Source organism: Henckelia pumila, chromosome 4, assembly GCF_033568475.1.
Source record: "Henckelia pumila isolate YLH828 chromosome 4, ASM3356847v2, whole genome shotgun sequence".
Lineage (NCBI taxonomy): Eukaryota > Viridiplantae > Streptophyta > Magnoliopsida > Lamiales > Gesneriaceae > Henckelia > Henckelia pumila.
In genome coordinates, this window is record NC_133123.1 from 11,428,768 (window position 1) to 11,550,670 (window position 121,903).

The 121,903-nt window shown below is 32.7% G+C and overlaps 12 protein-coding genes across 19 annotated transcripts; 7 read left to right on the forward strand and 5 right to left on the reverse strand.

The window, feature by feature from the left end:
• Window positions 1-1,077: 1,077 nt before the first annotated feature.
• LOC140862355 (E3 ubiquitin-protein ligase BRE1-like 1) lies at window positions 1,078-11,623 on the reverse strand. Of its 2 annotated transcripts, none has more exons than XM_073265374.1 (19): window positions 11,116-11,623; window positions 10,256-10,417; window positions 9,113-9,200; window positions 8,399-8,605; window positions 8,040-8,201; window positions 7,605-7,798; window positions 7,435-7,518; window positions 7,230-7,349; window positions 6,946-7,132; window positions 6,690-6,850; window positions 6,529-6,600; window positions 6,064-6,140; window positions 5,003-5,197; window positions 4,058-4,130; window positions 3,880-3,966; window positions 2,840-2,977; window positions 2,558-2,760; window positions 2,284-2,446; window positions 1,078-1,564 (listed from the first exon to the last, which is right to left on the reverse strand). In XM_073265374.1, exons 1-19 carry the CDS (start codon window positions 11,224-11,226, stop codon window positions 1,433-1,435), a joined length of 2,616 nt encoding a protein of 871 aa, XP_073121475.1. In that variant the 5' UTR covers window positions 11,227-11,623; the 3' UTR covers window positions 1,078-1,432. The 2 variants fall into 2 exon arrangements, with proteins under 2 accessions (XP_073121475.1, XP_073121474.1); XM_073265373.1 differs by having other exon boundaries at window positions 8,399-8,623.
• Window positions 11,624-13,160: 1,537 nt separating this feature from the next.
• On the reverse strand, window positions 13,161-15,091 carry LOC140867105 (type III polyketide synthase A-like). The gene is made up of 2 exons (XM_073272184.1): window positions 14,887-15,091; window positions 13,161-14,128 (listed from the first exon to the last, which is right to left on the reverse strand). The coding sequence occupies exons 1-2, from the start codon at window positions 15,089-15,091 to the stop codon at window positions 13,161-13,163; spliced, it is 1,173 nt and encodes a 390-aa protein (XP_073128285.1).
• A 4,031-nt stretch (window positions 15,092-19,122) lies between these two features.
• LOC140865761 (uncharacterized) lies at window positions 19,123-23,129 on the forward strand. Of its 4 annotated transcripts, none has more exons than XM_073270519.1 (7): window positions 19,123-19,196; window positions 20,719-20,830; window positions 20,919-21,177; window positions 21,786-21,938; window positions 22,238-22,343; window positions 22,426-22,540; window positions 22,881-23,129. In XM_073270519.1, the coding sequence occupies exons 2-7, from the start codon at window positions 20,789-20,791 to the stop codon at window positions 22,917-22,919; spliced, it is 714 nt and encodes a 237-aa protein (XP_073126620.1). In that variant the 5' UTR covers window positions 19,123-19,196; window positions 20,719-20,788; the 3' UTR covers window positions 22,920-23,129. The 4 variants fall into 4 exon arrangements, with proteins under 4 accessions (XP_073126620.1, XP_073126619.1, XP_073126623.1 ...); XM_073270518.1 differs by lacking the exon at window positions 19,123-19,196 and adding an exon at window positions 19,205-19,345; XM_073270522.1 differs by lacking the exon at window positions 19,123-19,196 and adding an exon at window positions 19,223-19,365.
• A 396-nt stretch (window positions 23,130-23,525) lies between these two features.
• LOC140867031 (uncharacterized) lies at window positions 23,526-25,945 on the forward strand. The gene is made up of 4 exons (XM_073272100.1): window positions 23,526-23,831; window positions 23,906-24,164; window positions 25,346-25,490; window positions 25,584-25,945. Exons 1-4 carry the CDS (start codon window positions 23,748-23,750, stop codon window positions 25,597-25,599), a joined length of 504 nt encoding a protein of 167 aa, XP_073128201.1. The 5' UTR covers window positions 23,526-23,747; the 3' UTR covers window positions 25,600-25,945.
• A 10,002-nt stretch (window positions 25,946-35,947) lies between these two features.
• Window positions 35,948-37,677, reverse strand: LOC140866417 (protein transport protein Sec61 subunit beta-like). Its single transcript, XM_073271406.1, has 2 exons — window positions 37,518-37,677; window positions 35,948-36,328 (listed from the first exon to the last, which is right to left on the reverse strand). Exon 2 carries the CDS (start codon window positions 36,324-36,326, stop codon window positions 36,081-36,083), a length of 246 nt encoding a protein of 81 aa, XP_073127507.1. The 5' UTR covers window positions 36,327-36,328; window positions 37,518-37,677; the 3' UTR covers window positions 35,948-36,080.
• Window positions 37,678-46,480: 8,803 nt separating this feature from the next.
• On the forward strand, window positions 46,481-47,487 carry LOC140867560 (zinc finger protein ZAT9-like). Its single transcript, XM_073272634.1, has one exon. It carries the CDS (start codon window positions 46,512-46,514, stop codon window positions 47,460-47,462), a length of 951 nt encoding a protein of 316 aa, XP_073128735.1. The 5' UTR covers window positions 46,481-46,511; the 3' UTR covers window positions 47,463-47,487.
• A 1,825-nt stretch (window positions 47,488-49,312) lies between these two features.
• On the forward strand, window positions 49,313-59,502 carry LOC140860022 (uncharacterized). Of its 3 annotated transcripts, none has more exons than XM_073262753.1 (17): window positions 49,313-50,183; window positions 50,541-51,083; window positions 51,162-51,278; window positions 51,362-51,800; window positions 51,897-53,335; window positions 53,440-53,556; window positions 53,687-53,869; window positions 53,955-54,017; window positions 54,902-54,973; window positions 55,061-55,324; window positions 55,430-55,549; window positions 55,695-55,754; window positions 56,800-56,840; window positions 57,013-57,090; window positions 57,174-57,258; window positions 58,091-58,520; window positions 59,107-59,502. In XM_073262753.1, the coding sequence occupies exons 1-16, from the start codon at window positions 49,365-49,367 to the stop codon at window positions 58,223-58,225; spliced, it is 4,575 nt and encodes a 1,524-aa protein (XP_073118854.1). In that variant the 5' UTR covers window positions 49,313-49,364; the 3' UTR covers window positions 58,226-58,520; window positions 59,107-59,502. The 3 variants fall into 3 exon arrangements, with proteins under 3 accessions (XP_073118854.1, XP_073118853.1, XP_073118855.1); XM_073262752.1 differs by having other exon boundaries at window positions 58,091-58,510; XM_073262754.1 differs by lacking the exon at window positions 57,174-57,258 and having other exon boundaries at window positions 58,091-58,510.
• A 4,180-nt stretch (window positions 59,503-63,682) lies between these two features.
• LOC140863644 (SPX domain-containing protein 3) lies at window positions 63,683-65,689 on the forward strand. The gene is made up of 3 exons (XM_073267222.1): window positions 63,683-64,080; window positions 64,880-65,027; window positions 65,134-65,689. The coding sequence occupies exons 1-3, from the start codon at window positions 63,859-63,861 to the stop codon at window positions 65,505-65,507; spliced, it is 744 nt and encodes a 247-aa protein (XP_073123323.1). The 5' UTR covers window positions 63,683-63,858; the 3' UTR covers window positions 65,508-65,689.
• A 1,388-nt stretch (window positions 65,690-67,077) lies between these two features.
• LOC140863643 (uncharacterized) lies at window positions 67,078-69,358 on the forward strand. Its single transcript, XM_073267221.1, has 2 exons — window positions 67,078-67,204; window positions 68,080-69,358. The coding sequence occupies exon 2, from the start codon at window positions 68,139-68,141 to the stop codon at window positions 69,111-69,113; it is 975 nt and encodes a 324-aa protein (XP_073123322.1). The 5' UTR covers window positions 67,078-67,204; window positions 68,080-68,138; the 3' UTR covers window positions 69,114-69,358.
• Window positions 69,359-75,376: 6,018 nt separating this feature from the next.
• Window positions 75,377-78,659, forward strand: LOC140863255 (vesicle-associated protein 1-2). Of its 2 annotated transcripts, XR_012143866.1 has the most exons (9): window positions 75,377-75,567; window positions 75,780-75,850; window positions 75,967-76,048; window positions 76,390-76,505; window positions 76,602-76,766; window positions 76,868-76,909; window positions 77,597-77,674; window positions 78,121-78,325; window positions 78,518-78,659. XR_012143866.1 is itself a non-coding variant. In XM_073266552.1 (8 exons), exons 1-8 carry the CDS (start codon window positions 75,516-75,518, stop codon window positions 78,229-78,231), a joined length of 717 nt encoding a protein of 238 aa, XP_073122653.1. In that variant the 5' UTR covers window positions 75,377-75,515; the 3' UTR covers window positions 78,232-78,475. The 2 variants fall into 2 exon arrangements, 1 of the variants encoding a protein (XP_073122653.1); XM_073266552.1 differs by lacking the exon at window positions 78,518-78,659 and having other exon boundaries at window positions 78,121-78,475.
• A 179-nt stretch (window positions 78,660-78,838) lies between these two features.
• On the reverse strand, window positions 78,839-82,266 carry LOC140863254 (uncharacterized). The gene is made up of 7 exons (XM_073266550.1): window positions 81,777-82,266; window positions 81,082-81,174; window positions 80,506-80,706; window positions 80,373-80,433; window positions 79,739-79,863; window positions 79,446-79,518; window positions 78,839-78,997 (listed from the first exon to the last, which is right to left on the reverse strand). The coding sequence occupies exons 1-7, from the start codon at window positions 82,122-82,124 to the stop codon at window positions 78,993-78,995; spliced, it is 906 nt and encodes a 301-aa protein (XP_073122651.1). The 5' UTR covers window positions 82,125-82,266; the 3' UTR covers window positions 78,839-78,992.
• Window positions 82,267-91,348: 9,082 nt separating this feature from the next.
• LOC140865740 (scarecrow-like protein 6) lies at window positions 91,349-93,956 on the reverse strand. The gene has a single exon (XM_073270482.1). The coding sequence runs from the start codon at window positions 93,575-93,577 to the stop codon at window positions 91,475-91,477; it is 2,103 nt and encodes a 700-aa protein (XP_073126583.1). The 5' UTR covers window positions 93,578-93,956; the 3' UTR covers window positions 91,349-91,474.
• Between the last annotated feature and the right edge of the window lie 27,947 nt (window positions 93,957-121,903).

Sequence of the window (121,903 nt, forward strand, 5' to 3'; positions counted from 1 at the left end):
CTGGCATACCGTACCAAAATATCGATTTATTAAGATACTGTACCAAAATTTTTTCGATACCAAAATTTCGAAATTTCGGTATCGGTACCGATATGAATTTTTTTCATACCGATATTTTTGGTATGGTATACCAAAAACCCATCCCTAAATCTAGCACACTTATTTTCATACCGATATTTTTTGTACGGTATACCGAAAACATCCTAAATAAAACACACTCATTAATAATAATTATGAATGATCAGGTTGACTCACGTGGTCCTCAAAATTCCATCAGTACAATAGAGACATAAACATGAAAGCTTAATGTCTGGTAGATGAAACGTCACGCCTTTAAAATATATAAATAAATAAAAAAAAAGGTGTAGATTTTTTCATTGATAATAGAATATTCGTTTTATAAAATTGATCTGTAAGATTGTCTTATAAAATTAATTCGTAAGATCGTTTTACAAGAGTTTTTTATAAATAAAATTAAATAATGATCCAAACAAAATCAAGGAAATTGTCGTTAAATCTCAATTAACAAACTCAAATTATTCTTCAGTCCTGTTTCAAAGTTTAAATCACATTTCTTTTTTCTTACTATCGAGGAAAATATTTCAAATTCATGAATTAAATTTTAAGATTATCTCTTATTTACTTGCACAATAATAGCATAACATTGAGTGGATTTCAAATAACTCGGTGAATTTTAAATATATCATAATTAACATGAAATACTATATAAACATAAAATTACATCGTAATCATGAAATATTATATTAACATGGAATAGGTAAATTCGAAGTTTACATTTGAAAATCTATAAATTTGAAATTTTTTTGTCCAAGCACGATCTTAAGAATATAATCAAGTAAACTTATATTAAAGTGCAACTCCTCTTTTTCTTTTTCTTTTTTCTTTTTTTTTTTTCAATTTTAAGGTTTTCTTACTTTGTATGATTAGAGTGGGCTTTTCTTTTCTTTTTTTTTTTTGGGTATTGGTATACCAAAAATTAATTGTTTCATAATTAGTTAATTACGAAGGCAAAATTATGGAAGACGCCATAATGAAGAGCAAGGAAAAGAATTTTCCAAACATTACTTTCTTTTACAGAAACTACAAAAATGAAGAGCGTAGAAACACAATCTGTACAATGAATGCATCAAGAAACGTAGAAACAAACTCGAACAAAGCTCCTCTAATTCTTGCTAAAACTACTGTACCTTCGGCAAGCTGCCTATGATGTATCAAACATGAACACCCAAAACCTACGACATACTGCATTTATTATAAAAATGCAGAACCTTTTTTCAGAAAAAATCGGCAAATCTGGGTCGATTTGCAACTTTGAGACAGGATTATCTGTTCTTGGACAGAAGCAAATGGGGCAGATATTCAGTTATGTGAACATGGTACTCGGAATCAACAATGATTCAAGAATTTCTGATCAGATGTACACAGGTTTGACGTCGTTCGCCCCAAAACTTGCAGCACACACCGGACACTTGCGTTGACGAGTCTCAACAACTCTTTGCACACAAGGATTACAGAACAGATGATAGCATTTTGTTATAACCACCTGCTCATACGGAAGAAATTAAGCAATATGTGTCAATAATCGAGGACAAAAAGTATCATCAAAGCAAAAAGGGATGATTTCTAGATATAAAGAATTACATTCAACCATATTGACCACCACCAATTTCTCACTCATCCTCGATAAATTTCCCAGTCCCCGAAAACCACATTATTTTCCCTAAAAAAAACCACAATATTCTCATGATGTTAAAATTTAAAACTAAAGTAAATTTTACTTCTAAGCTTTGCATGTGAAATATGGCGGCAGCAGGTTACACTGAGATTACATCCTTTTGCTCATAAGCCGAGGAGAAAATGGTAATGGTGCAAGGTGAGGTGAGTCGAGCTACTTGAGATTGAGTTATTTGTTTAAAATATTTCATGTACTTTCATCATTTCATATTTTTTCATATTTAAATTTTATCCTAATAAATAAATTTAGATCTAGTTAAAACTTCGAGTAATAAATAAAGTATAATAATGAAATCTTTTAAAATAATATAAAAATAGTATTAACATATAAAGATTGGTTGGATCTCAAACACAGCCTAAAAATTTTAGAAAGCTCGACTTGTTTGCAGACCCAAACAGGGAAAAGAAAACTGTACATAATACTGGAAAACACTGCAAACATCAGTTGCACTTGCTTGGATGTTTACATCATCCACAACTACATGAAAACATGTTGGAAGATTATAAAAAAAAAAAAAAAAGCCATACCTCTTTTCTCCGATCAAGGCAAATGCCGCACTTCAGTATATCCACGTATTCCCTGAGTTCCTGCTGAAGCTTTTCGGATATAGAGGAGCCTGGTTGCAACTTTAGATGTTTAACCTTAATCCTCAGAGTTTCTATGTCTTCTTCAACTCTTTTCCTCTCAAACCTGATCAACAAAACAGTTCATGAAGCTGGAAATGCAACAGCATAAAATGGATATGCTAATTTTTTTTTTGAAGAAGAAAAAATGGATATGATAATTAAAGAACACGGAAACCTTTCTTTCTCTAGTTCTATCTGCAGCTCAGCGAGACATTTTCGACTCCCATCAACTCTAGATTGTGTTCCTTCAAGCATGTCCATCAGCTGCTGAGATGATTTTCTCGTGTCTAACAGTCTTTTTTGGATATTTTCTAAGTTGGTAGCATTTCGGACTCTATCTTCAGTTAGTCTCTGGATCTGATCTGAGTGGGCTTTCAACTGCAATGAAAAATCTTTTGAGTTTTGTTGTCTGAACAAAGTAAATAGCGTTCAGTACTACATAAGCAACTTATATAACCTGATCTTCAATTCTACCAGCTTTTAAGTTATAAAAATCTATAGTTGTCTTGGTCTGTTGTACAGCTTGCTCCAATGTTTGCTTCTCCACGAGCAGAGCAGACTCCGTTTGTCTTGCCTGAACACCCTCCAAAACAAGCTGATACAGAAGCAAAAAAGGCCCGATGAAACTTCCAATAAGTATTACGTTAAAGAAACAGCTCATAAATGTGTTGTGGCTATCAATACAAGGTAGAAACTCCAAGCTGCAATGCTATCAAACCACAAGAAAAAACTGATTGTCAAACTGTTCCACTAGAATAGCATAATATCACAGGTGTGACAGGCGCAAAACGAGGCGTGCGCTAAGTATCAAAGCAAGGCACGCGATAATTTTTAAAAATATATATCAATCTACTATATCATTATATGACAAAAAATGATATTATTAAAATAATTGAGTTGTGCAAAGCAAAATTTCTTCAATTAAAACGATTCTTTGTTTCTTTGATGAGTTGCTGCCCTGCTTCTCACTTCTTAGGGTTTAATGTTTGAGCTTTGTTTTTTAATCAGCTCTGGGATCTGTGCTTTGCAACCTTTTTTTGTTTTTTTTTTAAAGCAAAAATTATAAAAAGAGTGGCCTTCACTCAGGCGCTTAAGCACGAATGAGGAAAGCTTCCCAGGCGAGCCCAGGCACGCATGAGTAACCCACTGTGCCTAGGCGTGCAACCCAGGCATAGCAGGCTCGCCTGGTTGCACCTCTTGCCTGCGCACCTTTGACAACCATCAACTATGCACAACATATTGCATATGCTACAAGAATCTCGGATGTTGGATAATACTCAAAACTCAAACATTTGAATGTGTATGACGCGTCGCAAAAACAGCAAACACAAAACACCTCGTTAGGAGAATCTAGTTAATAATAACCGTAATGGAATAATATGTTTTCGATTTTCCAACAAATTGTATCTCCTGTTATTGAATTAACAATTATGGTAAACATGTACAAATTCGTCTCTAGAAATCGAGCTAAATTAGGAAAACCAGGTATGCGATTACCTTCACATTATAGTCATCTCTCTCGGTGATTTGCTGCAAAAGCTGTTGGTTTTGACTCTGCATGTCATCATATGCTTGCCCAATTGTCTGTAACAAATAAAATTATATATAATTAGAGATCGTTTGCGTTGTGTGCGTCCAAGTGCATAAATATTTGCAGAAACTTCTAGAACAGAACCTCTATCTCAGAAAGATAGGTCTCAGTTTCTTCATGTTTGGATTTTGCGATATCAGAAAGTCTTGATTTTTCCCTGAAACCTCGGAGGAGAAAAACTATCAGATTAGTTGGTAAACAAAACTTTTCAATAAAGAATATATTCTGATTCCCAAGAGTCAAAAAGGTATGTTTATTCCACCACCTAAATTCAGTAATCATACACTGAAAAACGAAATGATGTGTGCTTTGCAACCGCCCTGTTAGCAATAGATAGGCATTTGGGACCTATCAAAATATAATTCTCTCTTGCTGCCTGCCACTATCCCTTGCAACCAAAGTCACTGGCCCCAATTTATTAGAAATTGTGTTTTCTATTGCCACAAATTCTCTAATTTCCATAGTTGTTATGACCTTGGTTTCCAACCTACATTTGACTTGTTATCCCAGAGTCATGTGGTTGGATTGGAATTTAGTAATTCAAGGGTTAGAAAATTAAACGATGTCAGGAAATTGTCCAAAGAGGAAAGGCAAATATCTAAGGTCAATTTGAATACACCGAGTCCATGTCCTTTAGACATTTCCAACTCATACATTCATGTTGTGTCAAAACCAGAAAGAATCAATCAAACAAATACGTCGACCTGAAGTAGTAGAAATACAACAAAATTATAACAAGAAGGTGCAATATGACAAGAAAATCATCATGTCTTGAACTTATGTTTGTCAATTCCAAAAATTAGATCAATAAGAAATGGTCTGCTTTCGTCCTGGGGTCAAAGGTAAACACTAAACACAAAGCAAATAGTGTTACTTCCCAACATGAAAATTCTAATTATAAAAAAATGATGAAACTGTGAACTTCTTATGAAACCACACCAAGTTATAGCAGATTAAAATATGCAAGCACTAGGAGATGGGGCATCTGAGTAGATTCATAAGCAGACATTGTAAAGACAAGGAGCAAACCTTTTAGAGGCATCTAACTTCTGTCTTAGATCCGCAATCTCAGTTTCTGAGGCAGCTAATCTTTGCTGTGCTTTGGCCTCAGCCTCAATTGCGACTTTAACTCGCAACTCTAAATTGTGTTCATCGAGAGAAGATTTCAGACTATGAACTTGAGCCCACGCCTTGATCTCAGAGTTCCTAGCTTCAGTAACTTCCCTGAATACAAGCCATGGTTAAAAGCACAAATATTGAGTACGATTTGTAATTCAATTAAAACCAACACAAACAGCTCTAGAAACGTGATCTTCAACATTCTTCTCTATGGTTTGATTACTTGCCAGTAAAATAAACGTTTCAATAAAGTGGTGCCTTCGACAACATTGTTTTAATTATTCTCAAATAACTTAATAAATTTCTAGGAGAAACAAGATATAAAAGTTGTTTAAATCATAAATTCGTGGACACCGAATCCAAGTTTCTGAATCCCCCAACTAATCTCTTAGAAAAGAAACCATGCAAGCAAGAAGGCAGAAAATAGTAGATACCAAGGGCAAGGGCGGTAAATGATAAAAATGCATAAACAGCATATCTCGAGATCCTTTACTACCAAATTGGTTACCCTACGTGCATCATTGTATGTTAGTCACATGGGATTAGCCAAACCCAAAACGCAACAGATTAAGTCATCGGGCACTGACCGTCCTCCCAGATTTTTCACAAGGTTTGCATGATTAACAACATTCAAATGAACATGCTTCTTTAGCTTTGAAACAATCATTCCTTAGAATGTAGATAGCATCAGTGTTTGCATCTCCAAAAAAAGGGGGGGAGTTGGGGGGTATTTCACACTTTACAGGAACTCAAACTGCAGCCTGAAATAGATGTATAGTTGGGCATGCTGCATTTGGAAATTTAAAAGTAATAATAATACTAATTAATAAATAGTGACAAAGATCTATTTCATAAGTCAGCAGACACTGCCCAAGTATTTAGAATAACAACAGTCCTCCCAGCTGCAGATTAAGAAGACCTGATCATAGTCCAATAGAAGTCGCTTAAAAACAACACTAAGGAATGCTAACCTTGAATCAGTTGGCTCGTTTCCATACATTTCCACAAAAAGCTTCAAGTCCAACTCACTTAACTCTAAATCATGGACCTGAACCAAGAAAGAATAAACTTAAAATACCAAAAACGAATAAATCTAAAAATCCTTAATCCATCTCTTCAATTTTTACAAAACAAATCCGAGGATATAATTAGTCCTCATGGAAGAGGTCAGACGGAGACATACCGAGCTTGCACCATTTCAAGATAGATGCCGCGTTGTATACAAGGCGTAAAAGTTATTTGAGCTCTAACATGCATTCTTATCTCAAGCATGGTAGTATAAAAATTATTCACTGGAAAACAAAATACATGTCTAGGATGATACATAAATTCATTTTCAACTTCATTCTTAGTGCAAGTATCATTAGTCAAATTGATCTAATGCAACAATAGTTATATCTCCTTATGCTAATTCAACAAAAAGTCACAACTCATACCACAGCTTTCAACTTCTGTATTTCAGCATTTTGTTGAGCTGATCTAGCAGCATAACTTTCCAAATCCTTAACCTGCATACATTTATGGAAAAGTAATACTTGAAATAATTGGGGCAGAAAAGGCCAGCACAAAAGGTGACTTCAAGTGTATCAAATTTAACCTTGCGATCAAGAATATTTGTAAGGGATTGAACATCAGCTCGCAAACAATGAACATCTGAAGCAGCCTCCTTATGTTTAATTAACTGATTCTGCATGTTCTCCATTTTCTCGGGAAACGAAGAAACCAATGCTTTAAATGCTGCAATGACTTCTTTCCTACCTAAAAATTGAAAAAATAATAATAATAAATTGGCACATAACTTACAGGGAAAAAGTGAAAGGATGCACTGAAGGATAAAAGTCAACTTCAAATACCAGGTTCTTTTAATGCATCTTCCAGCTTGATCTCAATATCAGTTTTCTCTTTGATGCATCTCTGTATCTCTGTTTCCAAGTCACTTATTCTGGAATCAGCAATGGTTGATGATTGCTGAAGAACATCAATTAATTCACTTTTCATGTGATTTTCCCTTTCACGCCAGAAAAGTGTATCTTTCTCGACCTTGGTTTGAAAGGATCAAAGGAAGAATCAGTACATCTACTAAAACTCTTGACTGACTAGAAAGGAAGCTCAAATGAAACCATCAACCAGTTACAACCTGAAGTTTCTCATAGAGAGCCTGATAATGCACTACATCAGACTTGGTCTTCACCAGTTGATCTTTCAGCAAGAGATATGCTTGGGATGAGCAAACAAACTTCAAATTTTTTAGATTGCTCTGTCAAATGTTTCATTAAAATGAAGATTAATACAAGTGAGAAGAAACACCAGAGAGAGAGAGAGAGAGAGACTATAATAATGACCTGCAAAATTGACAACTGCCTCAATATATCCAGCCGATCTTCATGGAGACGCTTGAGATCGTGCAGTCGAGACGAGGATTGATCCTGGTAAAAAAAATTGAACTTAATCAGTCAATGTACCTCAGAAATGCAACTATCACAAATAACAGATATCAAATGCAAGTAACTACCAACAGTTCCTTCAATGTGGATTCCATGTCATGCAAATCTCTTTGTTTATCCCTCACTTTCTCGCTAGTGGGCTGCTTATTTCCTCGATTCAGGACTGGGAAAAATGTTTCTTTCGCCACATCTCTTTCTGCTTTTAGGATTGCCAATTTACGGTTATTTTCTTCCAAGTCAGCAATCGTACTTTCTAGTTCTCCTTAAGACAGAAAAATAAAATTTTAAAAATAACATTAGCTACAAAAGAAAAGATTCATACTATCCATGACATAGATCTGGACTATAAAAGGCATCTAAAGCTCATGCAAGAGCCAAAGACATTGAAGAGCATCCTGAAGTGAGGCAGACATCGATATAAAAGTATAAACATTTCCTTGATAACAGTCATACAGAAATAAATATAAATAAATTTTAAAAACGAAGAGAACATAATGAAATACCTCTCAAACGCTTAAGATCAGATTTATTCATTGCCTCATTGTCTCGGTGCCTCTGCAATTCACCAGCTAGCGATTTGTGTTTCACATGAAGATTGAGAACTTCAATTCTCACATTCTTAACTTCTGCATGAGAAATACTAGGCACCGCCCTCTGGCCAAGTCCTAACATGCATGAGAAGAGAAAAAGGATGCATGAGAGAGAGAGAGAGAGGGAGAGAGAGAGAGATGAGGCAAGAAATACCAACAAACGGACAGGAAATCATTATTTATAGGGAAAACAGATTTAAGGCTGGTAAGAAACTTGGTAATTGACTTTAAACAACTTAACAGACATATGCATTGTTCCTATATAATCTCACCACAAGATGAAATTGCCTCCAAGGATGCAGCATACAACCAAGTCTTCAAACCACTTAGATCATCCAATGTAGCTACTAAATTGCGAAGTATGCTCCTGGCCTTTTCACCATCTGTTTGTCTGTCTACTTCCATTGATTCCGTATCTGTGGTGGTTGAGCAACTCTCAGTTGCACCTGTTTCCAGGAGCCGGCTTAGGAATGCATCTTCTGGTGGTGAATCATCATCTAACAAAACAATTAATTAATATAATTTTATTTGTAAATGAAATTGCATGCAGCAACTGTTGAAATGAATATTCAAGCAACCATGATCCATGTATCAATAAAGCATGATTCAGGCTGTCGAATATAAAAAACTGGGATACACAACTTGGTATAAAGTCAATAAAGCAATGAAGAAAGTTAAACAGCAAATAAAACAACCCAATGGCTAACATTTTCACAATCAACTGAGCTCTGAAAAGAATATAACAGATAAGACTGCTACAAACAATAACGTGAACAAAATACAGATCAAACAACAAATATTTGAATGCAAATTGCTCCTGTGGACTTTTCCCCCTTTGCACTCTCATTAGAGAACCATAATGAAAACTATTCAGTAGTTTTAGTTATTAAATTTCTCTCTAACAGAATGTGCAAAAATGGGGTTACAGGGTGCGATGGAAGGAAGAACAAAGAAAGAGTTTCTTGACAACATGAGGCTTCACTCACCCCCATTAGTATTTTTGACTTCAAAACCTTGTCTGTGTCTCATTATGACCTTTGTACCTTTAGAGCGTGACTCCATATCACCAAGCAGCTGGCAAAGAAGCGAAAAAATTTTAGAATCAATACATAGAAAATTTTGAGGATATGCCAAATAGTGTACAAATATTTTTGCGCTGTAAATATTGGTTACATCAACCACTTACTCATGATAATTTTACAAATGCCAATTTTACAAAGATTATGTGTGTTTCATAGACATCAGACTTTAAGATAGTTTGTTACTTCGTTCCTTGGTAAACAAGTAGAGATGAATGAAAGACCTCTTCTACCACTATTGTCTGCTTCATTATCATCGTGAACCGTAAATCCCCTATATCCATCTTCTATTTTACTTAGTGACCGACCATACACCCAGTGATAAAGGTGTCATGGGTCTTGTTCTTCCCACCACTGATGTCAACAGCATATCAAATCCACTCTCATTATATAAAAGAAGCCTAAGAACCCATGACAAGTAGATCCAAGATTTCAAAGAAAAGAAAAATCATATACCACCAAAATCCCATGATCAACTTTAAATTTTGAAATAAGTTAAATGACAGGAAATTTACAACACTGAAACACAGCAAGCAGTGCACAAGTTCCACAATGGTGATCTGAGAACATAAGAGAGAAGAGGAGTTTAAGTAGATGAAGTTCCATTCACACACCCTGCCACAATTATACATCTGATGATTGAGTTCAGGCCAACAGCAGCATGAAAGCGAGTATTGTAATTATGGCTCTGGACTTGAATGACTTTATTTGGTTTTTTTTTCTTCTCTTAAGTAATTTCTCAATCCATAGTTGGTAGGCAAGTCAATGTTTGAGATACAACCTGTTTCTCCTATATATGACAGGATGCTAAACAAACATCTCTTCATGTTGGAACGAACAGCAACCAAAGATAGTGAAAAGAATTAAGAAAGAAGAGAAGCCAACTTAGATTTCCTTCCCCCCAAGCCCACTTCCTGATTTTTGGTTAAACGGTGCATTAGACAGTTTGAGTAAGTGTAACAAAAAGAACAACAGTTGTGGATCTTTAGTAGTCAATCTATGTAAGAAAAAGGAAATTTCTTACGGAAAACCAGCATCAAAAAGATATACCTCTTCCCATGAATTATTGACAACGTCTAACGTCTTCTCGTAAGACTTTTGTTTGTCTTTTAACAGACCCAATCTGTCTGCAAGACCAGTAATCTCAGCCTTCTGAGTTTCCAACTTCTGGATGAGTTTCTGATTTTGAAATTTAAGCACTGCCACATCGAGCTACAGCATTGGAAAATAAAAATTGAAAGCCCCTTCAGCAGTAAAGAAATAAAATATCAAAATAAAAGTCCAAATGGGACTTGACTATGCTATAAAATACGGCCAACAGAAAGATCATAATCAAGTCGTAAATGACCACCATGCTGTACATATGTTCCTGTTAAGTTTCTCCTTCCATTAAGCATAACTGTTAGCTGAGAAAGTTAATCATGCTCCATAAGTCAAGAAAATCTAGCTACAATGACTTGATGAGCATGTATCCATCAAGAATGGGTAAAAATTCAGTTACAACACATAACAAGATAAGTTGGTACTAAGTTGGTCCAGTACAACAGACAAGTCCACAACATGTCAAACCATAAATCGCACTCATGAAATCAGAAGTCATACACGTAAGCTCACAAAACTGATCAAATTTCACCATCGCTGGAAGTTGCAAACTATTGACACACAAGAACCCATACTCACCCCAAAAGAAAGTATATGCACGCAAAGGAAACATGGTCAAATGCCCAAAACTAACAAAACGAAAACAAAAGATAACAGCCAATCAAAAATCACAAGGCCAATCAGACAACCACCAAATAGCACTCAGGTCAGTAACTTAGCACTCAGAATCAAACAACAACAGTCTGCACACCCCAATTCAAAAGATCGTAGTTTTGAATAATGAAGAAAAGATGAAGGCAATTTCGCACCTTTTTTTCCTCGGATAAGGGCACAAATGTGTGTTTCTTCGCGGAAGCCGCATTGGGTGATAAGGAGCTAAAGTGACGTCGTTTCCTGTCAGCTTCACCCGTGCTCCCCATTCGAAACCCGCCCCTCAAAACCCTAGAATCGTCAATTTCCCATTTCCACACATGAAATAAAAACTCAATTCGTCCAAGAAAAGCACGGAAATGTAACAGAACGCACGCTAGAAACAACTGCCAATACAAAAAGACTAATCCTTTTCACCCCCCGTAAATTAAATACTCCGATTCCGGAGACAACTGCATGAAGGAAAAAAACAATCACTTTTCTTCGATTGAAACACGAAATTCGAGAGAAGATAGTGACTGATTTGGGTCAGCAAATAACAGAAGGTTTGCTCTGTAAATTGAACTCAAGGGGAAGAAGAAATCACACACTATACCCCAAATTTTAAACTCCCCGCACTCGCACTGAAAGCTCTGAAAACAAAAATACTGTGGGAGAAGAGAGGGGGGATTTTTTTTGGTTCCTTTTTTTCCAGGAGAATTGGGGAAATAATAAAAATGTTGGAGGGCAATTGAGTCATTGTACCTTTTTTTCTAGGAGCATTGGGGAAATAATAAATTTGTTGGAGGGCAGTTGAGTCATTCGATTTTAAATTGCGTGCAAGCAACTGAGTTTCTTTTTTTTTTTTGAGAGGTAAGCAACTGAGTTTATATGTTTGCTACTTGGCTTCCCTATTTCAGATCTACAATATTAACACATGGGAAATTTATTTTAAACTGACACTATATATTGATGGGTAGTAAAAACCAAAAATAAATATAAATAAAAATATATAATTTCATGTTTTGTTGGAGTGATACTATTTAAGTGTTCGTTCTCAAAAAAATAATGTTCAAGTCTTCTACTCAAATCACGAGTGAACTACTTTTTTCTTATTATATAAATTGATTTATATGTATTTCAAATTTTCACATAAATTAAAAAAATAATTTAATTTGAAAAACTAAAAAAATACCCCGATCTCAAAATCCTCACTAGCTTTCTATGACAAATAGGTAAGTGTTTGACCAATGATCAATAGTTCAACTTATCATACAAACTCTTTATTGTGCAAGTCTATCGCATGTGGTTTCTATAGAGCGGTTTTACTTAGGTGTCGTGGCATGCAAGCTACAATATTAGCTCGAATATTTCTCCAATGTGCACCAAAAAATAATACTTAGGCGTTACAGTACTGTCGTAAAAATAAAATAACCTCCGAGATTTGAAGATCTAAACCAATGACGACATGTTCGATTTTTTTTTCTCAGCTGCTTGAATGATTAAATCCTCAAATTTGATTTGCCTCCACCAATGTTTTGTGATTAAAACCGGGTTTCTTCTATGCTAATGTTACACTGGGAGTTCTACTCTCGGTGCAAAATTTGTACAAAATGTTCGCACACACATTTCATATAAAAATAATAAAGTGTGGGTCTATCGGTTTTTTTTATCTAATTAATTCATATGTTTGTTGTGAAAAATCAAGAGTAAAACTCCCGATATAACATAGAAGGATCTCTAAAACAGTAAGCTTGTGGTACAGTTTCTAGTTTTTTATCATATCGATGTGTTATTATTAATATCTAGCATGACACTGAAATCAAATGAGTTCCAACTTCCACGTAAATCCAGGTAGGTTCTCATGTTACATATTCTCTATATATGCTATTTGAGCCATCTTAAGATAAAATTTTGAAATTAAATTTGTAAGATATTTAGATTTCAAGCGTGAGCTGGACGTTATTATATATGGTCTAATTAAAGGAACGAGAATCCAGTCGGATTGCAAAACTTTGTGGAGTAAAGAAAATTTCTATTACAACATCGATCATATATAATTCGAAGAACACATAAAACTTAAACTCAACTCTTTCATTAATTATATAAAAATATAGGATGATCAATATCATATTTTTATTATTTATGGCCACAATATTATATTTCTTAATTTCTCAAGCGATCGAGTTACTTTTTGCTAAACCAACCTTCCATGCACGATCGATCACAAGCTTCGAAGAAGAACCCCTTCAAAGGTGATTCCAGGTCCAAAAGCCAAAGCCAGCCCCCATTCTTCTCCATCACCATCCTTCAATTCCTCCATCATGTATTCCATTACATAAAACACTGTATTGCTGCTAACATTTCCGAAATCCATTAAAGCCCTTCTGCTACACTCCAACTTGTCTCTTTTCAACCCCAGCCTACTCTCCAGCCGGTTAAGGATCGCCGGCCCACCTGGGTGAACCGCCCAGAACAGCTCGTTATAATCCTTCAAACCCGTTTTCGCCATCACTTTCTTGCAGAATTCCTCGATGTTTTCGTCGATTTTCTGAGGGAGATCCCGCCCCAGTTTGAAGTTTATCCCTTCTTCCGAAACGTATCCGTCGATCACGTTCTGCGTCCCCGGCAAGAACTGCTGCACCGCGTGGTTCAGTTCGAAGGACGGCCACTCGGATCCGGGCAACGGGTCGGTACCTATGATCGCCGCCGCCGCGCCGTCTCCGAACAGCGCCGCCCCGACCAGGTCGTAAGGCCGGGTCTTGTTCGGCGGCCGGAAGCCGAGGATGGTTGTTTCCGAGGTCGTGAGTAAAACTCGGCTGCCGGGATTGTTCTCCGCTATGTCTTTGGCCACCCTCAGGCCTGTCACCCCACCGTAGCAGCCTAGAAAGTAGAGCATCACTCGGTTCACGTCGTTTTTCAGGCCTAATTCGGCGGCGAGGTGGAGGTCGCCGCCCGGGAGGCGTATCTCGCTCGACGAAACGTAAACCAGGTGTGTGATGTGCGATACGGGTCGGTTCCATTGCTTTATGCAGGCTAGGCTTGCTTCTGCCGCCATTTCGACCACGGCTGGGTTCGCTATGTCGAGGCGTTGCTTGATCGTCGGAGAGCCTTCGGTCGCGAGTTCCGGGTATTTGTCGAGGATCTCTTTCGACATGACAGTGTATCTAGTCTTCACAGTAGTAGTTTTGCCTGAAATATAACGAGGAACATAACATGTAGCATAAAATATACTAGCAATTGAGGCCCATCCGGTTAACCCGCAGGGTAGTGCCCTATGGATGACATGTCAAATTTTGATTGGTTAAAATCAATGGGCCCCACTAATTTTGGGGTTACACGTCGCCCGTAGGATACTCATGAACAAAACCGGCACATCCCATGTGTGTGCGACGTAATACATGGATATTATTTATGTATATATAGATAGGTTGATTCGACCCTACCCCATGGGGTAGGTGGCAATATTTAATTGGTGCATATCATGTGGGACTCACTCAATCATATGGGACCCACATGATATGCACCAATTAAATCATGTCACCTACCATGGGGGTAATACCCATAGGATAGGGTCTAATTTTTCATATAGATATGAGAGCAGTTTTGTCCATATAATTGAGAAAAGAAGGAAAAGAATTGAATAGGGAAAAAAATAAAAAAAATGTAAATTAAAAATAATAGAAAGAACATGAGTGGGTGGGGGGTATTTTTGAATTAAGAAAATTCAGAACAAGACACCAAAACAGTTTTTCTAAGGCTCTATGCATGTTTAATGTTTTTCATGAATATATATATATATATATATATATATATATATATATAATGTAACATATATTGATTGTTGTTTCATTTGTTTATAAAAGCCAGCTTATAATCAACTATCCTTATATGTAACCACAACTTGTTGCTATATATATTGACAAGCTTTAATTGTGATCATGACTTACACAAACGCTCTAGTTTCTCCTTGATGGCTAAATCATGGCAGTTGGTGTCACGAATGTATCCCTCGACCAAGCAATCTTGAGGAACAACTTGACTCGGGAACGCCTTCCCGATAGCAAGAACGGTCGCCTTCCCCGGCGTCGGTGTGCGAGTCGACCGCAAATTAGCGCATTTCTTGGATTCACCATTGCCGTTGATATGTGACATGGCTGAATGGCAAAGGTATTCCAAAGTTTTGGTGTGAAATTTGTGTGTAAAGTTGCGTGGGATTTGGGAGAATTTAAATGGGATTTTAGTGTGGTATTGGAGAGAAGTTGGTGCTAAAGGAACACTAGCATGAGTAATTAAGAAATGTTTGATCTCTAATAAGAAAGTTTTTCTTCGAGTCACGGGGTTGGGATCGGAGTACTGTACATTAAAGTTATATTGTTTAGGAAAATAATCTTTGTGCTTGTGTTCACTTTGTGATAAATTACTCGGTCCAAATTTCATGTTCCAAATTATATTCAAAGCACTTGTTTTATATTATTGATAAGGTTTTAGATTAATTATATTGTGTCAATTTAGTGCATAATCTCAGTAATTTTTGTGTACTTTTTTCAGATGAAATAAAACACGCGTTTGTTGTGAGATTTGCACTCGATCTACAAGCAAATTCTTTGAACAAATCCATGCATGAACAGTACTTTGTTAAGTGGTGGTTAATTATTTTTGCAGTCATCAGAATATCGCTAGAGTATTTCAATCACGCGCGCACACTTTGAACCATTGGGTTAACCGACTATTCTCCAAGACTGCCAACTGGGATAATTTTTGGTCATGTATATTGTGAATTATGTGATGTATCTTGTGTGGTGTGTGTGTGTGTATAAGTGTATTGTATGTCTCGATTATAGGCTAACTATATTTAGAATACCTATTTGAGTATTATCCGGTGATATGACGAGAATATATATATATATATATATATATATATTTATATATGTAGATGAGATTCTAGCACATGGGTAATACTCAAATCATGCATTCAATGATTCTTATTTTTACACATAGACGTAATTAATTATATATTGCTAACGTGGCAAATCATGTGAAATCAGATCTATCATTGGGTTAATACTCATATGCTAGGTTGAAATCTACCATATATATATATATATATATATATATTTATAAGTTATGATATGACATGATTAACAAAAAAATTATAACGGTGATTAATAGAATCCTATAATTAATTTGTGAAAATTTGTTATGAGAATCAATTTAGGATAATAGTACTTCTCTGGAAAAACCCCGCAATCTAATTCTCTACAAACGCATTCAATGTCCAAATAACACACACCATGTAAGAACAAAAGTTCGAAAAGGATAACCTTCTCCTCTTGAGAAGAAGAATAATAATAATAATAATAATAATAATAACTATTATTATTATAAACTTACAAGAGCATAGACGAGTTGGTAAAGCCTGAAGTGACGTGGGAATAAATTTTTTAGCGTTGCGAGTTTGATCTTCGTGTGGAGCATATTCTCTGCTGAAATATTATGGGGTATGCTCTGGGGTTGGTCATGTTGCTTCATCCCTTAGGTCTTAGTCGCTCGTTCACATCCCTCGATTTCACCCGCGCATGAGCCAATGGATCTCTGACTCATATGGAATGTGGTCCCCTTCGGGATCAACCATTTTAAAAGTTTCGTTTCGGCTCGAGTTCGGTTGATAAATTTTTTAATAGCATTTTTGCATCAATTCGGCCCGAAAAAGATCTGAATTAACTCTTATAGGTTTATCCAAATAACTGAAAACCTCCACAAATCGAAATAAATTAAAATAAATATATGACTATGCTAACTAGAATTTAAGTTAAAAATAAAATTTATATTTAAAAAATATAATAAAAAAATAAATTTAATGAAAATATATTATTTAGGTTAGCTAATGTTTTATAAATATATCCGATAAAAATAAATTTATTTAATCAATCTAATTTTTTTAATTTAAAATTTTTGTTTTGTTTTTTTTTAAAAAATTTAACGTGATCAACAAATTCGAAAATTAAAATTAAAATTTATATTTTTGAGAAAAAATTATCATATTAATATTAAGTAAAAAATAATTTTATAAAATATTATTAATTAAATAATTAATTTAAAAAACCAAAAAAAAAAAATAATAAATTCACATGGGGACGCTTTGAGCAGCGGACGTTGCCCATGTGACAGCGGCCGCTGCTCATTGGAGCGGACGCTGGAATTTAAAATTCCTTTGTAGGGGCGTTTTGTAGTATATTTGCAAACACCCACAATTCAACTTATTTTTAAATTATTTTTTAAAAAAATTAAATATAAAAAAACCCTAATTTATCTAGTGCAAATCTTTTGGTTCGTCAACCCAAAAAAAAAATACTTATATATTCTTAAAAAAATATTTTTCTTAGAAAATATCGCGGCTGGTTAAAAAAATATTTATAAAAAATAACTTATTTAAATACTTATTTAGAAGCTACAAATTTTGGAATTTTTTGGCCTATGTTTCTATTATATTCAAAAATAAAAAATAAAAACTTTTCAAACATTTATCCAAATAACGAAATCGATTTTTTTTTCTTTAAAAATAAAACATTATGAAAAACATGATTTATTTAAATATTTTTTAAGATACAACTTCTGTATCTAAACTCACGTTGTTGGACAAGGCAATCAACTTCTGTGTAGTAACCCGTATCCGAAATTTAAAAATAAAAAAAAATACAGTGTATTGTTTGGGTGTAAAAACAGTTTAAGAAATAAATTATGACTTTTCAACTTCTGTGTAGTAACCCGTATCCGAAATTAATGATTAATGAATATATTAATCAGGTGATCGTGTTTAGATTAATTAAAACATGATTAAGAAAATTCCTAATGGATTAGCGGAGTCCGAAAATGGACCCATAATGATCATAAATGGCACGGAGGGTCAGGTAGAACGGACGCAACGTTCTGGTCAGCTGACGTCATCCGTGACGTCAGCAATTTGACGTCATTGCTTACGAACGTGATGAGACATCGGATGCAATGTTCGTCGGACGGACGCAACGATGAAGGAACGAACGTTCCGTTCTCTGTCTATAAATAGAGGAGTCGAGACCTCATTTCAACTAATCACTCTCCTCTCTTCTCTCGTTTCTTTAGCCTTCTATAGTAGATCTAGGGCGTTCTAGGCTTTCTTTGGGAATCCGAAAGTGGCATAGCGGTTCAGGCGTCGTAGCGGAGCTGTGGCCTTATTTTGAGGTAAACGACAACAACGGGCTGACGACGGACGCAAGTATATCTTTTGCTTCCTAAAAATAGGAGTATGCAATAGCTTAGTTAAGGTTTTTGGAGTAATATAATGATATTAGTATCATTTCGCTGTGTAGCGCGGACTATAGGCGTGGACCTAGAGCTGGTAGAGCTTGCCTAGTAGTGAGGTACGAAAGTACTGTTCGAGATATCTTGACTGAGTATGCATGTATTATGTGCTTGCATGATTTTATGTGCATATTTTATGACATGATTATATGCTGCATGCATGTTACACTTCGAGTTATATCATTGGGATATTATAGGGTTTTACCCTATTTTGTTAGTGGATGGACTTCCATCGATTTGAGTTTGGAGTATCCACTGGTATTGATATGAGAGCCACCTTCTGAAACGACGGCACAACGTGCTACATATCAGGGCCCGGTTTGTCTTTGTTATCTTATTCTTGGCCTCTAGTTTCAGTAGGCGGTACACTTACATTAATGCATCTATATAATACGGTATACTCATGCTATCGTGCTGAGCGTTTTATGCTCACGTCTCATATTTTGTGTATCTGGACACTCTATCCATAGGGCAGGTTTGCGATTGGATGATGCGGATGGATCCAGGAGGGACTAGGCAGTGGATGGTCAGCTGGGTTTTCGCCTAGGGTTTTATTTTGATGTATTTGAAATAATACATTATTCGATTTGGTTATATTAATATTGAGTATTTACAGATTTTTTTTCTTGAGATTGTATAATGTTTTTGCTTCCGCAGTTTATTCTGAATTACTGTTTAATTAAGTTAATTGCATACTTAAATTTCGTGATCTTTCGGTTTCTATTTTTAAAAATTTTAAAATGTATTTCAAAATCTATCCAATTTTGAAATCTTATTTTTACCTAACATTGAAATGATTACCAAGTAAAGAATAATAAAATTTTATTTTTGAAAAACTAAAAATAAAAATTTCACTGCTTTTCGCGCGCACAAAATGAAGTTCTTCCCCAAATGAGCGCTTCCTCGGTGACTATGAAAGGTGCGCCGTACAGTTTTCCGCCATTTTTGAATTGATGATTGATGATTATAAAAAGTACTTCGATATGTTTCTTCGATTTTTCTTCTTCCTAAAGTTTGTCTGATCGGTCTCCTCGTTTCCTTGTGCTTCTGCTGTGTTCCTCTTCTACTGTAAGCTCTCGACCTAAGTTGTATGCTTCTGCTGATGATTAAACTTTGGTTACTGATTGATTTTTGCACAAGACACTTCCCTGCTTTTAATTGATTGTTTTTGCCTTTTGGGGCGAATAATTTTAGGGTTAATATTTTTAATTTTAATGTGGGTTTCTGATTTTTAGAGTCAAAATTATTATCTGATTTTGGTGAAAATGGAAGCAATAATTCTTGAATCGGCGACAAGTTTATATCTTTCGCTCAAAGTGGTAGATCCTCCATTGATTGTCCGTTGCTTCAAAGCTAACTCCATGGGTTTTTCATTTTGCTCAAAATGAAAGATCCTCCATTGATTGTCCCTTGTTCCAATCTAAGCTAACTCCATGGGTTTTTCATGGTTTTTGCATTTTAATATGAACGTGGTTTGATTTATTTTGGTTTTTTCGTTAAGAACTTGTGGTTTGGTGGATTTTGTCCAGGTCGTGTAGCAAAAGATGTTTTTTTTAGATCCGTCGATTAATACATTTTATCGTTTGCTCTGCAAAAATAACGAACTCCCGTTTCTTTTCGAATTGATACTTGAAGGTGGACTAAAATGGTGTCATAATAGAAATATTTTGGACTATTTTGGCTGATCAAAACCAAGAAGGATGAACCCCTAACAAATAGGTACCAAATTGGACATTAACCCAAATTCTCCACGCAAGTTTTTCATTTCGTCCCTCTCCCTATTATTTGTTCTTGTCCCTCTCAATTCCCTCTTTCGTTCACCATTTTCTTTATTTCACCAGCTGAATTGTATTACTTCCCTCTCAATATTTTTTCCTTATATTTCTAAATTCGTCCTGTGATCTGTTTCGAAAAACCCTAGAGTATGTCATCAAGTCATTGAAATCTCTAATTAAAAAAAAAAAGTCAGAAATCTCTGATGAAAAAAGAGTGAAAACCCATTTTGTTTAACAATGTTTCTTTCCATATCTTGAGTGCCCAGTCAAGTTCGACTCTACGCTGAAAGGTAGAACTTCCCCTCATTGATTAATTTTTTCAAGAACTCTATGAGGTGTCAATGACTCATTTGATTTTTTACTTGTTTTGTTAATCAAAAAGTTTACTTGCAGTTACAGATGAAAATAGTTTATGTTTCTTTTTCCTCCTTTTGGATCACTTGATGATCTTGGATTTTATGTTAGACTGTTAGAGCCTGGTTGGTTAAACCATAGTTTTTAGAAGGAAGGCATTCACCAAGGCACATCGTTTTAGTGAAATGCAAGTCTGACAGTGCCTTAAATTTTAGAATTGCGGATTTGAAGTGAAATGCAAGTTTTAGTCCTTTATATTTGCTTGTACACTAATTAATAGTATTTGGCTGGTATTGTTTGATCGGTTGCAAGGTTATTTTGGATGCTGGAAGTTTGCTAGAAGCGGGTAAAGCAAGATTTCCTTAGTTTCAAACAGTAAACAATGTCTTCTGAAATCTTCTCTGATTTCGACATTTCAGAGCATGTGAGTTTTTTTTCTCATACAAATAGTAGTGAATAATTCTTATTTCAATATGTATGCATTATTGTATTTGTTTACATCTACGTTATAGGAAAAGGATAAATTGGTGGGGGAAGTCATCCGTTATATTCTATTCAAATCTGAGCAAAATTCAGGTTGTCCTATAAAAAGGGATGAATTGACCCAGCTGATTACTGGTAAAAACTACAGGCAAAGAAATTTGCCTGCTTTCGTGATCAATGAGGCAAAGGCTAAACTCTCCTCAATATTCGGGTACGAAATGCGAGAGCTTCAGCGGTCACGACCTTCAGTTTCAGCTAATCCAGTTCGTGCTTCACAATCACAACAGGGTAAGTTTTTTTATGACATGTAAAATACTGTCTATAAGTATTATAATATATTTTTGTATTCATATTTGTGTGAATAATGGTGGGGAGTGGCCGAGTGGGGTACTGTAGATTTAAAATACATTGAATTGTGTTAGAATATAATATAATAACATAATATTTTTGGGAAATGATGAAAGGTGAATCAAAGTTATGATTATCTTAGAGGTTTAAAAATGGGTGAAAATATAATGTTTGGTCTTGTTTGTCTTGACTCAAAGTACGTCTGGGAAATTAAAAGCGAGCAAAATGTAGGTTTCTTTAGACTCCAATGTTAACCATTGTGATGCCATTTCTTAGTCTTCTCCTGGCCAAAGAGCGAGCAGAATTATTTTGTTAATTTTTTTCGAAAAATATTAGCTATTATGTTGACCGACCAAAATAACAAAAGTCTGCAGTTCAGTTTTCAGAAAAATCTGTCATTTTGGATTGTTGAAAAAAATTGGTTGAATTGGTTTTGCATAATTTGGTTCATGCGAAAGCAGAATCAACCAATTGCACCATCCTAATTTTCAGTTCTTCGAAGTTCGAACACTTGCAAATGCTATGTTTTAATAGTTTCTCCATTGCAGCAATATCTGATGCGAAATCATACATAATCATGAGTCAAATCCCCCCTGATGTCTACAGAAAGTTTGTGGAGGATGCAAACTCAACACATTTGTCAGGTTTCACTTTTGTGGTCCTTGGTATCATTCATTTAGCAGGTGGCAGAGTGGCAGAAGGTTCGCTTGTTTTCTGGATTCTCAGCTTTAGGTTCCACAATAATTTGCAGCATGCTTTATTTGTTAATATACTGCCTTGTTGTCAATTTCGGAAAAACAATGCACGTCAAACTTAAGTTAATTCTTGTTTGTGCATACGGATAAAATTTTGTGAACTCACATTATTAAAATGATGAGATTGAGACTGAATGACTGAGGGGGTCCTGATTTTGAACTTTAGATATTATAAATTCTTTTTTAATTTGTCAATCTAAGAATGCCTTGATGTAAAACTGTTGTGTCGTCTCTAATTCTCCAAGAAAATCTCTGGCATCATCTGAAACGAATGGGTTTGCAAGAAAATCAGGAAAACCATCCGAACTTTGGAAATACCAAACAGGCACTAGAAGCGCTAGTCCAACAAAGGTGTGTTTTCTTACGGTATCTATTTGGGTCTTTGATTGGCCTAACATTATAACATCTGATCTTAGTGTACTTTATGTATCAGATATCTGCAGAAAGAAAAAGTGAAAGGCCCTGAAGGCAACACAGTGTATTATGAACTTGCGGAGAGAGCTCTTGACACATCAACTAATGACAAAATCAAAGAATACATATCTCAGGTTGTGTTTGATGTTATTCTTTTTTGTGACATGGTTCTATCATATCGTTATCTCCTCCTTTAAAAATTTACAATCCGTATTTGCTATACACCATAGTTTTGAATCAAAGCATGTCGCTTTTGCTTGGTGATCGTTCATTGCTAATACGCTCCAGCGTTCGTCTATGCTATCCTAACCCCTTACTGGATCCAAGAGAACAAACTAACTAATCTGTTTCCTCTCCGAATCTTTGTTAACTGTTGTTACATATTTACATTGATTCTTTCTTGGCAGTTGAAAATTTTCCCTATTGCACTTTTCATGTTAATGTTCTAAAAAAACAATGGCTTTTTCATGGCAGATTGTTCAAAAAGACGGCAACCCAATGGAGGCTGATTGATTTTCTTTATTTGCTTCGTCGAGTTATGAAGTTTTTGGCTGACGATGGCAAACTATGAAACTGATGAGTTGCATGCTGATGGGTTTTGATGCGTCTGTCATTTTAGGAGAAGATTATATTCTAAACATTGCTATTTCGAGTTAAGATATATTGGTATGATGTTTGGTTGTTGGACAACTATTTAATAAAAATTGTATTATTTGTGTTTATTTTTCTTATGCTTCGTTCATTTGACATTTATGTCATTTATCAAATTTAACTTATCAAAAAATGTGAGCATCAATTACATAAACAATTAAACTTATTTTAAAAAAATAAATTGGACCGAATTTTCTTGAATGAATGAGTATTTCGATTTAATATAATTTGTACAGGTAATTGATCCTAACTTTGTTAATTTTATTTTACTATTTCAATTGTTGTTGTTAAATTTTTTAATCTCATTATTTTAATATTTCTAATAATAAAACTTTTAATTTGTTTCAAATTATTTAGTTTAATCATAATATAATTGTTTTATTTGTTATGTCATGTGGATTAGTTAAGCATTTTTTAAAATTAAATTTCATATATTTTATTAATAATTAAACAGATATAAATTAGAAATTGGAGAGAACAAATTTGTTTCGAAAATAACTGGCGGAGTTGATCTGCAACTTCGAAGCCCTAGCCAATTTTTCGAGTCGCTGAAAATTGAAATCTTAAAAATAAAGAAAGAGCAGATTTTTGGCGATTTGATTAGGTTTTAAGATTTTCGTCAACTTTTTGTCGTGTATAGGCTACGGAGCGGTGAATAATTCGGAGCGTTACTGTTATTCACGACGCATAATGGATGAAACAATGAAGCAGTTCCAACTGGGACTCGAAGAAGTTGAAATTGAAGCTGAAAATCTTCTATTGGCGCGTCATGAGGTACTTGAAAATTGCGTAAAGCGTGTATTTTTTTTCCAGGAAAAGAATTGATTTACTGATAATTGTGGTTGCAGTTGGTTGAGATTGATAGAGTAAGAAATGGTAATAGGGAAGCCTTAACGGCGCTAAGAAGGAGGGCTAGAACGACAAAGACCAGTGTCCCTTTGCCTTTCGAGCCTATAATGAGGGATATTGAATCAAGGCCACTGATTAAAGAGGTCTGCGCAACCTGCGGCGATCACAATTCGAGGGAAAAGACATGGTTTATGTTCCCCGGAACTGACGTATTTGCCACCATGCCATTTCACGCCGCTCATACCATTTTAGAGAAAGGTATTTTTTGGCAATGAATTCTTTGTGATAAAAGTTTAGTGTTTTTAAGAGTGAAGTATTTCGTCTTTTAAGATATCAAGTCATTTCACACAGTTCCACAATATGGATTTGTCAAACTAAGGAATGTGAGTTGCCAAGGTTTGGGAGATTATGGCTATAACTTATTTCACAAAATAGCACTTCTCTAGCTCTCCTTGCTTAAAACATTAAAACAGAAGTAAAAGACAATTGAACCGTTACAAAAATTGACCTACTACATACTGAACTGAATGGCATGCTGAGTTGCTGACTGAATGGAACACAGCTGAGTGGAATGCAAGTGGCATGCAACTGAATGGCATGATCGACTGAAGGACTCTTACCTTGTTTTCTGGCGACCCTTGGAGATTTGTTCTAGTGTATGGTACATCAGTAGGTGGCGGTACAAGAAATTAAGAATCAAGAAATTACTAGCTTGAGCTCATTTATCTAGCTATACCCAGTAATTCTCTCATGAAATTTGAGTGCAGAACACATTTTACATCAAAATCTGACCTGAAAATTATGATATAACATTTGCCGATGCAACGTTTACTTCAAATAAAATTGGAGTAACCAGAAAGACATGATTGCTTAAAATGGATCAGCAACATTGGCCTCAAAATCGGTGAAAATGGAAAAAGCTTCAAATAGATTGCTAGGAACAATATTATGTGGAAAAGGTGAACAATCGTAACTGGGACAAATATGATCCACGAAACAAAGCCTGTTGGATTGCATACTGATCCATACCATCTATATTACTAAATTTCGAACTTTTTCTTACCACTTGGCCGCATGCAATGTTTTTTTCTTACTCTTGGAGATAAAGGAAGGGAAGATAACTTCTGATAGTAGTTCGTGTCACAGTTTGTTGGAAAAAGCTTATTATATGCTGCAGTAATTATAAGAATGGTTAAGGAGATAAAGCAGCCATGACAAATGTTTTTTTTGAACTTAGTACTTCCTGTGCTTGACCATTTATTTTATCACCAAGTCTTGGAGGAAAAGTATGTTCATGCTAGATGTGTTGTTTCTAAATTTGCCTATCAGCGTGTTAGTAGTTGATTCTCATCTTTATTGGCTGTGATTTCCAACATTACTTCAGTGCTAAGTGAGAATCATGTTCTTCTTTCTCATCTGATGGTTTCAATATTTTGTAGATCAAGCTCGCCTTGATTATGAATGTAAGAAACTTCAGAGCTATGTGAAAGAGAAATCCTTCTTAATTTCAGAAAAAGGTGTTCTTTCAGACAAAATCAGTCCAGGTGTGCTGAGATCTCTGGTGACCTTGTCTGACAAACCGAAGGAAGTTCTACTCAGAACAATCTTTTAGCATCTTATCAGATGTTATGGCCTCAATGTCAATAAATCATGGTTCCTCTTTTGGTTTTGATCCAGGATCGTGGAGAAATGATTGATCCACTGAAGTTCCTCTAGGGACTTGAATTTTTCTGATAGGGTATTTCGATCCAATCTAAACGTTTATCTGTCCCTTCTTCTGTTGCTTACTCCCGAGCCAAGGAAATTGAGTAAGCTCAAATCTGGCACCTGAGGACTTTATAGAGAGGATACTGTTATTACTGTAACATTCGAATGTATATAATGTTATCTCATCTCGTATGTAGACCATCATCACACTCATATGTGACCTCTTATCAGAGCATAACTAAGTGTCATTCGGATCCAGTTTTTTTTTTTTATTATTCAACAATCTGCTATTGCATCCTTATGTTGTGTGGCAAGATCTATTTTACTTCTCAGCTGTGTGGCTTAGGCTTCGTCGCAGTCCTTCTACTCTTTTTAACAAATGACCAAATATGGTCTGTAAATTCATCACATAAGCTTTCCAAATGTTTTCAAACAGATTCGGTTGTTTTTAGTAAGGCATGGACGATTTTTAAAAATAACTAGGTAATTTGTATTAGCGTTATTTTTTTTAAAAAGGTGTAATAAGATAATAATTTATTTGTTTTCAAACAACTTAAGATTTTTTTAAAATCCAAAACCTGCTAATATCTCTTAATTATGAGCTACTAAATGTCTCATAGATGTTTTAAATAGTTTATAAATTGAGTCATACACGTTCTAAATTTGGTTCACCATAATTTATATGATAAGGGGTACGCATCATTTTAAATGATAAGACTAAGACATGATAGTTATAGCTATTCAAATATTTATGATCTTTTTATTAAATAAAAATAGAAAACTTGTGTAGCCATAACGACACCAAAATTTGCTAATGCTTCTAGGAAACACTTTAGAGTTTTTTGTGAAATTTTATGAAGAAAAATTTACAAAGTGCTTCCCAAAAGCATTCCAAAACACTAACTTAATCTCTCAACTTTAATAAATAATATAAATTTAATCTGCCAACATATCCAAAAATTAACTTAAAAAAATCTCATGCAGCCAGCCCGGCTGGTGGAATTTTGTTTGATTTATTTCATTGAAATTAATTATCTTGGAACATACTTATTATTTTTTTTTTAACAATCATGTATTATTTATTTTGAGAAAAAAAAAAAGAAAAGAAAGAAAAAGACTGCAAATCTTTGTAAATCTGAAATACTGGCCATGATGTTTTTGTACCCCAAACAACATCACCATCACCATGTCTCCCTTAAAGAACACCACAACATAAAAATTAATAATGCTCTTCTAATTTGACAATTAGGACTAGGGCTAACAACCACGTGTCATTCAATCAGGCATGCCACGTATGTGTTGGCTGTGAGTCAACATCCACCATTTTCATCCACAAAACCCTTGATTAAGGACCTCAACCAACAAATGGAAAACGAGGGAGAAGATGAATCTTTTATATTTATTTTTTTAAAAATAAATATAATCAATTAAATGAATTTTTTTTCCCTCTTTTTTTTGTGTGTGTGGCTAACAATGATCTCTCTTTTACTCGAACAAGTTGGTTCGATCCTAACATTTGAATCAATATGTACCAAAACATTTGATTTTATGGTTGTAAGAGATCGAAATATATATATATTTTTTACGTAATGCAATACGCAATCTTTGAGCATTGTCCTAAGAATAAAGTCGAGTAAAAGTCCATGTCAAACCATGACTCCAATAATTTAACCCCAACTAGAAGGAAATAGAAACCAAATAATGGCGGCTATTATACAAGTCGTGGCTAGCTTGATTGACGATTCAAATTCTAAGCTTGGTTAAATCATAAATAAATGGACAAAATAGATAAATGGACAAGATCTCGCTCGCGCCGTTTTTTCAATCTCACTGAGTTAATTTTGTGTGATGGATTCGACCGATCCAAAAAAATATTACATTTTAGATCAAAAATATTAATTTTCACTGTAAATATAAACCCTGTTGATCCATGTCACATACATAAATACAATCGTTTTTTCTTATTTTATTTTATTTTAAAATAAGGATAAATTTAACGTGGCAAAAAAAAATAGTTAATTTTACCCTGTTGTGTTGCGGTGAGATATTTCATCTCAATAAGTTGCCATAAAGGTGAGGGACGACAAATATCTTGGAAGTTACATCTCATGAAATATATTTATTAAATGGTCATTGAATCCATATGCAATTTTGCATTCTTTACCTCGAAACATCCCCTCTGTTTTTTTTATAAAAAAAAAAATTGGATGAAGACATAAATTAATATTTTGACATATATTACATTATAGGAAGTACTAATTGTAATAAAAGTGGAACGATGAGAAATCTACATGCAATCTTTTTCGAAAGCTAAAAAACTATACTTGGGATCGATTCATAAATACTTTCAATGAATCTGGTAAAGTTATCAGCTTTAGGTACTATGAATATTTCACATTCTTTTGGAGAAAAAGTCAAGAGCATTTACTTCTCCTTAATATAATACACTCGACCAAACAAAGCCAAGCCATTAATTCTAATATGGGACACATGCATACACTAAAAACCCTTGTAAAATCATTATTTTAAATGTATATAAATGTGAAAACGCCAGTTATATTTTTAGTAATTTTTTTTAAATGAATTTTTTTTTTGTGAAAAAAAATTAAGCTTTCACCCAACCGATCGAGAAATTTTTTAGCTTCATCCCTCCCAACGAACATATGATATCAATTGGACTACATATCCGATATCTTGCTCACCTTCTTCTAAACACTCAAATATACAAATGTACAATACATTTACAATTTTTCATAAGTGACGAGAGGACTCGAAACTTGAATCTCCGTTGATATCGAACATCTGATACCAATTGAACTACAAATCCGATCTCTTGCTCACCTTCTTCTAAACACTCAAAGATACAAATGTACAATACATTTACTATTTTTCATAAGTGAGATATCTTTAGCATGCATGCATTTGAATCTTCCACGTACGTCCATATTATATTAGTCCCGTCGTCTGATGTTAAAATTTTCGAAATCTAAATTAATACACATCATTATAAAAACTCCCAACAAACTATATTCAGTTTAATACATGATATCGTCATACAATATAATATTGATATAGTACTGAAACACCAAAATTAGGATATCCCCTAGCTAGTACGATACTTAAAAACTTCTATTCTCATGCAATTAATATTACAATTTATCAGGGTGGTACACGGGCCAGTAAAACTCATTTAACTCAAAAAAAAAAAAAACACTTTCAAACTTCCGTACTAATTAATATCTCATATATATATAATATATACACATAATTAAGCATGCTTAATCTAATAATCTTAATCTGAACTAATATATTAAACTCGCGTTACGTGCTTTAATTAATTCCTTGATTGAATCAGCACATGACATCCTTGAGAAGCTTATACCTACGGGTGGCGGGCCGAGGCGACGGGATCTTCCCGGCGGCCTTATCGCCGCCGGCGCCGTCGTGGCGCACGTGTTGCTTGATTTTGTCGCCGGAGTAGGGCGTACGCACTTCATGGGCAGATCTATTAATATTTCTTGAAGATGAAGAGTTTGCATTATTATTTGTTGGTGATGAATATTTATTCTTTTGCTCGTATTGGCACCAATCGCAAACTTCGATAGGGCCCGCAAACTCACTGTAGAAGTTACTGCAGTACCTATCACATTCACATATCCATCCAAATAAATATTAATAACTCCATTATAATATATATGCATTAGCTAGGCGACATATATAATCACACGGGTTTTCCTTTAATTAATCACTTATATGTTTATATATATATGTGTGTGTGATAAAGAATGACGATGAATATTGAAAAGCCAGCAATGATACATAAAATAGTCTCTAATCTCCCTATCAGATAAACCATGATCATATAAACGCTTGTAAATGGATTATTGTAAGAAAATATATATTGGCACCCAAATGGGAAAAAAAAAAACAATTAAAAAAGCTCAAATTAACAACAGATTAAAAAGAACCCAAAAAGAAAAAGAAGAGGAAGAAACAGATGAATAATTAAAGACAGTAAATTTTTCTTGTTTCGAATCAAAGTATAGATAGAGAGAGAGAGAGAGAGAGAGAGAGAGAGAGAGAGAGAAAGAGGGTGTGGAGGAGGCGAACGTACGAGTGTTGGAAGCGGTGGCGACAGGCGGAGCAGCGGAAGAGCTTGTCCTGGAAACCAACATCGCCGCACATACAGCACACAGTCTGGAGATCCACCATTTCTTATCCTTTTTTTTTTGTTTTTTGCTATGGATGAAGAAATTTGTTAATCTCACACGCAGTATATGATTATATATAGAGAGAGAGAGAAGAGAGAGAGGATGAAGAAGAAGAAGAAGAAGAAGAAATGAATATATAATGTGTAATATACGTGGTGTTTTAGTTTTAGTCGGTGTGGAGTCTCTCTGATATTTATAGTCCCACTAAATTCCCACATAAAATAATAATAAAATCTATGGAATCATATTGCCTGTTTTGTTTATGTGGAAAGATTATTTATCGTGCCGACCTAAGTAACAAAATTAATTATATAATATATTTTTTTACGACACGAGAATCTCACGAAATTATCATCGTTTGCATTTATACCTTTGTAAAAAGTTTAAAAGACATAAAATCCTTTAAAAAATATTAATAGGTTAATGCATTCCTCAGTTTTTTAAAATGTAGCACATTTCATCCTTATGTTATACAAACTCGGGCACATTTATACCCTCTCATAGGGGTTTTTATGCTAATTTTTTTAAAATATAAGGTCTAACATGCTATTAATTTTACACAAGGAGTTTTATGCCTTTTAGACTTTTCACAGAAGGCGTGAATGCAATTAACCGGTGATTCTTATGATAGTTTAAAAATGAAAGAATGTAAAGAAGGGGGGGTGTTTTGTGTTTTGATGGGGATAGATATAGATAGACCACAGGTTGCTTGAAGTCGTTTTCAGTTGGAGACAAAGGTGGTGTGAGGCTTTTCTAGGGGGGGAAAAGACAAATTTGTCCCTTGCTTTGCTTTTATTTATTATTTCCTTTTGTGAGACAGAAAGTTTGTAGCTTCAAAAGAGCGTGAGGCACAAGTTGTTTGTTTTATTGTCAAATACGTATATGGCTTTCAATTATTTTTTTTTTGTGTGACCACACCACTTGTACTCGATGATACTCATTTATTTCAGGTTTTTTTTAAAAAAATTTAATTAAATTGTATGTGTTTTCCATTGCGTGTTTTTTTTTTTTTTTTTTTTTTTACGAAAGGTGTTGATATGATGTCGAAAAATAATATAAATTATATTGAATCGAAAATACATTTAACATATATGGAAATGAGTTGTTAAAAGTTGGGAAAATTGGGGTCAACTTGCGATCATTAGTTGTCATGATAATGATAATAATTATACAGTTGGGATACAATTGTCGCTTAATCATATTTAGTGGGAACAAATGAAGGATATCAGTGAGAATTTCAAGGGCAGTGCAGTTTCACTCGAAGCCCTTTAATAAAAGTCAACAAATCATCATCACCATCATGCTAATTGATAAGGATTGGGGTTTCAAAAATTAAATATAAAGCCGTGCATCACGAATATTAATATTATCCCACCATTAATTACTCCTTATTAATTAAGGAATTATACCTTAAATCAGTGGGTTTTATTTTTTATTTTTTATTTTTATTTTTACTTTCGGTGGAAAAAACTGCGGAAAAAAAAAAATTACTTTGTGATGGTATGATATGAAGTTGTACGTAAAAGTATTGCGAACACTAGATTAAAATACTTCAGGCTCGATATATATTTTATTGTGGTCAAACTTAATGTTTCTTGGAGGGGCTAGATTTTTAGGAATTATTTAAATTAAGATTTAAAAAATGCTGGCATTATGATAAGGAGATTAATTAACATATGGAATGTTATGTTTAAATAAAAAAAGATAAATGACTCCATTCATGGGATTTACGATGTAGACCCTTGCAATTTGCTTTTATTTATTTGTTTGTTAATATAATATATATTTTTTTTACAAAAAGGGGCTTAGTTTGAATCGAGTTGTACATGATCAAATCTTCACTGTAATACAACACACTAAAGATTGCGCAAACGCGATAAGAACAAAATGGGACCCAATAACTTTCATGTACTTTAGTTTTCCCTAATCGACCATTCATTATTTAATACTAATATAAATAAAAATACATGCATTTTCTTCAAACAATAAATTTATTTCCTAAAAAGGGATTTATTTAATTTTTTATATCTTCTTTCAAGTTTTATTAAGAGAGTGTAGAATGCATGGTTTAATGGGAATCAGTCTCTGAATCACATGCTATTAAAATTTATTTTTACATCAAGACACAGCTTTGTTATGATTAAGTTTCGAACATAAACAGTCGTTTCAAATTTAAGACATTGTCTGAGTCATAAATTCATAATATATAGATTTCGATTCAACGATTATGAAATGTTTCATGTTGTCAACTCACTTATTTGTTCATATTTTTCAAGCCATGGTTGGGAGAATCGCCAAAGTCCAATTCACGTCAACCAATTAATCTATTATTCACATAATTTTAGGGAGTACTTGTAATTTTTAAAAACGAGTGATTATAAATTTTTTTTCTTAACAAATTTATTAGAAAAAATTCATAATCGTTTATATTTAAATATTGCAAACACTACTTTGTATTCTACTCAAGACTTGTTTAAAATCCAAATGATCCGTTCACACTTCACATATTTGGGTCATGACAGATGCTTGCTCTCCACGTATTTTCAATGCATAAAACATTAGAAATGAGAGAAACCTAATTGTTTTCTAAATCTTTTAAATTTTAAATGTGTTACATTACATGTGATTTTTTTTTTTTTTTAAAAAAAATGAACATGTGATGAATATTTAGATATTTTGTTATTGTGTACAGTACCGTTTTGATATGCATCCATTTTCTAATTATAATATAATTTTTCGCAAGTAATAATCGAAATACTAAAAATTCTAAAGGCAAGTTGGCTTTAAATCCTCAAATTGAATACTAATTATCAAAACTTATCATCCATATTCCATAATAACATTGAATACTCAAGGAAGAAAATTGATTTTATTTTATAAAACACACGCATCTTGTGTGTCACTGTCCAATAATTTTAATAATACAGTGAATACCAATATATGGTCAGTTGTTCATACGATTTACTCCGATCGAGTTCCCTTTTGCATCGAGTCACTTTAAAATCTGTAATCAACTGCCCCGAAACAATTACATCCACGAATAATGGAGGTTTTAAAGTTATATGCATAATTGAGAATGTAAGTCAAGGGATCTTTATGGGTATGTTTAGGTTTGTTTCCTTAAAGAAAAGCATACCCACATTCTTCTTTATCTCTTACATATACCCTCTTTTTTTATCGCCCATGAACAACCCACTATCTAGTTCGAGTATGATTCAAGTGACCATAGCAAAGACAAATATCTCACGTCAAATAAAAAGTTTAAACATGGATGATCTGTTGATTTAGTGACAAGAGTGAGACTCTAAAACTCATGAGATCGATGGATAATCAAGATGTGTAAGGATCTGTTAGCACGATAACAAGAATGAGACTCCAAGACTCATGAGGTCGATAAATATATAATCGAAGATGCATATCGGAAAACATGTGGTGGTCCATCATATTTTGAAAATGAAAAAAAATATCAACAATGACGCACTCGAGGGAAAGCTAGCTTGAGGCGAGCACCACCACATTTTGGGAAACGGTGGTCCCCATTGGTTCACTTGCAAAAGCTTAAGAAGATTTTGGGCCATAGGGCCGAATTTGACACCATAAATTTCATAATCAAATGGGCCCGTCGCGACAAAGCTCATGAAACAAGGCGTCTGCTATGGGCTGAGGGGACTCACAAGACCTGGATGTGACGCAAGCATGTGTGTGTATATAAATAAAGAAAATATTGTATATATTGTATGGGAATTGAGAGCTAAGAATATTTTAATTTAAATTGAAATTCATATATTATCACCGAATTAACTCATATAACACTAAATTTTCAATTTTTAGACGGGATTTTAGATTTGAAACTCAATTATAACAAGTTCATCTAATAAGACGAGTTCAATATATATGGTAATTAAGCTCCTCTCTATGCCCAAGTAGAGGGTAGTATCTTTTTATGGTCGGTAGAAGGGGTCGATAGACCATTGGACTTGGTTAGCGTCTGAAGCTACGAGTACTGATTTGGGTGCTTTTGCTATGATCTCATGGAGCATTTGACCGGCAAGGAATCATTGTGCATTTGACGGTAAACACACCAATGCACTTCGGGTACTAGATCGTGTGAATTCTGTGGGGTGATTTTTCGCAAAGTGCGTGTATTTGTTGTGCTTTCTTCTCCAATTCAAGTATTTGTTGTGTCTTCTTTTTCATTCGTTAATATCTTCACGCTCCAAATGTTAATTCGTGAACGTGTGGAAATGTGTTAAGATATGTCTCACATTGGTTGGATAGAATTCCTTATAGTTCTTTATATAGACATGCACAATTCTTTCCTTTGAACTAGTTTTTGATATTAATGTTAGATCCAAGTCTATTTTTAATAAAAAAATTTACTTTTATGTGTTTGTATGACGAAAACATAAACAGTTGAAGTTAAGATTCTTATTACAAAATCAAGTCGATAAAATTAACTATTTAACATGCACATTCTGTTTGAACGTCTTTCTTATCGTCATATATTATAGAATATGATATATTCTTTACCTTTTATAAATAGACAAAAAAAAATTGATGTAAATTTGTATTATCAAAAAAAATAAATAATATAGAATGTTTGTCATTTATATCATTTCATGACTTTACGTATATAAATGTGTACAGAGAATATTAGTTAATATCTATATATAGACAGACATATACATACACACACATGTATTAATATTAAAATCATAATGGGTCAGGTTAGGGGAATGGGTCATGTCCCATAAAACCTGTTACCCGATCTAAGGTTGGTTCAGTACGGTATACCGACATTTTTAAAGAATATCGCATATCGTACCGAAAATTTCGATACCGAAAAAATCGATACTGATATTGTACCGACATTTTGATATACCAAAATTTCGGTATAAAATAAATTTCATACCGTTCTTACCGAAAAATTTTGGTATACCAAAATTCGGTACGATATCGGTATAATACCGTATATACAAACATTATGTAAAAAAAAACTTTTGTTTTTCACCATAAATTTATACCGTCTATACCGAATTAATTAATATTTAATTATATGTATATTAATTAATTTTTTAAATAATATGAATGTTGTTCGTACTGAAATACCGAAATTTTAAAAAACGTATATCGATACCGATATCGAAAATTTCGGTACGATATCTACGGTTTTTTTTCGATATGATATATTCGATATTTCGACATTTCAGTATTATTTCCCACCCCTAACCCAACCCAGCCCCGTGAAAACAAAAATTTAATTCATGTACCCGACCTAATACCCATACCGGTCCATTTCAGGTCCGAGTCAGACACCCATTAAACCCAGACCCCTAGCATTTCAAAAAAAAAAAAAAAAAACTCTCACGTTACACCATTTTACGAATTAATTTACGAATTAATTTTGTGAGACAGATCTCTCGTTTAAAATTATTACTTTTTATTTTATATAAAAATATACTACTTTACAATTTTCATTGTAAATATGTATCTGATAACATATATCACAAATACAGTCTCACAAGAAACATGTACTCTCCTTTATGCGTGCACATTAATCGAAACGAAGACAAGCAAGCAATACACCTTCAAATGATGAGACGATATTGCTTGCAAAGAATGACCGAGAAACTACTCAACAATGGGACTTCAACTCATGATCCAAGTCGATGAGTGGACGATCTAATAATGATTACTGTAAAGGTTTCGCTGATAGGCCACGAATTAGTCACGACAATATTTTTGTATTAAAATCTCGTTCGATAATATGAAGTCTTTTACTCGATTTGTCACGATATAGAATTCAGTACTAAGTCAAAACATGATGAAAGCATTTGAAACTATTGATTATTTTGTGTTAGAATAAAGGTACACAATTCATTGGGGAAAAAAAAGGTAAAATAGGCAAATCCATTCGACTATTACTCCATGCAACTAAGTTCAGACTATTTCTGATAAATTTAGGTACATCTGCCGGAATTTTGGTGCGTGAATTTTGTTTATGTTGCTGAGAACATCTGCGATTTCAGTCAGAAATTTGATTTTAACACAGGAATTAGTTCTTTATCCCAACGTCGAGTGGTTTATAAGCAGCAGGAGATCAAACTTTTGAAAGACATGGCAAAAGCATAAATTCGGCTGTTCTTTTACATAAAAAGGTTCAAAACTAAAATCAAACGTTTTATCATAACAATACTTGTGAAAATAAACTTCCCCCAAAACGTGTTCCAACCAAAAGTCAGCACCCGGACAACAGCTAATCTTTGCGAACAAAGTACAACTTACCCATAACATGAAGTATGGCAACAAAAGCTATGAAACCAATGCTCATTATAAGCACAACATTCGGAGAAATCTTGAGTCCCGGGGCGTCATCTGTGTAGAACTGGAGCATTGACCCACTGGCACCACCAGGGGCTCCACTCCCTGTTCTCCTCCTACGAAGGTTGGCTGCGGCTGCTGCTGCAGTGCCTCTCTGGGGATTAGGTCCACCTGTGGCCATTTCTGCACCAAAAATTTCAATTCTCAGAAAAAGAAAGGCACATTGCATCCCAAGTTGAGCATGAAGCAAGGCTAAGCAAGTGCATACCAACACAATAGCAGTTAACTAAAGGGGGAGTGAAGAAATAAGAGCAGTTATTTAAGGAAAGGAAAGCATGGGTATGTTTAGACCACCAGACATGTATGTTCTTCACGTAATGGAAAACTCCGAGTAGGCATACACAGACACACTAATGAACTAACACTCTGAAACAAAAGGCAAACACAATCCTGGCGAACAAACTTGTTCAAGGGGTGAAATGAATGGCTTCCAATGACAAAACCATTGGTTCAAGTTGCATCGAGTGCGTGATGTAAAAAATAGAATGCTCATGACTATCAGGAGTCTCACCTTCATTCAAAAGAATCCACGACACTCTACAACTGTTAAGAGACATTTAAAGAGCAAAAAGCAGACGTAACATGACACATATGTAAGGCCAAATACAATACAATACTCCCACATCACAATTGCCAAGGGTCGGAATGAAGGGGAAGAAAAAGCAAAAGTTAGGGGCTTTCGTTCAATTAAAAACTTGGGTTCGCAATGCGTCAATCAGGTTTTTAATTAGCTTCCCCCATGCGGCCATGGCACTCAAACAATGGTAGACACAATTCTACTGCAAACTGAATTCTTTCTCAAGATTTATAGTTTGAACCCCATTACCCAAATAATGGATTTACCAAGAAGGCCTCATAGTTTGAACCTCACGCAGATATGTACTTCAGTATATTTAGAAACCTTTTCAAACATCATTAAAAAAAAAAAAACCTTTCCAAACTTAACAGCAGAAAATCTATCAGACAAAACTGTAACAATCATCGCTCAAGTAGTTTTAACCACAAACATAATTCACCAAAAAGTAGTTGACCAAAAAATCATGTTCTGTAAATACAGAGGAGGAAAAAAACCACAGCAAGCAATTTCATTGTCTCTAAACTCCGAATAGATCTTAATTCCCAGATCTAATGCTTACAATCGAATTAAAAAGACAAAACTTTCTAGATCGGAATATGCAGAGTTCATCCATATACAAAAATAAAAATAAAATCCATTGCCCATAAGAATGAAAAAATTAAACACTCAAAAATTAATCGAATTACAATCAAGCATGGAATGGAAGAACAAATATCGGAGAATATGTAAACCAACCTTTGTCGATCAATAAAAATTGAGGAATTAATAAAATTTAAGCCCCTCTAGGGTTTTCTCAAATCAGGTGGATCGATCAGAATTCCTTTCTCTTGCCTCGTGTCCGCGCGTCTTTATACCTCCGTCTGTAAATCAATATTCTTTCTAAATGACAAATATTTTAGTGCACGAAATATTATTTTAATTTTATAGATCAATTTTGTGTTTGAATTCCACTTGAATTGTTTAATTAGGTTGTTTAGATTTAGATAAGAAATCCTAGTATAATTATATATAGATACAAAAAAATTTATTTATAGGTAAATTGATATGCCATACGTAGGATAGGATTGGAATTTTTTTTTATAAAAAAAAAAATTGAGGGGATTTTTGTAAAATTAATTAAAGTTTCACGAAATTGATATTAAATTTTTTTATAAAAAAATTGAGGGGATTTTTGTAAAATTAATTAAAGTTTCACGAAATTGATTTTAAATTTTTTTATAAAAAAAATTGAGGGGATTTTTGTAAAATTAATTAAAGTTTCACGAAATTGATTTTAAATTAGTTAATAATGAGATTGAATTTTTAATTAAATACTAGTATTTCGCTGCATGCGTTGAGTGCTCGTACATTTCGTTTTTTTTAACGAAAAAATTAGATAATAAATTGTAAAATTTAAAAATAATAAAAATTATAACATTTTCCTAAACAAATATTCACAAAAAATATATATATCTTATAAGGTGAGTGTCATTTTTTAAATAAAATAATATCAAAGGACACAAAGTGAGTTTTTAATGGCTAGAAAAGAGGAAACCATATAAAATGACTATTTTGCCCATTAATTTTGATTTTATTGAAAATTAAGTTAGAAGATAATGGTAATTTCAAATCAAGCTTCACCAATTAATTAAAAGTTTGTTAATTAGAGGGTCTCTACTTTAATAAGATAGTAAGATATATGGTATTCCGATGCACTCGTTACGTGATCGTAAAATTTGTTTTTTTAAATAAAAATATATTGTAAATTTTAAAAAAACGTAAAAAGAATAGTGTTTTCTTAAATAAATAGTCACAAAAACACAATAGATACTAGTGTATCGGTGCACGCGTTTCTTGTATAATATAAATTTTAATTAATTTGATTTATATTTAAATACTAGTAATATCATAATTATAAAAATTACCGACGGACTAAAATGCAATTTGAGCTGCTTAAATTTTAAAAAAACAAAACAAAAGAAAAAACAAAAGTGTAATATACATATCATATAAGGGAATTTTGGCAAAAAAAGAAAGAAAGAAGATAGTGTCATATTTTGTCTAATAGACAAATTCTTTAAATATAGTGTAGATATCAATTTTACAAAGTGATTATCATTTTCGTAAATAAAAAATATCAAGGGCACAAAGTGAATGTCATTTTAGTAATAATAAAACCTCTAATTACTAAAAAAGAGAAAGCCATATAAAATGACTACTTTGCCTAAAAAATTTGTTTTATTGAATAACGAAGTTTAATATTCATTTTGATACACACATTATTGATAAAATGTCAAATTTGTATATGAACTTTTGTAAATAATTTAATTGATATATATTATCAAATTAAGTCAAGTTTACCCTTAATTTAAATTGTTATTAAGTCCAATTACTACAATTAAAATTTGATTGGTAAATAAGTTTATTTTCAAGGTTAATTTATTGTTTAATTTTAAAATAACATATTTATTTAAAATTATATCATAATAAATAATTGTCAACTCAAATTATACAACAAAAAATATTATAGTATATATTGATGAAAATATAACAAAATAAAATATATGTCAATGGACACGTTGATCTTATTTTTAAAATGCTGAAGCAAACATAATCATTATTTTAGTTTTTCGAAATTTGATAGTCTTATGTTGGGAATTCAAAAAAATATTTAACATTAAAATCTAAATGGCTAGAACCTAGCTACCTAAAAAATTAGTTGGAGAAAATTAATGATATGTATTTGTAAAAAATGACTAATTAAACCCTAATTATTGGGAGCTTAATCATTTTTTTATCAAATGACATGTGTCATTTTTTTTATTATTTATTGTTCTTTGTTTTCCTTTCCAACTCTTCGGGACTCTATATTTTTTTATGTACCCATAATTTTCGGTTTTTTAGAGAACAAAAAACTCTTGTTCTACTTCTTGTTTATTTATTTCATTTTGTTTCCTTATTTTCTCTTATTTCTTTCTTTTTTTTGTTTCCTTATATATTATTTATTATTCACTTTTTTTATACATGCTTATTCTCACAAATTATAGAACTAACAAATATATTATTTATTAATTTATTATAAAATAATATAATAAAAAAATTGATTAAATATTAAAAATAAAAAACACAATTATTTGGCAGCTTACCATTATAAATTATATATATTAAAAATTATTATAATAAATTTTCAATTGTATATATTAAAATTTTTATAAGATTAGATGTCCAATATATTGAACGTTTTTTATGTCTATAAAATTAATTTTCAATTAATATTAGGATTAACTATTAGAAAAGTAATGAAAAGATAACCATTAGAAAAGTACGTGATAAAAAAATAACACTCAAATTAGTATAATACAAAATTGAAGGAAATTAAAAGGAAAAACATAATAGTCACTTTAAAAAGATATAAATATAAAAAAATTAAAGTAAATCACACTTTAATTATCCGACAATAATTTAAAAATCCTATAAATTTTAACAAATTTATATAATCCAATATAAATTTTAGTGCTAAAATAATAAAAGTATTATAGCTAATAAACTCTGAACAACTTAAATACTTTTTTAAACCTTGTTTACTGGACGAGATTGAGTCATATTGGTTTAATAATCCAACATTAATCAAATCCAATCAAATATTTACTTACTATTATTTATTCATATAATAGATTTTATTAAAATAATATAGTAAATATTTATTTATTAATAGTTATTAATTATAATTAATAAAAAAGTAACATCGGTATTTATAACTTTATCTCTAATTTAATTCATCAAAATAAACATAATATTATTTATCAATCATTATTCCATATACATCCTAAATAGTTTAATAAACAATATTTTTGTTTTTTTCTTTTACCCTTTTTTAAATCAATCTAATCCAATTTTTCTCAACCAACAAGTAATACAATTTCTTTCTAACTCATTTAGTTAACTCATAAATAATAATTTCAATAAATCGATTCGTCAACGTTTACCAGCAATTGGTGTTAGTAAATTATATTTGAAATATTGACAAAAACAAAACAGAACAAAAGACAACACCATATTAAATATTGATTTGTGTTAACGAGTATCAACAACCGATGTCAACGCACATCATAATTTATCTGTACTAGTAATATTATAAGTATATAAGTTGTATAAATTATCTCGAATTAATGTATACATCGTGATTAATTGAATAATTGATATTAGTGATCTATTTAATATAACCTAACATTATATAAGTGTGAATTATTTTCAAAAATAAATTGATAAAACATGATTAATTGAGTCACATGTAATAGAAAAATGGATGAATAAAATTATATGCTTTAATAACAACAAATAGTGAAAAAAATCAATGACTTCATTTTTTTGCTTTAGAAAGAAAGATTTTATCTTTTTTAAAATAAAATAAATATAGTGTTTTGTTTTTTTGTTATAATTTATTATGATATTTTAATACTTGCACAAATGTTTAGATTTGATGAAAGAAGATTTTTTTAAACAAAAATTTATATTTAGAAATAGAAATATTGATATCCATAATTAAATATTTCTTATAATAATTTATTTTTTATAATATTTTCTCAAGTTGAAGTCGAAATAGTTTAGCTAAAAAATTTACTATCTTAAATTTTAATCAATATTCATTTAATTTTTAAGTAAAATATATGAATATTTGTGCGTACAAATATATTTTAAATATAAATATTTTTATAGTGCTATATTTTTTAAATAAAATAAATTTATTTAAATCAATAATTTTTATTATATGTCAATATTTCATAAATATTAGATACTCTTGGATTATAATAAAAACAAGAAGTGAAAGAGATATTAATGGTTATTTTGAGTAATAGATAATATGAAATATTTATTTATTAAATTTAAATATGTAGGACAAAGTGTAGGAGATGATTGAATGCCTTTTCAATTGCTTTCTTGGAAATACAATCAATTAATGTGGTGAGAGATCAATTTTAAATTTAAATATAATAATAAGTGAAAATGTTATAATTGTCACATAAAATATGATATTATATGGACACCCTTAATAATGAGCCTAATTACCAAAAACTTTATTCTGACCGGTCAAATTTTAGCCATTTAGCAATGTCCATTATGATAATACAAAACAAAATCTCATAAAAAAAATATCACTAATTATCTCGATTTATGTGATTCTAATGACCGAAAATTTCTTCACTTAATTTAAAAATTTGTAAGATTATATTTTTTTACTCGTGTTTAAATTTAAATATAAATAAATATTTAATTTATTATATTTTTATCGATATTAAATATATTTTAGTCGTGTGTATGATTTATTTATTGAGTGTCGTTTTATTAATATATAATTTTTATATTATTTTTAAAAAAAAGGATAATTATTTCATTTAGATAGAAAAGTACCCTTTTTATATATTTATTAATATTTAAAAAATATATTATATTTGAATAAATAATTTATTAATGAGTAAAATATAAATATATTATATAAATAGTAAGATACTTATTTCTTATATTTTTAAAAATTAATATAAATTTTTTTTTACACTTTAATAAATAAAATTACTTCGAAAAATAAATGTACAGCTAGTTGATTTTTTAAAAATAATTGTACTTAAAAGCATTTTTACTAAAGGATAAAATCGATTTTTTAGTTGGATCATGCACCAATTATAGTATTTTGACCAATTTGATATTTTATCAATAGTTCGTGTATCGAAATGAATTTTATTATTTTATTAAAAATTAAGTTAGGATATAATGATAATTTCAAATCAAGTTTCACCAATTAATTGAATGTTAGTTAAGGGTATCTACTATAATAATATTGTATAATAACATATGTAATAATATATATTTTAATCGTGTGTATGATTTATGTTGGGGTGCAATAATTGTCTCTGTTGGGTAGAATAATCAAACCATGACGCTTGAGCTGCTGTATGGTTTAAAAGATTTGAGTTGCATCATTACCATCAGCTATACCTTTTGGTAAAGCGGCAAGCGCTCGGTCCTACAATTGGTTTCAGAACCAAAGTCATGATTCGATTTCTACTGATTGCAAGAAGTGCAATTATTGAGATATAGCTTTTGGTAAAGCGACAAACACTTGATCCTATCATTTATTTATTGAGTTAAATTTTAATAATTTATTTATTTTTCTGACAGCAGAACTTGTAATTTTATTCAAAGTTAAGAATTATCATTTTATTCAAAGTCTTTTCATTTAATTATGTTCTGACAAATGTAAATAAATCAATCGTTTTAATTAATCCACCTTTTGAAGGATAACCAATCTTAATTCTTTAAACAATATTATTTCACATGGATGAATCATTCAAACCATATGTAAATTTTTGTTGTGTCTATATAGATGATATATTAATTTACTCAAAATAAAATGTATGTATATTATCATCCACTTAATTATATTTTGCAACTTGAGCAATCACGATCTTTTCTGGTGTGCACTGGGCAACCCTCGGACTTAATACATTAGTTTGAACCCACGTCAATTAGACCGTACTAGAAAAACATTGGAACTCGCCCGAGATCATTTGATCATACGATCACATACTCCACCGACTCGAACACTTTTGAGACATTTTATGTTTCTTGATTTGAGTTGTGTACACACGTACAGTTCAATAGCAAGAAGAAATTTTTTTCTCTCTTTTCAAAAAAAATAAAAATATAGGAGTTAAAAAGTGGCAAAAATAAACCCTTCAAAAAAATCTGCATTCATTAATTGAAAATCAGCGTTTCATACTGAACCAATTAAATCTATCAATGCACAACAATTAATTACTAATCTTTTGAATCTTGAATTAAGATACATGCACACAAAAAATAAAGTACTTGTAGAAAACGTTCACATTAAATCGAGAAACGGGGCTGAAAACTTGTCGACATGGGGAAGTTTTAAGTCAAATCAGAGGACTATATATGAAATATGAAATATAGTTAAAATAGTCTCGTAAGTTTGTCTATTTTGTGTTTTGGTACTGTAAGAATTTAATTTTGGGTTTTGGGTCCTGTAAGTTAAATTATAATTGATTTTTAGTCATTTCTTCATAGAGTGTTGACGTGTCATCAGAAAATGTTGTCTTGACAACTAAAAATGCTTAAATGACATTGAAAAATGATGATGTATCTGTTGTGACATCAACAATTAAATGCTATGTTTTCAAAATCGGATTGTACTGACCAGTTCGACCCGGAACGGGTCATTGATTTGATCTGAAACACTCTTAAAAACCGTTTTAACAATTTAATTGGTATAACTAATCAAGAACGGGAAAATTGGTTTTTCGATTTTTTGAAAAATTAATTTTTTATTTTAAAATTTTAATTTAAAATTTTATTATATATATACATGATTATTTGAAATTTTTATCTTTATTAAAAATATTATTTATTAATATTAGAGTTTATAATTTTTTTGAATATATTTATATAGTTATTTAGTTTCAAACTACGATAAATATATATATATATATATATATATTTATATATATATATTTATTTATATAATTTTTTAGGTTTTTATAATTTAAAATATATTATTAATTAATTATATTATATAAACGGTTTTTCGATTCGACCGTTTGGTTAAAACAGTCCAATCAGCTGGACCGTTTTTTTAAGTTAGATCGGTTTGATTATAAAAACATTGCTTAAATAAAAAGGAACTAAAAACCAAAATATAACTAAACTTACAGGACCAAAACCCAAAATTAAATGCTTACAAAATTAAATCACGAAACAAACAAACTTATAGGATTATTTTGTCTATTATCCCGACTATATAATATCACACTTTCAGAATAATTTGATTACAAATTTCTGTTGTATAAAATCAATGAATAAGTAAAAGGAAAACAAGTGCATTGCCTTTGGAATTATCAATTGCCCTTTTATTTCCTTTTTTACACATAAATTTTCAAAAAATATATAAAGGGTTGTGTGGTTAAATTAAACGAAACGGTTTCGAAATGCAAATATAAAGAGTTGGCTTACTTCCTAGCTACCCGTTTCCCACCTCCACTCCAAACATTTCAACCAAAAATAACCAAAATTAATGCAAACTTTTTATTAAAAGTTCAGCTCCAATTAATTATGCATTTATTATGTCCCCAATTAAACAATAATTTATTAAATGCAAATTGGCATTATAGTCAAAGCCGGCATCCCCTAACTCCATGCACTAAATATTGCTGGTCCTTTATAAAATAAATAATAGTAACTGAATTTGAAGATTTAATTTTGTATATATCGGATTATTAAGTGTTTAATATGTTGCTTTAATTGAGGTTAATCACATTTAATTTCAGTAATGGCTCTAGTTCTTGGGATTTGTTGATAAATGGAGCTTTTTCATTCTTATTTGAAAAATAATAATACTAGAACTGGTTTTTTAGCTATTTTTAGGTTTAATTAATTTGTACAACCCATAAACTTAAGTATCAGATGGGTTTTAATTTCGTTTGCATAAAATTGAAATATAAATTAGTTCGATTTTAGTATAAGGATAAACAATTGGTTTAATTTGGATAAACACAAATTAATCCCCTATCACAGTTTCCAGAAATTTTTACACTAAAAATTAAATCTCTGAATTAAGTTTTTCGACTTTCCAATGAAAAATTATAAACCACGAGAGTCAAAGGATTTTTAGGAACTTTAAAGCTTGCATGATACACATGTATATCATCTATGCCTAGCAAGCTAGTATCTCTTTTAATAAAGTTTGTTCTTATAAATTAAACTCAATTTGCGGAGACACACACATGAGATTAGTCGACTCAATTCATAGAAAAACAATGTTTTTGACATGAAATTAATATTTTTTAATGAGTCGGGTCGATAATAAGATCTATTTTACAAAATTAACCTTTGAGACAGTTTCAATTCGCCGTTGACTCACATTGTCACACACATATATCTTATCATTATTTAATCAATTAAAATCCACCTCTTTTATGAACTAATTTGCGATAATTTATTAATTAACTTATTTAATCCTATTTTTTTATACAAAAAATATTCAATATCATTCATGTTTTAAAAATTATAGCTAAATGAAAAAATCTTTAATTTGAAAATTAAAGAAAATTTCTTGTTTAGATAAATATTGCAACTGTATAAGTGCATAACATGTGTATAAGTGCATGACACATTACACATGCAATATGACACTGGTGTGTGTGTGTGTAGAGAATTGTTTGTGTACGAGATGTCTACCAACTAAATGCAATATAAAATTTAATTTCATGTATAGAGAATTTTCGTATAAAAGATAATTATATTGGAAATTGGCGTATTTGTTGCGTTTTAGTGATTATTTATTTATGAGAACACTATACATTTTGTATTTTTTTAATTTTACAATTTATTTTGTTTTTTGTTTAAAAAAAACACTTACTTTACAAGGGTTTTTTTTTTATAAAAAAATTATCGATTACTTTAAAATCTCGCTTTATGATGATACTTAGCTAGAGAGTTGAGATGTAAAGAGTCTAATTAAGAATGTTATTTAAGGAAAATATTATCATGTATACAAGTATTATTTACACAAACGTAAACAACACTAATTTCATTTCACATATATGAGGAATGCTTGTCACCTACTCCTAATTCTACTTTTAAGTGAACACTTCAAATCTCTAACAATTCTCCACCATTTTCAACACACTCGGTGCGTCTGAAAAAAAAGATTCAATTTTTTTGTTTTAGTTTTTCTTGATGATGGAGAAATACAGATGCAAACTCTGCTCCAAAAACTTCATCAATGGAAGAGCTTTAGGCGGTCACATGAAATCTCACATGATGAATCTTTATGCAGCAAGAAAAGATCCTTTTGATTCGAAGATGAAAGGGGCTGATATTGATTCTTTCAATACAAATTCATCGTATTATTCCACCTCGGATGAAGAGGATTCGTCGTTTGATGCTGTGGGTTCTGTTGTTCTTGATCAAGATAGAGAAAGTGAGACGGATTCATGGAAGAAGAAGAAGTACTCCGGTGGCAGAAGATCCAAGAGGGTTGTAAAGTCGAGAACTTGTGGTTTTGAAAGGATTGAAATGGAGGGTTTTTTGCAAGTCAAGAAATCCAAGAGTTTTGGAGAAGAAAAGGGGTCGAGTATGAGTTCGATTTTAGTCGGGACACCGGAAGAAGATGTTGCTTATTGTTTGATCATGCTGTCCAAGGACAAGTGGGAGAGGGATGATCATAAGTTCGAATATCGAGCTCGAATTCGAATAAAACAAGAAGAAGAAGAAGAAGAAGAAGAAAAAAAAAAGAGAAGTCATGAAGACGGTTGTTCGAACAAAGTTAGAGGGAAGTATAAATGTGAGGCGTGTAATAAATTGTTTAGGTCTTATCAAGCACTTGGTGGGCACAGAGCGAGCCACAAGAAGATCATCGTGGCCGAGACAGGGAGGAGTCATGGTGGTTCAAAGGCGGCGGCGGTGCTGGAGGAGAAAGTGCACGAGTGCCCTTTTTGCCCGAGAGTCTTTAAATCAGGGCAGGCACTTGGAGGCCATAAAAGAACACATTTTCTTGGAATTTCAAGAAATGTTATAGAGACTAGTACAATTGTGAAGCCATTTCCAAGAATCCGCGAAAATTTGAGTATAGATCTTAATCTCCCTGCCCCCGAAGACGACACGATCTCACCGCGCTTGATTGTTTGATTGATCTGATGTAGAACTACTAGCTAGGGAGTTTTGGTTTTTTAGTGGTCAAAGTTAATGTGAGTATAAACTATAATTTGTTTGTTTACCAGGGATTATGTTATGTCTTGTTATTGACATTTAGTATTCATAACTGCGACTCAAATATCAACCAAAATCCAATTGCTTTGTTGATTTCACAGTAACAACTATAATTTGTTTGTTTACCAGGGATTATGTTATGTCTTGTTAGTTGTTACTGTGAAATCAACAAAGCAATTGGATTTGGTTGATATTTGAGTCGCAGTTATGAATACTAAATGTCAATAGCAGGTATCTGACTAATTAAAAGGACAGTTTGATTTGAAATATGAGAATTAATTCATTTGCCTCACTTAGAAAAAATGGCAGGTGGAAGGTTCAAAAGATGTCTGGATTTATACCAAAGAATTGTTGCTCGGTTCATGCAGGACTGGTGACACATTAAATTAATTTTTATATATCCACATATATATATATATATATATATATAATATTTTATTTGATATTTTTTATTTCAATTTCACAAGAAGATCTACTCGAAAATAATATAAGTTGATGATAAAAAGCTGAATTGTAACTGTACCAGCTTTTTGTTTCCCATTATGTTTGTTCAAGATATAATTAAAATATATTATCCTCAGTCACTCCCCCATAGTTTATTTCCATGCATCGTTTCGAGTTGGTTAGACATCTTAACTTCAGTTACATAAATTAGAAATTAGATAGATAATTTTTTTTGATTAAAATATATAATCAACATCATATTTAATACTACCTATGTACTTACAAATCGACACACACACATGGAAGGTGATTACACCTAGCTAGGTTACAATAAGATATAGATGGTTTTCTCTTTAGTTAATGAGGATTGATTTGAATTTGGATGTGATTTGGTGCCTTGATGTCGATTAATTTTTTTTATTTAAAATTTTTAATTACTAAAAAATATTAGCGACGGTTTTAGTTTTAACCGAGGATTAATTTTGTCCTTTCAAAATCTTAACTTAGTGTAAATAGAACTCTCTATTCGATGTAATTATGGCTGAAGAAGACAAGTACCCGGATTCTTAGAAATTTTTTTATACAACTTTTATAAAGCTTTCTCAACTTTTTTTTTTAACAAAATTTGAAATTTTATTATGAAAAAGGTCTAGAAGTTCTTCCTAAAATCTCGGCCAAACACTATTTTAAGGTTCCGTTTGGTATCATTATTAATAATCTATGTATAAAATTATCATATCTAATCACACGTTCTTCTCATCATATTATTTATCTATCTATTAATTATAATTTTACGTCAATCAAATCATTAATTATTTATCTTACATCAATCAAATCATTGAATTAAAATTACTATCTTACCCCATATAAATAATATTATTTATATTTCTTTTTATTATTAAAAGGATAATATGGTAATTTATCATTTTTATATAAAATTTAATCAAAAAAACTAATAAACTATAATATATCAATCAAATCAAATCAAAAATCAACTATCTTTTCTCATTTATTTTTTATTACATTACATTACTTATCTATATATTATTTATCCCATCACGGGTACCAAACTGAGCATTAATAGTTAGCATTCCAATTTTTTCCGCTTTCTTTAATCGACGACAGATTTATTATAATTGATCGAACATGAGATATTCTTTATGATATTAGATTAAACTTTTTTCTTAAAAAAACCATAATATTCCTTAAAACAAAAAATCTGAATAATCTGAAACGAAAAAGCTTTTTTTTTTTTGGTCAAATGGGAAACAACACCAAAAAAAAAACAAATATTATGTATTAAATACGTTTGAAAAAGACTTTTTACAGACATGGTGTTGTTTCCCATTTGACCGAAGCCTGAAATTCGGAAGTCCGATGAATTCCAGCCGGAATCTTGTTGATTACCTAACTGCTCATGTTTCTCTTTACCATTCACGAATACCGAAGCCAATCCCGAACCCGAACTCGAATCAACGGTCAGCTGTCCTCCGATGGTTCTCTTCCCTCTCGGTGCACCAGCGCCGCTCGTTCCTGACGATCGTCGACCCCAATTTCATCAAAATACTCCTCCAAATGCGACGGAAGATCCTATCCAATGACTGCGGCCGTTTCATCATCCTCCCCGACCTCCCGCAAAACGACAATTCTGCTCTCCCCACTCTCTGTTACCGGAAATCTGACGGTTTGTTGAGGAGATTCTCCGAGTTCAATCACGGTGAACGCGCGATTCGTGATTCTGTCGAGCTGTTCAGCTCGGGAGAAGGGGCGGGGAGCGAGAAAACAAGTGGGTTTCTTCCTATTGATGCGATGACAGTGAGTGAGGAATTGGTGGCGGACGTCAGTAAGTTTCTTCAGATTGTTGATGAAGTTGCGGGAGGGGGGTTCTTGAGTGGTGGGGAGGAGGGGGAAATCGCGGAGGAGTGGGTGGAGCTGGGGTGGTTAAAGGGGAAGGGATATTATAGTTTGGAGGAGTTTGTTGTGAATAAAATGGAGGTTGCTCTAAGGTTGGGCTGGATGAGTTGTAATAGTGGGAAGAAAAGAGGGTTGAGGTTGAAGGAAAGGTTGAATGCTGCTGGCATAGCAGCGAATTTGTTTTGGAGGAAGAAAAGGTGTGTTGATTGGTGGGAGAAGCTGGATTGTTCACTGAAAAAGAAAGTGCTTTGTGCTTACTTTGGAAAAGCCGCAAAATCACTGGTATGTGTCACGAATTTATTTTGAATCGTGTATTTTTTTGTTGTTAGGACGATTAATGTGGTGAAACAGTGGAGCGTAGGCCTGCATCGGGTAATAATTGGGCCTCCATTTAATAGCTGTGTTGTGGAGTTTATTGGAAGTAGTACTTTGATGGTTGCTTGCTAATTGTATGTTATTTTGTTCTTCATGTATTACATATCGTTGATAGTGTAGGACAGCTGTTGGTTAATCAATTTTGACATGAACTAAGTCTGGTTATATGGAAATGGTGTTCCTGATGCTTGCTTGTCATGCATTTCATTGTCTTGTAACTTTTGGGTTTTGGCGTGGGCTGAAATCTATTGTTTTAAATCTCAGGTTGCGGATGTGATAAAGGACAAGGATTGTATGTGGGATGATGAAGTGTGGTTCTGTGATTATCTTGGTAAGCAGCCAATAAGATGCAATTCTGCTAGGTTGGGTAGGAGAGACTTCTCAACCTTCCAAGGCACAGATTTGGAAGTTAAACGGAATGCCAACCATGCACATGGTTCTAGAAATCCATCTCTTTTAGATTGTAAATTAAAGAGTTTGTATATTCTTCAGGTTATTTCCACCTTGTTATTAGAATCTAAGCATGGTGAATATGGCAAAGAGGAACTTTTTTTCAGCTCTTTGGAAAATGTAAATAGTGTTTCAGATAGTATACTAAGAAAGTTACGAGAGTTACTCATGGTTATTTCATTTGATTCTACAAAAATTGAGTTACTGGGGGAGGAACTCACAAACTCCCCTAGGGAGAAACTTAACAAGAAACATGTCATTGGAAACCACAAGAAAAAAGGAAAGAACCGTAACAAAAAGGTTAATGGTGTTCCAAGACCTTGTCAAGATGGCTCAGAACCAACTGAGCCTATTGAGGTTTGTCTTTATTCCATATTCTTTTGAACATAATTTTTTGAGTTTGCATAATCCTATCTGATTTGGTTCAAATTACAGGTCAAAGAATGTGGATTATCTTATAGCAGTAAAGATGGTAGACAGTCCAGTAAGTTTGATTTTGAAGATCGGGCAATGGATCTTACTCGAGGGAATATCTTATCTGATGATATTATGGTTGTCCTTTGTCTTTTCTTTCACGTAGTTAATGACCGGCAATAAGTGATATAAATGGATACTAACTGATTGACTGTCTCCAGGAACCTGTTAAAGGAGTAACTAATGAAAAAATAAGAAGTGCTTCTAGGAAGAATAGGAAAGAGAGAAAAAAGCTTAAAAGCACTAGGTCCAATGGTGCAGATATTGGGAATAGTCAATCAAGAATCACTGGAGTTTCCTCGACCTCTGCTAGTTCACATTATGGGTCCTCAACGTCTAGTTGTACATCTAGAGGATCAAAATTTGAGTCTTTGTCAGACAGTACTATGGTTGGGAATGGTAGGCTCGATGCAAATTCAAATGTATGTAATTCTGCAAGTGCAACTATCGTGTCACAAGTCAACAGTGACTATTCTGTTGGCTCGAGTGGCAAAATCGGCTCAAAGAGCCATCGAGGGTCATCCAATCCAGTCCAAAGTGGTGCCAAAACTTTTTCAGATAGTTCTTTGAAATGTGACTTGACCTACCACACAACACCTGGTAAGCCTGTATTAGAGTTTAATGACTTTAGGTGCATTGGTGTTGTTCATCATCTTGGAAGTGATACAGATTCTAATAAATATTTCTTGAAGACAGGTAATATAGGAAAACAAATGAAAGGTGGTGAATCAGAAGGCAAACCAACTCTTTTTCGTGAGCAAGGAACTTTAAGTGTCCTTCGAGTTGGGGCCATAAGTTCACCAGCATACATTTCTTACGAGTGGCCGAATGTAGCCCCCATTCATCATTCTGCCAATACTCATCTTCCTGCTGCCACTGACAGACTGCATCTTGATGTTGGTCACAATTGGCAAAGTCATTTTCACCGATCTTTTATTCCAACTTTACAAGTAAGAAATCCTCCCATCGACAATGCCTATAGTGGGATTATGTCTAGACCTTTGCCAATGAGTTCAGATTGGCCCCCTTCGGTGCATGGTGTTAATAGACTAGTTTCATCCGTTACCTGCAATTATGATTCTGAATTCATTTTACGGAGGCAGTCTACTTTTCAGCGAGGCTTCACTGCTCAAACTGTACAGTGCAGTACAACTACTTCTGAGGATGAAAGGACGCTTTCTGGTGACCTGAAAGACTTTGTTGATGTTACAAATTCACAAGAAATGGTGGAGGAGCACGATAAACACTGGATGTCTGAGGATGAATTAGAGGCACATGCCATCTCTGGGATGGATTATAATCAGTATTTTGGTGGAGGCGTGATGTATTGGAACCCCTCGGATCATCCAGCAACCAGTTTCTCTCGTCCTCCCTCTCTTTGTTCAGATGATAGCTCTTGGGCTTGGCGGGAAGCAGATATGAACAGGGATGTTGATGATATAGTGGCTTTCTCCTCCTCTTATAGTACAAATGGTTTAACCTCTCCATCTGCTGCTTCGTTTTGCTCCCCCTTTGATTCTTTGGGTTCAGGGGCTCTAGGTTTTGTTATACCTGGAAGTGAAATTAGTGGCAAGATGCTACATTCTTCCTCAACAATGACAGATGCTGCAGAGGAGAGTGTCTCAGGAACTATGTCCAATATTTCGGGTGATGGAGAACTGAAGACCGTGGATTCACTTCCTTACCCAATTTTGAGGCCAATAATCATACCAAATATGTCACGAGACAGATCAAGGGCAGATTTTAAACGTACTTTTGATCATAAAAGCCCTTGTGTTCCTCCAAATACACGGGAACAACCTTGGGTTAAAAGGCCTCCTTCTCCTGTAGTCCTCTGTGCTCCACGCGCTCCTCGCCCACCTCCACCATCTCCTGTTGGTGATTCTGGAAAACACAGGGGTTTTCCTACTGTTCGATCTGGTAGCTCAAGCCCGAGACACTGGGGTGTCAAAGGCTGGTTCCATGATGGAGTCAATTTTGAGGAAGCCAGCGTACCCATGCATGGGAATGAAGTTGTTTGGCCCCCTTGGAGAAACAAAAACCTTTCAGCTCGTCAGTTGACTCAGCCTTTGGCAGGAACACTGCTTCAGGACCGCCTTATTGCAATTTCACAGCTAGCTCGTGATCAGGAACATGTGAGCATTATTCTGGTGTCATATTTTCTTCCAGTGAATTCGTGAGCATATATTCTCCCCATATCTTGACTCTTTTAATTGTCCTTGACTCCTTGATTACTCAGCCAGATGTTGCGTTTCCTTTGCAACCACCTGAATCACGAAACTGTTCCACTCACGAGGCATCTCTGTCACTGATTCATGACATTCTCCATAATGAGATCAACTCTTTCTGTAAGCAGGTGTAAAATGATAGATGGGCAGCTTCTACTCATTTGAATTTTAAGTTTATAATGATTCAGTCTAATTCATATCTCTATGATTCGAATTGATCTATTACTGACACAATTTTTTTATGTTGCAATTTGCAAGGTTGCTACGGAGAATTTAATAAGGAAGCCTTACATTAGTTGGGCTGTTAAGCGTGTTGCACGGTCTCTTCAGGTCTTATGGCCTCGCTCTAGGACTAATATTTTTGGTTCTAATGCAACTGGTTTGTCTCTGCCATCTAGTGATGTGGATCTTGTGGTTTGTCTTCCCCCTGTGAGGAATTTGGTGAGAATTTGTTGATTTGGATGGTTTCTTTACGTTTCGTAAAGAAAACCAAAGAAATACGAACTAAAATGTGGTCACTTTTCAGGAACCTATTAAAGAGGCTGGGATCTTAGAAGGACGAAATGGCATTAAAGAAACCTGCCTTCAGGTAGTCAGGATTCCATATGTAGGGATCTCGTGCAATTTTTCTTCACACCAAATGGATAGTTGAATTGTTTAGGCAAGTAGTGTAAGACTACTGAATCCAGTCTACATAGATGGTGTACACACACTAAATCAAACTCTAAGTCCAATTTTAGTTGACTGTTCCATTTATTGTTGGTGATTTCAAACAAATTATGTCATGAAATGGGAGTGAAAAAGGGTTCCCATGGGTTGAGCATGATTTGTTTACACTTAAGATAGTTTGTCTCTGTAGCGACCGCTCCCAAACTCGTGCTGTTTGGCACAACATTTCTTGTTTCGTGAACTTAAGATGCAAGTGTTTTTGAGTTGAAGAAATTATTATTATTTTAACCAAAAAAGTGAAGAAAATGAGAATTATAAAGGGGCTGCATTAGCCAGAAAATTCCATTTAGAAAGGAAGGGATAAAAAATGGAATATTCATAAGTTTCTAAGTCGATTTAACTCTTTCTTTGTTATGCAAATTATTTAATTTTCTTTGTTTGGTACTTTTGTTAATAAGTTAAAGGAGGAGAAAGTTCATCATGATCTGCTTTTGCTTTTCTTATGATTTTCTAAAGTTGCAATCCCTGTTTTTTGGTGTGCGAGGGTTGCGTGTCAATACCTTTTTTTCCCCACAATCGGAGCAATTTGTTCCTCAGTTATTCTGCCAGATATGAGATACCTCATGGTTTTAGCTTTATGTATTGCACCATTTTTTTTAACAAATTGGTTTTTCCTCCTAATTCACCTCTTGTGTAAAAGCAATCATAAATTTGAATCTGTTTATATGCTAGTGGCAGTCCAGCATTTCCAACTTTATATTAATTTACCTTGTCGAGTAAGTTAACAGTGGTTTTACCCTGCAGCATGCGGCTAGATATCTCGCAAACCAGGAATGGGTCAAAAGTGATTCTCTCAAGATTGTTGAAAATACTGCTGTAATTACTACTACTTCTATTGTTGGTCACATTTTTTTTTTGTTGTTATTTTCCAATGTTTTATGGTAACAACTTTTATCATTTCAGATACCTATCATCATGCTTGTGGTAGAAGTTCCTCGTGATCTGACTTCCTCTGCTTTGTCAAATGTTCAAACTCCACGAGAAGCCCATGGTGGTGCAGATTCTGAAGAAGGCAAACCTTTTCCGACGGATACAGCTGGCTCTGAGATCTCTCTTTCACTGAAGTGGTGTAACACTAGATATGATATTGTTTATGGTGCCAAATCTGTTCGTCTTGACATTAGTTTTAAGTCTCCCACACACACAGGACTTCAGACTACTGGACTGGTAGTTAGTCAAATCTTTCCCTTTGAATAGCGTTTCAACATGTTCACACAAGCCTCATGTATGACAATTGATAATCTCTTCTGATGTTGTGAGTTCTCTATCTAGGTTAAAGATCTGGCGGATCGATTTCCTGCGGTAACACCTCTTACTTTGGTGCTGAAACAGTTCTTGGCTGATCGTAGCCTGGACCAATCTTATTCCGGCGGTTTAAGTTCATATTGCCTGGTTAGTTCTCCTTCAACAGGATGTTGCCATCACTATTGCTTTATTATTTGTAATATTTTGTGTATTACACACTTGGTTATGGAGTGGAATTAACCTGGATGCTGTTTTACTTACCCACGTGTATTGGGGACTTTCTGTTTGACAGGTGTTGCTAATCACACGTTTTCTGCAGCATGAGCATCATCAAGGCCGGCCCATTAATCAAGTATGCATACTTGCCAATTATGATGACTCATCTTTCTTGCATATTATTTCTCAAGTGTATCATCCTGTGCTTTTTCTCGTTTGTGCTGTATGGCTTGATACTACCACATAAAAGTTTAGCATAGTACCATAGTTCTGCCAGAGCATGGAGAATGATGTCATCTCCATAATTAATTAAATAATCCAACTATTAAATAGTAAGAAAATTGTGATAATTGTGGGGTGTTGTACTTGTATCCTCTGAACTTGAAAGTAAAAGTGAAAAAGGTTATTCCTGTGCTGGCAGGATCTTTGATGATGTATTTGTGGAAATGTGAGATTTAATGGCACATTGCTTATAGAAAATAATAGAGTTGATTATACAATTCTCGGTTTCTTGGAAACATATCCAATTTCTTTATTCCGAGTGTATAAGCTAATAGAAAAAGAGAAATGAGAAATAGAAAGAGGTGCTTTGTTCTTAAGTTAAAGCAATGGAAGCATCTCATATCTCTAAATTTCACTTTCGTAATTGTTCTATTATGATTTTGGATTTGAATGTGTGAGGTTTTTGGTGGCCATGCTATTTTCCATGTATTTAGGCATTTCTTGGGGATGTTGGGCTCAGTGTTATGATTTTGGATTTGAATGTGTGAGGTTTTTTGGTGGCCATGCTATTTTCCATGTATTTAGGCATTTCTTGGGGATGTTGGGCTCAGTGTTACTCTGTTATTGGATTGTCATATGATGATTCATACTTCTGTTGGTTATTTTGAAGTTTACTGTCACATTGCCAAGATATGTATTCTTTTCTACCCCATGCTTTGGCAATGCTACATTATGGTCTAACAAAAGTATGTGCATATAGTTGTATCGTGTTATGTGAAATTATCAGCTTCTTTGTACTATGATATCATTCACGTATCTTGTCTTGCTAGCTCTCTCATCAATCTCTAGGGTTAGTAGAAACTATGGTTCAAATTTGCGCTATTTGAAAATTTTACCTTACAGGTTATTGGATGTATTTGGTTCCTACTTTGTTTCATGTTCTTTTGATATGTTTGTAGAATTATGGAAGCCTTCTGATGGATTTTCTCTACTTCTTTGGGTAAGTAAAACCTTCTTGTCCGAAAGTAACATAAGTTTGCATTATATCATCTTCCTACAAACCAACCAGTTCACATGCTTTTATATTCCGTCATTTTTTCATATTTTTCATTATCCCTTATCCTATAATGGAAATGCCTTACCTTGATTATGATGTCACCTGTTTGCTTCAGGAATGTATTTGACCCACGTCAAATGTGTATCTCAGTACAGGGAAGTGGGATATATTTAAACAGGGAACGTGGGTGCAGGTGAATCCAAAGTCTTGTTGATTTTATGTAATGAAATTCACGGTTTCTATTTTATTTTTATCGTCTACTATGTAATTTTGTAGCATTGATCCACTTTACATTGACGATCCTCTTCTTCTGACCGATAATGTCGGGCGGAATTGCTTCCGCATACATCAGTGCATCAAGGTCAAATGCAGCCTTTATTCTTAATTTATGTATTCCCACTGGTTTGATATTATTTTACATTTGAATAAATATATCATTGAGTTTTCCTTTCGGACTTCATTATTGGGTGTCAAATTTAAAATTAGAGAACTTGTAGCACCAATTCAATAAAACCTCTCGTCATTTGCCGGCTTTATTGATATTTAATTTAATTATCAATTATTTGGGGCAGTTTAAAATTTGGGTCAAGTGTCTGTTTTTAAAAATGTAGGCTCCTCTTTGTATTCAATACAACAAGGAGGCCTACATTTCAAAAACACACACACACACTAGACCCAAATACCAAAATCATCCCTTTTATTTTCGGTTATTGTGAAGTAATCTCTGAACATTTAGCTATTGGTTATGCAATGTCTATTTATTCAATGCATCCTAGGAGTGTCTAGAATTTAATATTGCTTCTATATCTTTTTTGCTCTGCCAATAGTGTCTGATGAATATCGAAACGGATTAGGCACGGGTTTTTATTTTTTCTTACACAATGTTTGTGCTTAAGCGGACCGTCAATAAATTAAATGAAAATGAACCTGAGAGCAAGATGGTAGGTTTGGGTTAAAATCTCTTGAAAATATTGCAAGTAACACTAAAACGAATTCAGGTACTAAGATATGGGAAAGTGCTCCCCATCTAGTTTCAGAAGAGCGAGAATACCCACTTGAGGAACTTCTTTTACAAAAAACATCTGCTTTCTTATCCCGATGTTCTCAATTAGCTAAGGTGTCAGCAACATTAGCTTGTCCTTTTAAGTTTTAACATTTGAGTACCTATATCCAAATATAATTGCTTGATGCAGGCATTTGCGGATGCTTATACAATGCTTGAGAATGAGCTCCCATGTCTACCTAGAAATAATGACTCAAATGCCAAACCTTTCAGCAAACTACTTCCAAAGATTATTCCGAGCATCGGAAATTTGGTTGGTTCCTAAGAGTCTTGGAACAATTGCGCATGTAAAATATTTTCAGAAGCCTTCGAATTCCTGTCCATCTCCAACCATTCTTCTCTGACAACCTTCGCCATTGATCACCAACCATTTTAATCACCAGAACCGCGAGATGGTATTCTCAAATTCTGAGATCGGAATATTGATGCCCGAAATCTCATATTCAGAACGATCATCTCTAGAAGACAGGACAACTTCTCGACTCACAGTACCCCATGAACGGATGCTTCCGGTACGAGCTGGTGAAAGAGAGTTTCCGTCCATTAAGAGGTTTGAGCTGGCATGTTTCTTTATTCCTTTTTTTTATTTCTTTTTCGAATCGCAATTAAAGGATAATATCTAGTTGGTGATTCTATGACAAGCAATTCATTGTAAGAAATATTTTAATTGGCATTTGTCTTCAGTTAATTCATAGAGGAAACACGTTCACAATAACGCTGACTAAAAGTAAGCGATTGCCTTTAGCATAAGTTAGTAACATAAACTTTGCCATTCTGCCTGCCTTTTTCTATTCATCTTCTTTTAGCTTATATAACTTAGTCCGACCTTTGATTAATTAAGTTGAATGTCCGGACAGCTTGTTATAAACGTTCATTTTGGGGGGAGATAACTAAGGGAGATATACGTTTATTTCGGGGGAAAATAAGTAAGGAAGTGTTTGCAACCTTTAAAAACAAGTGATTATGAATGTTTTCTTTAGAAATTTGTTAAGAACAACTTTATAATCACTTATTTTTAGAGTTTTCAAACACTACCTAAATACGATCAGTGATATGTTAGTTATCTGAATTTATTGCAATCATTTGCTGTATCAACGTAAAAGTCCATCCTCATATATGCAGCATCTTTTTATGTTTCTGTTTCAGATTTCTTGATCCACTGGAAAAAGGTTGTCCATGTTTGCTCCTGCACTTTTGTGGTTGCGCAACGGTGACATTGACTTTGGTCGACGGGGATGATTCATTCGATTTGAGGATCGGAGACAAGCCCCCGTTGTCGGGAATAGCTAGCTAGCTTTAGGAGCAGCAAAACAGGGAAGGCGAAGACAATCGCTGCCCTCAAGTGAACATTGTTTTTTCGGTTTTTTATTGTAACAGAAGTTTCATCCTGGTATTTTTCCAGCTGTGTGTGTATTTAATGATTTTTTTAAAACCAAAGCCTTGTAGGTTGAGTCGAGCAATATATGGCAATCTCAGAGTCAATTGCATTCCTTCCTCGGATCGAAGACTTATAATGATAAAGCATCACCTATTAGTTCTTTCTTTCTTTCCTTCCTTTTTTCCCCCCTTTTTAGTTTTTTTTCACCCATTTTTTTGTTTGTCTATTATTTGTCCCATTCATTACCATATTGCCAATACCAATATTTTTAATACACACACACACCCATTTTGTATGTACATAATTGTACCAATCATTTTACATATTTCGGCAATTTTGTAGATTATCATAGTACTTTGTATGATAAATTTTAGATTTGAATTGATTGAAATATTAAATTGCAAAACAGAAAAATTATAAACACCCAACGCTTATGCAAAATACTAACAAATAATTTTTTTTTAATTACAATTTGAGAATAAGAGGGTGGGAAGTCTAATTTGTTTAACGTGGATTAAAACCCACGTGACTGACGACAAGAGAGATTTTTTACAAGCGATTGACAAAATACTAATAAATAAATATTTTTTAAAATTAAATAATTAAACATTATACCAAAATTTAATTCAGCTATTGAAGGTGTAAGGGACCGGCCCGGGCTATGCTACACTGTCCGGATGCCCAATCAAGGGCAGATGCTGCATTGGGTGATCTTCATCCGGTGTAACATAGCATCTGCCTAGGGGACCCCGAGGGCCGAACGAGTCCTATGTTAGAAATCTTTATCCACCCTCTACAACCGACACCTGTACATTGGATTTCTTTTGCATTCTTTTTCGTCTTCCCAATGTTTTTTTTAGTAATGCTACATGTACAACAATTTTTACACCACAAAAAATTCAATACAAAATTTTAATTTATCAAATCTCACGATACATTGAATGCAAAATCTCACGATATCATATCAAAATCTCATGAAGTAATAGCAAAATATCACGATATAATTGTTGTAAATATCGTTTTACGATATATTGGTTGTACCTCTAGCATTATTCTTTTTTTTTTGCAACTGTTTTTTGAAAAAAAAAATCGGGTTAATACACATTTTGGTCCATCTTGTTTGTCGTTTTTTTCAAAATAATTCATTTTCTTTTCGAGCTTTCAAAATGATCCCTAATGTTTCATAATTATTCTCAACTTGGTCATTGTCGTCATCATTCTGTTAAAAAGATAACAGAGATACGACCCGTCTCTCCCTTGAAGTTTTCGAAATGGGTTAATACACATTTTGGTCCCTTTTATATGTCATTATTCCTAAAATAGCCATTTATAAAACGGTATTTGAAAACAATTTTCCTCAAATTGAGAACCTCCGAACGGATGCACCAAATCACGAGAATAAAAAATTCGAAAGTAATGGAAAACATATCAACAATTCATCTAAGGTAAGTCAATGTTATTGACATTAATTTGTTCTTTTTATAATCGAAACACTACACCACTCATATAGCATAGTAACCCGATTCTTCTATTTGTGTGTTAATATTAAATTATACAATATTTCTCTCCGAATAATATTTTTGAAATCCTTTGCATGCAAGCCAGTTATTTCTTAAACTCAAGAGTTATTTAATTCAAAAATTAATATATATTTTGTTATAGTAAATAAGTTTTCGAAAAGAAATGTTAAAATTTATGATTTTAACAATGAAAATACATGACAAATTTGTTTGCATATAACATATTAGCGAATAAGAAGCTGGAATTATTGCTTGCATTTGATTAATGTTTTATCATTGTCCGTGATATCCCCCGAGTGATCTCATCACATGCTTAGACCCAATTCGAGTCCATAGAGACCAAAATAGGTAGGGGTGACAAAATTTACATAAATCCCGATCTGTCCCGATTCTCGATCCGTTTTCGTCCTGAATTTTTCTCGTCCCGAACTTTTTCCGATCCGATCAATTTCGGGATCGGGATTGGGATAGACAACTCTTTCCGACGGGATTCCCGACCCGACCCGAATATAAAAATAATATTTTTTAATTTAAAAAATATTTTTTTTTAATTTTATGTTTTAATATTACTGTTTTATAATTACATATCATATAATTTTTTTATATTTATCTTTTTTAATATTAACATTGAGTTATAAATTTTTATTTTATTTTTTTATTATTATGAATAATTTTTTTTATTAATCAAGTAGTTGTTTTAGTTTATTTGTAATGTATTAAAAAAATATTTTAGTTTTTTAATGGTTATATATTAAAAAAATTTAATTTATTTGTAATGTATTAAGAAATTGTTTGATTTTTTGTCATAATTTTTTTAAAAAACATATTTACATACAGGGGCGGAGCTGGTTCAGGCCCAGTGTGGGCACTTGCCTACACTGGGCCCAAAAAAAAAAGGATATATAGGCCTAATTATTAGTTAAATATAAACCCATTAATTTTTTTATCATTGTTGATCCCACTACACATTAGATATGGCCCAAATTCCATTTTTCTTAATTCCTTGCGCAGTTGCGCTATTCTTCTTCTGCTCGCCCCTGGAGTTGGGAACTTTTCTGCTTGCAGTTGCTCTCATCCTTCAAACTTCAAAGATCGTCATCCGGCCAGTGATGCCCATCACTTTTATGCTTTTTTTTTCTACATTGGTCTCCTTATTTAGGTATGTAAAAATGTAAATAGGCTAATAATTTTGTCTGTGATGAGATATTAGGTATTTAGGTTTAATCAAATTGAACTTCTTATTTATTGTTTAATTGGAATTTTAATTATATGTAAATTATATATTAAACTTACAAAAATATGTGAATAAAGAAATAAAAATGAATGAAGATTACGTGAGGGTCATTGACAATTTAGCATTCTTGTGTTTTTTTTTTCTGGATACAATAGGTTTTTTTTTTTATTTTGAATTTTGATGTGTAATTATTGGGTTTGTTTGTTGAAAAATTATTGGTTTTTAGTAGATCAAATGTAAATTGTTTTGTGATGATTTTATTCTTAATTATTTTTTTGCATTGACCTAGAATTTGTATAATTTTATTGTATGGGTTCTTAGCATATCGAACTACTATAGTATGTCATCGCCTACACTGAAAAAAATTCCTAGCTCTGCCACTGTTTACATAGATTTTTTTTTAAAAAAATATTATTCGGGATTACCTTCTCATGACGCGATGGGATCCCGAATGTTCGGGTCCCGAAACATTCGGGATCCGACACTTCTCGGGTGCGGGATCGGGAGAAAAAAAATATCTCAATTTTTATCGGGATAAAAATCGGGTAAGGAGGTTACGGGACGGGTCCCGACCCGATTCCACCCCTAATAATAGGTGTTATCACTAAAAATTTTGAGTTGATTTTCACCGGTATCATCTCATCTATAGCTATAGATGAAATGTATACTTCGTCAAATATAATAATTTAACATAAATTTTAGGTTTTTTCTTCCACAACTTGACACTGATATAAAAAAAAAAAGACTGGTTATTTTAATTTAAAAAAAATAAGAAATATATATTTGCATGTGCAACATCAACTGATTAATTAATATATTTAATCCAATTCTATCTATTTTCTTACGAATTAATTAATTAATATTTTAAATCCAATGCATGTCGCTTACACGTGTGAATTGTAGCCAAATACTGACCACCTCAGTTCCAGTCCAGCAGGAGAATCCCAGCAGATACCTAGGAATCATCCCACTCAAATATCCTCGTTCTCCATTTCTAGAATTATATTATATTTATATATATATATTCTATTAAAGGTCATTCTCACCCATTTCCATTTACAATTTTAAAATATCTCCATTTTGAGTCTTTGACCCTTATTCTCGATATATAAACAAAATACTTGTGCGTTCACACAAATTTTAAAAATTATTAAAATATTTGAAACTTGAAATAAACCAAATACTATATAGTTAGGACGGAGACAAGAGTATATAATATCTCCACATTGATTTGCTTAATTTGAAATATTAAGATGTCAAATTTTATTATATATATATATATATTTTTAATCTTGTGAGAACTCATAACTATGATAAATCTCAAACTAAAGCAGTAACAGCACGTAACCATTACAATAGATAAGATATGTGCAATAAGTTTGCTCGAGAAAATGGTGGATAAGTCATAGGAGCAATCGAACTCCTGATCAATTATCAAGAGTTTATCTATTCCATTAACTCGTAGACTTTTGAAAACTGAATTTGATTGTAATGTAATGAATTGATTTATTAAGGTTGCACCTTTTAATACTAAGATAAAATAATATAATGGGAAAGAAGTCAAGTGATTTTAAGGAATTGGGGTGGGGGGTAGATGAGGTCGCAATTGAAGAAGCGAATATGCTGAGGAATTCACTGTTCCTCTTCTCGCCACTCTCATCACGCCAAGCATATGCTCTCCAAATATTCTATCTTCTCCCAATAATAAAACCCACCCATTTCCCAGTTTCCGATTTCCCCCATTCTCGAATTAATCACTCGGTGCCATGAAATTTGGCAAGAGATTGAAGCAGCAAATCGAGCAGTCTCTTCCGGGATGGCGGGACTATTTCCTGTCCTACAAGGAGTTGAAGAAGCTCCTGAGGTTGATCTCCTCCGCGGAGAGCGGCAAGGCGGAGGCCGAGTTCGTCTACTTTTTGAACGACGAGATTGACAAGTTCAATTCCTTCTTCATGGAGCAAGAGGAGGATTTCATCATTCACCACAAGGTTAATTGCTTTACTTTCCATTTTGCGGTTCCATTTTCTCTTCGTATGTTTCTCAATTAGCGATGAAAATGGGATTAATTAGTTTTTTTCAATGTATATATATTAATTCCAGTTTCGAATTCATTAGATCCACTGTGTTCTGCTTCTGTTCAAATTTCATTTTCACTTACTGTGGCATTTAACTGTTTGCATCTGTTTTTTCTACTTCACTTTTTTTTTTTTTTTGCCCCCGAGCTTGCATGAGAATAAAATGGGCTCCATCGATCACAAATGTTTGTAAGACTCGTATTGTGTGTTGGATATTCAAATCATCAACAGTATATTCCCCAATATCGCTTCTGTTGAACCAGCTACATTATTGGCTACAATAGCCTGAGTGGAGCACTACCGCTTTTTACATACGATGATGATAAAAGTGTGTTATTCCCATCAAATTGTTATTGAGAATCATGTGGGAATTTTTATTTTTTTTATTTTGGAACAATGCATTAGTTCAAGCTCTGTTTAATAGCAGGGTTTTGACTATGCTACATGGAGAAATTCCAACCTAGCATAAATGGACCCCATAGCGGCATAGCCCCGAATAAATTCGGGGTCGTTGAATCGGAGGTCCGGGTGAATTTATGTGGGGTAGACTGCCGAATATGGTTCGACTAATTTCGAGTAGCTTGCTTGCTGATATGATATATCCAGTCTTGTTATGTTGATTGAAGGTGTTAAATAAGTTTGATTGGTGGTGAAGGAGGATGTTTCGTTATTGATTGAGGAATTAAAGATTAGTTACTGTGAAATGATGCAGGAATTGCGGCAGAGAATAGAGAAAGTGATGGAAAATGGGAGTGATCAGAAGGATTACAAGGAGGAGTTGGCAAAGATCAGAAAAGACATCGTTAATTTCCATGGTGAAATGGTTCTCTTGATGAATTACAGCAACATTAATTACACAGGTACGAGCTAAAATTCATTGTTTTTACATTTATGTTCATATATCTGTGTTTGAATCAAATTGTTTTTATGAGAAACAATAATACTGAAATCAGATATAAAACTTAGGATTGGCTAAGATACTCAAGAAATATGACAAGAGAACAGGTGGAGTACTACGTTTGCCCTTCATCCAAAAAGTATTGGAACAGCCCTTTTTCACCACCGATCTAATCTCAAAGCTGATCAAAGAGTGTGAAAACACCTTAGACTCCGTGTTCCCGCCATCGGAATCGGCCGTGGGAACACTCCGGGGAGAGAAGGAAGCTTTAGCGTTGGCCGGTGAAGGGATATACCGGAACACCGTGGCGGCGCTTCTCACCATGCAGGAGATGAGAAGGGGGAGCTCTACTCTCAGCCATTTCTCATTACCGCCGCTGAAATTTCCGGATTCCGACATAATCCACACCTTGCAGATTCTTCCGCCTATACAAATCCCCTGATGATATTTTTGGTGATTTCTAGGACAAATTACTCTCTTTTTTATAAATATGATATGATCTATATATATTAGGGGTAACGTTTTTTCGTTTCATATTTTGCAGTGTCAAGTGTGATATGTTACGATGGGAATATTAATATTATGTGCATGTGGATTGTTTTCTTCCACGGCTGAAAATATTAATAATTTTATCACGTTTCACATTTTCCAACGTAAAATGTGTCTGAATTTATTTGTTTTTACATAAATTATTATTATTATTGTGTCTTGAAATTAAAGGTGGATATGGATAACAACCAAATTCTCAGACACAGCTTGATTCATAGATAAAATGATAAATGGAATATAATATAAAGATAATAAATCAATATATTTGAATAAAATTAATAATCATATATAACATTAATAATTTTGTGGAATTTAAGTCAAGTATTCAATACTTACGAAACAAAACTCAAAAAACTTAAAGATATCTTCTAGCACATACTTTGACCCGTTAAACGAGATAGGAATTAGAACAACATGAAAACGCACAGAACGTAATGACAATAAGTTGACGAACAATGCGAGAAACAAATTGAAAACCTTGATAAGTAGTATAAATCTTTGCTAGAAAAAAGAAAACAAATCTCACCATTTACATGAATAATCAATACGTTCAAAACCTCACGACAATATTAGGGTATATATAATTTATTATTTATTTAAAAAACTAGTAAATAATATTTTGGTACATGAACTATTGATAAAATGTCAAATTGATACATGAACTATTGAAAATGGTTTAATTGGTATATGACCAAACTCAACGGTCAATTTTGCCCTTTACTTAAATTGTTTTAAGTTGAATATTGTTATTAAATTGATTAATTGAACTACATACATATTTTTGTCTTTTAAATTATTATATTAATTACAATTATAAATATAAATTCATTTTTACTAATTACTATACTATAAAAAAATAAGATTATATATCATGTATACGAAAAAGTATTCAACATAAAATTTGTAGATCATAAATGAAAAGACACACACATATATATCATTTTTAATTTGATTAATATAAATAATAATATTATAACATAGATAAATAGAATAATATTTTTTATTATTTATTTAATACTATTTAATTTTGAATATATAATTTATCAATTGTTATATATGTGTGTATGTGTATGTTTGTATTAATTAATATTTACAATGTTCTGTACAATAAGTACGATCTTTTTTTTATAATATAAACTTTAAATAAATATAAATTTATACTTATAATTGTATTAATAAAATAATATTGAAATATAAAATGTGTATCTATTTTAATTTAACAAAAATATTAAACTATAAAATAATGTAGATAGGGTAAAATTGACTTTATAATTTGATTATGTATCAAATTAAACCATTTTCAATAGTTCATGTGTCAATCTGACATTTTACCAATAATTCGTGTATCAAAATGAATTTTATTCTTTAAAAAACCTCCACTATTTTTTCAGTATTTTTATTTATTTATTTTGTTTAAATAATGAAAAGTAATAAAAATGTAATCCAAAATATGAAAAATAACAAAAAAATCCGGGGAACTTTGAACCCCGATCATCCTCTTCCGTTGCTCAGTTTCGCTCAAACGCAAGAAAAAAAAAATCGATTTTGATCCTTTGGAATTCTTCCTTGACGGTGTTCTTACGATACGAGGTGTGCATCTCTTCTCGTAACGATCTGAATTTCGTAGTTTTCCGTTCGGTAGCGCCGGGATTCTTTTTTTTTTTCCGACTGGTATTGGTAAACCTTGGTTAATTCACCGATTCAATCTTCAAAATCTATCAGTTAATACTCAGGTTTCGAATTAGTGGGTAATTTTAATTTCTGTATCTCCTCTCCCCTACTGGAAAAATTTCTAGTTAATAACTTGTGTTTCAGTTACCCAGCTCGATTTCTTCTTCTTCTTTTTTATTCTTCCCTTTTTTTAATGCGCTGTAAGATTCTTTTTTTACTGCTGCTGAACTATGTATGACTTTGATAACTTTCGCGGGAAGTGTAAATAAGTTTTGGCAGAGAATGCTAATGTGAATATGCAGCTGAAATAGCTTGGATCAAATGGGATGATTTTTTTTAACTGTGCTAAGAAGGTGCAATAACCTAAGATTTCGTAGCGGGTACTCGGTGATTTGGCCTTTATTCAAGAAAAGAACTGGGAGTGTAACTCCAAAAGTATAGCCATGGAAGATTTTGTTCATTGTTGTTACTTGGTGGGGAATTTGCTCTTTGAGTTATTTGTTGGCTATTGGTATCATAAGCGTATAAATACGTGGTCTATGCTAGATAGATTTGTAATGTAGCAATCGAGTCAGATTTTTTTTTAAAAAAATTGATACTAAAGCTTGAGTTTGGCTTGAACTGGAATGCCCAAAAATTTTATGATGGCGCTTGCTTTTGACTTTGAAGAATAGGGCCTATCTATTTTCAGAAAGTTTTTGGATTCTGCTGTGCTGTAACCGTATTCGCTCGCCTCTACAGTTTAGTAAAAATGATGGGTGGTGTTTGTATTGAGACCTCTGTCCGTTTTTCAGGTAATCTGAACGCTTAGTTGGATTTTTTCCCCATTAATCTTCAGTTCACGAACCACAGCATGGCATCATCACCCCAGCTTCTGTCTGGTGTTCCAGTACTTACTGTCTCTCATTTGAATTTTAAGAATCCCAAGTCATGGAAATTTCAAAATCTGCAATACCAGAGAAATTTTCCTTGTATTAGTAGGAAACATTGTGCTGTTGTTCATGCAAATATGTCTCCATGGGAACCTGCTCCTACAACATATGCCCCTGAAAATGAAGTAAAATTACTGAAGTTTGAAACCGTGAATTCTTCTGGTGATCCAGCAGAAGCTTCAATAACTAATGATGAACACCTTGTGGATACGAACAAGAATCCCAACATGCAGCTCCAGTACCTTAGATGGCCTTTATGGTTTCTTGGCCCAACTGTTCTTCTAGTCACAGGCGTGGTTCCCACCTTGTGGCTACCGGTTTCATCAATTTTCATTGGTCCCAACATAGCTAGCCTTCTTTCATTAACAGGACTAGACTGCATTTTCAATCTTGGTGCCTCCCTCTTTCTTCTCATGGCCGATACTATTTCCCGGTCCAAGGATAATACTCAAAGTTGCTTCAGCAAACCGCCCTCGAGTTATCAGTTCTGGAACATGGTTGCAAATGTTACTGGTTATGGCATCCCCTTGGCAATAGCTTTCGGTTCTCAAAAGGGATTTCTTCAGCCTCAACTGCCCTTCATTTCATTTGCGATTCTATTAGGTCCTTACTTTCTGCTTTTATCTGTGCAAATGCTTACCGAGATGTTAACATGGCACTGGCGATCACCCATATGGTTAGTGACACCTGTTGTTTACGAGTCATATCGTTTGTTGCAACTGATGAGAGCGCTGAAGCTTGGAGCTGAACTCGGTGCACCATCTTGGATGGTGCATACCATTCGGGGATTAGTATGTTGTTGGGTGCTGGTTCTTGGCATGCAGCTGATGAGGATCGCTTGGTACGCTGGTTTTACAGTTGGAACTTATCAGCAACATTCTGCTGATGCTGTGTGATCAAACGGTGAAGTCCATTTCAAGTGCAAAAATTTGTGAGAGCAAAAACTACAGATTTATATTTTGCAAAGAATGTAACATAAAGGCGGATGCATTTGTCGGATAGAGTTGTATCACAAAACTTCCTGCCAAGATTGGCTTATCATCACAACTGGTCTTTGAAGTAGTTAGACACACAACATATATGTATATAAATGTACAACGCTTCTGCGGTGGTGTTAATACGATGATATAAATGTTTATTATGCTTACCTTTTTTTTTTTCCCTCCAGCGTTGTTGTCAAGCGAAGCTTCATATATTTCAATCGTCTCTCTGGGATGGTAGGCCTCAAGTATCTAGTCATTGGAATGGAGTTATCATGTTTGATGGGTGTGAATTAGTAGCCAATTGCATATAGTCAACCTGCTTAATTTAAAATGGATAAGGTGTTTGCACAGCAGAGAATCCAGGTTGCACTTAACTATTTCCAGTAACCAGGCATATCAATGTTCTAAAAACAGAATTAACTAGGATTAAACGTGAAACGTGATGAAAATGTTAAGATTTGGGTAAAAACAAGAAAAAACGGATTAATCTCGTCGAGATTAAAAGTGATTTTTTTAAAAAAATAAATTTATTTATTTTAAACAAAATTATATCAATTAAAAAATATCAAAATAAAAACATTTTTTTTCAAAATAAAAAAAATACATCCGATCATATATCTCTCAAAATTGTGGTATAGACAATATTTACAATGTTTGATGTGGTCTAGCCATTTTTTTTTTTTTTTTTGAATGATATCACAGCTTGCGAGAAGATGTCTCGATGAAATTTTGAAAGGAAAAGTAATTTTCGGTTGTTTTTATTCCATTGAATTGTACATCATATATACAAGATAAGTTTCCAAAAAATAGATGATATTCTATATAAAAAAAAAAGTGCTATAATCTTATTAATGTAATCAGCCTTTGTGATGTAGCAAAAAATTGATATTATCCGATTGGAGACAATCTGGGTAATTTGTGAAGATCTGGATAGCCGGATCAATACTCGAACTGTTCCAAAGTTCGAACTTCGTGGGTTGTCACCTGCATCACAAAACAAAGTGAGTGACGCCGGGGATTGCCCGGCGAAGACACTTCGACGATCAAGTCAGTATTTGCCCAATAAAAGTTCTAGAGAACTAGAACATGTGACTATAGAGTGCGTACCTTAATAATGAGAAAACTTGAGCTATTTATAGATAGTCAGAGAGTTTCATGAGTTTGAGCCTCTTATGGGCTTTAAGGTATTTATGGGTCTTGATACAGTGTCCAAATAACTATCGGAGTAATATGAAACCCATATGGATTGAGTCATTGGACTTTGGGCCGAGAGAAAGTTAAATTAGGTAATAACCCATCACTTTGATACCACAAAATCTTCCATGATTGCAGAAGATAAATTAATAACAAAACTTTTGCCTCGGATCATGAAGTTTCCTTAACATGAATTGGATCCTTTGAGATATGTAAAAAGTAACATCTTCATTTATTGACTCTTTATTAATTTCATGGTCCAAGTTACACTTGTAAGAATTATGTAGCAACGAGACTACATCAGCCACTAAAATCCCAATTTTAAAGTCAAATTAGCCCTCCTTAGCCACGTACACACATCATTCGACGTTTCAAATAGATTTATTCCACATATGTATATGACTCGGACAATTAATTTAGGTTTTAAAAAAAATCTAAGGCTCCACGAATTAATTAAGAATTAAGAACAATATCTTAAAATTATTGCCATCGTTATTATTACGGTAAATTGCTGAAAAATCTCCAATGCAAACATGTTTTACTCTGCACTTCCTAACTACTTTTTTGTATCACAATTTTTGTTAATTTATACCACATCTTATATGGTTTTGTACCACATGATGTATGATATTGTACCACATTTTATGACTAGAGAGCCCAAAGCAAAACATGTTTGCATTTAGGGATTTTTGGGCAAATTGCCCTTATTATTAATACTAACACCGTTATTATCTAGTTCCATTACATTTTCGAAAAGAATGACAATATAGTATAGTTGTCTTGTTACATTTAAATGTGGAAAATCGACAAGTAAAAAAATAACTATCTTAAAAATTTTAAATTTATTCTTTTCCTTCTAATTTTTTTTAAAAAATCTTTTGTAACAGAAAAGGGTGTCATTCTGCTTACGTAGATAAGTAAAACGCCATTAGCAAGCGAAACGTGCATACTTTAAAACTAGTATGCAATCTCATGTCGCAATTAAAATATATAATCATGCGAATGAAAATAAAATAAACCTAATTTGATAACTTTGAATGAAAATAGGTGATAACTATAAAAAAATAAGTTGTTTTACACTGTTATATATATGACTTATTTTGATACTCGTCACGTGAGATTGCATGTACTTTGATGGATATATGAATTTGCAATGATATATTTCATATTAATTTAATAATTTCTTGACTTGTTTGAATGGATGAAATTGTGTAGAATTTTGAACATACTCTATATCAAGTTAGTTAAATGATTTCAGAAGTAAGTATGATAAATTTTATAGAATCGACTTTAAAATCCATATTCCGAGTGGGTGTTTGCCCGTAAATGCATGCATGTTCTCCAATTATGAATGAGTTTCTAGCTCCTTCAATATGTATAATGTATTTCATGTGCGCACACGAATAAATATAAATTAGCATCATAATTAATTTGTACTTCACTAGTTATTATCATTCAATAATTAGGTGAATGAGTACAAATCCAACTCTAATTCAGTTGGTTGATACCGAACTGATGGAAAAATATTTCAAGGACGTTTCACTTTCAAAAAGGCTTATTCATGAACGGAATTTTAGTTGAAATATAAATTAAAATAAATAGGATATGAAAGTTAAAAAAAAATATTTTAAGAAAGAAAAGGTGTCATTTTAAGGCGGGGAAATGAAAAATGTTTTTACCGATAAACTACAAAGATTCTCGTTTATTATAAATAATTAGTACACAGATGTACACATTGCGTGCTTTCTATTGTCTATTTTTTAATTAAAAATAATAAAAATAATAATAATAATAATAATAATAAATAGTGATTAGAAAATGACAATTTTTGTAAATAAATATTAATGAAATGACAAAAAAATATAATGAAAACGACATATTCGTAATTACATAACCATTGAAGGGCAAAAATCAAGAGGGTGTCATATGTCTATACCAAGAGACCAATTGCTCTTACATAATATATATTAATAGTCAATAGATAAACATTGAAGGGCAAAAATCAAGAAGGTGTCATGTGTCCATAGGGGATAATTCATTAAAATGTCCTTAATGTTTCAACGTTGTCCCAATTATGTCCCTAAAGAATTATTGGTACTGAAATTGTTCCTCACCTTTTAATATGTGTCTCAAAAATATCCTCCCGTTAATTTTCTCGGTTAAAACTAACGGAATCAACATGTGCTTGTCATGTGATATTGCACCCCCCACACATTAAACCTAATTCCCCAATCATTTTCTCTCCATTCCTCGTTTCTATTTTATGATATTATTAAATTCTAATGACAAAAAATTAATAATAAAAAAATTAATAAAAATAAACATAAAAATATTAAATAAATCTCCCATTTTTAAAAAAAAATTTTTATGTTTTATTTTTAAATTCAAATTGAAAAAAAATATTTTAAACTAAAATTAAAAATAAAGTTTAAAGATTAATTTTTGTAAACTATGTATTTTTTTAATTCTTTGTAATTTATTATTAATGTTTAATATTTACTAACATAATTATATATACTATAAATTATATTTCACATATTAAGAATATTAAAATTTTATTTAGTTCATATCTTACTATTAAATAAAACTAAATAATTTATTAAATTTGATATCAAATCCAGTTATTTAGTATCAAAGATATTGAATAAATTTTATTTAAAAGAAATTATTATAAAACACATTATTAAGTACTTGCTTATGAAAATATGTATAGGATATTTTAATTTTGAAAACATATTAGATAATCTTTTATGCAAAAACTATATGTACTAAAGTAGATATGTTTTGTTAAACAAAAAAACCGTAATAAATTTTATTTACATATAATAATATCATATAAAATAATAAGTAGTTTATGTGGTAGACATGTGATTATTTATGGTCTTTATTTTTTCATGATTTTTTAAATTTATTTTAAGTCCCTTTTTAAAAAAAAAGTTAAAATATAACATTTTTAGTACTTATAATTTCATATCAAAAATTTTTGATCCCTAAACATTTTTTAAAAAAATTTTTTTGTTCTTAAACTTTGAAAATTACAACACAAATGGTTAAATATATTTTTAGGACTAATTTATGATATTTATTAAATTATATGGACTTAAAATAAATTTAAAAAATCATGAAAAAATAAAAACTATAAATAATCGCATATTTACCACATAAACGTACTTATTATTTTATATAATATTATTATATGTAAATAAAATTTTTTACGGTTTTTTGGTTTAACAAAACATATATACTTTAGTACATATAGTTTTTGCATAAAAGATTATCTAATATGTTTTCAAAATTAAAATATCCTATAAATATTTTCATAAGCACGTACTTAATAATATGTTTTATAATAATTTTTTTAAATAAAATTTATTCAATATCTTTGATACTAAATAACTGGATTTGATATCAAATTTAATAAATCATTTAGTTTTATTTAATAGTAAGATATGAACTAAATAAAATTTTAATATTGCTAAGATGTGAAATATAATTTATAGTATATATAATTATGTTTGTAAATATTAAACATTAATAATAAATTACAAAGAATTAAAAAAATACATAGTTTACAAAAAATAATCTTTAAACTTTATTTTTAATTTTAGTTTAAAATATTTTTTTTTTCAATTTGAATTTAAAAATAAAACATAAAAATAATTTTTTAAAATGGGAAATTTATTTAATATTTTTATGTTTATTTTTTCTTAATTTTTTTATTATTAATTTTTTGTCATTAGAATTTAATAATATCATAAAATAGGAACGAGGAATGGAGAGAAAATGATTTGGGAATTAGGTTTAATGTGTGGGGGGTGCAATATCACGTGACAAACACATGTTGATTCCGTTAGTTTTAACCGAGAGAATTAACGGGAGGATATTTTTGAGCCACATATTAAAAGGTGAGGGACAATTTCAATACCAAGAATTCTTTAGGGACATAATTGGAACACCACTGAAACATTAGAGACATTTTAATAAATTATCTCGTGTCCATAGCATGAAACTATTTGCTATTACATAATATTTAGTAATAGATATATAGTAATAGATAATGATAGATGTACGTAAATTTGATTTATCAGGGATAATACTCGTTTAGTCCCTATAGTTAAGGGATTCTTCCAATTCAGTCACTCACTTTTATCTATCTCCTATCGGGTTCAGTTTACCTTATGAGCATTACCCTAATTATCATAGTTCAATGATTCGCCACGTCAGTTCTCAACATCAATTATGCTTATGTGTTAAAATATAGATAATTAGATACATGCTTTTAGTCCCTTGTGCAATACCCTAAAGATAGAATCTAATTAACCATCGTATCAAATCAATATGATTTTATTGTTTTTTTAACCTGATTTAGTACATGCATTTATTGATTCATTAATAACTCATTTTTTAATCATGATAAAAGCCCGCATTAGATTTTTATCCTCGATTTAGCGTATTGGTTACCAATTTTATTTCATTTTATTCTCCTCCTAATATTTTGTCCTTGTCTTAGTCTAATTCTTCATGTCTCTTTATCTCTTTAACATGTTACTTTTTCTTTAGTACTCTTGTATTTGATTGAAAGTATGTTATAAATACACTAAATGGAAGATAAATAAACAACGCATGTCTGTCATAATGACAAAAAATCGTGAGTTACTACTAACAGATCAATAACGACAGAGACTCAATCGAGGAAAAAAATCATAACACGAAAGACCAAGTTGATAAACAAAAAAGACTAAATGGGGCAAACTCCTAAACTAGAGGTACTAAAATGGATATTAATCCCTGTTTAGTGTTTACCATGTGCAAATTTTAAAGTCCTATATGTATAAACGCGTCTTATCTCCTCTGCAGGTTAACCGCACAACAGAAATGCGACTTTATTTAGAAAAAAACTGCCAATTTTTAAGTGATTGCACTTTCCACGTTTCACATTTATATATATATATATATATATATATATATATATATATATTTTATCTGCCTCTGCCTTTTTCCTCTCTTGATTGCCGTGTCACCGTGCTTAACTTCCATCGCCGCTGCCGGAAAAGCTTTCTCCGCCCCCTGGAATCTCCGAACGATCAATTCTAGGCGTGTAGATCGGCGATCCGCTTGAAAATGAGCAACGGAGACCTTCTCCTAATCGATCCTCTTGAGCTTCAGTTTCCATGTAATTTGTTCTATATTTTTGTAGCTTGTATGTGTTATCTTTGTTGAGAATTTTCAGCCTTATGAGCGGGTTTCAAATGCTTTTGTCTTATGATAACCTTTGGAAGAATAATTGCCTTAATTGCTGTTGGTTTAGATCTGAGCGTTGAGTTTTCTTTTTGAGTTATTTGTTTTTGATTCATTATGTTTCCTTGTTTTTTTTGGCAAAATAAGTCGAATTGAAGAAGCAGATCTCTTGTTCCATGCAATTAACCAACAAATCAGATGATTATGTCGCATTCAAGGTATAAGTTTTGTTTGTCTTCAGTTGGATAGGAAATAACAGAAGAATCATTGGAACTCTTGGTGTGTCGGAATGTTTGATTATTATATTCTTTTCTATTTAATTTGTGACATTCAGGTGAAAACTACAAATCCGAAGAAGTACTGTGTGAGGCCGAATACTGGAGTAGTTGTTCCTCACTCGGCTTGTGATGTTATAGGTATCTCTCCGTTTCTCTCTCCCTCTACTGTGTGTATAACCTGCAGGCTGTTGGGGGATCTCCGCTCGAAAGATAAAAGATTCCAAATTTTGTGTGTTTATGAAGCGTTAGGATAAATGGGCACGTCACACCCCTTGCTTAAATCCTGTTCTGCCCTCGTGTCCGCATGCCTATGCTGTCCCAATCAATTAAATATTTTATATTTTCATGTTTATCTCCTTTTATTTATCACTCGCATAAAAAATTTACATGTTACTGGAGGCTGAAAGACTTTGAAATATTGATGTGCTTTTTTTTAAGAATTGAGTGATTGCTGATTTTTAAGTTGTTCTGTCATTCAGTTACGATGCAAGCCCAAAAAGAGGCACCACCAGACATGCAATGCAGGGATAAGTTTCTCCTTCAGAGCGTAGTGGTGAGACCTGGTATTACACCAAAGGATATTACTCCGGAAATGGTAATATATTATATTACTCTCACGTGCTTTCATCACATAAGCTATGTTTGTTATTAAAATTTTTTAAAAAGTTTTCATGTGTGAGTTGTATGTTAGTTCAACAAAGAATCGGGAAATCAAGTTGATGAATGCAAGTTGAAGGTTACCTATGTTCCCCCGCAACCACCTTCTCCGGTCAGAGAAGGGTCGGAGGAAGGCTCTTCACCTCGGGCTTCCGTATCGGACAACGGGACGGTGAATCAGACTCCTGAATTCAACTTTGTGAGTTTTGGGTTCATGATTTGAATCTCTGTTTTCACCATACATAATGTATGTCAAGTACATGAATGTAGCAGTCAACTTTATTTTTGATGATTTTGCAGATGTCAAAGGCATTTAGCGAGTCTCACGAGAGCGCATCAGAGGTTATATCCATCATTTTTCTGTAATTTATTGCTTGTTATTATTATATTTCTATTACGCGTGTGCAAAGACATACTCACTGCATGTACTAGCACTAACCATTACATCCTACAAAGATACTCACACAATTGCTTTTCTGTTTTTCTTTTTTTGAGTAATCCCTCTGCATATGTTGGCTTTTACTGTTATGGACGTATTTGACTCTGCTTTAGATCTTGTTTGTTGGCACGTTTTGGGTCGTTTGAAGATATTTTACTTTCTGTTTATGTGAAATGTTTTTGTTCCTTTAGATATTGCTCATATTTTTCATGATCTGTTTTGATATAATTCAGATGCCGTTTCTGTTAATTGAATCCTGACTGAATTCTTATAATATTTCATTGAAACACCATGGGATTAGAGTGTCGAAATGAACATTCATATCGTGTCTGGCAGATCGCAGCTGTCAGCTACTGTGTTGACTCATAATTTGTTGTTGACGAATGCTCAAGCCTGGCATGTACTTAAACTACTCTATCTGTAGCCAGTTAGTAGTGAGTCGCTTAATGTAGAGTCACGTGCTTTCTGATCCATCAATTACTCATCTATTTTTGGAGCACATTGTGTGTAATCTTTGTGCTTTGGTAGAACTGATGGAATCTTCTGATGATTTTTCTCTCAAGAAGGATTTATTTTTGCCTCAACTGTAGGTTAAGGCCATGATTTCTAAGTTGACTCAGGAGAAACAAAATGCTATTCAGCAAAATAAGAAGCTTCATCAAGAACTGGTAACACTTCGTTGTTTGCTTTCTGTTACTTCATGATTCGACTTCTTAGACAAGCAAAATGATTTTTGATGAGCTTGTAACTGTCTCCTCTTTCTAACCCTCCCCCAAAACGGAAATAAATGAAAAAAATAATCTTTTGGTTGACGAACTTTTGACTTATGGGAAGAATCATGGACGAGGAAACAGCGTGATTTGAAATCTATAGCAAATTTCTTCATCCATAGAATTTGCATTCAGATTTGAGTCCAAATTTATGTTGACAATGTGGTATTACTCGCGAAAATCCCAGATGAGTTTTTGAGAATGAGATTGGTTGGACCATCATGGAGAATTCTTCATTGTATGATACTGATGTTTTTTTCACAGCATATGCAGCTCGTGCATGATGCTACTATTGTGTCCGTTGTTCCTGGCAATAATTCTTCACTTTTACCACTGATACACAGGAGTTATTGAAACGTCAAGGCAATAGAAGCCATGGTGGTATACCGTTCAAGTATGTCATCATCATTGGCTTGATTGGGATTCTGTTAGGGTATCTGTTTAAAAGAACGTGAAGCATGAAACTGGATATGATCGGAGCTTGTTTGGATACCTAAGCTTGTGCCTGTCTGTTTAAAGATCTAGGTCATTGAAGAAAATGTGCTGCTTGTAAGTTGCTTTATTATTGAGTTTAGAAGTTTGTTTGACAGTAGAAAACATGCCTACATTGGGTTTCATGTTTTTTGTTATTTGTTGGAAATGAGTGACTAACAGATTCAGCATGGTTATTTCCGTAACTTAAGCAGGTAAATTTTCTTATGCTTTTGAAACATGGATAGGTCTCCTTTTCTCATCTTGCAGTGGCGTTCATTTCATAATTTGGAAGACGTCTAAGGAGCTTGTAGATGTTTATGCAAACTAAAAGAAGGGAGTTTTGATTTATAATCAACTATTAGTTTATATTCGCAAAAAAGTGAATTATGGTTTAAGTTGCCTCCTTTAATTTTAGATGCATTTGTGACATTTTTATGAATACATTTAAACTTGCAAGCAACTTATGATTTATCGGATAAAATACCAATTTGGGTTTCCAATTAATTAAATTTGAAAATTGGAGTTCGATTTCAAGTAGGAATTGAATGACAATTGAGTTCGCCTCGCCCTAAAAGTTGGTTGAATCGGTTTGAATCGTTTTGATTTCAGACATTAAAGACGTTGTAGATTGTAACATACATCACGAAAGGTCTCCATAAAAAAATGCAGTTTGATAAAAATTTCCAAGTTAACACATGGACTTCAGTTGACTGTACGCAAAATGGTGGCTCTCAATGAGTTTTTACCCTACAAAAGAATAAGACTAATCAAATTTTAGTATACAATAAAGGTTAATGGAGACCAAATTATATAGTGACACATCAACAAATTACACGCTTTGATTTTGTGACATGAATACCATGAAACAGTACTTCCCGCCTCACTTAAATCAAAACTACAATTCTACCCCTACCCATGTATAATTCAGGTGCTAAATCATGCAGGCAGATAATGTTGTTGCAAGGGGCACAGTAGACATTTCAACCAATACAGTAAAGCCAACAACATTGTGTTCCAAAATGACATTTCACTTCATGTTAAAACATTGTCAACAACCATTTTCAAAATGCCATCCAAATCATGAAACTACGAGTTGCAAATTTCAAACTATATTATCTTTCCAAGTTATCAAACACCACACGCAAAAAACTAGTGTGGTATCAAGTTGCAACATTTTAGTGCAAGGACATCTTACCGTTGGTGCCCTGATCGGATCCTTTTAGCATTTTGCATCGACATACGATCTTGCGGAAGTCATCAAGAGTAATCTAAAAAGATGTTTGCACGCAAAACAAGTCAAAGAGCATATAAGTTGAGCCATATAGAGAATGCATGATAATATCGATTTCTTAGCTTTGTGTAAAGGCTTAGGCCTAATGGTTTTCAATTTACATGCATGTCCCGTTATAAAATCATGCTGCTGGCAAATCTGGAAAACTATACACAACCCGTAATATGAAAAATATGAAAAGTTGAGAAAATAATTACCTTTCCATCTCCATCACTGTCTAAGAGATGTATCATATCTGCCATATCCTTTTCTGACCATGTAAAATCATGAGCTGCGGCTAGCCTGCGTAGATCTCTTAGAAAGAATCCCCCATTCCCAGTTTCTGTCCATGACAAGCAGATAAATTGAACCATTTTGTAATTGTTTCATGTTCTCATGATATATGTGCAAAATCTAAACAGACTTGTTTGCTTCTTTTGAAACAGTTGCAAAAATTATTTTGAAGCATATATGTAGGCAGTAAATAGTTTGAAAATGCTGCTTCATTATTGAATAATACTAAAGATTGACAAGAATAAGGGACTACATGGAATGAAAAATCACAATATCCCTATTAACAAGTAGCCTTGGCATGAGCAGAATTTCAGCTTGAAGAGCAAAAACGGCTCTCAAAATCTTCAAAACAAAATGGCAATCCTGTAACATGTACTTTGCAGCTACATTAAATAACTCTCCATGATGAACACGGAATGAAAACTCATCTTCCAGGTCATAACAATTTTCAATTCAATTGAAGACAGTCTTCGAACCAAGATGAGAATCCAGGGATTTTCAATATCATGTAATTTCTATTCGAAGAAACCTGATATCCAACAAAAATAAACTCATTACCATCAAACTGAAAGAAGTGTATAAGCACTTCATCTTCAGACATTTGCACACGTCTTGTAATCTGCAACCGTTAAATATGTAAGCAAATAATACAATTATCATATTGATTAGTGCAAAAGCAATTAACACCTACTGGTTTTTTTCTCTTCCTCTTTTGTGAATCATTCTGGACGGAGAGATTTTCGTTTCTTTTATCACTTGATGAATCTGTGAAAATCACGCCAGAGGCTGTCGAAGGTGAATTATTCCTAGGATTTGCACCAGAACTTTTGGGAAAACAATTGCTTTTTACATCTAAAAACCCTGCAGAATCTTGAAGTGACAAAGCAATTGCCTGCATAAATAAGATGTTTATTTAAATTTAACATTAAATACAAAAGGCTAATATTCAAAAGTCTGTTAGGTTGCATTTGGATTGAATTATTTGAGTGGATTTGATCAAATCCATTTTATCCATTTGACTCAACATTAGAACGGAAGATTTGAAATCCCTTCCATTGCTCAAGTATTTTTTTCTTCAATTTCAAATAACTCCCCAACCTAGTCATTGAAATCCATACATTTCAAAGCCTTTGATTTAAAATCCTCTCGCAAATCAAAATTCATTCATCCAAATACAACTTAGCTCCTTCAACATCAAAACAACACTATTAGAAAAGAAGAATCTGGATAATTGGTCATGGCATGTAAAAAGTAATGGTTATATAACCTGCATCAAATCGTTATCATCCACAAAATCAGAGGTGAATGTAAGCTTTTTAGCAGAGCCATACTTCTTGGGAGTTGAAGTGCTCCTCTTCCCCTGCAAAAATTTGAACAAATTAAAAAATAAAAAGAAAGAGAAAAAGAAAAAGAAATCATCTATGTTATACCAGTAAACAAGCATCTCATTTCGTATCACCAACAAACCAGCACAACCAAACTAGACCAGCTAGAAATGCTCCAGTCATGAAGAATTTCATATCTGCAGCTTAAAAATGAAATGGCCGCGCACATACATTGATTAAGGATGGAAGCATTCCCTATCAAACTTGTAAAACTTCACTTAACACAACCTACTTATGAATTTCGCTGCTCTCACCGACATTTAGTTTCCGCACTTTACAACAAAATTCCCAAAAAAATGCGTTGCAACGATTGCCATTTTCATAAACAACTAGTAAGATTATCTCCTAACTTTGCAGATAGCAAGTAGATAAACAGCATAATAACCACTAAAAATGCCACCGGTGTAGACAATCATGTCACCACCGTAAAAGCCAAAGAAATAACAAAAAAAGAAAAAAATAATCGACACGATTAATCATTTGTTCCCTCGATAAATATTATCAAATTTGTTTAAAATTGTATGCTCGAGCCCACCTACATGCGGGAGAACCATGAAAAAAGGAGAAAAGGAGAAACCTTTTTCTTCCCAGACCCGGAAAATTCCTCTTCTTCTTCGTCCGAAGAGCTCCTTTCCTCTTCGGTTGGGTTGTACTCTTCATCTTCATCAACCATTTTTTTCTTACCCTTTTTCTCGTTATGCTTCTTATGCGCTTTTTGAACAGAACCCATAAAAGAATTTGCCATTTTGTGCAATCCCAAAGCCTCCATTCTCCGTTTGTTCTCTTCAATTCTCTTCAATCTCTCCCTCTCATATTGTATCAGATTTCCCTCACCGTTCTTTTCACTTGCTGTTTGATTTTCAAATTCTTCTTCTGATGAGATAGCTTCCGATGATTCGGCATCTGATAATTCTGTTTTGGGCATTTTCTCGACTGGGTTTTGGATATCTTTATCAACAAGGTGAGGTTTGAAGCAGGAAGACCCCCCTTGCTTGATTCTTCTGGTAGGGCTTGATAGGATGAAGGCGGGAATTTTGCTAAGGTTAGAGTGGCAATTCGGTGAAAAAATAGAGTATGACATTATTGGTTACAGTCTATTGAACCAACTTAAATTAAATATTGAAAGTACACAAATTTCAAAACAGACTCTTTAGTCATTAACCGTTTGTAACACATGCATGTTTAATCCTCGCTACGATAAGTTATTGAATATGTGTTGAGAAGCAACCATTTTTTTTTTACAATATTATGTTTATAGTGCAAAATATTATAGCTATAGTACGTATTTACTTCTATTATTGTAGTGTTTTTCATATCTATTCAAATACATAATATGTATTTGTGAAGAAAAATTGTGTATTCTAATATGGGTGATGAATTTAAATAGATATGAAAATTATTACAATAATAGAATATCATTTTCATATCATAATCCTAATATGATAAAAAAAAAATTTGTTATTTTGGCGTAAAATTACGCGTGTTTAACAAACTCGTTGTGACAAGGGTTAAACAGTTTGAATAAACTAATATGGTGTCGTGATTACTTTTTTACAAAGTATCGACCATTCCAAATGATTATTGATGTCGTAAATAAGAGATTTATTGGTCCACAAGTAAATCAGAATCCTTGTAGGTGTTTTAGCTTAAGCATATTAAGTAGGTAATCTCATGCACTCTAATTGCTTTGAATAAGCTAATATAGTGTTGTGATCACTTTTTTAAAAAGTATCGACCATTCCAAATGTGTTCTAGCATATACGACGATAACATATCTAAGACGGATTGAGAAAATATCGTCGTTTGGACATGTTTTCGAATTTTGAAATAATTGTGAGAAATCTAAAAATTATAAGATGTTATGTACGTGTATGTGTGGTGGAAATGGTGATGATTAGTGGTTTATATGGTTGACTTATGGATGTTTGCGCTTTCGAAATTATCGATTTCGAACCGTTACGCCGCCGGTTTGCAATTTAATCCGATATCAGCTATAGATTGAACTTAACACTCAATATCAGATTTGAGAATAATATTAAGCATATGGTACACTTCATTTCAGTTGAAAATTGAAGTTATCGAAGTCGAATCGACGAGTTCGAGCCGTTTGAACAATTAAAGTTGAATCAAGAATTGGATCACCTATCAACGTCGATGAACAAGCGTGGAATAAATAGAAGTTAAGACATGCCATCTGATTTGAAGCTAGCAAGCTTGAATATGTCAACACTACTATTGAAAGGTATGATTCGACATTATCCTCGCCAGGTAGAACAACTCGAGAACGTGGTGGTTTTCGAGTTTTTCTAAAATCACATACTTATTTGTCTAAGTGTGTTTATGTGATGTATTTCTTATTATTGCCTTGCATGATGTTTGAATGGTGTGTTCAAGATGTGTTAGCTTATTTAATGCATACAGATTATGTTGCATTCATCTTGAACCCTACCTTGAATAGCACAGAGGGCAGAATGGCCTAAAGTGCATATGACGTTTGGAGGGCTGTAGTTGAGTAGCACAGAATGTAGATTTACTTCCAAAGCTAAAAGACTCACTATAGTTGCACCAAAGTCAGAGGAATTGAGATATTTAACGCCACCTCGATTGGGTAAGTTGGTGGTCGGTTAAAGATTTTATTTTTCCGGGATCCCAAGAACTAAGATTTATTGGTATCAGATTTGATAGTCTATTCCTTGAAACATGCATTGCATTTATGTATTAACCTAGATATTTTTATGGTTTAGAATATGCAGTTATAAATGCTAGAATGTTGTGATATGCATTCTAGATATGAATGCATTGATATGCTTGAAATGATATTGCTTTAGATGAATAGCTATGCTTTAAGGATTTAAGAATGAAGTATATTTCTAGGATTACATGTTGTTACATGTTTTGATGATTTAGAATTCTTATAGTATATAGATTCAATATGCTTATATGGTGTATATGCATGTCTTTCATACTGAGATTTATTCTCACCGGAGTTATCCGGCTGTTGCTTTGTTTGTATTTGTGTATTGCACCAGGTTTGGGGCATGAGCGAATCAAAAGTAGCTTGGATAGCTCGAGATTGAGAAAGATTAACATGTGGTGACTTCGGGCTAAAAATAGATTGCTGTCAAATGCATGTTAGAAGGTGTTGGTTTAGTTTGAGCTTTGAAAACTTAGAATTGAGTTTATTGTATTGCACCTTAGAAACATATATGCGATTATTGTTATGTCTAGATATTCATGTGTTTATGTTTGGGACATGTTGAGATTATGTATGCAATTTTTCAGATTTGAAATAGCCCTAGCAACTTTGATCTTTGTTGTAGCCTTTGGTAATTTTTTGTAAATTTCTGCACCGACCCTTCTTGGTAGAATGAGTATAACTTTTTATTGAAAATTCCGATTAGGCTGAGGTTGGCGGCATTGGAAAGCTAAGACAAAGATCTACAATTGTTATGTTTATCATTTTTCCATATTTTGTTTGCGACGTGATTTTGCGTCGCCAAATGTATAATTTTGCGTCGCCAAATGTTTTGGTTAATTTTATTCAGATTAAATTATTATTGCCTAATTAATGATGCTTATTCATTAATTATCTCTTAAAATGAGATTAGCACCCGAGGTCCCCACAATAAACTTTCCCGTGTTAATCATACAAATGTAATATTATTAATTTTTTTTCGTAAAAACGCTTATGAGATCGTATCAGGAATTAATTTTATTAAATATATATATCATGTTTAACTTGATCATGAAAAATTATTATTTTCCACTACATTGGACTAAGCTGACCCGTTTTATAGATATAGATCAGGGAATCATGATACCGTCTTACAAGATATCTAACCTGCTTTTTATGTCAAAAATAATAAGTTTTACTACAAATATAAAAATGACTAAATGAGTCAACCGTCTCAGGAAACAATTTTACAACAAACGTCCTCTAAAACTTTTTAGATCAATCTTATATCATATGTAGGAAAAAATATTGTATAAAAAGCTCAAAAAAATTACACACACATACTAAGAAACTTTGCAAATCTAACCTAGAAAAAACACGCACGTGTATATACCATACCAATTTTCAACTTTTCATGCAATCAATTAATGGATCATAATTTAATAGTATTTTATTAAATTATCTTCGATTCACTTGATAAACATTATTGAATTAACAATGTCGGTAACCCTCCAAGACGAAAGATTTTATCTCTGTTTTCTGAATAAATGGTCTCGAATTATATTTTTCTGTTTGTTTTTAATACGTGGATAAAATTAAATTGTCTAAATCCACAAAGTTTTTTTTTTTAAAAAAAAATAAATTGTTTGGGCTTCTGTTGTTTATTGGGTCACAGACATTTTATAGCTTGAGCGACAAAACCAAATCCAATCACCCATCAAGCCCACTAATTAAAATGTTAACGGGTAAGCAAATTGGACTTCGAGTCATAATTCTTATATTCTGCTTAATAATTTTTTAAAATTAAATCTGAATTCAAAGAATTTAATCAACTTTAAATTAAATTTAAGCTCGAAGTCTATATATTTTTTCGATTCGAACTTTGACCCGGAGCATAAAATATTATTCAATGTTTACAAGACTAGTATATAACCAAAATAAGCATATTGGGAATTTGGGACCCAAATGCAAGTCATTAACCACAAAAAACACAACACGAAATAATTTCACCATATTAACTCAACTAAAAGTAGCATCCGGTGCAAATGATGCAATTCGTCAATTCGATCCCATCGCTCAACATAAAGACAGGGCCGTCTCAAGAAAATTGGAGGCCCTAGGCTAATTTAAGTTCTATATAAAATTTTTATTAAATTTAAAAATATTACATACGAACTGATAATAAATGAACGTAATTATCACCAATTTATAATTTAATAAATATAGTTATTGCAATTCTTTATTTTTCTATTTGAATTTCTAGATTCAAATTTTCTTTTTTTTTCTCGTCATAATTCACAATAAAAATCTAACAGAACAAATACAAAAAATAATTTAAATAATAACAAAGATTGATTGTTGATATAAGATTTAATATAAACACAATATAAACGTTTTTTTAGATTGTAATAAAATATTAAACATTGATTTTATTTACTGTCAAATTTATCAAAAAAGAATCAATACAATAATTTCATATAATAATCAAAATTTCAAATTTTTGCTACTAAAAATAATGACATAATTAAAATCAAAATACTAAATTAAATACTAAATCATATGTGATACTTTTGTGGGGTACAATAATAATTTTATTATAATTTAAATACTAAAATATGAAAGAAATAAAAATCCCGAAGACCAAGGTCCAAAAATCAAATAATTCAAATTCAATAAAATACCAACCGCGACATACAAACATACAAGAAAAATCAAATTCAATAAAAAACGACATGATAATTGACCCACTTTGAGTAATATCAATCACTTGAAAGAAGAAATTTAACGAAAAAATAACTTTGTATTCAAAAAAATAGAGGTTTTCTTTGTTAGCAAATAAAAAAAATGACTAAAATCACAAAAAATTAACAAATTTAAATATTTTTGACAAAACATTTAAAGGCACATGACCTATAAAAATTTTAAATAGAAAAAATAAATTATACACATACAGTTTTTTTTTAAATTTGAGGCCCCACCCTAGGGAAGGCCCTAGGCAGCTGCCAAGGTGGTCTCCCCCTAGGGCCGGGCCCTGCATAAAGAATAGGTTTATCGTGAGACTGTTTCACGAAACTTTATTGATGAGACATGTTAATAATAATTGAATTAGATGTATGGAAAAAAATGAAACTCGGTCATGAACGGATACCAAAATACCAAATTATGACAAATTAGAGGATTAAAAGTCTACCTAGATCGAGTCATAAGATAACTTCGCAATATTCTAATAGAATATACAAAAATAGCATTATGTAAATACTTTTATGGAAGCTCTGTGTATCTCAAAATGGAAATGTGAGTAACCTCATGTTATGTGTGGACCATTATTTTGCCATCATACCAAAATATGTCTATGAGGATTATTATTATTATTATTATTATTATTATTGTTATAAAAAAGAAATAGGTCAAGTTGTTGATGTATACATCCATCAAAATCTGTCATTTTTAGAAAAGGCGACCACACACCCTCCGGCCAATTGGTAGACCACTCATTTACATGGAGTCAAACCAACCCTAACACAATTTCAGATGGGTCATCAGTTTTGAACTTTTGATCGTATTTGTATTTTCTCGATATTTTATCACGTTAGCATTATCAACATTAATAAATATGAATTTTCGGATACATGATTGAATTACAAGCCCGGAGGTAACAATTTATTAACCTAGCTAGATTTGTGGTCTCGACTTTAAGTAACCTTTTAGAATTGAGAACTAATTATGATCTTTCCACGTATTTCCTTTTCATAAATTAACTATAGTTCAATCTCATTCTTGTCGGACCATATATGTGATCCATTCATTTCGTCCACCAATAGAGTTATAATAAATTGACAAATCAAATCATTTCCAATTACAAAACAGTCCAATTCTATATGTATAATATATATAGGGGACCAATATTGGCCGACCCAAGGTTTATTTGGAGCGTCAAAATCAAACGATCATATGCAAAATGCCAACATTAATATGTTATCCTCCCTCGCCCTTGCATGTTACGCTCGTACGTAAATAACATATATGTGACAAATATTTCTTAAAAAATTAATATTTTATACATTTTTATATTATTTGTGACATGAAATTTTCAAAATTGATCCTTATATACACATAAAATAAGTTTTTTTTTTAAAAAAAAATGAAGCTCTCCACATAATTTTTATATATTAGAAAAATAAATAAATATTATTTCGAGTGGTCACAAATCATCAATCGATCGTCTTGGATTCCAACTCAACTCCGCGTACCGTACATTGGGAAATATTATGATTATGGATAAAATCGAATTATTTTAATTTAACAAAACATTACAACAGAATTGCATTAATTTGAGTCAATAAGATGAGTGAATTTCAAATTTTAAGTAAGTTATGAATACAATCGAATTACTTTAATTTTTCGTCTAAATGTATCGACTAATTTTGTTTGTCCGTCCTTAACATTAATGTTACATGTTTGCTTTAAAATTTAATGCACATCACGTATTTGTTAGGTTGGTCGCATTGAAAGAAATTAAGAGCCACAATTATAATGCTCATATATAGATTCAATAATTCATGCTTAGTACATTATTAATATTTATTAGACAAAGAGATTATAATGCTAACAATGCATGGAGACATTCCTAGCTGGCCGTGATGGAGCCTGATGGTCTGGACAGGGACAATCTTTATTTATTTATTTATTTATTTATTATTATTATTATTATTATTATTATTATTATTATAATAATTTTTTTAATAAATTTATGTATATATTGTTTACAATATACATAAACTAATCCATTTTCTAATTAACATCCATCTGTTAATTTCTAAACTCAATCACGACATTATTTTAATCTTCTAAAACATTGCACATTAAATTGATGATTAAAATTTAAAGTTGCCTTGGATTGAAGAATTTCAAATTCATGTATTTCGATTTTATTTAATTATTAACAATAAAATAATAGGTCAAATCCTAAATTTATACACTACTTATTTACACATTAGTTATATAAAGTAGAATGCATTTCAAATGACTCCATTATTGGATGGACTTGAAATCTATTCTAACCAACATACAATATCATATAAACATGAAAAATAGTAGATTTGAAATTATGTTCCCGAGTCATAGGAGGGAATAGAGTATGTTTGCTACTTCTATATACAACAAAAATATATTTGAATATATTTGAAATCCATGAATTTAAAATCCTTCTATCCAAGTACAACCTAGCTAAAAGAATTCAAAAGGAATGAAAACATTTGACCACTGTAACTCATTTGACACGTTGATTTTAAGATCGCGACAAAATCTCAAATTCAAAACTCAATAAGTCACTGAATAAAAAAATGAATAATGAAAGGTATTGCTAAAACTAATAATACGAGGGTCCAATAGTACGAGTCCCATGTGATTCGATTGGGACAGACGTTATTAAGAAACTAATTAGCGTTAAAGTTCAATTTATTATTATAATACAAAAGCTGACATTCAATTTCGTACGATTATTAAGTTGTATAATTTTATAGAGATTAATTAATGATGGAGACAGAGTATACACCCTATTGCAGATGCATGTACTAAATAGAATTTTGGATATCGTCCATTATACTTTAAGCCTACCATACATTATTAAAACCCCGAAATTTGTGGTGATGACAGTTTAATTTATATTATATCATTTCTTAAATATGACTATATATATATATATATATATATATATCATCAATGGTCGAGAGGGTAGTAACGAGGTTTTGATTAATCTAATGATTAGGCTTCGTAGACGTCATTTGCCAAGTGATGTGGGTGGTAGATGAGACGCGAGACTATTGATACATGATATGAGACGATGTGTGAACATTAAGATAATGTTTGAAAAAGTTTTTAGGAAACAATTTTAATTTTTTTAACAAAATTTCAAAAAAAAATAAGAAATACTTTATAAAAACTCTAAAAAAAAACTAGCTAACGTGTAATATGAAATATAAAAAGTTGGAAAAAAAATAGATAACTTCTATAATTTGATTAATCTTGTGACGTTTTTTTTTTGACAAGAATCTTGTGACGTTTAATATGTAAGTTGAATATAAATCTCTAAAATTTCGATTATTGCTCGGCATTTTGACTAAGAGGACACTATCTTATAAATGCAAAAGAAATAATTTTAATATTTTATTCGAATCAAATAAGAAATTCGTTAGACACAAAAAAATTAAGGCATTTTAATCATTACTAGCCACGAAGCAATCGCGTTGCGTGTATATAAAATTATATTTTTTTAAATTAAAATATATATTATTTTTAAAATCTTAATATGATGAAATTTTTTAGACAATCATGCACTCTATTTTAAAGAGCAAATACTATGAACTATAAAAAAAAATTGGAAGTTAGTTAGTGGGTATGCACGTGGGGTGTGAATTTAGAAGTTGCCATGTGGAATTTTAGGACTAATTTAGGTATGTGTATTTAGGGTGCGTTTACTTTATGGAATTTGATTACATGTGGATAAATCGTAATAGGAATATTAAAATGATTTTGAAGGATGTTGAATAATGATGGATACACAATAACATGTTTACTTCGAGTTATTAATTTTGGGATTGAAATAATGATTGATGGACGAATTACAGTTTTACCCTCCACCTATGATAAATAATATTATGTTTAATTTTGTATTCATATAATTTGGATTGAATTATTGTTGAATATTGTAAATTATTATTGATTCAAATATGAGTCATTTTCACTTATTGAAGTTATTGAGTATAAAATTATGTATTTTTTAAAAATAGATAAAATTGATAAAATGAGCTATAAAAAATATGAGAAATTGGGAGGAAAACAAAAAAAATTAAAGAAGGGTATATTATGATTTCTATAGAATTTTTTTCATAAATATTGTGAAGGATACCTCATGTAATTAAGGATGAGAAATCTCATGAAATCAATGTATAATTACGGGTCTTGAAATTTGAAGAAAAATGATTATTTTGTAAGTATACAATGGATTAGATTGAATTAATAAACTCATCTTATTATTATCAAGCCAATTAAACACACCCTTAATGTTTTTACTTTTATTTTAGTTAGCAATGCATGTAATTATAATTTTGAAAGAAGGGTAATTTTGTCAAATACTTAAAAATAAAAAAATAATTAGTATAACATGCCGTTGCTTAATTAATAGTAATTGATAAGTGGTGAAATTTCCATGAGCTTAATTCGATTAGAGACAACAAGAAATCTTGGCTTGATACAAAGACAAGACAGCATCGTTATGAAAGTTGAAACACGTGTTGATGCAAAACAGAGGATTTCTCGAACTATAGTTTCAGCAAAATCAAATCAACAAGATCTCAAGAAAATGGGACACAAAAATGAAGAACGAAATTGGAACTGGCAAACATCCAAATTGGTGAAGTATCAGAAAAAGACTATATTCAATACTAACAAAAGTTAAGATACACCAGCAGCGGCCAAGAATCAAGATTAATATCAGAACATTAAGTACTAAAAATCTGCCTAAGCCAAACATAGAATTAGCAGAAGATAAAATCAGACATGAAATTCGTAGAGTTGAAGGGATTAAATTCAACTAATAACTATTAGCATCTCCAAGCTGAAGCAGATATCAACTCCATCTTTTGCCAACAAAGAACCAGGGAAGATTGGTCCTTTTCTAAGTGGAATCCTCGGACCGGAGTCCTCTTTACGACCCATTCAGCTTGTGATTCGGTGATATTGCTAAATGTTGCCGGGGTAAATCCGGACGACACAAACGCATTCCTCCAGTGCTGCGGTTTTTCAGCACGAAAATGACCCATGATGGACTTTTGGATTCCAGGTTGGATCCAGAAACGCTCAATCTTCTGCAAGGTATCGGTGTTCATGCTAACGGCATCAAGAGATTCGAGCAGGCTCGAATTTGATCGAACGGAGTGGATCACCCGGCCAGGAAACGAAAGGTCGGTTCTATCACATCCTTCGTTGACAGACGCCACTATCCTTGGTGACAATTGCTTGACTCGGTGAAGAACTAAAGGAATTGATAGTTGGTGATTCATAAAGGAACCAAATGGTAGATTCACTGCAACAGCTTCATTTCCGGATGTAAGAAATGACGGAGACCATGAACTAGAATTCAAAGAATCAACACTCATAACCTCAAACTCAAATTCAAGATTGATTTCACCAGCAAATTGAATAAGATTATCTCGAGCAAGGCCTAGTTCTATCTGATCATGTGTCGAGGGGGAGACAACCGCGGTTATTTTCAAAAGTGTTAAGCCCGTGCCTTTAAATGCTAACTCATGCATAAGAGAGGCCCATTGTCCACCATAGCCAATATCAAAATCTACTATATGAATTCTATCAAATCCATCCAAGGCTTCAAGAATGGCTTGATTAGAAGTGAAGTTAGTAAATTGTACTAGGGGTGAAATCTCAGAGAAAGCCTTGTAAGCACCAATCTTGAAAACGAGACTATATGGCGAAGAATTAAAGGTAGACATGTTGATGTTGTTATTCGTGTGAAGGAGCATTTGCAATGCCTCCTTACAGTAAAAAGCAGCCCTTTGGAAAGGCTTACCAATGGGAGAGAACTGGTGATTGAGCCGCGCCAATATCCCTTGCGCGAGTACATGATTCCCCGTCTGGACTAGCTCTGCTACCTTGTATAGCTGGTCGATCGCCTGCTGTTCCACACTACCGATTTTCGAGTTCGAACCTGGCTCAATTGGGCTTTGATGCAGATTCTGTGGAGGCAAAAAAGAAGACCCTTTAGAGATATGGCCACCGGGAAGCTCGAGGAATCCGCCAATGGAGCCAGAATTGAGCCTTTTGGCCTGAGGTGATGCGAAAAAGTCTGGTTCTTGATGCTGCGGATATGTTAGAGGTAAGAAAAACAATGAATTCGGGGTTTGGTTTTGGTTTAACAGAAGCTGTGGATTGCAAATGGGAGACTTCATTTCTGCAGGAGAATCGTAAGTAGGTTGCTGATGAAGAGCAAAAGATCCTAGATTGTTAGATATAGAAGGGTACACAAGATTAGCATGAAGATTTGAAGATAATTGGCTCGTAGGAATCGCACCAAATTGGTCTCCACCAAAGCTTTGATCCATAAGCCCGAAACCACCACCAGACTCGAACTCCGCCGCGGTTGAACTGCCGCCGCCGATCTGAAGAACCTTATTCAGACTTCCCAACGCAGGGCCTTCGACATCTCCCATGATCCACCTGAAAATGGATTGTTCTTGGCTGGGTGACGGGGCCACAGACCCTGAAAACACACTCTCCCAGCCCTCCATACCACATTTCTCCGCACCTCCTCCCTCACAGTGGGTTTCGATCTCGATAGACGGAGGAACAGGGAGGAGTTGGGTATCAGCTCCTCCAGCATTGGAGCTGGTGGCAGTAGTAGAGTCTTTCAGCCATCTGGGAGATGGGTTTGTGTCGGAAACAGCCACTACCCCCGCCGTGTCTGTAGAAGCACCACCACCACCTCCGCCGCCGCCGAAAGAAGAACTCAGGGTTGAGGAAGATGAAGGGCGACTAGGAACCCGCGCAGAATCCAGGACAGAAGTAGGCTCACCACAATCACCGTTGAAGAAGTAACTTTTGTTGCAATAATCAGAGAAGAAACCTCTGTTTCTCAAAATCAGCTCCAAATCTAACACCCCCGTCCCCTCAGAATCAAAGGGTAAGGGCATCCCTTCATCTAAGAACCAAACACCTCCTTCAATTCCTCTAGATTCAACCCACCAAAACAAGACTTGCCCAGAATATATACTTCAGAAGATAATTCAAATCTTGGATATGAACCCACAAGATAAAATCTTTCCAAATGCAGGAGACTGGGGAATACACACAAGAACCTATGTGCATGTATGCACATACAATACACACCCACTGTATTAAAATCTGCAGCTGCAGCTATCCTTTCAGTTTCATCATATTGTGACAAAAGATGAAAATGGAGGCTAGATAAAATCTCTCCACTAATGTACGAAGAAGTAGAAATGTCCCTGGCTTGTGTATTCTGCCATGGAAGCGTGGAACATAAAAAAGAAGTAAAATGCCCACCTTCCTTGCTTCTCTCTTGCAATGGTTTCCACTTTTTTCGTTGTTTTCACCCTTTTTAGTTAATTTATGTGGTTTGTCTGTAGACGTAGTTATCTTTCTTGGTTGGGTTTTCTATCGTTCTACCCGCAACCACGTCAATCACTCGCGCGTGTCATCCACGCCTACCCACGGTTTTTATTATTATTATTTTTCTACTACAAACAACAATTATTTTTAAATAAAACGTTACGTTTTTCGTGAGTTGATCAAATAATAATTTGTTTCATAAAATTGATAAATAATGTAAAATAATGATCTAAATATCAATCTTCAATCATATTACATCGGTTTCATTAATGTTAATCATTTTTAAGATCCATACAAATGAGTGGATATCACTCGTTGTTTCAACAAATATTGATAAAAAAAAATACGTCATACAAGAATTTTATAAAGCATAAAAACGATTCAAATTATATGCGGTTTCATGACACATACGTACCGAATTCTTGGTGAAAATCGTGTTAGACGAGCCGCGTGTGGCTTCTCTTAATTATGATATATCTACTCATTTGTTTGATATATTTAACGACTGATGTTATACGCTAGACTCAAAATTTAGCATCGCGACACTTTTGGAATTTTATAAATGAACTTTCAAGAAAAAATAGTCTCTTAATAATTTATTTGAGAGCAAACGAAAGTTATCAACTCACCGAACACAAATATCACATAATAGTATTTATTAGTGAAACAAATTAAGTATGTAATATAAGAGTTTTGATCCCATGCACCCTAGGGTGCGTGGTATTCCACGTGCATCCGTGCCCAAAATAATTTCGATTGTTTTGAAATTTTCAAGGTAGGATCGTCTTAAAAATGTGAATCCAACGATATATCATATGATACAAATTTCAATCTCGGTAGTCGAAAATGAGAAAAAGACTGAAAATTAGTTGAAATATGCAATTTTCGGCCATCTTCCTATTTTCGAACACTGAGGTTGAAATTTTATCATATGATATATAGATGGATTCGCATTTTCGAGACGATTTTATCGTAAAAATTTCAAGACAATCGGAGTTGTTTTGGACATGGGTGCACGTGGAATCCTACACACCCTAGGGGGTGCGTAGGATCAAAACTCTGTAATATAATTGGTAAAAAAAAAAATTATAGAGAGAGATAAAATAGCAATAGCATACAGAATTGGTATAGAAATAAGACAAGTAAATTGTACTTATTTTAGGTGCATGCTGGTCTTCATACATTCTTGCTTATTTCGAAAGCGATGTGTGTTTAATTTAGTTGCATTTATATGATATAATATAATATAATATAATTTTATTAGAAATTAAAGAGTCACGTTATAAAAAAGAATTAACCTCAACCACGTGATTTTAAATATGTTAACATGTCATCAATAAGTTTTTTTTTTCTTTTGTATCGTTACCAATCTTATTATCACAACCCGAGAACCAACAAAATTTACATATTTTGAGGACTTTTTGTGCATCAAAATTCAGTTGAATTGTAAAGTATATGTCATATTATTATTCAGCAGAATTATTACACGCGCACGTAAGAGCGTGGGTGAATGAAAAATAATGCTCATCTCCAGTACTTTTCTACAGGGGGCAACAATAAAATAGAATTTGAGGGATGAACCGGAAGCGACGGTGCCTTTTTTCCACCCCAAAATTACCCTTGACCCTGACCCGATAATCACACCTCGATGCCGGGGCATATCCGTACTTTCACATAAACTGAAATCTGACGGCACGAGATAATGAATGGAGCTTATCTCGAGGAAGATTAACGTACGGGATGTTGTCAGAAGGGTGCCATCTACGGTCGGGATTTCATCCCCTTTGAACCAATGGTTTTTCATGAATTGACCATCGCTTTCTATTAGCAAACGGGGAAATTGAAAAGCGAAGTGATTCACAAGAAAAAGAAAAAAAAGAAGCAAAAAAAAAAAAAAAAAGAGCTGTTAAAATGTGCAAATTTGTTATTTGCATCTCATGTAATGTAATGTCTCGTCCATACATATATATCATATCATACACCACGATTAACTATTTGTGGGTTTGTGGGTTTGTGGGTATGTCTTCAACGGCACGTTGATTTATACTTGTTTTCGATGGGTTGAATGTAAATGATTATTTGTCGTTTTTTTAAAAAAAATAGAGTGTAAAACTCAATTATTTCTTCAGTAGATTGAGATGACATGCACATCGATTATAATAATTAATTTGATTGATCAATATTCTTTGATACAAAATTATATTCAGTTTGCTGTTGAGCTATATGATTGAAGATATATTGAAACAAAGTAACACTTATACATTATATGTTCCGCTTATACTTCGAAAATTTCAAAGTTGATTTTTAAATAGAGGTAGATGATTAATAATATACTAGTGCTCTCGTGCATGCACCGCGTGCTTATAAAGTCCGTGTTTTTTTTTAAAAAAAACAAAAATTATAAATAAATTATAAATTTATTTTAAAAAATATAAATGTTTTCATAATTAAATAAATAGTAACTTAAATGCAACAAACACATCAAGTTTACAACTATGTGATATTTTCGTAAATAAAAAATACTAACGGTTACAAAGTTAACGTCATTTTGATAAATAAGAAAACATCTAATTACTAAAAAAAGATAAAATCGTATAAAATGATCACTAATTTATCTAATAATTTTAGTTTTGTTGTGAATTAAGTTATGAATTAAGTTAGGATATAATCGTACTTTTATCTTATAAACTTCACCAATTTATTGATAGTTAGTTAATTCAAAAATTTATATTTTAATAATATAATAAAATATTTGTAAGATTTAATGACATGATTAAATTACTTAGGCACCGTTTGGTTTGAGATATGATATAAGTAATATATAGATAAGTAGTATAATGTATTAAAAAATGAATAAAAAATGATAGTTAAAATTGTATTGGATTTGATTGATAGATTATGATTTATTTGATTTGATTGATTAAATTTTATATAAAAATGTTAAATGACTATTTTGTCCTTTTAACAATAAATAAAATAAAATTTTATTATTTATAAGAGGTAATATAGTAATTTGAATTCAATGATTTGATTGATGTAAAATAAATAGTTAATATATATATAAATAATATGATGAGAAGAATGCGAGATGAGATGAGATTAGTTATACATATATTAGTAATACCGTGAACAGAACGGTGCATTAGTAGATGGAATTGTTGGAGTGTGAATCGATCCAAGTTAGGAGAAGGCATGCAATCAACCGATTTCTTTTTAAAAAATTTCATTCTAGCTTCTTATGATTTTCTACATATGGAATATGATGAAAACACAATCATATTTAAAGTCACTGAAAGCATAAAGGGACAATGGATTTTGTTGTCCAAAGACAGAATAAAAGTTGTAGAATTTTTAATTTGGTGTGTGTTCAATAAGAGAGGACATGCTTAGGTTTCAAAGAGTAGTTTAGGCGAGATGGATTTGGGTGCAACGAATCTTTGTTTATTTTGGTAAACCATGTGAGTGATAGGGCTACAAATTTCCTGCTTCCTTGACGAAGTGGTATGTGTATCCAGCTCATTTCCTCTGTATTTCCCCCCCTCAAGCCTTTTATAATATAATATAATAAATTTAGATGTATATTAATTAATCACATTCACATTTGAAAGGTGGAGTAATTCTGATGCTAATTACAAATTTACAACTTAACTTCTTCTTCTTCATTTTTTATATTTATTTATTTTTATAATATTAAAACTTAACTTCTAAGTGTAAAACTTTCATAAAAATATATGTATGTATATATATATATATATTTATGTGATTAATTACTATACATCTAATCTAAAATTTAAAACAGTCCAACCGGTCGGACCGAAAAATCATTTATATAATATAATAAAATGAATAATACATTTGAAATTTTCATGAAAACCTAAAAAATTGTATATAAATAGAGAAAAAATATATATACCATAGTTTGAAAACCTAATAATTATATAAATTTATTCAAAATATCAAATATAGTTATATATATTTTTAAAAATAAAATAATTAATAAAAAAGACCCTAGTATTACTAAAATAATATTCTTAACAAAGTACAAATTTCAAATAATCGTGTCTATATATAATAAAATATTAAATTTAAAGTTTTAAAATTAAAAAATCCAAATTTCAAAATAAAAACATAAAAATTAAAAAAACCGTTTCAATCGGTTGGACTGATTTTTCGGTTCTTAACCGGTCCCATCGGTTATATGATCCGCTTGATCATTAAAATGATTTTTGAGAGTGCTTCGAGCTGGACCTATGATCGATTCTCGGTCGAATTGGTCGGCCAATTTTGTTTTGAAAATATTGATTCAATCATAATTCCTATTCTTTCTATTACGGGTGCAATAATTGCACGGTTGAATAAAAAAATCGAAACATTGTATTTTGATTATATATGATTTAAAATATTTGAGTTACTTCGTTACTATTAATTACACGTTTTGATAAAATTACAAACGCTAAAACTACACCGTCTTACTCTATATTCTCACAAATTGCTGAAAAGTTATGAATGCATGTTCTTTTCTCTCGTCTCAAGGTACCACCCAAATCTTCATGGCCTAATAAATATTAGTTTAAGAAACCCTCTCATCACTCAAACCAACCTTTAATTGTGATATATATATATATATATATATATATATATATATATATATATATATATATATATATATATTCCCAAAAAAATATTTTACCAACAACTAAATATCTTAATTTTTTTTGAAATACTAAAATACCAAGTATCTTATTTTTAGAAATAATCCAAACATGGCAGAGCGTTTTGGGTTTGCCCCAATTCGATGTGTTGACTAAACAAATGCCATACATTTCTTATTTCAGTCAAGTTTCACTGAGGAGGACAATCAGTCAAATTTGTTTCAAATATCATCTATTTTAGTATTTGGTAAAAATTGATCTCCAAGATTAATGAGATGTTAGTATTAAGATATAACTATAAACTATAAAGTTGTATCAAATGTTTATTATAATGTGGGATCCATAACATTGTGGAATATACACTTTGAGCAATACCCTAATGTTGTAACTTGTAATTGCGTGAAATAATTTTATCTGGAGAGATATTTGACTCAAGAATGTATTTGAATATACATGAATTTTTAAATGATAGCTACTTTTTGCGGATTTCAAATATATTGGCAATTATCGTTACATTTATGAATGTTAAGGGAGGAATGAATTTGAAATCCTACTTACTACATCCAAGCGTAACTTAAGACTATGCTTTGATAGATGAATTTGAGATTATATATATTCTATATCCATTTAATTACTTGGTTAGTTGGATGAAACAAAATTTAGATGAATTTCGGATTTACTTGATATAAAGTTCAAAAATTTCAATAACAATTGTGTTTGGTTTCAAAGACATTTAATATGAATGCATTTGTATTTTGTAATACATCTTTCAAATATCTCATTTCAAATCAAATTCATCCATCCAATCACGTGATCTAATCTTATATTATAAAAATATCTTATAAGATGTATTATGTTGCTGTATTATTTTTAAATTTAAAATAATTATAAAAAAAATAAAAAAATATTTTCAATATAAAATATAAATTACTAAATACCTTAACTTATAAGAGGTATTTAACAAAGAACATAAATTATGAGCTGGTGTAAAATGCGCTCCCTACAAATGTAGCGTATTGCAATAATTGGGCTGGAATTCAGATTCACTCACCACAAGAATCGGGCCAGGCCCAGGCCCTTAACGTCATATATGCTCGTTCCTTTACCCATATATGATTCGGGCTACTCAACTAAACTTTATTAGATTAATATTACTTCCGACAAAAAAAATAATTGAATGAAAATATTAAATTAATTTCTAAAAAACGATTTTTTTTTTGGCAAAATAATTTAATATATTTAATTCTTTGATTCGATATAATTTTGTATTAAAAATTTTAAATCGACCTATTCGTAGGATTGACATATTTTATTCCCAACCTTCTCCTCTTAACTTAAACATGAATTCGAAAACATTACGTTATAACAAATACTTTGTAATTTGAATCTAGGAAAAAACTGTATTTTTTTGTGTTATAATTTGTCATTTTTTTATTTTGGTCATCTATATTGTCAAAATTTAGTTTTAGTTTTATTTTTTTTTGTCAATTTTAGTAATTTTTTTATTCAGAGCTCTGATGTAGCACTACTGACTACACATCAGCGACACATGAACACTGCATTATTTACATGTCAGTGCCAAATCAAGAAAAGAACTAAAAATTTCAAAAAAAAAAAAACGAACTTAATAGTCTAAAACTAAAATTTGATAACATAAAAAAATCAAAATCATAAAAAACATATAATACTAAAAAACAATTTTTACTTTGAATCAATACACGAAATTGATTGCAAGTATATCTTATTTTAAATCAATTTTCTTATTGAGTTTCTTCGGCTAATACTCTGGTCTCTGGTCTTTATAGCTATATCTGGATGAGATTCTCATCTCAATGTGTACCTACCAGTGGCTACGTAATAACTTATATTAATCACGTCAGTTCACGCTAAAATTCCGTTTGTGGTAAAGACAATAACTTCATATTTTTGTAATCTTGATCAAAATTTCACCTACATAAAAATTTAGAATCTTCTTATATATAAAAGGAATCATAATATGCAAACGATAATTATTTTTAAAAAAACACGTGTTTGTAAGCTTACATCAATCTCCAAATGCTCTCCCATTTTGCACGGGAGGCTATGTATACATTCATTTCGTTTATCTAAGACCGTTATTATAAATTTGCAAATTAGGAGGTTTTATTTCGTTTGAACATTGGTTAATCAAGTGGTTCATTCTTTGATCTATGTTAAGATATCAAACATTGGTTGAATAGAGTTTTTGAGAGTTATACATATGAACTTAAACAATCATTTTCAATTGAGCTAATTTTTGGGATTGAGTTAGGCTCAATTCCATAAACTTAACATAGTATCAGAGATAAGTTCTGTCGTTATATGTTGGATTCTCCATAGTTGAGTTACTCGTTAATATATCCATGCTACATATGTTCATTCATGTGCTATGATAAAGTTCTTTGGAGTTGCATATATGGAGTCCGACAATCTTTTTCTATTGAGCTAGCTTTGAGGTTGACTTAGGTCAAAGTTCATAATCTCAACATGGTATCAGAGTCTAAGCCCAACCTTATGTGTTTGACTGCCCATAGTTGGGCCACTCGCAACCTTATGTGTAACGTTCGAAATATTCCTACGTGATTTCGCATGCATAATTAGAAAAAATAATTAATTTAAAGACTTAATTTATAGAAAAATAGTTGTTTGATAAGTACATATTACTGAAAATCTATTTTTCACTTACTAAGTCCATTTTAAGAACTTTTAGTACACTTTTAAAATTTAAGTACCTTTTTGGACTAATATTAAACATATTAATTTTAAAGAGGCCATTTAAAAATAACTAAACAAATGCTATGATTGAACCCAATAATTCACAACCCATGCACGTGAAGGATAGAAGACAACTATCTACCATGCATTCAATATGTTTAATTTGGATCATCTCATTTTCTTTTATATCACACCACGTGAATCATTCCATCCACCATCTCTTTTTTTCTTCCTTCCTTTCCATTTAGTTGCCGACACTTTCTTCTTCACAGCATAACGCATACCATACACGATCTTTTGGAAGGTTCAAGCAAGGTTTTAAGTTCCGTTCGTCCCGGAGAACTAATTCGCATCGGTATCGTATTTTGATTGAAATATTCACAAAGGCAAGTTTGAATTCTCATCTTTTCTCACCGTTTAAGTTTTATTATTCTGCTTTCATCATGAAATATTTAACCATGTATGTTGGATATGACTTAGATAAGAAATTTGCATGTTTATGTTGAGCAGAATAGTTTTCTATTCTAGTTTTTCCTCACGTTTTTCTTGCTTGGAACGTTCAATGTCTGTTGGATCATGTCTAAGGGGCAAGGGCGGACCCAAGTGTAGTTGTACCCGCGCTTTAGCCCGTGTGGCCCGAAAAAAATTTAAAATTTTATATATATTAATTTTGGAAATTTTTGAATTAATTTGATAGTAGCCCGAGTGGTTTGATTCAAAAGGTTAAATAATTCTAGAGGCTAAAATTTTAGCCCGGGTAGTTTATAAATTCTGGGTCCGCCATTGCTAAGGGGTGTCTAAGGGTCCCTAGGATCGAGTTGGATGAGTTCATGAACCTGAAATAGGCTGGAAACGAAACAGGAACAGAAACAGAAACAGAAACATGCACCAGGTGCGCGGGTTGAGCAGTTCTGGGAGAATGGATCGTGTAGGTTGTAGGGTGCGAGTTTGAGGCTGGTTCCAGTTGTTTTAGAACCCAAAGACTTTGGGGAAGGTCCTCTAGGTGCCTTTATGGCCGGTGATGGCCGGAGCTTGACGGCCAAACAGGCTGAAGTTGGGATTAGTGTTCTGCGCGCGAGAAGAAAAATAGGTTGTGTTGTAATGGTTCGTTCTCCTTCTACAGTACTTGGTTTGAGGTCAAATTTGTTGGGTTCGAACCGCCTAGATGTTGGCTAAGTATTGGCATTGGTTTCATGGCCAAAGGTTCCCGGAGCAATGAGAACAAAAGGAATTAGTACAGCTGCTCAGAGCTGGTCGTGAGCAGAAATCTGCTGGGTTGAGTTCTGAATTTTTGGGTATATTTCGGGCTGGGCTTGGGCTGGGTGGTCCGGGTCGGTTCCGAGGGGTCACGGGTCATGTTTTTTTGGGTCCGGGTCGTGTTAGTCGGGCTCGGGTATTTTTATTTTAGGATTTATTATTAGTTTAAGTGTTAAATTAAGCCTAATTTGAATTAATGAATTTAAATGAGCTAATTGGGATAATATTTTGGGCTTAAATAATTATTTAAGTTAATCCATTAAATTTTTATGGGCTTAGGGCCAATGAAAGTTATTGGGCCAATTTACGATATTTTGGGCCCATTGGGCAAGTTTAGATTATTAGTGGGATTAGGATTTATAATTGGGCCATATATGTCTTATTGTGCTTGAATAATTTATTTGGACTTAAACGTAAGTTAATGGGCTTAAGATAAGTTATTGGATCAGTCTAAAAGTTAATGGGCCTAAGTTTAAGGAGTCAGCAGTCTGAACCAATCCATGAAAAATATGCATGGTCCGTAAATATATATTAAATTATTGCATTAATATTTTAATTATATATAAAAAAGATTATTTTATAGTTATATTATTAATTAATTTAATATATATTTACGGGCAATATTTTATGAAAAATAAGATCATGAATGAATTTTTTTGTGATGTGCATGATAATGTATGTATATGTATGATGTTGGGCATAAAAAAAAGATATTTTAAGGAAGTTGAAATGAATGTGTGACAAATACGGGATTAAGGACGAGATACCTAGGCCCGGAGCCCTTTCCATAGACTACGGGACTGAGAGTCGGGATAATGGGGCCCGATTGCCTTTTCATATGTTATGATGATTCGCCTACGGATTCAGGGTCAACCTGGTGAAGGGGCTAAGAGGTGGAGATCTCACCGCCACGTACGTTGGTACTTTATTGATCAATCTCTTATACGGTCACACAACATGAATATAATCTTCAGAGTTTTAAATGATGATATGCCCTTATTATGATGCATGATGATTATGATAAGAATATGTATGTTATGTTATGAGATGATCATGAGTTATGTATTTTATGACATGCATGTATATATATTATTTATTATGTATCGTGTATGTGTTAGGTGATGCATTATTTTAATCATGTTGTTATTATGAGATAGAACGTGCTGAGCCTCTAGGCTCACTAGACTTAAATGGTGCAGGTGAGCAGGGAGACACTAATGTGGAGTATATTGCCCCGACTGGCGGTAAGGACGTATGAGATCCCGACAGTTGACTAGCTCGTGACCTATGCTCAGTTTATGTTTTCAGTGGTCTTGAAGAATACTATATTTTTCCGCACAAGTATTATAATTTATTTATGGATTTATGAATTTTATGTTAAAGATTTTACGAGACTTCGAGTGGTGATATTTTTATGCATGGAATTATGTTTATTTTTAAATATAATTATTTTCATGCAAAATTATGAAATTTATTGTAAAATAATTTGTGTAAGTTTATTTTCTTAGTTTCAATATTTATGTATTATTATAAGTTTCATTACTATTACACTCTTTATATATATTTATATATATATATATATATATATTAAATATTTATTAAAAAAATTGTAGTAGTAGGATCGAGTCGTTTCATTATGTGTTTGACTGCGATAGTTTGGCCACCAGTTAATGTATCAACGCCCCAGATATTCAATTCATGGTGAGTGTGGTGTACGTGTTGAGATATCTCACATCGGCTAAATAAAGTTCATGGAATTCTATATACGAACTTGGACTATCCTCCCCCATAGCGCTTGCTTTTGGTGTTCGAGTCAGACTTAAGTACAAAATCTTATCGTGGTATCAAAGCCAATATGGTATCAGAGCTCAGACCTACTGTTATGTGTTGGATTGCTCGTGGTTGGGTCACTCATTAATATCTCCACATTCCAAGTGCTTTTACCCACTGTTATTTGGATTGATCATAGTTGGGTCACTTATTAATATCTTCACACTCTAAGTGTTCATTCATGGGCGTGAGGAGTGTATTAAGATGTCACAAATCAGCTCAATAGAGTTATTTGGAGTTCTATATATGGATTTGAACAATCCTCTCCTCATTATTCTGGAGTTAATTAAGTTATGTCCAAGTTCATCATCTTAACAATCTCTTATGGTTATTGTTATCGTGCTTTCCAAGTGTCTAGGAATTTTCTGTCCTTTTGAATATCAATACTCTTTTTTATTTTGCTGGATCAACTCTTCTAAACCATAACTTGAAAACTATTATTTGTTGATAAATAGTCCTAAACAGCTAAGGGTGGTACATACGGAATTTGATAGGTTGTTGGTTACTAATTGAAAAAATCACACCTGCGCAATGTCAAGATTATGGATTTGAGTCTAATTTAACTCCAAAAGCTTGATCAAAGTGAATGATTGTCCAAGTCGATAAATGCAATTCGATCCTAAAAATTTTATCCAATTTATGTGAGACAACTAACATTGTAACGCCCTATCATCCACTATTGTAAAATTATCAGTTTACCCATATGACAATTTTAGCAACATGAACCATTTAATACTTTAAGATGTCGTTTGGTTTTATGGATAGAATGAATAAATTATGTGTACAAGTGTGATAAAATATGAATAAAATATGAACGAGTAATATATAAAGATTAATAAGTGAAAGAACATGTTGTGCACATGTATTTTAAATTATTTTTTTATTGCATTTAATTTTTATATTTATAGTTTTGCCTTTCTTAGAACATGTTTTAAAATTGGTAATATCAGATATATCTTGATTCGAAATATTTTATTCTGATAATATATTGTTTCCATGCTTTGTAGGTTCTTATTTATGGAAATATATTGAAGATCTATTTATAGGAGTGCTTGAAACGAGAGAGAACAACAAGATAGACAATCAAGAGAGAAAAGAGTGAAACGTAGGAAGCAAAATACATAGAGAAATTACTGCAGAAATTCTAGAGTGTTGAAGATCAATCATTGAAGATTTTTTGAAGAAATACTACTGCTACGTTGTGTTGCCGAGTAGTGTTGAAAACACTGCAGAACACACGAGTGAAGTGTTGTTCAGAAAGTGTTTCTTTAGTTTTTGTTTTTCGGTTTAGAACTTTCTATTTATGTTTTATTCTAGTTTTTACTAGTTTTTAGGAAGTCGTTTATTTTCTCAATCTGTTGAGAAAAGTAGTTTTTCATAAAACAATCGCTAGTTGGTTTTTGTAAACTGATTTGATTTTCTAGTGATTATTTTGCCATGAAGCATTGTACAAGTACTTAGTACTTGTGCATAATTATTTTGTGTTATTTACTTTTACTGTTAGTTAATTATTCTGCTGCATAGTGTTATCGTGAAGTGTTGACAACACTGAAAGATAACACAGACTCGAATATTTATTTATGGTATTTCTGTGTTTCATACTGTCCAAACCTTACAATTGGCGTCAGAGACATTCACTTGACGATACTAAGTGTGATTCTGTTTTTGTGTTTGACAGGACATCACAATGGAGATACCTTATTCAGGAACTGCTCAACGTCCTCTAATCTTGGATGGATCCAACTATTCTATCTGAAAAGTTAGGATGCGTGTCTACATCAAATCGATTGAAAGGCATGGCAGCGTGTGCTACAAGGATGGAATCCACCAAGGAGAACTGATGAAGAAGGAGATTTTCTCCTCAAACTAAAAACGAAATTGAATGACGATGAAATTGCTGCTTCGAATATGAACAATAAAGCCCATAATGCTATATTTACTTCTCTTGATTCCAATATGTTTTCACTAGTCACTAACTGTGTATGTGCTAAACAGGCTTGGAAAAAACTTCAAATGCACTGTGAAGGATCCGATAGTGTGCGTCGAACCAAAAGAAGGATTCTCACTACTCAGTTTGAAAATCTGAGAATGGAAGAAAGTGAGACAATTGATGATTATGAACGACGTTTGAGAAAGATCGAGAATGAGACAATTGATCTTGGTGATGCTATTTCAAATGAACGCTTGGTGAGCAAAGTGTTGAGATCACTGCCGGAAAGATTTCAAATGAAGATTTGTGCCATTGATGAATCAAAAGACACATCAATTCTGGGATTGGATGAATTGATGAGTTCACTTCGAACATATGAGTTAGAGATGAATTTTGGAAAAAAGAACAAAGGTAAGTCTATTGCACTTCAAGTTTCTAATGACTCATACAATGATTTTGTTGATCTGACACAAGGAGTCAACGAGTCTGACTTAGGAGATGATTCCATCGCCTTTCTTACCAAACAATTTGGTAACTACTTGAAGAGAATGAGAGATTATAAGAAACCTGGTCAGAAACCCAAAGTTTTGAATGCTCCTGCTGTTGGAAAACCATTGAGGATATGCGGACCAGAACAAAATACCATCCCTTCAAAGAGTCAAAATCACTTTCAGAAAGAAGGAAAAACACTGAATATCTCAAAGAAGTTTGAATCTGTGAAATGTCATGAGTGCACAGGCTTCGGTCACAATGCTAATGAGTGCCCAACCAGACTTTGCAAAGGAATGTGTGCTTCCCTAAGTGATGATGAATATGAGGAAGGAACAGAACAAGGAGAAGAAGAGACTCACAATGCCCTTTCAGTTTTGGTGCTGCAGAAGAAACACAGTGTTATCACATGTGTCACAACACTTGGTCACAACACTAACCAAAAGGTACTGTGTCTGAATGCTTCTGTTTCTGGAGACTTAAATCAGGAAGCTGGTGAAGTAGAACTGTCTTGGGATAATGCTCAGAAGATGTATGAAGAATTGTATAATGACTGGATATTAAGGAACAAGACAAATTCTGCTTTAACAAAGGAGAACAGTGAACTGAAAGCTTCAGTGACTAGACTTTAAGTTGTTCTGAGCAAGAAGAATTTAGAACTAGGCAAGGTCAAAGAAGAGCTTGGAAGAGCCAATGCAACTTTCGCAAAGTATAATTCAAGCAAGACCAAGTTGGATTCAATTCTGATGATGGGAAAAGATGATAGAGCTGGTCTAGGGTTTCATAATAGCAAGTTTGAAGTTGGGGAGTCGTCACAAACTGTTTTTGTCAAAGAGAACAGTAACTCTGCTAGTGTTCCTATTGCAATTCCAAAGGAAAAACCAATTTCATTGAAGGCACAAGCTTCTGTTCAGAAGAAAAAGCAAAGGAAGCGTAGATTTGTTTGTCATTACTGTCACAAGCAAGGTCACATCAAGCCTTACTGTTATAAGCTCAGGTATGACTATATGTACTGGAATTCCAGGCAAGAGTTGTCATCAGTGTTGCCAACACTGAACCAAAACACTACCAGGAAGAAAAATTCTGAGAAAAATGTTTGGGTACCAAAAGCTAAATCTAGTTGTAATGTCGTTTATACTTCCTTGAAAACTAATGTTGCAGGTCATTGGTACTTCGACAGTGGCAGTTCACGCCACATGACAGGATTGAAGAAGTATCTTTCTGACTATGTTGAACAGGATAAAGGAAAAGTGACATATGGAGGAGGAGCCAATGGAAAGATTGTTGGAAAAGGAACTTTGAATGTAGAAGGACTGCCTAAGCTTCACAATCTTCTACATGGTGAAGGATTAAATGCAAATCTTATTAGCATTAGTCAACTTTTTGATGATAATCTTTATGTTAAATTTGATAAGAATTTATGTCAAGTTTTTGATAAAAGTATTCGTGTGTTTTGACAGGGTCTAGATCATCGAACAACTGTTATCAACTTGGAGAGGAACTTGCTTGCAAATTCAGCAAGGTTGATGATTTGAATTTATGGCATCAAAAGTTGGGACATGCCAACTTCAAAGCATTGAAGAAACTGAGCCAGTATGATGTTGTACGGGGAATTCCAAATTTAACTTCTGGAGTTCCATATGTGTGTGGAGACTGTCAAAAGATCTGAAGGGGAAAATAATTGAGGACAATATTGATGATCTGTTGGATACTGTTGCACCCCAGACTGATTCCAGTGTTGTCAATAGTGTTGTCCCTCCTGAAAAATCACCCAGCACAACACTGAGTCCAACACTGAATATGAATGAACAGAGTACAGAAGAACATGATGATTTTGAAGATGAAATACGAGATGCTGGACATGATGTACCTAGCAAGATTCAGAAAAACCATCCTACTTCACAAATCATAGGAGATGCACAAGGAAGGATGCAGACCCGAAGAAAGGAAAAAGTTGATTATCGAAAGATGAGTGGGTTAGTGTGCATGACTTCCGCATACTCTCAGGTAAGACATTCTTGCTTTGTGTCTAGTATTAAACCAAAAAATGTTGGTGAGGCTTTAAAAGACGAGTTTTGGGTCAATGCTATGCATGATGAACTTGAACAATTTGTTAGGAATGATGTGTGGATCTTAGTTCCTCCACCTGATCATAGTAATATCATTGGAACAAAGTGGATTTTTAAGAACAAAACTGATGAATCAGGAAATATTGTGAGGAATAAGGCGAGGTTGGTAGCTCAAGGGTATACACAAGTTGCGGGGGTGGACTTTGATGAAATTTTCGCACCTGTAGCCCGAATAGAATCTGTTATATTATTGTTGGCTATTGCATGTCACATGAAAATGAAACTTTTTCAAATGGATGTAAAAAGCGCATTTTTGAATGGAATTTTGAGTGAAGAAGTTTATGTAAGACAGCCTAAGGGATTCGAAGATCCACATCATCTTGATCATGTTTATAAATTGAAGAAGGTCTTATATGGATTGAAACAAGCACCTCGTGCTTGGTATGGAAGGCTCACAGAGTATTTGCTTGACATTGAATTCAAAAGAGGTGAGGTAGATAAAACACTTTTTGTTCAAAAAGTACAAGGTAACATTCTTATTTGTCAAATCTATATTGATGACATAATTTTCTGTGCTTCATCTAAAAAACTTGTAAATGATTTTGTTGAAAGCATGACTGTTACCTTTGAAATGAGCATGGTAGGTGAGTTGAATTACTTTTTAGGATTACAAGTAAAACAAATGAGTGATGGAATCTTTTTGTGTCAAAGCAAATATGCTAAGAATTTGGTGAAAATGTTTTGTACTGATCATGTTAGACATATGAAAACACCAATGGGAACTAATGAAAAACTGTGCAAAGACAGTGTTGCTGACAGTATTGACAACACTTTGTACAGAAGCATAATTGGAAGTCTGCTGTATCTAAGTGCAATTCGACCTGATATTATGTTCAGTGTGTGTTTGTGTGTCCGATATCAATCTGATTCTAAAGCCACACATATGAAAGCTGTAAAACGAATTTTGAAGTATGTTGCAGGCACTTTAGACTTAGGGTTATGGTACACTAAAAAAACCAATACAAATTTGGTAGGCTATAGTGATGCTGATTGGGCAGGGGATATTGATGAGAGAAAGAGCACCACGGGTGGTTGTTTTCATTTGGATAACAACTTGGTTTCATGGTATAGTAGGAATAAGAACTGTGTGTCACTTTCCACTGCTGAATCCGAATATGTGACAGCGGGAAGTTGTTGTTCTCAATTAATTTGGATGAATCAAATGCTACAAGACTATGGTCTTAAAAGTGAAACACCACTTGTGTACTGTGATAACTCAAGTGTTATAGATATATCAAAAAACCCAGTTCAACACTCTTGAACTAAACACATTGACATAAAACATCACTTCATTCGAGATTTAGTTGAGAAGGACATGATCCATATGGAGTTTGTCGGGACCAATAACCAACTGGCCGATATTTTTACAAAAGTATTAAACTTCGAGAGATTCTCCAGTCTTAGGAAATCTTTCAATATGTGTTCCTTATAAGCACTCACGGTTGTTGTCCTTAAGTGTTGCCAACACTGACGGACAACACCAAACATGCATGTGCATTTTTAGGACTTTAGGCATACTGCATATTCATATTGTTCTATGTTTTGCACTGGTTGATAATACTGACTGATACTTTGTAGTTCTTCTGTAAAAGGTATTTTTAGAACACACTTGCCATGAAAATATGCTTTAAACCACGAAGTAGTTGAGAGATGTTCGTGTATTCCATGATCTTGTCCCATGTGAAAAGTGGTTTTAAAAATTAAAAAGCATGGTTTGATAAAATTTCAGTGACCAATGTCTTGAAAATCAAACTAAAATCGAAAAAAATTTGGAAAAAGCTACCTAAGAGAGTCCAATGAAGACCGTTTTTTTAGTGTGCAGACTACCACTTCTGAATCAAAATAAAAAGAAGAATCACATGGATCTGGAAGTGTGACAAAATTCAAAATTATTTTGAAGACTACATTGTTGTTGGGAAGTGTTGCCAATACTGGTGCTTAACACATTCTGCACACACTTTGCATGCATCATTTTTGATCTAATATCATTACATTCTGTTTTAGACATAAATTATGTAACACCCGGTATTTTAAATACGTAAATTCGCATGCATAATTAGGGTATTTAATTATTTAAATTTTAGATTTATGGGTTAAATAATTATGTGAATTATTTGTGCATGATTTAATTTATTTTTAAGCATTTAACCCATAATTAGTGATTTTTATGATTTTTAGTATTTTAATTATTTTATCGCGTAGACGGGACCGTGGACGGACGAGATGACAAATTTCTAGCCAATTAATTTCATGAGCCTTTTTAGAGCCCTAAAATATTATTTTGAGTTTTATTATCTCAAAATTTTTAGTATTTAATTTTATATAATTTTAGGAGTCCATTTTTATTCAAAATAAGCCAAAATATTGACTTTTTAGTATTTTTAAAATTCCCTAAATTTATAATTTCGGGATTTTCATATGTTTAACTTAAATTATCAGATTTTAACTTTTATTTAGAGTTTTAAAATTTTATGTTTGTTTTATTTAAAACTTTTAATATCCTAAAAACCTATTTTATTAAAAACTCTAACCTAATCTACCCAAACCCATCGACCAAAAGCCATCAGCCGCCTCCCTCCCCTCCATTCATCATCTTCATCGGCTTCCCACAAGAAAAATCCCATAGCCTTGGTTGTTCAAGCTCCAAGTTGGTCGTTCGTCGTCCCGGAAACGTTCTACGTACGTGCTCAATCGATTTCTACGGTGAAAGGCATGTTTTCTTTCCCTTATTTTCATGCCATATCAGTGAAATATATGTGTGTGTTGTGTATGCATCAAGACCTTCAGAAATTTTTCAGAAAAGGCTAGGGATGGTTGAGCATCTCACGTTTTTCTCACTTTGTTTGACATACACTCATTTTTTTCTTAGCCATGGATCGTTCAACTGCTGGTCAAGGTCCCTAGGATGTTTAAGGGGTGTCTAGGCTCAAGTGGCTCGGTTGGTTTGAGCCAAACGAGCCCAGGAAGCAAGCTAGGATCGATCGGCCTCCATGAGGCGCAGGAATAGGGTTTCAGGGAAGGGGGCTCGGCCTTGGCGGTTCAGGCTGCATGGGGCTGGGGGCTGGCGCAGGTTGGGACCGCCCAGACATGGGCCACGTCTGGGCGGCGGAGCTCCGGCCAGGGGCGGCCGGAGCATGGCGGCAGCAGCCCTTGAAAGGCTGCTGCCCGTGGCCGAGAGAAATTGAGAGGGTGAGTTTCGGGTTTAGGGTTAGGGCTGGGTCCGGGTCGGGTTCTTGGGTCCGGGTCAAGTCAGTGGGTCGTGGGTCGGGTTAAGTGAGTCCGGGTCTGGGTTTGGTGGGCCGGGCTCGAGTCTTTTTATTTTTAAAATATTTTATGAATTAATGGGTTTTTGGGCCAATTAATTAGAAATAAAATTATTTGGACTCCCAAATAATTTTATTTGGGATTTTAAAATTTTAATTAAGTTAGTCCATTAATTTTATGGGCTTTTGAGCCCATAAAAGTTATTGGGCCAGTCATTGGGCTTTTGGGCCCATTGGGCCAGTTTAAGTTGTTATTGGGCCTAGAATGTTTTATGGGCTTTAAATTATTTTAATTGGGCTTAGAACAATTTTATTGGGCTTAAGTATGTTAATGAGCCAGATTTAAGTAAATGGGCTTGAGTGTTAGGGCCAGCAATCCAGTACAATCCATGAGAAATTTGCATGTGTCCTGAATATATATTTAATTATTTGTATGCATTGAAGTTATTTTAATATTTATATGTTAGTAAGAAATTAAATTAAATATATATGAAGGACACACATTTTTATTTAAGTACATGCATTCATGAAATAATTTTATGCATAATTAAATGTTTAAGGTTGAGCAATAATAAAATATTTTATGTTGAAAGTTGAAGTAGTGTGACAATTTAAGGGGGATTCGTCCCCATATGTGAACTATTGAAGGGCAGTTTACTGCCAATTTAAGAGGTGATTCGTCACCGCCACGTACGTTGGTTTCCACGCTGATCAGTATTTAATGTATGATTTAAGGTTACACTACGGATACAACCATGCGATGTTGGAAAATTAATTGTTCAACAATGTTTATGTATTATGTTATTTAAGTTAAGTTAAGTTATGTTATGTTATGAAATTTTCAAGCATGCTCATTCATGTATATGTATGTATTAGTATTTAATTGTTTTAAATTATTTTAAACTCTTGTTATGTTAGCATGTTGAGCCTCTAGGCTCACTACACTGGTATGATGCATAAGTTCTAAACCGAAAAACGAAAACCAAATAAACACTTTCTGAACAACACTTCACTCGTGTGTTCTGCAGTGTTTCCAACACTACTCGGAAACACAACGTAGCAGTAGTATTTCTTCAGAAATTCTTCAATGATTGATCTTCAACACTCTAGAATTTCTGCAGTAATTTTTCTATGTATTTTGCTCTCTACGTTTCACTCTCTTCTCTCTTGATTGTCTATCTTGTTGTTCTCTCTCGTTCCAAGCACTCCTATAAATAGATCTTCAATATATCTCCATAAATAAGAACCTACAAAGCATGGAAACAATATATCATCAGAATAAAATATTTCGAATCAAGATATATATGATATTACCAATTTTAAAACATGTTCTAAGAAAGGCAAAACTATAAATATAGAAATTGAATGCAATAAGAAAATAATTTAAAAGACATGTGCACAATATATTCTTTCAAACTCCCTCTTTTTGCCTTTCTGGACAAAACACACATAAGTTCAAATAACTGTAACGCCCAGAAATTCGGCACGTAAATCCGCATGCATAACTAGGGGATTTAATAATTTTAAAATAATGTGAAAATGTGTTAAATTAATTTTATATGTTATTATGTGAATTATGTGATTTATTGGCATGTTTTAAATATTGGTTTGGCATTTAAATCGGTATGATGTGATTTATGAATTTATTTGAGAAAGTTTATTTTATGATCGCGTAGGCGGGGCCGTGGACGGACGAGATGTTATTTTCACCCAAATTCTTTTATGAATTTTTAGGAGCTTTAAAATATTATTTTAAGGTATTTTGTCAAGAAAATTTTAGTATTTAATAATATATTTATTTAAGGATTTATTTTTAGCCAAAATAAGTCATTTTAATGACTTTTATTGATCTTTAAAAATCCTTTAATTCTATATTTCGTGATTTACTATTATATATCAGATTAGTAGATATTTTTTTAAAAGTTAAAAATCTTATATTTATGTTATATTATCTACTTAGTTTAATTAGTGTAATTTAATTTATTCTAACCTAAAAACCCACCTTCCCTCACGTCTTTACTCTCCTAGCCGCCATCAAATAATTATGCTTTTCCCTCATTAGGACACACACATCTCAGAAGGTTTTCCGAAGATTTAAACAAGCTTTTGAAGGTCGTTCATCCACGTGATCCTCCTACGCATCGACATCGGGTTTTTGGGATTTAAAACTTCACAAGGCATGTTTGATTTCCATTCTTGAACACCATTTAGATTATATTAAACTATTTTTTTTTAAAAGATGAATGATGAGATTATGCGCATGTGTTTCAGATTAATTTGAATGACATTCTTCATGGCTCATGCTTGTTTTCACGTTTTATGCATGTCCCGATTTCTGCATGCTTTTGTCCATGATATGTTCGGGTCTGCTGCACCTGGGTTCGGGGTCCTAACTAGAGTCCCTAGGGTTGGTATAGTGGGGTGGTTTGTTCATGGAGAAGGCTGAAACCAGGGTTGGGCGTGAGAACTCTTCTTCGGTTCGGCGAATTTCCCGCAGCGGCTTGATTTTGAGTTGGGGGGCTTCGGTGGGTTCAGGCAGGGTCTTGGCTTGAGCCAAGCCTGGTCCTAAAGTTGCGCCTGGACCCTGGGGTGGTCCAGGTGTCGGAGCTCCGGCCGGTGCTGGCCGGAGCCGGTCAAAAAAAAGGGAAGGGTTGTGACCTGCGCATCGAAGCAAGGAATGAGAGGATCGGGCAGTTCATGCTGAGTTTTGGCTTGAGTCTGGCCTAGTCCTAAGGTCGTGTCTGGGTTCTGGGGAGGTTCAGGGGTTGGAGCTCCGGCCAAGGGTGGCCGGAGCTGGCCGGCCGAAGGCATGCAGCAAGAACTGCTCACGGCCGAGGGTTAATGAAGATGGGTGATGGTTTGTGCATGTCGTACGTACTGTTGGGAATTATAAGTGGGCCGTGGGTTTGGGTTGTTCTTGGGCCGGGCTTGGGTCCTTGGATCCGGGTCCGGTTCGGGTCTAAAATGATGGGTCAAATAATTTTAGTCCGGGTCTAGATTTTTATTATTTAGGCTCGGGTGTTTTTTTTTTTTTAATTAAATAAGAGATTAATTAACAATTAATGGGTTTGGGCTTGATTAATTAATTAATTGGACTAATTTAATGGGATTAAATAATTAATGAAGTGAGCCCACTAATTTGTCATGGGCCGTGTGATCCATGAGAATTATTGGGCCAGGTTGTGTCGGGTTTAGTAATTTTATCGTTTAATTTATAAGTTAATGGTTAGTTAATAATTTTATTAATTTAATTTTAAGTTAATTAGTTAAGGGGCCTAAATTATGTTGTTAGTGAGCCCATTAGTTTCTCATGGGCCTGGGGCCCATGAAGCTTAATGGGCCAGGTCAGGTTGGGCTTTTGGGTTTTTGAGCCAGTCTAGGAAATTTTGAGTTAAGTCTAGTGGTCAGCAGCTCGAACAAGTCCTTGGAAAAATAAATGTCCGTAAATATATATTTAATTCATGCATGCATTTTTATTAGATATATAAGTATTATTTTTAAGAAAATAAATTAAATATATATTTACGGGCGAATTTTCATGAAAATAAAGAAATATATGAGAATTTTTATGTTCATGCATCATTAAGAATTTTTATGATAAGTTTAATTGCATGTTAAGAAAAATATATTTTTATGGAAGTTGAAGTGAAGGTGGAAAGTGATGTGGTTGGAGGCCGGGATACCTGGGCCCGGTGACCTTCCTAATGATGTATAAATATGATGAGCTTATGGATCCAGCTGAGAGGGCTGGTGAAGTAGCAGCACAGAGGTGGAAATCCCACCGCCGCGTACGTTGGTTTATAGATTGATCAATCGCTTAGTATGATGCCACCGACATGGATACGACCTGTTGAGAACTAAGAAATGATGAAAAGTATTTAATGAGATTTATTAAATATGATGTTTATGTTTAGCATGATGATGAAGCATTATAATTATTTATTCATGTCTATATACATATATTTTTAAGATCATGCACATATAATTATATTCACGTATTTTATATGATGTGTGCTTGTGTGTGGTTTCATTTTGTTATATAAGGATAGAACGTGCTGAGCCTCTAGGCTCACGAGATTTAAATGGTGCAGGTGAGCAGATTATTAATGAAGTTAATGTGTTCCCGACTGGCGGCGAGGGCGTATGAGTATCCAGGCGGCTAGTACCCGTGACCATCGCTCAATTATGAATTTTATGTTGAGACTAGAACATTTATTTCCGCATAAGTTTTATTATTATATATATTTAGTATATGCATGGATTTTTGATTTAAGTATTTATTTTATAAGTTTTCATGAATTTTTGTGAAAGAAATATTATTTAGTATTTAATGTTAGGTATTTATTTTCATGCATGTACTTTTGTTATTATTTATGTTTAATGTGTAGATATATATTAAATTAAGAAAAGTTATTTTTAAGTATTTAATTGCATGCGAGTACTTTTATTGTATTTATTGTGTATATGTATTTTATATTAAGTAAAGTATATTTTTTTTTAGTACGATATATATATGTATGTGCATATATATATATATTTATTATTTTATAGTTAGAGAGTTATTTTAAAAATAAAAAAAAATTCACTAGAAGTTTTAGGATGTTTCACGATAAGATCAATTTCTACAGTGCTTAGAAATATATAGGAATATGGGGTTCAAACTGTAAAAAAAATCAAAAGCCCCTATCTCTCATATCAGACTAAGAATCTCCCCCTAACGGTAACAATTCTCCAACGGGTAAAAAAAATCTCTCTAATTAAAGAAATTAAATTTGATTAATTAAGGATACCCTGAAAACTCTCACTTAAGAATATATCAGTATTCCTCAAAAATAAATAACTCTACATCGAGTTTTAACGCCACTGAAACATATTCAATCTCAATCAATTCAATTTTCAACAAGTTGGGCAATTTTTCCAATTTTTGTTCGTCATTGAACTTTTAACCCTGAGCACAATATGATCACAATAAATGCAAAATGCATGACCTAATTTGAAACGACCCTAACTCTAAAATTATTAAATAAATATGCGGAATTTTTTTTTTTTTATACTTACTAAATAAAATATGTATATATATGTCCATACATATATGCACAGAATAAAAAGATTTAAAAATAAATAAATAAATAAATAAATACTTAAATAAAAAATGCATTCTTTAAATAAAATAAATATCTGAGTCAAACATTTAATTAAAAATACTGCATAAATAAAATGATTAAAATTTGCATGCACTGGCAATATTCAATAAAATATTCAAAACTCACAACCACTGAAAAAAATAATATAAAATATGTAACGTGCTGACATAATCAAAAACATGCAATGTGACTCAGACATCTATCACGGTCACGGGGTCACTGCATGTCCGCTCATATGTCCTCGCCGCCGGTAGGAGCTACATCCTCCTCTACGAACTCACCAACTAGTTTTTAGGAAGTCGTTTATTTTCTCAATCTGTTGAGAAAAGTAGTTTTTCATAAAACAATCGCTAGTTGGTTTTTGTAAACTGATTTGATTTTTTAGTGATTATTTCGCCATGAGGCATTATACAAGTACTTAGTACTTGTGCATAATTATTTTTGTGTTATTTACTTTTACTGTTAGTTAATTATTCTGCTGCATAGTGTTATCGTGAAGTGTTGACAACACTGAAAGATAACACATACTCGAATATTTATTTCTGGTATTTCTGTGATTTCATACTGTCCAAACCTTACAATAAGTGTTTTTTATATTTTTCATTTTGTAGGATTATTATGTTTACGATTATATAATGTCATAAATATACTTGTTAATTACAATTTTTTTTTTGGAGAAATGGTTATATTCGTAAAATTTCACTCATATCAAGTCAATAATACACTTATCAACTATCACATGTGTTGACAGTGATGTTTCATCTAAACTATATGTAATGAGATCACGAGCCATGATATGAAATTTAGTTAATTAAAAATGAGACAAATATAAAATGAATAAAAAATTATATCTCATCTCATTTTCATCTATTTTACCAAACGATACTTAAATGATAATTATTTTATCCATGATCATTCATGTTATCTCTTTATCAATTTGAACACTCACTCCATTTGAAAATTTTAATAATTACAATATCGCTCAAGTGTGCCATTTTTTATACCCAAATTCAATTTATTTCAAGGACAAATTTGCAAAAAAAGACTATATTGCGTGCTCGGGGCATTAACATGTAACATAAATACATACATATACATGCCACATAAAAAATAATAATTATAAATACATAAAAGTATACATCAATGCTTATACAAGTGTAGTGTGGGGACAAGGGTGGGATGTAGGTCCCAAGAATGCAATTGTCTTTGAAGACACAAAGCCGAGTTTCAAGGAGGAGTTTAATTAATGTAACGACGCCGTCTCTAATCCCACCGCCGCCTCGGTAACTGTTGCTGTGCCGCCGCCACTCCAGTCTCCACCGTCAACCGCCCAGCCGCTTTAAAAATATGGGAAATGCTACATGTACACGTTGACTTACACATTGGGTTACACGCTACACATAAATTATAAAATTATCCCTCAACTTGATTTGGAAAAAATCTTTCCAAAATATATTAAGGATATTTATATAATTTTAAATGTAAAATGTAACCCAACGTATAACCATATATGTACATGTAGCATCACCCAAAAAATATAGCTCAATATATAGACAAAGGTTAACAGTTACCTCTTGGAATAATGGATGGTAACTTAATTAATGAACAAAGCCTTTTTAGCCTCGAGGGAAAAACAAAAAAACAAAATTAAATACTTTTATTACCCAAATAATAAATTTACATTAATTTATAGCTCTACTACTATAACTAAACTAATACAAAAAGAAAGAAAATACTAACCACACCGAAGAGGACATTTTCGCATATTATCTAGCCGATGTTTGAGTTTCACGAACCCCTTTCCAAAAATCAAAAATTACATAACATTGTATCGCGTAAGGGAGAGATCATAAAGTAGTTAATTTTGATGTAGATGGTCATTTTTTTAACACCTAATGCCTTCATATTTTTGTACTTCCTCTATTATTTAAAGGATTAAAAATCAATGATTATTTTAAAATAATCCATATATATCATACATATTTTTTTAGAATTTAACTTAAATTGTGAAAAATAATATATAAATTAAAACATATGAATTTATGATATCTACTATTTTATAATTTATATACATAATGTGTATGCAAATATTAATTACTAATTAATAGCGTTAGTATTACAATTTACAAGTATATATAAAATGAATTCATATAAACTCTTATATATAAACATCTTACATGCGTTGTCCCATGCATATTAATGTTCCACCAAGAGAAATTTCAAGTAATCCTTATTGTACCATTATTACCAAATATCTAAGGTTGCATATTTAATAATAGACGTGGATCCACTGAAAAGTCAACTGCACTTTACATGTATTGATAGCTTAATATTTATTCTTTTAACTCTTGGAATAGTCCCACAAGGGTAACACCTCATCACCCGTTCAATAAATTAAAATTGATTATATTAGGGTTGGATTAATTTGTGGGATGGATCGAATCATTTAAACTTACGAAAGATTTGAGAGAATCGACCGTTTATGAACACGAGAAGTTAACATGGTATAAATGTGGCTCAGTATGAATTGCATAAATCAATTATTATAAAATTAATGTGGTCTTTACTAGAACATGTTTTACATTTTGTCTCAATCCATTGGATAGAATATTGTCATACTAACGTCTAGATGGTTTAGTTTAATCTACCTTAACGATATTATTCTAACAGGGGATTTAACAATTTATGATTTGTCATATCAATCTTATAATATTAATTATGCATATGTGTTGAAATGTGGACTCTTGAATAAATGATTTGAGTATTACCCATATGATAGGATTTCATTAACCCGTTGAGATTATCTCGAATTAATTTATGACATGATCAACAAAGTTTCTTGCCGCCGTTTTAGATAATCAAATTATCTGAACATCTAGAGAATTGTCACGTGGGCTCGATCCATGTATCTCTTAAAAAATGAGAGATGTTTATGTCACGACATCAACTATATATTTGGTGATGGGTGACTACTAACTAGCATGTTAAATGACTCGGTTTCGTATTGATGTCATATATATGTACATTAAATAGGAAACCATATTTATTTTCAGTTCGTCTCAAATGAAGCTAAAGATAATATTAATCAACAAATTATTCTTGTGGTGGAAGAATATGGTTAGATCGTTTCTTGCAAGGTATTGATTAAATTGAGGTATGAAACGTTTCTGAGGATCATGAGAACTCTCCATTTATTAACAAGAGAAGCTAGCATGGTGCATTACTCGATTTGGAGTAAAGGAGAAGAAATTATAAATAGGCCAAACTATAAAATTTTCTATTCTTTGTGTATGTACATTGAATATTCGTTTGGATTTTACTATCTTGGTTAAGTTAAAGATTATAATAACCGAATTTTCTAGTTGTAGAAGTATAGTTGGATAAGTAATTCAGATGAAGTAAATGAAAATAAACCATTTACAAATATTTAACAAGGTTGAATGAGAAAAAATACCGAATTTCGGGAATAGATGTTATCGTATCAAAAAATATTGAATTTATCGAACTTTTGGTATACCAAAGATTTTGGTGTATATCGTAAAATTTCGGTATAATGAATATGATAGTTATATGTGCTGAAAATCGCTATACCAAAATTTACGTTACGATATCGATATAAAAACCGTAATTTTTGGTGTGATATAAAGTTTTCGGTACGATATATCACTCCTATTTAACAATAAAGGTTGCACAGTAAGGGATCCTGTTTGGATTAGATGCATACATTATCATTAATAGGAGTGTTCACTGATCAGTTAACCGTCCGAACCAAAATATGAAAATCGAACCATTAATTTGGTTAGGTTTTTGGTTTTCGATTTTTCGGTTCGATTCGATTTTTATCTCGGTTAACCGAACCAAACGAAAGCCCTTTTTTTATTTTTTAAATTCATTTTTGAATTTTTAAAATAATTTTTTTTATTTTTGTATGAATAAAATAAATGATAAAAAATATTAAAAATAAAAATTATAATAGAAAAGATGAATTTCGGTTAAGCCAGAAACAAATCAAAAAAATTTCGGGTATTAACCGAACCGAACTGTTGAATTCGATTTGGTTTTGGACAAACCGAAATGTTGAAGTGAAATTATTGTCCCTGCTTGGTAGATCGATCGAAACATGACGCTTGAGCTGTTGTACATTTTAAAAAATTTAAGTTGCATAATTACCAACTATAACTTTTGGTAAAACGACAAGTGTTCGTTCCTACAATTGATATTAGAGCCAAGATCATGAGTTCGTTTTCATTGATTGCAAGGAGTGCAATTATTGAGAGAGAAATTGTTGACGTGAAATAATTATCTCTGTTTGGTAGAGCGATTAAACCACGACGCTTGAGCTATTGTGCGATTTAAAACAAATGATTATTTAATTTTTACTTTAAAAAATATTTCGTGTTTGTTTTTTCTTTATTTAATCAAAATATCAAATTTGGTATTGTGGGGATTTTGATTTTTGA

What these genes read in the sequence shown, in the direction of transcription:
- LOC140862355 (XM_073265373.1), bottom strand. Translation starts at nt 11,226, where the DNA reads ATGGGGAGCACGGGTGAAGCTGACAGGAAACGACGTCACTTTAGCTCC. An exon ending in CAAATATTCTTGATCGCAAG is followed by an intron (nt 6,601 to 6,689) that starts GTTAAATTTGAT and finishes AAATGTATGCAG; the next exon opens with GTTAAGGATTTGGAAAGTTA. An exon ending in GCCTTGATCGGAGAAAAGAG is followed by an intron (nt 1,565 to 2,283) that starts GTATGGCTTTTT and finishes CCGTATGAGCAG; the next exon opens with GTGGTTATAACAAAATGCTA.
- LOC140867105 (XM_073272184.1), bottom strand. Translation starts at nt 15,091, where the DNA reads ATGTCACATATCAACGGCAATGGTGAATCCAAGAAATGCGCTAATTTG. An exon ending in GGAGAAACTAGAGCGTTTGT is followed by an intron (nt 14,129 to 14,886) that starts GTAAGTCATGAT and finishes GTTATATTTCAG; the next exon opens with GCAAAACTACTACTGTGAAG.
- LOC140863644 (XM_073267222.1), top strand. Translation starts at nt 63,859, where the DNA reads ATGAAATTTGGCAAGAGATTGAAGCAGCAAATCGAGCAGTCTCTTCCG. An exon ending in ATTTCATCATTCACCACAAG is followed by an intron (nt 64,081 to 64,879) that starts GTTAATTGCTTT and finishes GAAATGATGCAG; the next exon opens with GAATTGCGGCAGAGAATAGA. An exon ending in CAGCAACATTAATTACACAG is followed by an intron (nt 65,028 to 65,133) that starts GTACGAGCTAAA and finishes TATAAAACTTAG; the next exon opens with GATTGGCTAAGATACTCAAG.
- LOC140865740 (XM_073270482.1), bottom strand. Translation starts at nt 93,577, where the DNA reads ATGCCCTTACCCTTTGATTCTGAGGGGACGGGGGTGTTAGATTTGGAG.
- LOC140863254 (XM_073266550.1), bottom strand. Translation starts at nt 82,124, where the DNA reads ATGCCCAAAACAGAATTATCAGATGCCGAATCATCGGAAGCTATCTCA. An exon ending in CCGGGTCTGGGAAGAAAAAG is followed by an intron (nt 81,175 to 81,776) that starts GTTTCTCCTTTT and finishes AAATTTTTGCAG; the next exon opens with GGGAAGAGGAGCACTTCAAC. An exon ending in ACAGTGATGGAGATGGAAAG is followed by an intron (nt 79,519 to 79,738) that starts GTAATTATTTTC and finishes ACATCTTTTTAG; the next exon opens with ATTACTCTTGATGACTTCCG.
- LOC140866417 (XM_073271406.1), bottom strand. Translation starts at nt 36,326, where the DNA reads ATGGCCACAGGTGGACCTAATCCCCAGAGAGGCACTGCAGCAGCAGCC.
- LOC140867560 (XM_073272634.1), top strand. Translation starts at nt 46,512, where the DNA reads ATGATGGAGAAATACAGATGCAAACTCTGCTCCAAAAACTTCATCAAT.
- LOC140860022 (XM_073262753.1), top strand. Translation starts at nt 49,365, where the DNA reads ATGAATTCCAGCCGGAATCTTGTTGATTACCTAACTGCTCATGTTTCT. An exon ending in AAGGCCGGCCCATTAATCAA is followed by an intron (nt 55,755 to 56,799) that starts GTATGCATACTT and finishes ATATGTTTGTAG; the next exon opens with AATTATGGAAGCCTTCTGAT. An exon ending in GATTTTCTCTACTTCTTTGG is followed by an intron (nt 56,841 to 57,012) that starts GTAAGTAAAACC and finishes TGTTTGCTTCAG; the next exon opens with GAATGTATTTGACCCACGTC.
- LOC140867031 (XM_073272100.1), top strand. Translation starts at nt 23,748, where the DNA reads ATGGATGAAACAATGAAGCAGTTCCAACTGGGACTCGAAGAAGTTGAA. An exon ending in TTCTATTGGCGCGTCATGAG is followed by an intron (nt 23,832 to 23,905) that starts GTACTTGAAAAT and finishes TTGTGGTTGCAG; the next exon opens with TTGGTTGAGATTGATAGAGT. An exon ending in TCATACCATTTTAGAGAAAG is followed by an intron (nt 24,165 to 25,345) that starts GTATTTTTTGGC and finishes AATATTTTGTAG; the next exon opens with ATCAAGCTCGCCTTGATTAT.
- LOC140863255 (XM_073266552.1), top strand. Translation starts at nt 75,516, where the DNA reads ATGAGCAACGGAGACCTTCTCCTAATCGATCCTCTTGAGCTTCAGTTT. An exon ending in AGGATATTACTCCGGAAATG is followed by an intron (nt 76,506 to 76,601) that starts GTAATATATTAT and finishes GTTGTATGTTAG; the next exon opens with TTCAACAAAGAATCGGGAAA. An exon ending in AGAAGCTTCATCAAGAACTG is followed by an intron (nt 77,675 to 78,120) that starts GTAACACTTCGT and finishes ACTGATACACAG; the next exon opens with GAGTTATTGAAACGTCAAGG.
- LOC140865761 (XM_073270519.1), top strand. Translation starts at nt 20,789, where the DNA reads ATGTCTTCTGAAATCTTCTCTGATTTCGACATTTCAGAGCAT. An exon ending in ATTTCGACATTTCAGAGCAT is followed by an intron (nt 20,831 to 20,918) that starts GTGAGTTTTTTT and finishes TCTACGTTATAG; the next exon opens with GAAAAGGATAAATTGGTGGG. An exon ending in AGGTGGCAGAGTGGCAGAAG is followed by an intron (nt 21,939 to 22,237) that starts GTTCGCTTGTTT and finishes TAATTCTCCAAG; the next exon opens with AAAATCTCTGGCATCATCTG.
- LOC140863643 (XM_073267221.1), top strand. Translation starts at nt 68,139, where the DNA reads ATGGCATCATCACCCCAGCTTCTGTCTGGTGTTCCAGTACTTACTGTC.